Source organism: Peromyscus leucopus, chromosome 1 (genome assembly GCF_004664715.2).
Source record: "Peromyscus leucopus breed LL Stock chromosome 1, UCI_PerLeu_2.1, whole genome shotgun sequence".
Classification (NCBI taxonomy): domain Eukaryota; kingdom Metazoa; phylum Chordata; class Mammalia; order Rodentia; family Cricetidae; genus Peromyscus; species Peromyscus leucopus.
In genome coordinates, this window is record NC_051063.1 from 123,342,406 (window position 1) to 123,468,510 (window position 126,105).

The 126,105-nt window shown below is 51.4% G+C and overlaps 2 protein-coding genes across 3 annotated transcripts; both read right to left on the reverse strand.

The window, feature by feature from the left end:
- Positions 1 to 6,290: 6,290 nt before the first annotated feature.
- Positions 6,291 to 56,854, reverse strand: Slc28a1 (solute carrier family 28 member 1). Of its 2 annotated transcripts, XM_037197904.1 has the most exons (19): positions 56,769 to 56,854; positions 54,227 to 54,641; positions 52,464 to 52,575; positions 51,646 to 51,731; positions 50,470 to 50,561; positions 45,843 to 46,026; positions 43,082 to 43,223; positions 41,800 to 41,913; positions 40,317 to 40,394; positions 29,207 to 29,287; positions 26,235 to 26,315; positions 22,936 to 23,061; positions 15,970 to 16,100; positions 12,784 to 12,952; positions 12,484 to 12,681; positions 8,839 to 8,920; positions 7,773 to 7,871; positions 7,553 to 7,664; positions 6,291 to 7,240 (listed from the first exon to the last, which is right to left on the reverse strand). In XM_037197904.1, exons 3-19 carry the CDS (start codon positions 52,557 to 52,559, stop codon positions 7,168 to 7,170), a joined length of 1,944 nt encoding a protein of 647 aa, XP_037053799.1. In that variant the 5' UTR covers positions 52,560 to 52,575; positions 54,227 to 54,641; positions 56,769 to 56,854; the 3' UTR covers positions 6,291 to 7,167. The 2 variants fall into 2 exon arrangements, with proteins under 2 accessions (XP_037053799.1, XP_028729546.1); XM_028873713.2 differs by lacking the exons at positions 54,227 to 54,641; positions 56,769 to 56,854 and adding an exon at positions 52,881 to 53,023.
- Positions 56,855 to 69,262: 12,408 nt separating this feature from the next.
- Positions 69,263 to 116,734, reverse strand: Alpk3 (alpha kinase 3). Its single transcript, XM_028873781.2, has 14 exons — positions 116,592 to 116,734; positions 110,773 to 110,811; positions 106,957 to 107,078; positions 97,717 to 97,834; positions 95,858 to 97,142; positions 82,157 to 84,224; positions 80,720 to 80,867; positions 80,211 to 80,338; positions 80,047 to 80,082; positions 75,861 to 76,141; positions 74,538 to 74,626; positions 73,572 to 73,804; positions 71,461 to 71,509; positions 69,263 to 70,892 (listed from the first exon to the last, which is right to left on the reverse strand). The coding sequence occupies exons 1-14, from the start codon at positions 116,732 to 116,734 to the stop codon at positions 70,547 to 70,549; spliced, it is 5,085 nt and encodes a 1,694-aa protein (XP_028729614.1). The 3' UTR covers positions 69,263 to 70,546.
- Positions 116,735 to 126,105: the final 9,371 nt, after the last annotated feature.

Here is a 126,105-nt window from a genome sequence, read left to right on the forward strand (position 1 = left end):
CCCAGGCTGGCCTCAAACTTGCTGGGTACGGGGATTACAGGCATGATTCCCACATAGCCAGCGACATGTTATACAAGGGGCTTGAGCATCTGTAATTTGGACATCTGCATGGGATGCTGGACCCAATTCCTGACAAGCTCTGAGGGACAACTGTCCGAGTTATTATTTTCTAGTCATTTGTTCCGCCGTCTTCCCAGAAGCACCATCCAGGACCAAGGCATACTGCAGGCAGCTCTGTCACTAGGCCAGGTATGCCTCATGCAGACTTTGGTATTCCAGGTTACCACCTCACCAACATGCCCCTTGTTCTCTAGATGTGGTAGAGAGGCCGGGACCCAGCCACAGGCCACTGTCGCAGTCACTATGCCCAGCTCTCGCCCGTGGCTTTTCTCCCCAGAGTGGGCTTCTCCCACCACTGCCATCCGTTGCAGGTCCTGTCCCACCTTAAAAGCAAATCCGACCCTCTCTGGCCTGCTTCAGTCAGCTCGATGTATGGCCACTGACAGGTCTGCCTGGGAGGGTTCTTGCCCCCCTAAGCTTAAGGTGTCCTAAGTATTGCTAGTGCTCTGGTCCGTGCTGGGGATAGCAAAAGGGGACCGGAGCCTGGCATCCATGAAGGGCTGCCAATGCAGAGTTTTTGCTAAGCTCCAAAGCAAGCTATTCATTCACATGGTTGTGGGGACTAAACAGAGTTAATTACCAGTCCAATCACCAGGAATTAATTTAAAATGATGAATATATTGATTAGTACTATACCAGCTACAGAAGAACACAGAGTCTGCATGCTTATGGGAAATATGCAATCACAGTCACATATTTGATATAAATAATAATGGTTTTTGAATTGTTAAATTGGGCTTTGGGCAAAAATTTATTAAAAATATTGTTATTAGCCAGTAGACACACCAAATATTGCAGCACATTGTGTCTTTAAATAGATAGATAACCCTTGCCGGGCGGTGGCGGCGCATGCCTTTAATCATAGCACTCAGGAGGCAGAGGCAGAGGTGGATCTCTGTGAGCTCAAGGCCAGTCTGGTCTACAATGTGAGTTCCAGGACAGTCAGGGCTGTTACACAGAGAAACCCTATCTCAAAACAACAACAACAACAACAACAAAAATAAATAGCCCTTGATAAAATGAATTTCAACAATCCATTTGACATTATTTTCACTTTGTAATATACAAGCAGTCTCAAAAAAGCATGCCAGGGGCTGGAGAGATACCTTCGTGGTTAAGAGCACTGGCTGCTCTTCCAGAAGATCAGGGTTTGAGGCCCAGCATCCACATGGTGGCTCACAATCATCTGTTAACTCTGGTTCCAGGGGATTCAATGCCCTCTTCTAGGGTACCCGCTGCAGGTACCAGGCACTCAAGGAAAGCACAGACACACATTCAGACACCGTACACATAAATTAAGTAAAAACAAACATAAAGTATGAGCTGGGTGGTAGCAGTGGTGGCGCACGCCTTTAATCCCAGCACTTGGGAGGCAGAGGCAGGCTGATCTCCAGGATGGACAGAGGTACAAAGAGAAACCTTGTCTCAAATCAACAACAGCAAACAAAACATAGCATTGGCTCAAGGCACAGTGGCACACATCTGTAATCCCAGCACTTGGGAAGGAGGTGGAGGCAACTCCCTCCTCTCTAAGGAAGAATCCGATCCTTTGGCTTCCTATAGGGTCTGCTGTTCCCTTAAGCTCTGCTCAGGGTCTGGTACATAATAGGTGTGGACAGAGCTCTATCTCAGTAGTTCCTGTTATGAAGCCCTGGCTCCCCATGTGATGGGTCTGGAGGTTGGGCTTGTGGATGGTCATTAGGTTCAGATGAGGTCATGAGGGTGGGGCTCTGTCTTACATCAGTCTCCATTACAAAATACTATGAACAGGGTGGCTTATAAACAGGAATTCATTTCTCACAGGCTTTGAGGCCAGAAGGTGCCAGCATGGCTGGACTCCCTTGAGGACCGCATTCTGGCTCACTGAATGCTAACTTCTGACCCTAATCTCACAACACTGGGGAGTCTCTTGCATAAGGGCTCCACCCTGATGACCTTATCACCTCCTAAGGCCCCATCTCCTAATGTCACCTCAGAGGTTACGGTGTCAGCATATAATCTTATAGGACATGCAATTCATTGATGGATCCCATCTTTTGCAGGAAACCCTCTCTTTATACTGCCTGTAATTTCTGGATTCTTTGCCAAAATCCCACATCCTTGGTGGCAAGTTTTAGTTGGTGTTTTGTTTTGTTTTGCACTGAGGTAAAACAGTTCCTGAAAAGGAACCTTGATCTACTTGGTGGTGGTTTCTTGTAGCAGTGAGCCTTCTGGATATGGTTAGAGAAGGCTGAGATCGATTAGCAATGCCTGTCATGACTGTTGGAGGGACAGGTAGAGGTACCTGTGCCAACCTGACTTAAAAGATGTTATCTGTTTTTCTTTTGGCTTTGTTGTTGTTGTTCTGGGTTTTTGAGATAGGAACTTGTGTAGCTCAGGCTGACATTTAACTCATTATATACCTGAATTCCTGAATATTCTAGAATTCCTGATCCTCCTGCTGCCCCCTCCCAAATGCTGGTATTATAGGCACGAACCATCATGAATGCAGTGAAGCATGGACACTGGGTGCTGGCAAGCGTGACTCTAAGCAATACATACTTGTGGCCCCTCCTCAAGGGACACCCGGCTTCTGTGGGTGTCGATGAAGAGAAAGGTGGGAGTGAAGAGACGACAAAAGTCCACCGCTCTGTGACTACAGAGCCTGAATCCTGCCCAAGCCCAGATCAGAGCAGTAGGACTGTCACCACACGGGACTCTCAGCAGAGTTGTGATCCATTTCCACAAGCCTAAGTCCAGCACCGTGTTAGGTACTTGGGGAGAAAAACAGAGTGCTGTGAAGCCCATGTCCAAGGTGTTGCCATTTTCCCAGGAACATCACTGGCCATGCAGTGAGTAGGCAGGGAGTCCAGAACATCAGGACAAGGACAGCTGGACCCAACAGGCAGGTAAGGAAGGGGTAGAGCTTTGGCCTTGAAAGACAGCTGTGCATACAGCTTCAGCAGGGTCTGGCTAAAAGCTTGAGGGCAGTGGGGGAAGATTTAGGCTTCAAGTGGAGGGCTGCAGTGGAAAAGGCCAGGAGCATAGACACGGGGTACAGGAGTCAAACCAAGCCTCCACACTGCAGAGCTGAGGGCCCAGAGGACTGGCACTCAAGCCAGCGATGGGGTCTACAGGGCCAGGAAGGTGGCCCTGGAACAAAAGTCCATGGCAGAGACAGCAGGGACCCAGATCACTGTGCCAAAGCCAGTAACTGCCACACAGGGCCCCACATTCCCACTGCCCCCCGCAAATACAGTCCACACTGGGAAGGAAGGTGGAGGGGGCAGGTGGGGCAAAGAAACAGGTGCATGAAGGTCCCCAAAGACAAAGGTACTGGAGTGAGTGTTGAGATAGGGGCCTGGGCAGGAGGGCAGGGAGGGTGTGCCAGAGACAAACTCCAAAAGCCAAGGCCGGTGTCTTACTTTGCTTTTCCTGCTGTGATAAGACACCGGCCAAAACCAACTTGGGAAGAAAGGGTTTGTTTGGTTTCCATGTCCCAATCACAGTCCATCGTGGATGGGTCCAAGGCAGAAGCCAGGGCAGGAACCACAGCGAAGGCCATGGAGGAACACAGCTTATGGGCTTGTTCATGTCGTGTTTTTATACGACCCAAGACCACCTGCCTCGGCTGGCACCGCCCACGGTGGGCTTGACCCTTCCGTAGCAATTAGCAACCAAGAAAATGCCCGAAAGACGTCCCCACAGGCCAATCCGAGGATGACAATTGCTCAGTTAAGGTTCTCTCTTCCCAGGCGACTCTAATTTGTGTCAAGTTGTCAAAAAAACAATGACCCCTGTCAACCTGACACACAAACACATCACTATTAAAGCATAACCTTCAAGGTTTTTTGTTCCCAAGATCTTATGCTAATTCTAAGATCAAAATATAAAATATGGTCCAACTTTTAAAAGTCCCTCTGTCTTCAAAAATTCAGTCACTTAAAAGTTCAATATCTCTTTAAAATACTCAAAGTTGGGGCTGGAGAGATGGCTCAGAGGCTGAAAAATACTTGCTGCTCTTGCAGGGGACCCACAGCTGTCTCTAACTCCAGTTCCAGAGGATCCAACATCCTCTTCTAACCTCTGAGGACACCAGACACATCCATAGTACATATGAATACATACATACATAAGCACACACACACACTGCAGTATATATGTGCCCACAAACATACATCTTACACACATATGCAATAAAAATAAATAAATAAATTTAAATATTCAAAGTCATAACTGTGGACTCCTATAAAATCCAAAATAAATCACATATTTTCTTATTCCAAAAGGGAAGAACCAGGGCACAATTATAATCAGATCAAAGCAAACCCCAAATCCAACAGTGTACAAAGCTCAGTCTCTGACATTTGAGACATGCATGATCTTCTGGGCTCCAAAGGGCTTGGGTGGTTCCATTCCCCTGCTCTGCCATTTCTGACGTGCACAGCTAGTCTCAAAAGCTCAGGCCAGCTCCACTCCATCCCTGCTGCTGTCGTTGGTGGACATCCCACAGTCCTGACATCTCCCGTGTGCTGGGGTCTCCACTGTAACTGCGGCTGTCCCTGTACCAGTGTCCTCCCCAGGCCTCCTCAGGACTCTCACACCTGGTGCTGTGCCTCAGCTTATCTCCATGAGCCCTTCAGTCCTAGGGTCTCCACTGGAACTGAGGCTGCACCTCCGCCAGTGGTCCCTCCTAGTTCCACACAGTTCCAAGCCTCACGGGCTCCTCATTGCTCTCCATGACCCCTTCATGCCTTCAGAACCATGTGTGACTCTTTTGCATTGCCATATTCTGCTGCCTGCTTGGTGTACCGCCTTAGCTTAACTCCACAGGCCACAGTTTCTGTCTGCTGATCTTGAGGAGCTACTTCCCAGAAGAGTTTGCTAAGGCAAACTTAATCCCAGCCAATTTGTCATGCCAGCTCACCAGCACTGATTGTCCCAGTAAACTAAAGGTTTCACTTCCAGGGACCCTTAGTTCAAAATATCAAGTGGCCTTGATAGGCTTTGGGGGACTCTGAAGCTTCGTAAGCCAGGTCTTCATCATCTCTGCACTTCTCTCAACATTCTTGTCTTCCCAAGTTCCCACCAAGAAAAGTTCCTGGAGCTGAGAGAGAGGTGGTGCACACCCTTAATCCCAGCACTCGGGAGACAGAGGCAGGAGGAACTCCGTGAGTTTGAGGCCAGCCTGGGCTCCACAGTGAGTTCCAGGCCAGTCAGTGCTATGTAGCAAGACCCTGTCACAAACAAACAAGCAAAACAAAAAACAAAACAAAGAAACCTCTTGGGCTGGCAAATGACCCCTCAGGTAAAGAACTTGCCCTGCAAGCCGGCAGACTCAAGTTTGAGCCTCAGATCTGTATAAAGGTGGAAGAAAACAACCAACTCTCAAGTTATTCTCTGATCTCCACATGTGAGTAGTGGCACTCACACACCCTTACACTCACGTCACACACACACACACACACACACACACACACACTAATAAAGTTTTCAAATAGTATTTATTATTATTATTATTATTGTTGTTGTTGTTGTTGTTGTTGGTTTTTCCAGACAAAGTTTTTCTGTATACACTTGACTGCTGTGGGATGTTAATGTATGTCCTGTGGGAGCCCTTCTTGGGTTCCTTGTGGCGTTACCCAGCAGGTTTGCATAGAGGATGATTAGGACCATGGCCCTGAGTGCAGGTGTCTGAGATGGTCTGCACTTGGCTGTGCTGGGGGATGGTCTGTATGGCAAGTTGCTCTGATTGGTCAATAAATAAAACCTGATTGGTCGTGGCTAGGCAGGAAGTATAGGCGGGACTAACAGAGGAGAAATAAAAGAACAGGAAGGCAGAAGGAGATGCTGCAGCCGCCGCCATGACCAGCAGCATGTGAAGACGCCGATAAGCCACCAGCCACGTGGCGAGGTATAGATTTGTAGAAATGCGTTACTTTAAGATATAAGAACAGTTAACAAGAAGCCTGCCACGGCCATACAGTTTGTAAGCAATATAAGTCTCTGTGTTTACTTGGTTGGGTCTGAGCGGCTGTGGGACTGGCGGGTGACAGAGATTTGTCCTGACTGTGGGCAAGGCAGGAAAACTCTAGCTACACTTGACTATCCTGGAACTCACTCTGTAGACCTAGCTGTCCTGGAATTCTCTATGTAGACTAGGCTGGCCTCAAACTCAGAGCTCCACCTGCCTCTGCCTCCTGAGTGCTAGGATTAAAAGTGGTGTATGCCACCACTACCTGGCTGCATTGTATTATTTTTAATTGGGAGGCGGCAGGGCATGTGCCATAGCATACATGTAGAGGTCAGAGGATAACATGCAGAAGTCCTTCTCTCCTTTCACTATGTGGGGGGTCTCAGGGATCAGAGTCAGGTCATCTAACTTAGCAGCAGATGCCTTTACCCGCTGAGATCTCTTGACAGCCCAAAGAACAAGTTCTTCTGGGCCAGATGTGATGGGCACACCTGTACTCCAGGCACTCAGGAAGTGATGCAGGAAGATCAGGAGTCATCCTCAGCTACAGAATGAGCTCCATGAGGCCTCCCATCTCAAAACCTAACCAAACAAACCCCGTCTAACTTTATTTAGGTCAGTGTTCCAAACTTAGTGAGCTGTGGACCGCTGGGACCATCGAGCCTACTGAGATGTTGTCCTGCAGGACACCAGTCTGGAAAGCACTCTGGGGACTGAGTGAAGGTGGGTGTCTCTGGAGGCAGGTCCTGGGGGAGAACCCCAGCAAGTCTGAGGCTTGCCAGGGAGCAGGGAGGTAGTTTGGGGCAGGTACACATGAGGACCCCAAGGAAAGAGGAGTAGAGAGGACCAGAATGTTAGCCTACAGAGGGCTAGGGGGCAGAGGGATGCTGGGAACTCTCAGTTGAAGAGGTAGGACATGGGGGAGCAGTGATGTGACCGGGGTGGGAGGAGTTTTCATTTACTGAAGTTTCCATTCAATGTAGCACCCTTTCCCGATGGTAGAATGGAAGTAGTGATGCGTCCCGTGGCCTCCTTGAGGACAGACACCTTCTGGGGTGAATGACTCCTGAGGGCAGGAAGACGTTCAGTTCCAGCTATGTGCAGATTGTGTGATTGTAAAATCGACAGCAGTTGTCTAGTGCCTCGGGGCTGAACTCCAAGCTGGTGCTGAAAAGACCACAAAGGCCACAGTAGGGTATCCAGGCCACTTCTGCAGCAGCTGACAGACTGCAGCCCTGGGAAAGTCGCTCTACGTCTCTGGTCCACCTTTCCTCCCCAGCCTTGGTCTTTAAGCCTTCATACGCCCCCCACCCCCTCATTCCAGACCCCCTATCCCCCAACCTGTTACAGCTGCTGCAGACATAACATTCCTCCTGCTCTGCCCCCGAGTGCCGAAAGCAGGAGGGTACTTGGGTCTTCTGCTCTGTGACTCTTGCAGCTCCAGGTCAACCACCACCCACAGCCCGGGCGCTGGCTCACCTCTGGAAGACCTGGCCACAGCACTGGTACACCTCAAAGCTGCTGCTGCTGAGGGTCTGGTTCAGAAGGGACACACAGTCCACCTGGACGCCCCTGGGCACATAGAGGACCCCTGTGGAGGGAAACAGCTTAGAGGCTTGGCCTAGCCGACCAGCCCTGCCTAAGAAGGGCTTAGAAAACCAGGCAGGCCGAGTTCTGAGCCTGCTGGACCAGCACTCACCTGCCACACAGGCGTTCATCAGGGACACGAAGGCCCCGGTGATCAGCGCCCGGAGCACAATCTTGGAGAAGTCACTCCTTCGATGGGGGACCAGGGAGGCTGCAGAGGACAAGAGAGCTTAGAGCCAAGGAGGCCACCCACCCACCCCTCTGCCTACCTCTTGAAACTCTAGCACCCCCCCTCCTCTGCTGAGTGGCAGCAGAGCAGAGGTGGCCCTCATTGTCCTCTGGCCTACTGGGAAGCATTCAGTGACGTCTCCTCCACCCTACCCACTATAGCAGGAGGAGGAAAAGAAGTTAGCTTCTCTCTTTTCTTTTTTTAATGAGACAGGGTCTCTCATAGCCCAGGCTGGCTTTGAACTCCCTATGGAGTCAAGAATGATCTTGAACTGCTGATCTTCCTGCCTCTGCCTCCCGAACGTCGAGATGCCGGGCACGAGCCACTGTGCCCAGTTGACGTGGTACTGGAGATTAAACACAGCCTCCAGCATGCGAAGCAAGCACTCTGAGCGACTGAGCGACATCCCCAGCCTTGGGGTATGTATGCTGTCGTTTGTTCTGTAACAAGGTCTCATACAGCCCAGACTGGGCCTGAGTCACGATTCTCCTATTCCAGCCTCCTGGATGCTGCAAGGACAGGTGTTTGCCACTCTGCCCGGCTAGGGAGCTGAGTTTGGGGTGCGGCACATTGAGGACTAAATACAGGCCGAGCCGTTTCCTGACCGACACTTCACTTCTCCCACACACAGTTTCACTCTCTCTAAACCGGGCCAACTGTACCTTGAAGGCTGCTGTGCCCATCTGTGCAGAGCCACATTCATGAGGGGCCTTCTTCTCGCTGGCTCCGAGAGCACAGTGTGAGGCAGAGGTGAGCCAGAAAACTCACATTTCAGGGGAAGAATGTGGGGAAGCAGGAAGGGGACAGGGTGAGGGTGTCCTTCACTTACCTATGACCTCCCTCCCTTTACACTGCCCATCGTCTCCATCACCCCTTCCCAACCATCCCCTAGGAGTCCTCCTGGCTCCTGGCTCCTGGCTCCGGGGTGCTTCAGAGCCCAGGGACTCACTCAGGCCTCCCAGCATGATGCCAATGGAGCTGAAGTTGGAGAATCCGCAGAGGGCATATGTTGTCAGGATTTCTGCTCTGACCTGGAAATACAGATTACAAGGAGGCCTCCCTGGTTTGTTTGTTTGGTTGGTTGGTTTTTTTTTTTTTTTTTTTTTGGTTAATTGAGACAGGGTTCCTCTGTGTAACCGCACTAGCTGTCCTAGAACTCGCTCTGTAGACCAGGCTGGCCTTGAACTTACAGAGATCTCCTGCCTCTGCCTCCCAAGGACTGGGATTAAAGGTGTGCTTCCTGGTCAATTCCTTTACGGCCTTAGCCTTGGCGTCCTCCATGATACTCCTTTGCCAGCCTCGTACACGCTCTTTAAGACAGCTCACACTTCTAACTTCAAAGACCCCACCCCCGCTCAGCTGTCCTTCGGTCTGTAGCCTAAATGCCCACCTTTTGTTTTGGTGACAGGGCCTCAGATAGTCCTAAACTGTCCTCAAGCTCGTCGTGTAACTGAGGATGACTTTGAACTCCTGATCTTCCTGCTTCTACCTCTGAAGTTACGGACAGTAATATATACTACCATGCCCAGTGTGTGGGGTGCTGGGGATTGAACCCAGGGCTTCATGTATGCTAGGCAAGCACTCTATCAACTGAGCTACATCCCCAGCCTAGTTACCAGCTTTGGGGGATCTGATTCAGGCAGGTTCAGTGTGCCGAGGGCAGTCCGAGGATAGCCCTTCTCCCAGCTCTGCGGTCTCTTGCTTCTTTCTGGTCCCTGCAAATACCTAAAAGCCCAGACCTCAATCTAGGCACCGCCAGGCTGGAGTGGGTGGTCTGCTGCCGACAGCCATTGGGAGTCCAACCTGCCTGGCTTCCCGGCTTGTGATCAGCTCCTCCACTGTGATCAGCTTGAGCAAGTCTACAGCCTCTTTAGGTTTCAATTTCTATGTCTGGAATGTGGCAATAACAGTGCTTGCCTGGCGAGGCAGTCACAAGGCCCGTGTGGTATACAGGAAACGCCAGGTATACAATAGGTGATTAAGCAAAGTGGTTCTCCTCCCATTGTGCTGTGAACAGCTGTCTAATTTTCCAGAAAGAAATGTCAAGAGCCCAAATGAAACACTTAGGAAAAAAAAAAAAAACAAAAAACTGGGTGCCATCCACGCTTCACACCATAAAGCTAATTTTAGAGCACTGAGAGAAATAAGAATTTGAAGCATAAAATGTTAGGACATGTATGACAATAATGACTATATTTACACGGTAGTATTACTATACTCCTCTGGGGGTGAACTAAATAAATGGAAGCTCAGAGAGATAAGTAACTGGAAGTTCGTATATCCAAAAGACAGCGGTGGCAAATTTGAATCAGCCCTGTCTGATCAGCTCACGGTCTTAACTATTATGTCACATTGTTTCAGGAATTTAATCAGAGCTCTCCAGATCACCTCCTAAGAATTAAAAAGAGAGAGAGAGAGGAAAAAGGAACCAAGGAGAAAGATTTGGTATGAGAATTGATGTTTAAAAAATTAAATTCTTTCAAAAAAAAATGAAACTGAGAAAAAATAGAAAATCCCAACAGAACCCAGGCCTGGAGGCTTAGGCCTTATAATCCAATCAGGAGGAGGGAGGAGGAGGACTGTCGATTAAAGACTTCCCTGGGTAACTTAATCAGACTCTGTTTCAAAACAAAGGGCATTTGTAAAGGTAAGAAAGCTTTCCTGGAACTCTATGTAGAATAGAATTCTATGTAGCTTATCATGGCCTTGAACCTCTGATCCTCCTGCCTCCTTAACTGGGTATTGGGATTGCCAGCACGTACCACCACACCTGGAGTTTATGCAGTGCTGGGGACCGAACTCAGGGCTTTGCGCATGCTATTCAAACACTCTACCGAATGCGCCAGACCCTGAGCCCCCAAACATGGTTTTAAGTACAGACTTCCGGTGCTGCTTTGTTTCTGGCGGCGGCTGCAGGGAGTGCAGGGAGGCGGCACTAACCACCACAGGATGGTTAGGAGAGCTGCTGCAGGCGGACTCCTGCAGCAGCTTTGGGGTTCTGCTCCCCGACAGCTGAGGGAGCTCCTGAAGAATGACCCAGGAGGCAGGGAACGTTCTACGTGCCGTGATATTCCTTTCAACATCATCATACACACAGCCAAATAAGGAGTTCGGATGAATGACCTAACGGCGGCACAAGACTGGTAAATACATAAGGCACTCACAGCTGAGCCTGTGAGGTGCCTCAGCGGGGAAAATGTCCGCTGTAGAGGCTGACAAGCTGAGTTCAACCATATGTGCAGCGCGCGCGCGCGCGCGCGCACACACACACACACACACACACACGCAGGCTGAAATAACTACTATCAAATATTTTAAAGATACATTAATTTTGGAGCCGGGCATGGTGGTGAATACCTTCAATCCCAGCACTCAGGAGGCAAAGGCTAGCCTGGTCTACAGAGGGAATTCCAGGACAGTCAAGACTACACACAAAAGCCCTGTCTCAAAAAAGAATTGGGGGTGGGTGGGTGGGTGGGCGGGCGGGCGGGTAAGGGGGGAGCCGGGGTCCACACATAAATTTCAAATGGTGTGTAGCTCAGTTTTAGCATACACAACAAGGGCCTGGTTCAATCTCCAGCACTGAAAACAAAAAATTACATATACATCAGTCATAAAGACGAGGGGAGAAAGCTGGGTACCGTGTTCTGCCAACAGTAACTGAAATTCTGTCTGAAAAAACAAAACAAAACCAAAGAAGCTGCTCATGGAGGCTCACACCTGTAATCCCGGCACTCGAGAGGAATCAAGAGTTCAGGGCCATTCTTCCTTGTATCTTTGGCCAGCCTGGGCTACATGAATCCCTGTCCCCCCGACAACACGTGCAAAAGAAGAAAATGGCTAGAACAGCAATAGCTGTCATCTTAGCACAGTGAGATTATATACAGTTTTTGTTCCCAACAGTATGCTCTGACTTTGTATTCTTTTTTTTGTTTTTTTTTTTTTTTTTTGTTTTTCGAGACAGGGTTTCTCTGTGTAGCTTTGTGCCTTTCCTGGAACTCACTTGGTAGCCCAGGCTGGCCTCGAACTCACAGAGATCCGCCTGGCTCTGCCTCCCGAGTGCTGGGATTAAAGGCGTGCGCCACCACCGCCCGGCTGACTTTGTATTCTTTTAGAGAGACTAATGCCAGAGCCCTTGTATCATTTTGTTCATGGTGGTGTTTTTAGAATAAATGTCAACAAAAAAGCCAAGCCCTAGACTGTGCACGCAGAGTGTAAATCATCGGGGGCTGTGGTGGAGGGTCCCCTAGCTCACTCACTCTTGGAGCTCACTAGACCCTCCCACATGCTCCTTTGGGGAGCGGTAGCGGGTGTTACACCCCTGTTTTCCAAAAGAGAGGCAAGGCGCAGTAGCTTACCCAAGGCCAAAGCAAGCAGTGGCCCCTCGGGAACTCGGTCTCAGACAAATCTCTTCCAGGAGCCCACAGAGAGGCCCTGACATCTGTCTGGCCGGCCAGGATAGCAGGATATGGGTGGTTAAGCACCACCTGAGTGTGGCTCAGGCAGGCCCGGGGAAACACACAAACAGTTGCCGGGGGCCCGAGGGACGCTGCGCCATGCCCGTGCCGCCGCCGGGAAGAAACGCGGCCCTCACCGAGATCCACTGTTTCTTGCCACCGAGCCACTCCTCAGCCCCCGCCAGGCGTCTCTGCTTGTACTGGGAGAGCTCTTGATAGGCCACAAACTCATTCAGAAACAGCTTGATGCCCAGCAGCTCAGCCACCACCGGACAGTCCTCCCAGGCCACGCCCATCAAGAAGGCCACGGGCCGCAGGATGTAGGAGCAGATGAGCTGCAGATAAAGGGGCAAGAGAACTGGATCAGACAGAGGGCTCCTCTGGGTCTCCGTTTCTCATTGCCTAGCCTGAGACCATTCCCGCCACCACAGCCACACCTGGAAGCTGAGTCCCTGGATATCCACCATGTCCCCCAGCCAGGAGAGGGCGGCGTTGATGAAGGCCAGCACAGCCAGGAAGGCGATCAGGTTGGCGGCGATGTTGGCTACAACCTTCACGGAGATGGCGGCCCCAGCGCTGGCCGCCTCCACAAGGTTCTGAGCGTCTCTGCCATTGGGATCAAGAGGTGTCATTACGCACAGGAAAGGTCCCCACCGTGTAGTTCAAAGAGGAACCTTGGACAGAGGGCTTCAGAACCAAGGAGCCTTGTTCTCGTTCTGAGATAGGGAGAGAAAAGATCTTCAAGGAGGTGAGGGTGGGGGCACTGCTGATCAAGGAATGAGAAAATACCCAGGGTTCTGGGCTGCGCTGCAAGACAGGAGTTGAGAGTTCAGTGAGTCTCTGGCTGCTGGAAAGGGGTGGCCGCAACCAAGCTGTGTTGAAAATTCAGTAAATACCACTGTTGTCAACACCACTCACGTTTTGAGGAGTTGAGACGAGGGAGGGAGGGAAGGAGGGAAGAAAGAGAGGAAAATATCTTAGCTTTTGTTTTATTTATTTTTATTTTGTTTTTGTTTTTGGGACAGGGTCTCTCTATGTAGCCCTGGCTGTCCTAGAACTCATTATATAGACCAGGCTGGCCTAGAACTCACAGAGCTCCAGCTGCTTCCCAAGGGCTGAGATTAAAGACTTGCCCCGGGCTGGAGAGATGGCTCAGTGGTTAAGAGCACTGACTGCTCTTCCAGAGGACCGGAGTCCAATTCCCAGCAACCACATGGTGGCTCACAACCACCTGTAATGAGATCTGGTGCCCTCTTCTGGCCTGCAGGGACACATGCAGGCAGAATACTGTATACATAATGAGTTAATAAATCTTTAAAAAAAAGACTTGCCCCACCACATCTGGCTTCATTCATTACTATTTTTATTAATCACATGATGAAAATGTTTTTGATATACTGGTTTGAGCAAAAGATTTTATTAAGGGGCTGGAGAGATGGCTCAGAGGTTAAGAGCACTGGCTGCTCTTCCAGAGGTCCTGAGTTCAATTCCCAGCACCCACATGGTGGCTTACAACCATCTGTAATGAGATCTGACACCCTCTTCTGTATATATAATAAAAATCCTTTAAAAAAATATTTTATTAAGAGCATCTGTTTCTCTTTATTTTTAAAAAGCCACCATGAGTGCACACACCTTGAATCCCAGCTGATCTCTCTAAGTTTGAGGCCAGCCTGGTCTACATAGTGAGTTCTGCCAGCTATGTCTGAAAAAGAAGATGCTTGCTGCCAGGGCTGATGACCTGGGTCTGATGCTTGGGAGCCACATGGCAGAAGCAGAGAACCAACTTCCACGAGAGTTGGTTGGAACCAGCCTGCTTTCAAGAGGCCAGAGATACACTGAGCTATCAATTCCTATCTTGCAGCCTCTTCAGAAACCTGAGTCCTTTCTCAGTTCTGTGATCAGCAGACCCTTTCCCTCTTGGATATCTTTTCTTTCTCTGTCTCAGAAAGAAAATGAGGTTCCTCTGAATGTCCTGACACCTCCACACAAACAAGTGCTGTGGCACATGCACGCGCATGAACCCACTCATATACACACACAGTAAATACATGAAGTGCAGTAAGAAGATGTCTAGGGGTTGGGGAGATGGCTCCGTGGTTAAGAGATCTTGCTGCTTGCAGAGGACTCGGGTTCAGTTCCCAGACCCCACTTGGCAGCTTATAACTGTCCCAAACTCTAGTTCCGGGGATCCGTTTCCTTCCTTCTGATCTTCAAGGGCACCAGGCATGCATGCAGTACACTTACATACATGCAGGAAAAACCAGTCATAAGCCTTTAAATGTGTGTGTGTGTGTGTGTGTGTGTGTGTGTGTGTGTGTAAAGATGTTTACTAGAAAATATGCAGTAAAGGTTAGGTATGTAATTCAACTGTTAGAGTGCTTGCCTAGCACGTACAAAACTCTGGGTTTGATTACCCAGCACCCCAAAAGTTGGGTGTGATGGTACACCTATAATCCCTGCATCAGACAGTAGAAGCAAAAGGATCAGAGTTTCAAGGTCAGATACCTAGACAGTTTGAGACGAGATGGGATACTTGAGACTTTCTCAAAAAAAAAAAAGGAAGACAGAAAGAAAGAAGAGGGAGGGGAAGAGAGAGAGAGAGAGAGAGAGAGAGAGAGAGAGAGAGAGAGTAGTGGAGGTGGTTTTGCAGTCTGTTTCCACAGGGGCAGAGCAGCCTCAAAGCCTCAGGAGGTGTGAGGTTTGGATAAGTAACCCTTGTGCCTTTTCAGCATCGGTGTTGAGATGGCCTCATGGAGCCTAGGCTGGCCCGGAATTTACTGTGTAGTAATGGTAAGGATGCCCTCCGACTCCTAACCTCCTGCCTCCATCTCCCAGATGCTGGGGTTACCGACATATGACACCACACCCAGCTTCTTGTTGATATTTTTCAAGGACCGGTTAATGGTGATGATTAAGACCGTGACAAAGGCGGAATAGGCGCCTGGCATGCCACTTGTCAATGTGAGGCTGCCACCTGGTGGTCAGAGGCCAGGCACGCCGAGACGGTGGCACCGACCAAGAGGGGAGCCTCACTGGCGAACCTTGACAGCCCTTTTTTTCTTGCTAGTCAGGAACAGACAGATTATAACTTGAAAAGTGAAATCAACATTCGTTGTTGGTTCTTTTTCTTTGTTTTGTTCTGTTGATATGAGTCTCACTAGGCAGCCAAGTTGGCCTAGGCCTTGCTAGCTAGGCTGGCCTTGACCTCTCCATTTCCCTACATCAACCACTTCAGCAAGTCTATGCTCGAGTTGGAGAGATGGCTCACAGGTTAAGGGTCACTGGCTGCACTTCCAGAGGACCCAAGTACGATTCCCAGCCTCCAAATGGAGGCTCATAACCTAACCCATATGGAGGCTCTGTAACCCCAGTTACCCTGCTCCGGCCTCCTCGAGCTCCTGGTCAGATAATACACGCAGGCAAATACTCATACATACTAAAGAAATAAATTAGTTCTTTTTTTAAAAACGAGTGTGTGTTTGCCTGTGAAGCCACACCATGGTAGTGATGGGAGAGAAAGCTCCGTGGAGACGAAAGGAACCGAGTCAAGGGCAGCCCTGCTCCTCCCCACCTCAACCCCCCCCCCAGTGCTTTCTGCAAACGCCCCCTGCTGCACTCACCCATAACTCAGCCTCACTCCTTCCGCACTCCGGAACTTGGACTCCTCCACCTCCGGGTAGACCAGCTTGGAGAGGGCCAAAGCGCACGGGGCCGCCATGACCGAGGCAGCAATTAAGGAGGCAGCGTCAATCTGTAAGAACAACCGAGAGGGGGGGCGGGGTGGTGAGAGCAGAGTGCTTGTCCAGAGTGCACGAAGGCCTAGATTTCATCTCCAGAACCACAGAACCAGGCACGGAGGCGCCCTCAGGAAGTTGGAACAGGAGGATCAGGAAGTCAAGGTCATCCTCCGCTACATAGTGAGTTCAAGGTCAGCCTGAGACCCTGTCTCAAAAATATAAATAAATAAAATAAATGACAGGGAGGTAGAAGGGACAGGTAGAAGAGATGTGGTGGCAGAGGGACACGTTCTTCACCCCATTAGTATGACCTCGCTGTATCACTGCTGGCACGGTCATTAATAATCCCCTTTATGTTCAGAGGCTCTCCCAGGACTTCTGTAAGGGCCCATGAGATGGCTGAGCAGGTAAAGGCGCTTGCTGTTAAGCCTGAAGACCCGAGTTCAATCCCTGGAACTGACGTGGCGGGAGAGAACTGACTGCTGCAAGTTGTCCCTGCCTCCCACCCAGGTACACAGATACACACACAAACACATGCATGTAAAAAACAATAAATAAATGCCGGGCGGTGGTGGCGCACACCTTTAATCCCAGCACTCGGGAGGCAGAGCCAGGCGGATCTCTGTGAGTTCGAGGCCAGCCTGGGCTACCAAGTGAGTTTTAGGAAAGGCACAAAGCAAACAGAGAAACCCTGTCTCGAAAAACCAAAATAAATAAATAAATAAATAAATAAATAAATAACAAAAAAGAGTGATCGCCATTTCCCTAAAAAAAAAAAAATACTCCTGCAAGGTAGGCAGCGCAAGTATTATTACCCCATTTATACGAAGGGAAACCGAGGCCCTGGAGGAGTAACTAACTATAAGTTGCTCAAAATAAAGGAAGAGGAAGAATTAAAATCTGACATGGCCTTTGGCTCCAATTTCACGGGTCCTCCTCCTCATCTAGGTTGTCTCTCTTTGACCACTAATCCCCACTGGCTGAGGAGTTTGTGACAGATTCAGACAACGCTCCAGAACTGAGAGATGGGATGGGTGCGAGAGGTAGCCCATGCCCCCCCAATCTTCAACAGCCCCCCCCACACACACACACCTGGCATAGCTTATGTGCCGGTCTATGAGCGCAATGCCTAGCCTATATTCGATCTCTGAGTACTTGACAGGAAACCCACTGCTTCAAAGCAGCCGGTCATGCTCACTCCCATACTAGGAAGCCCTTTTCAGGAGCCAGCCTCCTTCCAGTGCCCTGGAAACACTGGGTCTGTCTCTGGGAATCACACTGGACAGGTGCTGCAGCAAGATGGCAAACAGCACCATCTCCAAGGGGGTGGGGTGCTTCCCAGACACATACCCTCACTGCTCCAGAGACAAAGGAGACAGCCCTCCCCTCCGCTGTGTTATCCACCGGCTGGTGAAATCAGAACCAACTCAACCATCTAACAAGGAGCAAATGGCCGTGTGAATGGGTGTTTTGCCTACACGGTGATGCATTGCGGTACATCATAGGCGCCTGGTGCCCGTGGAGGCCAGCAAAGGGTCTCGGATCTCGGGAAACTGAGTTACAGATGATTGTGGATTGTCCTGTGGGTGCTGGAACACGGGTTCTCTGTAAAGGCAGCCAGTGCTCTTACCCACAGAGCCATTGCTCTATTCTGAGAATGGTCTCTAGAAAATGATGCTTCTCGGGGTCCTGCGGTAACATGGGAAAATGCCCACAACATTGCATGAAGAGCGGGACCGTAAAGATGACGGAAAACAAACACCAAACCGCCTAGAGAGAACTCCAGAAACAAGTCCCCCAAATTGTCGGCACACTGGCTGCTCCTGGTGAGCTGGGTTTGAAGTAATTTTCTTCCTTGCTGCTTTTTGGTAGCTTCCAATAGGTCCACAACTCCATAACATTTTTTTATAAACAGGAAAGTGAACTAGATCTTTTCTCTTTCAATTTTGTGGTAAGCCAATAGCAGTTTTCTGGGATGCAGGTCAGTCGACAGAGAGTTTGTCTAACATCAAGAAGTGCTGAATTCCATCCCTGGCATCACACGAACTGGGGAGGGTGGTGCAGTCCTGTAATTCTAGCACTCGGGAGGTGGTGATGGAAGAATCAGGAGTTCAAAGTCATCCTTGGTTTCGCAGTGAGTTTGAAGCCAGCCTAGATGCATGAGGCCCTGTTTTTAAAAGGGGATGAGGCTGAAGAGATGCCTCCATAGTTAAGAATGCTTGCTGCCTTGCAGAGAACCTGAGTTCAGTTCCCAGCCCCCCATCAGACAACTCAAAACAGATTCCCTCTTCTGGGCATGGTGGCACATGCCGTTAGTTCCAGCAGAGGCAGGCAGATCTCTGTGAGTTCAAGACCAGCCTGGCCTATGTAGTCAATTCCAGGCTAGTCAGAGCTACACAGTGACCCTGTGTCTCAAAAGAAGAAGGGAGGAGAGGAGAGAAGGAAGAAGATGAGTTTACATGGGCTAATACAAGTGGAGGGCAGAAGTTCCCAGGGAACAGTCAGGAAGCGCAGAGGCGGAAGCAGGTCTGGAGATCTTCCGGCTCAGAATTCCTCCTTCTCTTTCTAAACTTGCTTGTTTCTCCTCACCCAGAAGCAGAAACCACTCGGGGTGTGATAATGAAGTGCTGCTCTGAAAGGCTCCGGTGTTAAGGCTTGGTCCTCAGCTGGTGTGATGGAGAGGCCCCTGGCTCACAGCGGGGAGGGCCTAGCCTCAGCAACAGGTTAATCCATCAACACGCTGAGTCGGGAGGAAGAGCCTGGCCGGAAGAAGTAGGTCACCGGGACATACCTTTAGGGACATCTGGTGCCCAGACTCTTCCTCTCGTTCTCTCTGCTTCCTCGGCTGCACGAGGTAGGCATTGTTCTACTACACCTTCTCTGCCATGTTGTCCGATCTCAACACAAGCCCACAGCGATGGGGCAAAGTGAGTATGGGCGGAAACCTCTGACGGCGTGATAATTAATAAGATAAATCTGCATTTTCAGCATTTCTCTGGGGTGCTTTGTCATAGTAACAGAAAGGTCACTCATATCCCATGAAAATGAGCCCGCAGTGGCCCCCAATTCCTCCGTCAGGAGCACTAGATGGCAGGCTCAGGACCCCGCTCCTTCCTGGATAAAGGGCAGTTTGCATGGGTGCCCTCTTTGAACTTTCGGGGCCTCACTTGTCTCCTCCCTGGCTGCCCAGCTCCAGCGTGGAGAGTGCCACACCTGCAATCTGGGGCTTTTCCTGACCTCTTCTTCAGCTTGAAGAGTACACCCGGTTTGTGAGCTTCGATCTTAGTAGGGAAGACGTATTTCAGAGCCAATGCAGCCACAGCCTCAGATCCCACAGTGGCCATTCCCGCTCTTCATGGAGAGGTGGAGACCTGCATGCAGGCCGTGAAGCTCCTTCATCCCACACCAGCCTACTGCGGCCCCTTCGCACTTTGCCCAGCCCTGTCGCCAGGAGCTCAGTCAAGGATGCCTTCCATCAGCTACCCAGGGCCCCTTCTCCCCAGCTGTCCCACGTGGAAACAGAGGACAAGGGTACACCACCTTTCAGGAAGGTATTTAATAAAGGAGCCAGTCGCTGGACGGATTTCTGATCTGACTATGACCACCTTTTCAGCACCATTCTATGTGTTTTCTGCCCATCTTCAGTCCATCTACTGAGGTCAGGCAGCCAGCACATCTGCCCATTTTACAGATGTGGAAATTGAACAACAGAGTCACTTTACCCACTCAGGATCTTGCAGACTCTGTTCCACTTGGGGGCAATTCAATAAGAAACACGAGTGGCTGACTCCTGAATGTTACTCTGAACCAGCTTGGATTCAGAGACCCCTGCACCAAGAGGCCAGTTTGTTTGGATTTGCCGTAAAAGCTGGTATCTGTTCTAGAGCCTTTGGAACAGCAGCATGGTTGGAAATGTACATGGTAGTCACTACAGAATGATTCAGTCAAGTGGCACTTGGGGCTGTGTGACAAAAGAGAAGACCCCGGCCGGCACTGTCCAATACAACCTTGACGGAGACCACACCTGTAATTTTATGCCTGTCACATTCTTTTACATGGGGTCTTGTGTAGCCCAGGCTAGCCTCAAAGTTGCTAGGCCGCTGATGGTGGCCTCAAACTTGTGATCTTTCTCCTCTGCCTCCCAGGTGCTGGCCCGGTAAGACATGTGACACCACACAGAAAAACACCAACACATTCACTGTGGCCAGTAACCACATTTTTTAAAGTGCAAGGAAAGCCAGGCCTGGGGGCAGCAAGTTGGTAACGCTATTTTGGAGGCTGAGGCAGGAGGTCACCAGTTCAGGCCAGTCTAAGTAACTTAGTGAGACACCATTTTTAAAAAAAAATTGGGACTTCAGCTCAGCGGTCCAGGACTTGCGTAGCATTTGGGATAGAGGCCCTGGGCTTGCTCTCTAACGCTGAGGGGAGGGTGAAAGAGGAGAGATCTGGTTCATTTTTAATGTGTTCTAATTAACCCAATGTACCATCAAAGCTTTTCTCCCCCCCCCACATAATAATATAAACTAATTTAATAAAACATCTTAATTTTTTTTCTGTGCAAAGCCTTCCGCACACCTCTTTTCAAACCAGCCATGTTTCCGGTGCTCAGTAACCCCTCACTACTGTGTTGGACAGGTCCTGGAACTATCCAGACACCTGCAATAGGAAGGTTGTGGGCCAAGGGTCGGAAGCTGAGCCACAAAGAGAAATCTGAGAACTGAGGGAAGATGGCTCAGAGGGTCAGAGCACGTGTCAGACCAAGCCTTAGTTCAAGCCCCGAGCCCACGGTGGGAGGAAGAGAATCGGCTCCCAAAGGTGTCCCCTACCCCCACACGCATGCCTTTGACAAGTGTGCCCTGTGCTCAGACACAAACAATAATAGTAAAATTTTTAAATAATGAATCTGTGAACTGAGAGTGTAGCTCAACGACTCGCCTAGCACACCCAGGGTCCTGAGTTTGAAACCCAGCCACATAAAAACAGAGCAAAAAAAGACTCTGGAAGTCTCCCTGGGACAGGGCAGGAGGCCGGGCAGTGACGGCCAAGGGCAGGTGGGGGCAGAAGAGAGCTTCTCCGCAGCCCGGGATGGGAGGAGTAGAGCAGGGGAGAGGGGAGGAAGGGAAGAGGAGGGGAAGGGAAGAGGAGAGGCTGGTTATGTCCTATCCCAGACCCTGCTATGATCGCAGCCTGGGGCTCCCCCCGCCCCCGCCCCCGCCCCGGGAGCCCTGTGGCAGCCTCCGCACATCTGTAAGGCTACAGAGGAGGGGTAGCCAGACTGTCAGCTGGGAGGAAAAATGTCCCAGGGCCAGACTCATGACTGAAAAAGAGAAGGAGGGAGCTGAGTTTTAAGCCAGATGGTGTAAAAGGGACAAAGTGTCTTCCGGTATGGTGTGGATGGTCTTTGACTTAATGGCTCAAACAAATAATTTTTACATCAAGGTAGTGTTAAAGTGATAAGCGTTTTGTAGAAACTGCACTTGGCATTTGGAATGGTGATCTTTCCTAGGCTAGCCAAACACTTTCTTGTAATGCTGGTGGCAGCAGCCAGCCAAGCCCCCCGATCCGGGTCTGCCCCCACGATCAGGCCAGGGGAAGACTTGGTGCTCACAGTGTACTGTCTGTGATGGAGCAGGTTAGACAAATTCCGTGCATTTTCAACTTACGATGCGTTTATAGATGTGTTACTGGGCATAGGCCCGTTACATCCAATACAGCAGACTGTTCTTAAGTTTTCTTTTACTTTTTGAAGTGGGGTTTCACTATGTGACCAAGACTGGTGTTGAACTTTCAATCCTCCTGCCTCAGCTTCTGGATTGTGCAATTATAGGTGGTGACAGATTTATCTTTTATTTTTATTTTAGTATGGTATAACGAACTCAGGGCTTTCCAGATGGTAGGCAAATACTGCCTGTGAGATACATCTCTTGCCTTTTAAGTCCTAGTTAGTGACTGAAGGTCTCTGCAAATCTCACATGGCTAGAAAGAACATGGAGTGATTCTTAATACTGACCACAAGGCCCAGAGCAAAGCTAAGACATTTAAAGACCTTCAGATGTGAAAATAGTATGTCCAATATATTGCTATGAGAAGCAATTTCACGCACAAAGTTTGGGGTTTCGATTTTTGTCTGTTTTGGTTTTTTCTTTGTTTGGTTTTTGAGGCAGGAGAGCCTCCAGCTCTGTATGTACCTGATGACCTGGAACTTCTGATCCTCCTGCCTGTACCTCCCAAATGCTAAGATTACAGCTCTTAAAAAATAAAAATTATGTGTGTGGGGGAAGGGTGGCACAAGCCTTTAATCCCAGCCCTTGGGAGGCAGAGGCAGGCAGATCTCTGTGAGTTCAAGGCCAGCCTGGTCTACAGAGCGAGTTCCAGGACAGCCAGAGCTACACAGAGAAACCCTGTCTCGAAAAAACAAAATAAAAGTGTGTGTGTGTGTGTGTGTGTGTGTGTGTGTGTGTGTGTAGGGTGATAAGGCAGATCTCCAGGGACTATGGAAAAGTGAGCACACATTTCAGAGTCAGATAGATCTGGGTTCAGATCCTGGCTTTAACCATTCATTTATTCTCTGAGCCTCAATTTGCTTATCTATAAAATAGGTATACTAGAGTGCCCAGCTCAGTGCCTGACACATAATAAGAGCTTAGTAAAGGGAATTCTAGGAACCTGCCCCAGCAGCCACGTGAGAAGCCTGAGCAAGTGGTTCAGTCCAGCAGTCCTGCCTTGCTCAGGCAAAGCTGGGCTTTGAGATAGAGAGGGGACACCCCATGGCTGCTGTGACTGTGTGGAGCTTCCAGAAAGTCAATCTCGGGGCTTTGGCATAGGCGAGCAGTGGAAGGTTCTACCTACCCCAAAGGAGATGTAGGCGCCCAGGAGGCTGCCGGCAATGGTGGCGTAGCCTCCAGTCATGACGACGTGAACTTCAGAGAGTGTCATGTCTGCTAGATAGGGCCGGATCAGCAGAGGAGCTTCGGTCTACAAACAAGACAGATGGCAGACAATGAGCTGGGGTGACTGGGCACTGTTCTCACGCACCTCGCCCTGGAAGTGGTGGTCATGGTGCATGACGAAGAATCTCAGAGGAGGAAACGGCTGGGTGGGTTTCTAGTCAGCGGGGTCTCTCCGGACCTCACTGTCCTCCCACCTCTGTGGAAGGACCACCACACCACACTGTGTTTCACACCTGCTCCCTATGTTGACACATACTGTGTGCCTCACACCTAGGCATCTCCTCACTGCTTACAACCTGAGACAGAAAGAGCCTCACTTTCCAGGGGATCAGAAAAGGGGAAGCAAGCCTGAGCTGTTGATGAGGCCAGGGGGTACCACCAAGAAAGGAGCTGGGTATGCAATGGCCATTTGCTTCGGGACCTGTGGGGAAGTCTGGGCCACTCTTTATTTGTCCAATACAGCTACAGACTCCCTGGCGTCTTGGTACTCTTCTGCAGGATGGGGAGATGGGAGGATGACGGCTCATCTTCATTGTCAAGGTGACTGGGTGTAGAATCACCATGGAAACACACCTTTGGTGCATCTGGAAGGGTGCTTTCAGAGAGGTCTAACTGAGGGGGGACGACCCACCTACCCTGAATGTGGATGGCATCATCCCATGAATACAAAGTGGAAAGTGAGCTGAGCACCGGCATGCATCTCCCCGGCTTCCGACTGCAGACACACTATGATGGCTGCCTCCCACTCCTACTCCCGGGCCATCTCTGCCAACATAGACTGCACCTCTAAAATGTGAGCCAAAGTAAGCATCTCCTTCCTTCCCTAGGGTGCTGCTGTCAGTATTTCATCACAGGACACGAAAAGTAAGCAACGCACCGAAGGGTAAGAACTCTCCCTGGGAGCAGGAAGAGGGAGGGAGGTCAAGAGGAAGGAGAGAGAGATAAGAATAAGGAGCCAGGTAGATACTCACTATGGTTTTAGAGGGTGATAGAATCTATGAAGATATGTAAGAAAGAAGGCCTCGTGGTTAGGGAATATTGGCAAAGGTCTCTTTGAGGATGTAGCATTGAGTTAACATTAGCCAAGATGGGAAGGGGCCGACCATGGACTTGTGGCTCAGCAGTCAGGCAGAGCAAAGGCCTGGGGACAGGAATAGCCTGGCCAAGTTTGAGGAGTGCTGAGGAGGAAGACAGGTCTGTCACGGAGTGCTGTGTGTGAGGACTAGTCTGATATGGAGGCAGAAGAGCGCAGATGGGCTCTGGGGGAAGGAGTCCACTTGTTTGGGTAGGGCATGGCATGAGGTGTGTGTGTGTGTGTGTGTGTGTGTGTGTGTGTGTGTGTGACTAGGATAGAACCTCTAGGGTTTTGCCCATGTTCAGCACACATTCTACCACTGAGTCACACCCCCAGCTCCTCGTACATGTTTTTGACAGGTCACTCAGCCGTGTCTAAGGATGGATGGTAGGAGTGAGGATGGAAGCAGGGAGGACAGCAGGGAGGACGGGTAGTGATGGCAGTGGTCCAGGAGACTGGCAGCATGGCTCCCAGCAAGGAAGAAGAGCAGGACCAGGGATGGATGGATGCAGGGGCGGAGCTGAGGGACTTGGTTCCAGGTGGGATGCATGGGTAGAGCAGAATGAGGGAAGCAGAGGAAGGCAGGGTGGCTTTCTGAGTTGTCTGAATAACCCACGGGAGATGTTGTCGCTTCCTGGGAGTCTTAAGAAGATGCAGCTGTGTCAAGGGAGGGACTCTAGGCCCTGAGTGGTGAATTTGAGACATCTCTGAGGTATTATTGACTCACAGGGGTAAGAAACTGTCAGACCACCAGTCCAGAGTTCAGGGAGGAAGGATGGGCTCGGGGCTCCAGATCAGGACACAGATAAAGCATTTACAGCCACGAGGCTACCGTAAAACCTTGGGGAGGGAGTGTGGACTGTGTAGGTGGGCCAGGCCTGCCATGGTTATAGACTGAAATGGCGTCAGCAAACCTTTGACGCTCTTACTCCGTCCTCCCTTTGACGGAAATGAGGCAAAGTGCCAGGGGTCTAAGGAGATTGGACCAACCACGTAGACACACTAAGGGACGTTGGGAGCTCTTTACGGCAGCCAGAGCGACACCCGCCGCCACTGCCGTTCTTTTCTCAGCAGGAACGGGCTGTGTCTTTAAGCTTTCACCATAGTCGGGGTTCTGTACTCTGGGGCCCTCCTCTTCTTGGGCCTCAGTTTTAACATCCTAAAGGGATTTGGTTGGTGGTTCATGCCTGTGATTCAAACACTCAAGAGGTAGAGGCAAAAGGAGCAGTTGAGGCCTGTACTCCCAGCCCTCAAGAGGCAGGGACAGGTGGATCTCGTGAGTTCTAGGCCAGCCTGGTCTATAGAGTGAGTTCCAGGATTGCCAAGGCTACACAGGGAAACCCTGTCTCGAAAAACAAAACAAAACAAACAAAAGCTGAGAGAGACGGGGCGGGGGAGGGAGGGAGATAGACAGAGATAGGCAGAGAGAGGATAGACAGAGACAGACAGAGATAGAGACAGAGGGGGGTTATTTTGAGAACATCTTATCTGCAACCACATCTGTCTAGAACACCAAACATACAAAGTATAAAACCCTTTAAAATTAGCATGCTTGCACCATAACAAAAAATAGACTGATATTTTCTAAAACTTCTAAACTACCCGATGAAATAAGAAATCACTTGACAAGGGCGTCTCTTAGGGATTCCCTGACTTGCACAGTTTCCTTCTCAGGAGGGTCAGGCCTGAAGAGACTCGGGAGGCCCAGTGCCTTCAGAGCCATAGTTATTCTGAAAGCTACATTTCGGACAGAAGAAAGCTGAGACGAATAATACAGTGGAAAGAAGTCTGCTTAGGAAACAAACAAACAAAATCTAAATGTTGTCTTCACTTATCCCTGGGGGGTCTTGGCCAAACCATTCATAGCTTCCTGGCCTCAGTTTCCCCATCTAATGCCTGTGAGTCTCTAAGCTGATGACAACAGCCTAGGCTGTGGTGGCAGAGATGCCGAATAGGCCACATCTGGGTTTGGCATGACACAGGCAGGGCATGCAGCCACCAACCGAGCATCCCTGGGCAGCAGCCTTCGGTGACCCTGGGGACAGGTTCAGATGGCTCTCCCTCGAATTAAATTGGATCCCTGCCCCCGACTCCAGTCTGGTTTGGGTAGATGCGGTACCCACCTGGCTCACAAAGATGTTTCCGGCCACACTCAGGGTCTCAGTGGCTGAGGTGCCCATGGTGACCTGCATCAGCCAGGCAATCTGGGGGGGGGATAAAAAAGAGTGCTCATGAGTGGACATTATTAGCAAGACCAGACTCAGAAAGAGTTGAGGGGTGATGTGATGTGGTGATATTTTGTTTGTGCTCTCGCAAATAAAGCTTGCCTGGAGATCAGATCCGGGAGCTCGTCACTAGAGGCCAGGCAGTGGTGACACACACCTTTCATCCCAGCACTTGGGAGGAGGAAACAGGAAGTGATACAACTGGACCAAAGTGATAAGGTGGGAGGAGACAGTGTGGCCCCTGGCAGTCTGAGGATTCCTTAGAGGTAAGCAGTCTTTCTAGTGGCTGGCTGCTCTGCTTCTCTGATCTTTCAGCTTTCACCCTGATATCTGACTGTGGGTGTTTATAACTAAGACCAATTAGAATTCACACTATGGGGTGAAGGTACCTTAGAAGTCTTCCTTCCAGCCCAGGGCCCTGCTATGGTTTGAATGGCCTCTCCAAAATTCATGTTGAACTTTAATTAGCACTGGGGTAGTATTACAGGTGGTGGGGGACTGGGGAGATCTCAGTCTGTCAGGTACCCGTGTAAAAAGCAAGCACCTGTAATCCCAGCGCTGGCGAAACGGAGACAGGGGATCCCCAGGAATTGCTGGCCAGTCAGTCTAGCCAAATCAGTGAGCTCCAGGTTCAGTGAGAGATCCTATCTCAGAAAACAAGGTGGAGGGTGAGCCAGCTGGCTCATCGGGTAAAGGCATTTGCCACCAAGCCTGATGGCCTAGTCTGATCCCCAGGACCCACACAGTGGAAAGAGAGAACCAACTCCTGCAAGTTGTCCTCTGACTGCTGCACACGTCTGTGGCATACAAACATACATACATAAAAATAAATTTATATATATAATATATTAGCCGGGTGGCGGTGGCGCACACCTTTAATGCCAGCACTCAGGAGGCAGAGCCAGGCGGATCTCTGTGAGTTCGAGACCAGCCTGGGCTACCAAGTGAGTTCCAGGAAAGGCGCAAAGCTACACAGAGAAACCCTGTCTCGAAAAAAACCAAATATATATATGGATTTGTTTATTTTATGTTATGGATTTGCTTGTTTTATGTGTATGTGTGTGCGGGTACCTGCGGCTTAGAGTAAAAGGCATCAGATCCCCTGGAGCTGGAGTTATGGGGAGCTGTGATCTGCCAAGGTGAACACTGGGAACCCGACTAGGGCCTCAGCAAGAACAGTACATATTCTTAGCTGCTGAGCCACCTCTCCAGATCCCAGGTAAGTAATTAGAAAACAAACTGTTAGTTGGGCTTGGTAGCACACATTTTTAATCGCAGCACTCAAGAGGCAGAGGCAGGTGGATCTCTCTGAGTTCAAGGCCAGCCTGGTCTGTCTACATAGTGAGTTCCAGGACAGCCAGAGTTACATAGTAAAACCCTGACTCCAAAAAAAAAAAAAAAAGATTAAATTGGTTCACCATAATGTCTGTCTGGCCTAGTCCCCTCAGCTACTTCACTAGAGACTTCCTTTTCCAAGTAACATCTGGTAGCATGCCAGGGTCTAGAGTTCAGTGGAAAGGGCTTGGGACACATTGTTCTAGAAAGTTCCTCCCTGGAATGTTTCTGCACTGCTCCCGCCTCTCAGCCTGCCCTTGTTCAGCCTCTCTTCGTAAGCGTTTGGAAATAGCCTTCTTCCTCTCGTCCAGGCCTATCACTCTCTGTCCCTCCAGCCCTGCCATGTAGGCTGTGGATTCCAGCCCTTGCACTCTGTGGCTTATAGCACAGTCTGTCCACAGCCATGGTTGAACACGTTCTCCAGATCCAGGGACAGTCCCCTCCCTTGGATTCTGCCGGGTGTGCTCTTGACATAATCATGGGTCACTTTTTATTCTTGCTCCCATCCAAAGGTGCTGATTTATTCTGAGCATCTTTTGTGAGGTCTGATGCTGTCCAGTGCTGTCCAATGCTGTTTCCGACATCCCGATGTTATGCAGCAGATCTCACAAACCTAAGCACCTTTGGGCTGCCAGGGTGGCTCAGTGGGTAAAGGTGCTTGCTGCCAAGCCTACCAACCTGAGTTTGAGCCCCAGGCCTCACACGGCAGGAGGAGAAGACCAACTCCTGCACTGTGTCTTCAGACCTCCACATGTGCATCCTGATATGTGTGCATTCACACATGTGCGTGTGCGCACACACAATAAACAAACAAATAAATAAATGTAATAGTCTTTTTTTAAGTGAGCACATTTATATTAGCTAAGTCTGGCCAACGTGGCCTGATGTTATAATCTCTTGGGATCATTTTGGTAATTTTTCTCCTAAAGCTTGTGTTGCCTCATAGGCCCCCAACCCTCCCTCCCGTAAAGACTGCATTGAATTTTGATGTCATTTTCCCCCCTAGTATTGGGGTGAGAGACCTTCTGAAGGGATGTTTGATTAGCAATAGATTCAGAGAGAATGTGAAGTGTGGGAGCAGAGGATTCTGGGAAGGCATGGCCTTGAGGAACAAGAGACTCTGGAAGGGTATGGACCCTGGAAGCAGAGGAGTCTGGGAAGGTATAGCCTTGAGGAACAAGAGACTCTGGGAGGGTATGGACCCTGGAAGCAGAGGATTCTGGGAAGGCATGGCCTTGAGGAACAAGAGACTCTGGGAGGGTATGGACCCTGGAAGCAGAGGATTCTGGGAAGGCATGGCCTTGAGGAACAAGAGACTCTGGAAGGGTATGGACCCTGGAAGCAGAGGATTCTGGGAAGGTATGGATCCAGAAAGTAAGGAATTCTAGGGTAGGGAGGTAGACCTTGAGTCATGGGATTCTGGGAGAGTATGGACGCTGAAGGCAGGGGCATCCTGGGATGACAGGATTCTAGAGGCGTGAACCTGAGAGCTGGAGACTCAGAAGACCCCAGAAGACTCAGGCCCGAGAACTCACCTTCAGGATCACCCACTGCATGAGGCCCAGGTAGTACAGAACCGACATAACACAGCTGAAGAAAACAATGATGGGCAAAACCTGCAGGGAAACAGAGGATCTCGGGTAAGAGGTGCGGGCCAGGGCTGGGCTGGGGGGCCAGGGCTGGGCTGGGGGGGTCTGCCTTTACCACCTGTTTCTTGGGATTGTCATGAAGGGTAAAGGAGCAGGCTCAGGTCTAGCACCCCGATGGACTCTTCTACTTCTTCATAAGCTCAGTTCTGGTCTATGGCTCTGGCCTGGTTGGGCCCCCTGCGCTCTGGGCCCGCGTGAGGAAACTCTCCTCATTGTGGCTTTCTGCTTCTGTTCAGGGCCATCAAGCTTGGAGCAGAGTTATCCTGGCCCTGCCATTAGCATCTCATCCTGTCACCCTGCTTCCTCTTCAACCATGCTGGGACCCTCACATCCATTCACCCTGCTTCCTCTTCAACCATGCCGGGACCCTCACATCCATTCCTTCCCTTCCAGACCCACAGCCCCACCCCGGGGCTTTCTCCCTACAGCTCTTTTATTTATTTATTTTTAAAGATTTATTATATTGTTTTAATTATACGTAGATGGAGGGGCGTGGTACGCGCACATGCGAGCAGGTGCCTGCAGAAGCCAAAGGAGGGCATCCGATGCCCCGGGGCTGGAGATGGTTGTGCAATGCCCGGCACAGGCGCTGGGAACCGAACTCAGGTCTTCTGCAGGAACAGAGCACGCCGTGCACTGCCGAGTCCATCTCCCCCCGCCCCAACTTCGGCTCATTTGTGGTAGCAGAACTTGTGTGTCTTCTGACAGAGGGCTGATTTAGTAGCCCACAGCATGGCCACATGCTGTGAACTAAATGTCAGGAAATGAGAACAAGAAAGCTCTTGGAGTCTCTGGAGAAGCTTACACACGCGTCTTGAGTGTGTGCCCTTCTCCTAAGCCCTTCTTGCTCCCTCAATGCTCCTGCTAAAAATAAAACGAGAGAATGGGAGAGTAAGGGAAAGCTCCCTGTGGGGACTTGTGAGAGGATTCTCCAGGCAGGCTATCAAGCTGGTTGTGGTGGCACACGCCTTTAATCCCAGTGCGGGGAGGTAGGGGCAGGAGGATCACTGTGAGTTCAAGGCCAGCTTGGTCTTCAAAGCAAGTCCCAGGACAGCCAGGGCTGCACAGAGAAATCCTGTCTCAAAAAACCAAAACCAGGCTATTAAATGAGAAAAGGAGAGACTTACAATCGGCACATAATGTGTACATGAGGGAAAGGCAAGAAGTTCGTGTGGACATGGGACATCATCCAAAGGGTTTGCAAGTGACCAGTGACAATGGAAGTCTGAAAGCAAGTGGCTGAGGTCCAGGGCTGGGGGGACATGTGCCTCTTAGGTCCTTCTTCTCATTGGAGTATTTCTCATCTGTGTATTTCTTTTTCAAATAGTTCAAAAGTCCTACAGAGTTGCTAATAATATGGTAATTCTCTCTCATTAAAAAGTGGGAAAATGGGGGGCTGGAGAGATGGCTCAGAGGTTAAGAGCACCGACTGTTCTTCCAGAGGTCCTGAGTTCAATTCCCAGCAACCACATGGTGGCTCACTACCATCTGTAATGAGATCTGGCGCCCTCTTCTGTATACATAATAAATAAATAAATCTAAAAAAAAAAAAAAAAGTGGGAAAATGTCGATGGTGGTGCATGCCTTTAATCCCAGCACTCAGGAGGCAGAGGTAGACAAATCTCTGAGTTCGAGGCCAGCCTGATCTACAGAGCTAGTTCCAGGACAGCCAGGGCTGCACAGAGAAACCCTGTCTCAAAAAACAAAACAAAACAAAAAGTGGGGAAGCTGGAATATTAAAACATGGAAAGGAGGCAGCAAGCCGGTTCAGCAGGTAAGGGTGCTTGTCACCAAGCCTGGCCACCTGAGCTGCATCCCTGGGACCCACACGGTAGAAGGGAGAATCAACACATTGTTTTCTGACTTCAACACTGGTACTGTGGCATGTGTGCACCTGTTCTCACACAGCCAGCCACCCACCCACACACACACACACACTGAATCAATCTTTTTAAAAAGGAAAAAAAATAATAAAAGGCACTACTCCCAAACGAACACTTACTGCCCTGGGTGCCAGAGCCATCAGGAATTTCGTACTCCTTTTTATTTCTGAATTTCCCATCTGTTCCTATAATTTCTTCTTCCTTTTCATTTTGTGGGTGCTGAGGACCCAGCCCAGGGCTTTATGCATGCTCTGCCATACGTTCAGTCCCTGGCCTGAGTTCCTATAACTTTCTCTAATGGCAGACATGTTTCAAGGAGGGCACAAAGGCAGAGGAGAGCCGTGGGATCATCAATTTAGTTTTGAACTTGGTGGGTTAGAGGTCCACAGAATCTCCGAGTGGAATATTCCACTGGATAAAAGCATCCCGGGCCTGAGTGGGAACACTGGATAGGGACTGTGTTGTGAAATAGTACTTTAACTGGGCAAAGATGTGTTACATTTCTTTATGCTGTGGAAAGGTGTGTTGCATTTGTCTATGCTGCATTTGTTTAACGGTGTAAGGATGTGTGTTTAATTATGCAAAGATGTGCTGCATTTGTTTCACCTTGCCTGCCTAAGGCACCTGATTGGTACAATAAAGAGCTCTTGGTCCAATAGCTAGGCAGGAGAGGAACAGGCCGGGCTGGTGGGCAGAGAGAATAAATAGGAGGAAGACTCCAGAAAGAAGAACAAGAGGAAGAAGAGAGGAGAGAATGAGGGAGATGCCTGGGGCTGGAAGCCAGGCAGCTGCCAGCCAGCCAGAGAGCCAGCAGGAAAGTAGGACATACAGAAAAAAAAGGTAAAAAGCCCTGAGGCATAACACAGAGAGGGAGAAAGAGGTGAAGTGAAAAGAGCTAGCTAGAAACAAGCCTAAGCTAGGTTGAGCACTCACAACTAATAAGAAGTCTCCATGTCATGATTTAGAAGCTGGTGGGTGGCCCCCCCCCCCAAAAAAAAAGCCTGCTACAGAACTGGATTTGGGACTTGATCCGAAAGAAATGCAGCTGAAGCCTTCAAGATGGCTGAGCAGGCAAAGGCTTGCCATCAAGCCTGATAACCTGAGATCTACCCTTGAGAGTCACATGGCAGGAGAGAACTGACTGTCCCAAGTTGTCCTCTGACTTCCACATACACATGTGGCACACACACATGCACCACCACTCCTCACCCACACACACACCCACACACTCAATTAATCAATTAAAAGTTATTTTAAAAGAAAGAAAAGATGATGAGGTCAGCCGAAGCAACAGAACAAATACCACTCACAGAACTGCTCAAATGTGCGGGGCTGGACCCTGGAGTCTGCGTCGCTAAGGTGAGAGGAAACGAGAGAGTCCAGAAGGAGCCTGAGGACAGCCCGAGTTAGAGGGGTCAAAAGCGGGCATGGCCAGTCAGCCATGAGGGGGCCCCAGCACTCTGGCAAGATGAGCTTGAGACAGACTGGGGAACTGTGAGCCGTGTCAGAGAGGCTGTGGACACAGACCAGAAGCCACGGAACACTGGGAAGGGACAAGAGGCCCGGGGATGGCCAGGACAGGCAGCATTTCCAGGAGGCCAGGCTGGCAGGGAAGGCTGGAGAGCAGGAGCGGGTGATTTGTGTTTTGAAAAGGGAGAGTCTTGCACACTCTCTCAAAACAAGCAGATGGTCGTAGGCGGCAGCAAAGATCTGCTCCCCCAACCCGGCTGGGGATGAGAGAGGGGTCTGGCTGAAGGTTCCCCTCCCCTCCCCAACCAACACCCCCGACCTCTGGACTTGTTCCATTCCACCCCACCACTGGGGCATGCCTGCTGCTGGGTTGTCATATAACAGGTACTTGAGGTACCGGCTTCAGAAACCCTATTCCTGCCCTGTAACTCCTCCTTTCCCATGCATGGAGCTGGAACTACTATCCACAGCCCAGGCTGGTGACATCATTCTGCTCTCCCAGGAGCCAGAGCTGCGGACTGTCTAGTCAGCTGGTGTGATTGATCATGTGAGGGGCTCCAGGGCAACCGGCTGGCTACAGCCCCAGGCTCAAGCCAGGAAAATACATCCAGGATTGCAGGTGGGGGCTGTTGGTAACAGGGAAGCTGCGTTTGGGGTGATGTGGTAAAGAGGGGGTGTCCGTTGGGTAGCTTAGTGATGAAGCGTTTCCTAGCATTCGAGGCCCTGCTTGGAGGCCAAGGAGCCCCCGCACCAGAAATAATAGAAGAAAAGCTTGAAGCGGAGGGGAGGGGAGGGAGGGGAGGGGAGGGGAGGGGAGGGGAGGGAAGGGAAGGGAAGGGAAGGGAAGGGAAGGGAAGGGAAGGGAAAGGAGAAGTTTTCTAAGGTAGGATATGTAATAATGTCCCTGTGGCCAGGATGATCTCACAAAACCACCTTTGGACCAACAGTGCCTAGGATGGCAGACGCAGGGTAGGTAACATCGGACAATAGCACCGAGGAAGGATGAAGGAAGTACTATTAGCTCCTACTATGTCCTGGTGGGAAGTTCTACTATGAGCCAGGTACCCATTGATATGTGGTGGCTCACTGAGCCTCAAAGCAACTGAGGTGTTGGTGATCATCTCCACCTGACCAATGTCTACACCGAGGCTCTGAGGTGTGGGCTGCCTGTCCAAGGTCACACAATGGAGGATGGGCAGAAACCTCCTAGCTGCCAGGAAGGTTGCCAAAGTCCTGCAGGGCTGAGACATTTGCCCTGGGGGAAGTTTGCTCCTCTGTGTCCCTGCAATGGGCTGAGTCTCCCAGATTCACACGATAAAACCAAAGCTGGGGGACAGGATTAGAAGGGCCAAGGAGGTGATTGGGTCACGAGTGTAGCCCTCATGAATGAAGTCAGCTCCCCTTACACAAGAGCTCTCCTCCCCACTCCCGTGGTCTTCCACCACGTGACAATTATGAGCAGGAAGAGAGATTCCTCATCAGAATGTGACCATGGGGGGGCTCTGGATCCTTCAGGAATGAATTCTTGTTTGTGAGCCAGCACGCTATGGTTTTTCATCAGAGCATCCCGTACTCTGAGGACCATTGCTCCAGAGTCTCCACTGTACCACACCCTTGGAACAAACTTCATCCTGCCTGGAAATCAAACCTGTTCAAACTGGCTCTCTTTCCTCGGCCATCCCATGTCCTTCCTCTCGACCCTTCCCACTCAGTCCGGGCTCCCTTCCACCCCTTCTCTGAAAATAATACTGTTTACCTGAGGGGATTAGAGTCGGCCTCAGGCAGACTCCCTCAGACTCTGGGGAGATCAAAAGTCTCTTTCACCTTAGGGGCTCCTCAGGGGGAGCAGTTGAAGAACAGTTCTTAGCTGAGTAGGTGGGGCCTGTGCCAGAGGCTGGAGCCATCCACTGTGAAAGGCAGAGGGAGTGTGATCTTGGGTCAGCCAGCCCCAGCGAGAAAGCAGAAACTGGGGATGTGAGGAGGGGGGCACAGGGGGATTGGGTGGAAAGTTACTAGAAGGGAGATGGAGCCAAGCAGGGGTGGGGGCAGGGGTGGGGGCAGGGGTGGGGGCAGGGGTGGGAGGGTGACTAATCTGGCAGACACAGCCAGGACGGGGACACCATGTGGACTGTGCAGAACTCTGGGCCCAGGAGAAGCTGCAGGCTGAAGAAGTCCCAGGGTGATTCTACTTCCTGGAGAAAAGATCTTTTGGACTAGGTCCCAGCAGGAGACAGCCTGGCTTCTAAAAATCTGCAGGCGCTCAGGGAAGGCTTCTCTGGAGTGGACACTGGCCAAAAACTTAGACTAGATTTGGGAGATTCTGCACAGGAAGAGCTCAATACCTAACCCTACCTTGAGGGCAAGTCTCAATGTTGAAAGGGAGGGGTGTGTGTGTGTGTGTGTGTGTGTGTGTGTGTGTGTGTCCATCCATCCGGGTCCTGTGTCCTGGCCTTGCCAAGGTTGCCATTGGCTAACACACTGATGAGGAATTTATGTGTAGGACTGATCTCCCAAGTCCAGGAAATTTCCCGGATTGGACTGCAAACTGCTGAGGCTGGTCAGTGATGAGCCATGTGTTTCTCCTTCCCCTAACCGAGTATCGAGTCCTCAAATATTTTGTTAGCATGAGTGCATCTCCAGTGTTACTAAAGGTGCTCCTGGGTTTACAAGAAAAACACACCATGGCTGGTATCACCTCAGAGTGTTAGGAAGGGGACTGACTCTTGTTACTGGACATACAGTGACAGGTCTGGCCCCGGACAACCCTGCCTCCCTGGGTGATTATGGCCCAGAGCTTGGCTAGACCCTCTGTAAGTCAAGGGAGGTCAAAGACCACGGGGCTCCTGCCTAGCTCTGACAGTTGAGATTCAGTAGTTGTAAAGGGTGATTGGAGGAGAGACACGTGGGAGATGTGTGCGTGTTCTTCCAGAGTGGACGGCACAGCCTCCACCAGAGAGGGGAGGACACAGAGCCATCCCAGGGACACTGACAGGCTGGCTAGGGGAGCCTTCGAGAACCGGCTGCCGCTTTGGCTGGCCTGGAGCCCCCTTCCTTCTTTAGTTGAGGAGGTTTTGCTGTCCATCAACAACGCCTTCTTCACTCTCGGCCTGTGGACTCCTGGTGTGACAGGGAGGTCAGGCGTGTGTCCTGCCTGTGCCCCACGTGTGTGCCGTGTGTGCCGTCAGCCACTCTGTAGGAACTAGTGAGACGTCAGCCTCTGTCTGTCTGTCTGTCTCTCCTCTCCCTCCCTTCTCCCACCTTCCCTCTTTCTCCTTTCTAATGCTGCTAAAGCTTGTTGGATACCAGCCAGGTAAATATTTACCACCACCTCAAGACAGCCTCCTCATAGCTAAAACTGGACATCGGAACCAGGACAGAGGCAAGATCGGACCAAGGCAGATAGATCCCCGAGCACCTGGGTCCAGCAGGACCTGAAGTCCCTGTACTTTCCAATCATAGAAATCAATCTTTCCTGTGCCCTAAAGCCTGTTGGAGTTTGCCTTTCTGCATATACAACTCATTAACAAAAGAGTTGAGCACTTACTGGTCAAGAAGCCCAGACTCCCAGATACAGTCCCAGCTTAGCTGTGAGACACTATGGAGGAAAACCGGCCAGAGGCTCCATGCCCACGCTGCTTTTCCCAGGCAGGGATGCCATCTGTCTTCATTGCTCTTATCCTGTACTAGACCCCTAACACAAGCTTGGAACACTAAGGGGCCCAGAAAATATAAACGGTCACAGGTCCTCCAGGGAGCTAGCTGGCTACCTTGGTTACCAGTGCCCTGCCTCTTCTGGGTGATACTCCAAAGGATACTTTTCTCTTTTGGCTTTGTGTTTTGAGACAAGGTTTCTCTATGTAGCCCTGGCTGTCCTGGAACTCACTCCCTAGACCAGGCTAGCCTTGAACTCAGAGATCCGCCTGCCTCTGCCTCTCGAGTGCTGGGATCAAAGGTGTGGGCCACCACCGGCAGCTAGAAGATGCATTTCTAAGGTTGCTTCCATTCAATCAATGCTTTAGCCTCACAGCCCCAGCTTCAGAACACAAGAGCTCAGCTGCTCCAGTTGCTGGATGTAGGGTCACTGGTCCAAGCATCGTCATATTATCTAATGCAGCCCAATCAGAACCCTGCCACAGGACCTGTCCAGCTGGCAGGGAAGAGCAGATCCATGCTAGCGGGAAGACCGAACATCTGGTGCTGATGGGGTAAACACGGTGTGAGGGATGAGGCTGACCCTGAAGGCTAAGAGAGACTGTGAGATCGCAGCTGTTCTGAGGCCTGATTCTGGCCTCTGCCTGCTCCACCTGCCCTTCTAGTTCATGAGCCAAGAAGCAGCCCTGCCCCCTCCTCCCCCGGAAGCTGGGTGCGAGTGGTTTTGTCCCGCTCAACCAATAACCCCAAAGAATGCTATCTCTCATAAGCCAGGAGGAGAACGGATGTTCTGAGACCCAAGATCCCCTTCCACCTAAGGAAAGGGCTCTACCCCCATGGGACTGGACTAGGCCTTCTGGATAGGCAAGACAGTTGTTTAGCTTGAACTGTTTAGGGGGTCCCCAGGCAGTGGGATTGGGATCTGTCCCTGGTGCATGAGCGGGCTTTTTGGAGCCCAGTGCCTAGGGTGGGACACCTTGTGCAGCCTTGGTGCAGGGGGAGGGGCTTGGACCTGCCTCTACTGAATGTACCAGGCTCTGCTGACTTCCCATGGGAGACTTTGCCTTGGAGGAGGTGGGAATGGGGGTGGGTGGGTTGGGGAGGAAGGCTGGGGGGGCGGGAGGAGGAAGGAGAGGGGAATCTGTGGTTGGTATGTAAAATGAATAGAAAATCTCTTAATAATAAAAATTTAAAAAACAAATAAAAGGGCTCTAATGTCAGGGCACAGAAACTGAAAAGCAAGAACATTGGGCTGAGGCTCCCTTTTTAACTCACGGGCCTGTGACTTGGCACAAGCCACAGCCACTCTGAGCCTCAGGCCCCTCGTCTATGAAGGGGACAATCGTATTTTCTCCGAAGGGTTAGTGTGAGACTGAAATTCAATAGTCTGGCCACATCTTCTCTCTGTGAGTTGTAGCAGTTATTAGGATTTTCTCCCTTTGCCCCAACCGCCAAGCTTTTCTTTTCTCTTCCACTAGAACATCCGGCACTGAGTGGGACAAAGTGGTCTGTAATAACCCTGAATTGCTTCAGAGTCTGCGGCCGGCCCTTGAGGGATAAGAAGCCTTGGGCCTTGCTGCAGGAGCTAGAGAGGAGGACCCTTGAATCTGGCATGGTGTCGCACGCCTGTGATCCCAGCACTTCACAGGCACAGGAGAAGGGTCATGAATTTAAGTTCATACTCAGCTCTGGGATGAGGTCAAGGCCAACCTGGGCTACATGAGACCCTATCCCAGCACTCGGAAGGCAGAGGCAGGCAGATCTCTGAGAGTTTGAGGCCAGTCTGGTCTACAGAGTGAGTTCTAGGACAGCCAGGCCTACACAGAGAAAAACTCTGTCTTGAAAAACAAACAAAGAAAGGTAGTTCAGCCCTTGTGTTAGACCACAGGGAAGTGACTCCAGGGCCACACAGTCACTGGGACATGGATTCCTAGCAAGCACAGAGGGACTTCCCAGGACCGTTCCAGATTCATCACTTGTTTACTTCATTCATTCAGCAAACAGCAGAGGCCCTGGACGTGGCTGTGTTGAGGCTTAAGGCTGAACGGAGGATGCAAAGTAAGACGAAGCCTTGTCCTCAAACGGCAAATACTCTTGGGACAGCAACGTGGAATTGAGGGATAAATGACGTCTGTTGTCCCTACCCTGGCAATCCTAGGCTACGATGCATTTTCTTTGCTGGGCCTCTTCCCAGCACACACACAATAGATCTCCAGGGCAAATCTGCCCAGGGTCAGGCAGTCTCTAGGAAACTGGGACACCTTTCCTGGTTGCTGTGGATATCACTGTATATAAATAAAACACTGATGGCCAGTGACCAGGCAGGAAGTATAGGCGGGACAAAGAGAGAGGAGAATTGGGGAAACAGGAAGAGAGAGGGAGACACTGCAGCCACTGCCAGGACAAGCAGCATGTAAAGACGCCGGTAAGCCACCAACCATGTGGCAACGTATAGATTTATAGAAATGGGTTAATTTAAGATAAAAGAACAGTTAACAAGAAGCCTGCCACGGCCATACAGTTTATAAGTGATACAAGCGTCTGAGTGATTATTTTATAAGTGGATTATGGGACTGTGAGGCTTGGTGGAGCCTGGAGAGAAGCCCTCCAGCAACACCTGGTGGCACTGGCATCATTCAAACTCTTTGGGCAAGCTGGATCTTCCTCAAAGGGTCACTGGCACAACAGACACTGAGCTCCAAGGAAAGCGGTAAGAGGTCAGGGTTCAGGCCCAGAAGAAAGGCCTTGACTTTATTTGGCTCTGCACGAACCCACAAGTCTATAGTGGAGGCTGGAAGCGCCCTGGGTCCAACATCCCCAGCAGAGTAGAGAGGCTCTGGGAACAGCGACCAAAGAATTAAAGGCAGAAGCTTCAGAACCTACCGACACGGTCTGTACAACCGCTCCATGGGTTTAGCGGTCTAGACAGGCCACAGTGATTCATCTCCTTGTTACTATGGCATCAGAGGCAGAAAACTGGGGCCAGCTGTCACTCACTCTGCCTGGCTTTTGGAAATGCGTCTGGAGTAAGCTTCAGGGTCTCTAGATAGTTCGGCTGTAAAGCAGACTATACTAAAGGGGGACTGTGCTCAAGTACTCACTAACCAAGGCATTTCAGAGGCTTGGCCAGGTTACTGGAGAGAAAAGAAATATAATCACAACTCCATCCAGAACAGCGGTGGGGAGGGGGGAGGGGGAACATCAGCAATGTCTCCAGCATGAGCTGCTCTGTTTTGAACTAGGTCTGGGCTCTGCCATGAGACAATGGAGTTTTTGTTTGTTTTCTGTTTTTTGGTTTTTTTCCGAGACAGGGTTTCTCTGTGTAGCTTTGCGCCTTTCCTGGATCTCGCTCTGTAGCACAGGCTGGCCTCGAACTCACAGAGATCCGCCTGGCTCTGCCTCCCGAGTGCTGGGATTAAAGGCGTGCGCCACCACCAACCAGCCGAGACAATGGAGTTTTTAAAACAGAAGGGTAACTTTAATCTTAATTTCTCCGGTAATATTTTGCATGACTGTAGATGTACAATAAAATGTTGAGAGAGCAGAAGAGAGAGAGAACAGAGGGAAGAGGGGGAGGGAGGAGGGGGGAGGGAGGAGGGAGGGAGGAAGCTGCAGCCTCTGACTGGAATAAGAGCCTGGAGGCCTCTGTGGAGGAGGCTGGCTGTGAAGGGTGGTGAAGGAGGGTCTCACCGGAAACTGCACTTACAGAACCAGTGTCCCTGCAGCAAGCCGGGAGCTGCCTCTCAGTCCCCACTTCTTGCCCTCGGCCTTCTAGCAGTTCTGTGGTTAGTGTTTAAGAAAAATAATGCAGAAAGAGCAGAATTGCCCACACTTAACAAAATGTAGCACAAATATCATCAAACAGGTTGCTGGGTTCTTCCTCACCCTGAGCTCTGGCTGCATTAGCATCCTGGGGACCAGCTGTGCCCACTGGAACCCCCTTCGACCTGAGCTCAGCTGCCCGACCCCGGCTGGAGCAAGACGCAACTAACCTGAAAGGCAAAGACATCATTGACCAGAGCCTCCCCGAAGACGAAGCTGGAGCCGGCCACCGTATAGCTCAGGAAGACCTAGAGGAGACACAAAGACAGAGAGAGGGACTCAGAAGAGAGGAGGGGCAACCTTGGCCTGAAAGCCGGCTGGAGCGAGTAGGTCCAGCCCCGATGAAGAAGGGCGCCATGGCCACAGGCCTTCCTGCCTCAAGATGTACCAGCTCTGGGACACGGTTCCTGTGTGCAGCCTCCAACAGCTGTGTTATTTAATAAGACCTACAAGAGTCAAAGCTGGCCGGGCGGTGGTGGCGCATGCCTTAATCCCAGCACTCGGGAGGCAGAGGCAGGCAGATCTCTGTGAGTTCGAGGCCAGCCTGGGCTATACAGTGAAACTGTCTCAAAAAGTAAAATAAGCAAACAACAAGCCCTGAAGTTTGAGGAGATAGTTCCGTTGGGACAGTGCTTGCCTCAGTGGAACAAGGACCTAAGTGTGGATCCCCAGAATCCATAGTTTTAAAAAAACAGGTGTGGAGGCAGGTGCTTAGAACCCCAGTGCTGGGGAAGTGGACGCAGGGACCCTCAGGATCTCTGGACAGCCACCCTAGTTGGCAGGCTCTAGACCAGTGGGAGACCCTGTCTCCAAAGAAAGATGTTGCCTGGGGAACAACACCTAAGACTGTCTTCCAACCTTTACATGCATGTACACTTATAGCTATACACCGTGAAGACACACACACATATGCACACACACACACACACACACACACACACACACACACACACACACACACAAAAGCTAAGCCAGGCCAGCTCCAAGAGTTTTTACATGCAACAACTCAGAATAGTAAAAACCAGATGATATCAGTCGGGCATGGCAGCACATGCTTTTAATCCCAGCACTTGGGAGGCAGAGGTAGGCAGATCTTTGTGAATCTGAAGCCAGCCTGGTTTATAGACTGAGATCCAAACCATCAAAGGCTACATAATGAGACCCTGTCTTAAAAGAAAAAAAAAAAAAAAAAAGGCAACTGAAAAAAAGAAAACAAAACCAAGTATGACTTCAATAAACATTCTTTCTAAATCCAAGTGCCAAGTGGGTAATTTTTGTTGTTAGCAGTTTGAACTCATATACATCCTAAGCCACTAAAAAGCAACACAGGTCACATGACCTGGCATCTGCACATCCTGAGAACCTCACCATCTGGGAATCCATTCACACCAGACCCAACCTCTGAAAGGATGTGAATGGCTGGGTTCCTTGCTGGTGGCTCCTGCGAGCTCCTGGCCAGCCCCCCCCACACACACACCTCTACCCCCAACCCTCCCACCCCACCACCACCCCCATCCCCCGCTCCATCCTCACCCCAGCTATGGGGCCCTAGTTTTGCTGGTCCCAAACCATCTCTGTGACCTCCACACTTATCTTCCCCTGAATCAAGTGGTCTCTCCCCAACTCTTCGGAAGCAGGGTCCAACATACACACCTGGATCTGATCACCAAGCCACTGGAACGCAACAAATCCTGGTTCCGTTCTGATGACAAAGAGACCCAGCACAAACTGCAGCCCAAGGCCCCAGGACACAGTCCGCCATGACACCTGCCAGCCAACAGAAAGGTCCTAGTGAGCTCAGATGCTTGGGGGATTCACAGGTTCACGGGGGTGGGATTGGGGTGGGGAGGGGGGAGGACACCATGAGCTCTGTCCTGCCTGCAGCTGCCTGGGGCCAGCCTAGCACTGAACCTGCTGCTGACACGGATTCAGACTAGGCCAGGCTCTTGGCAGCTGTGAGACAGGAGCAGTACCATTTTCTATGGACTGTTGTGTCGTCTGCCTGGTCTTGAGCATGACATAGCATTGGGTTCTCAGACCATGATGGCCTTAGGATATAGACATGCCCAGGCCCAGCTCCTCTCCGGCTCACTGTATGCCTCCTAACTGCCTCGACCCTCACCATCTATCCTCCGTGGGCTCTCACCCCCTGACCTCAGGTCTCTTGATGGCCCATGTGACAGAGGAGAGCCCAGGCCCTAGGGCTGCTTTTCCCACTCAGCACAGAATGACTCCTTGAAACCTCCCTCGGACACGTGTGCAGCCATACTCTGAAGAGCCCAGGGGTTCTGATTCTGGGGCATGGTTGCTTAGCTATGGAGACAATGAGAGAAGAGCCCATCCACCCAGTATAGCAGGGACTTCCTTTGTGAGCAGGACACTGTGCTGGAGGGCCAGCCTCGCTCCAGAGTTTCTAGCTCCATAGGTGAGTCAGGCCTAAGATTTAGCATTTCTAATATGTTCCAAGGAGATGCTGTGGCCCCTGGTCTGGGAAGCAGACCTCAGGAATCACTATTGTAAGCTAATGATTTGAGGATACTCTGGGATTCTCCCATAGAACCAGAAGCTCTCGGGTCCCCTATTTTCTGGGGGTGGTGGTGGTGGTTCCTGAGCCCACAGACCTAAGGAACATGTCACTAAGGAAATAAACAACCCCAGTGGTCTGTGAGTTTGGAGAGATATTAGCAGTCCTCCCCGAAAGTCCCCTGCTCCCTGGGGAACTCAAGGATTTCTTAGACATCTTTCCACTTAGGGTCTCCAGGCCCAATATGTCCCTCAACAGCTGCATAGGGAACTTGTCCCAGCGCATATTGCTCTTCCCCGGCTGAGCCTCAGGTATTCTCCCAACAGGAGCATCCATCTCCCCCCAGCCCCACCCCCAGCCCACAGAGAGCATCCACTGGCTTCCAGCCTGGGGAGCCAGCTGAACACTCACAGCTCGGTGATGCTTGGAGCCAGCGAAGAGAAGGGCGAGGAACACACAGATCCCCGCAAAGGACACCAGCTGTTCGGGCCGCTGGGAGGTGTCCAGAGATAGCCACAAGATCAGACCTAGGGCAGCAGCGAGGGCTAGACCTCTACAGGAGAGAGACAGAGAGATAAGAAACCATCAGCCTTAGCATCTCTCTCTCTCTCTCTCTCTCTCTCTCTCTCTCTCTCACACACACACACACACACACACACACACACCCTTAGGGACCCAGGGCAAGAGTGACTCCTTCCTAGTACTCTACACAATGCCCTGTGGGTTACAGGTTCTTTATTCTGATGGTTGGAAACGGACCCTCTCCTTGGCTCTCGGTAATTCCAGACCCAATAGCCTCCCATCCTTTTGGGTGGGTCTTTGAGATAGTTTCACCAGAGGCATTCACTAATCAGACCTCAGCTGGATGTGCCAGAGAAACACTGTAGCTCTCTGGAGCTTTCTCTCCGGGCAACCGCTTCATTTCCAGCTTAATATGTCATCACCGTAGAAGGCACACATCATAACCTTTGGCTGAATTCCAGCGGTCCACATGGTGCTGCGCCTGCAGATATGCAGGCTGCGAGAACGAGAGGGCCTGGCTTCTTCCAGTGGACTGCGAAGAATGCTGGGAGCAGTCTAGGGAATGTGGGTGTAGAGGCCTGTGGTCTTGAGCTGGCAGGTTGGTTCAGCGGATAAAACCGCTTGCCACACCATCCTGATGACCTGAATTCAACCCCCCACGGTGGAAAGAGAAAACTGACTCCCAAAAGTTGTCTTCTGACCTCCACATACATCCACACCCACCCACAACAATCATGCACATGCACACAATAGCAAATATAACAGATTTTTTTAATTAAGGTCTTGCCAGGCGGTGGTAGCGCACATCTTTAATCCCAGCACTTGGGAGGCAGAGCCAGGTGGGTCTCTGTGAGTTTGAGGCCAGTCTACAGAGTGAGATCCAGGACAGGCACCAAAACTGCACAGGTTTTGGTTTGTCTCGAAAATCCAAAAATAAATAAATTAAATTAAATTAAAAATTAGGGTCTTGCCTTCTTGGACTTCGAACTTGCTTGGGTCCTGTTGCCCGTCTTCCTGTCTCTCTCACCTTTTTGGACTCTGTGTCCTCTCATCTGCTGTATTTAGGAAGTAAACACCTGTTTTGATGTCCAGGCTCTCAGCTAAGAGTTTGCCCTGACCCTCCGATGAGACTTGGAACTCTGGCCTCTCCAGTCCATGTCTGACCAAGTAAAGACTCTGGATGGTTGAGACAGGAAGCCACGCTGTGTGTGTGAGAAGCACGGGGTTTGGGGTGGGCCAGGCAGGGATGGATGCTATGGTTTGGGTGTGGTTTTTCCCATCAAAACACATGTTGAATTTGTTTTGTTTTGAGACAGAGTCTCGTATAGACTAAGCTGGCCTCAAACTTGCCATCTCCCTGCTTCCAGCTCAAATGCTAGGATTATAGGTGCTCACCACCTTGTCTGGCTTTTCACGGTGCAATTAATTGTCACCGTGCTGGAAGGAGAGTCCTTTGAGAAATAATCAGGTCCTCTCCTGCAGAAACAGGCTAATCGTGGGGGACACGAGTGAATTGTCACTCCACGGGTCTGGATTAGTTACTGTGGGTAGCAGGCAGGTAGTATAAATTCAGGTGGCCTCTGCTGTTTCTGCTCTCCCAGGGGCTCTTGCTTACTCTTCTGCTGGAGTGAGCTGAAGCATAAGGCCAAACAAATGCCAATGCCAACCTCTTGAAATTCTCAGACTCCAGAACTGTGAGCCAAAGGTAAACCTTTCTTCTTTATAAATATCTCTGTCTGTAGTTTTTAGTCATAGTCACAGAAAAGAGTGGCAGGGGATCTGCTACTCTTTCCCCTAACTTCCCTCTCCTCTTGATGGTGTCTCTGTGGTTTCCAAAACATATTTTTTTTAAAAAATTCATTTTATTTTTAAATGTGTGTATATGTGGGGGAGGTGGGTATGTGCATATGAGTATATAGGTGTCTGCCGAGGCCGGAGTAGTGGATCCCCTGGAGCTGGAGTTACAGGCTGTTGTAAACCATCCAGTGTGGGTGCTGGGAACTGAACAAGGGTCCTCTGCAAGAATGGTAATGTTTTTAACCACCAAGCCATTTCTTAAACTCTAAGCTCTAGGACTATTAAAATAATGTTTTATTAAAAATTATTTATTACGTGTGTGCGCGCGCGCGTGCGCGCATGTGTGTGTGTGTGTGTGTGTGTGTGTGTGTGTGTACATGCATGTGGAAGTCAAAGGACAACTTTTGGGAGTTAGCTCTCTCTTTCCACCAGGGACTCCAGGGATTAAACACCAAACTATTATTTGGAGACATGGCTAATTGTATCAGAATCCCCTGGGGGCTAATTTAAAGTGTTGGCACATGGCCCAACCTAGCCTGTTGAACTGGGCTCCAGGGATGTCCCCAGGCATCTGTGATCTCTGCAGCTGGCTGATAAGCTAGCCCCAGGTGATCCACCTAATAAGACCTCATGGAAAGGCCTCTGTGCTTAGTGGCCAGGCTCTTGAATTCAGAAAACTCTGACCAGCCTGGCTTCAGCCCTCAGTTACCTTTGCATCACAAAAACTGGCAAAATGCCAGAGCTGGCCACTGCTGTTTAAAGCCGCCAAGCACCTCTCTCTGCCCAGGGCTCCAGGGGACAAGCAGAGTGGGACGCATTCCCCTAGGAGGCCAGAGGCTGAGGGCTCACTCACCTTTTCAGCCAGAGGCTCAGGCGGGAATGGCCTTGAAACTTCCCACACCTCCTCAGCCTGGGTCCCAGAAGCCTCTTCAGCAGACCGTAGGTCAGAAAGACGAGAACCACACAGGTGATGACCAGCAGCGCCAGGGCCCTCTGGAAGTCCAGCAGGCAGGCGGTGATCAGGAAGGCAATGTAAGCTGCAGGAGGAGGCATTGGCCGGCTCAGCAGGGGAAGACCGCCGCTCTAAACCCTGGCTCTGCCTCGCTTGCCCGGAGCATTCGGGGCGGGGAAGTCACTCAGTTCCTCCTCGCTTTCCTCCTCCAGAAGTGAAAACACTTGTCGCTACTGGGTCAGAAGGTTATTAGGGGCCTGGGGGCACAGCTCAGCGGTGGAGGCTTGCCCAGCATGGCCCTGGTAAAATGTGTGAAAAAGGCCTTTGCACCTTAGAAAGTGATGGCAGAGACAGAAACAACATAATGGGCCTCAACAGAGCACCTGGCCTGAGCCACGCTAGGTCTAGAGGACCAGGCTGGGTGAGTCAGTGACTCCATGACTCCAGATTGTGCCTCCACCCTATACTGTTAATCAATGATCTCTCTCTCTTCTCCTTCCCTCCCTCGTGTGTGTGTGTGTGTGTGTGTGTGTGTGTGTGTGTGTGTGTGTGTGTGTGCTGTAGTGTATGCATGCGTGTTTATGTATGTGTGGGTGCCTGCTTGTGCATAGGGTTGTTAGGTTTGGTTTAGGCCACACTCTCTGCTCTCACAGAAATGGCAGGCACCCCACTAGGTCTGTGGGTCTGCAATCCTCATTTCTAAGAGTTCAGCAAGCTCGGGTTACTTGACTCTGGGAACTTGATAAGGTCCCCTGCTGTGATCCTGCCGTGGCTAAGGAGGATCCGCTTCCGCCGCCCTTCCCCTGCTGCCCAGACAACCTGACTACAAGCGCATATTATTGATGACTCATTAACTTCTTGGCACATGACTGTCCTCCTCTCTTTGAAACCTTTAAGACAGTGGTTCTCAACCTGTGGGTCATAAATATCCTGGATATCAGGTATTTATGTTATGATTCACGACAGTAGCAAGATTACAGTTATGAAGTAGCAATGAAAATAATTTTATGGCTGGGGGTCACCGTGACATGAGGAACTGTATTAAAAGGTCGCAGCATTGGGAAGGTTAAGAACCACTGCTCTAAGAGAAGGAACCCCACTCTGTCTCCTGGGCCTGCACTCATCCAGTCCCGGCCACGCTGCCTGCCCATAGTATTAAGAACTCCACTGTAACAGGGCCCCAGGCCTTAGCACAACTGACTTCATGATGCAATGACACCATGACATCAGGCCATAACACTCAGCACACAGACAGCACCACTTGCCAAAATGAAAGCAGAGATCTAACCTATCAAGGGCCACACCTCTGGGAAAGTCTCTGAATGGACTAACCTTGCTTTTGGGCTTCTGTAGTTCCGCTTCTGACTCATTGTTCTTGTTAACTGAAGCGTGTCAACCCAGGACATGGTTTTTGCATTTAAAAGCTCACCCTGAGAATGACTGGGGACTACACTGGGATCCCGAACACCCAGGGTAGTCGCTGGCTGGCTAATAACCCGGGTCCCAGCCGTCTTCTCTGGCGGACACCCCACAACACCACTGATACGTCTCCTCCCTCAGAGGACACTCATGATGGAGTTTTCCACGTGGATGTTGGGGTCCTGTGTGTCAAGCACTGCCCTGGTGGAGCCGCCCCCCAGCCTCACCACCAACAGCTTACCCCTAGAGTTCCCTCGTGCCTGGCCTGGCTCTCCTGTGGGCCACTGAGCCAGTCTGAGCGGCTGCCTCAGAAAAGGAACATGACGTTAGCCCAGGGGGAACGCTTCTCCCCGGCTTTTGAGTTTCAGAATCCAAGGCTCTTGAAGAGGGGAGAGGACTTGGCCACCAATGGAAAATGTGAGACGAAGCAGTTCAAGGAAATGTGAGTCTCACCTTACCCTGCCACCTGCTCTCAGGTTACTTACAGCGGGGCTCAGCAAGGGTCCTGGGGCCAGACCGGAAGGTTGAGGCGTGGACCTCACAAACTGGCCTAAGCCCAGGGCATGGGCAAGCTGAGGGACCCTAGGCCTTGCTTCCTGAGAGGAGTCCCAACAGAGCACGGCCTTCAGAGAGGAATGCTGTGCATGGCCTGCAGGTAGGCAGACCTCTCGAGCACTGCACCCCACAGCAAGCACAGAGGCTCTGGAAAAGCCCTGCAGTGGTGCGGAGAGGTGGGGAGGTGGGAGCCCAGGGCGGGTGCACCCTGGAGAAAGGAGACACCAGGGTCACCCGCCCTGAGGGAAGCTAGGACAGTCGCAGAAGTGGACAGGGTCGGCAGCCACTGAGGAACGGTCGTGGCGAGGGCCGGCTGGAGAAAGGGTTCTGAAGGACAGTCCAGAGTCACAGAAACCAAGCTCCGGTCACTCCCGAGATGACAGACTTGAAGTTAATCAAGCTGAACAAATGAAGTCCCCTTCTCTCACCAGGGAGCTCGCGTGGAGCAGGACATTCCTTACCCCTTCCAGCTGCAAGACCTGCCTCCCTCCTTCCCTCCCTCCTGGAGCCAAGACAACCTTGAATTACAACCCTAGCCAACCAAACAAGTCCAGGATCTCATAGCCCACGAGGACAAACAATCCAGCACGCAGCCAACGATGACCTTGAGTTCTGACCTAGCCTCCTCCATCTCGTGAGTGCTGCAAGTCCAGGACGTGCCGATGCCCTGTTTTGTGTAGTGCTGGCATTGAGCGCAGGGCTCTGTGCGCGCACACACACACACACACACACACACACACACACACACACACACGGTGAGATCCCTACTGAGTGAGCCGCAACCCCAGGCCACTTAAAAAGAAAACTGGAATTTATCATGGGGTGGCACCTGGCAGGTGCCGCTGCACAGGTGTGGAGGTCACGGGACAACTTCTGGGAGCCAGCTCTCTCCTCCCACACCTACCTGGGTGTCAGGGACAGAACTCAGGTCCTCAGACTCGAGTGACAAGTGTGTTTGGCCACTGAGCCACCGTCTTCCCGACCGAGCTGCTTTTGGAGACAAGGACTAATGTAGCCCAGGCTGGCCTCCACTTCACTATATAGATGAGGCTAGCCTTTCCTCCCATCTGCCAGGCACCAGCATGTCATTATTTCATCTTCTTTCTAAAAAGTCTCCTGAGCTCAGAAATATGTTCAAACTGTCTCCCAACAAGAACACAGGGCTGAGCTGGGCGGTGGTGGCGCACACCTTTAATCCCAGCACTCGGGAGGTAGAGGCAGGCCGATCTCTGTGAGTTTGAGGCCAGCCTGGCCTACACAATGAGTTCTAAGTCAGTCAGAGCTACATAGTGAGACCCTGCAATAAAAAACAGGGATGGATGAGGGGTCCGGCAGGGAAGACCACCGGTGAGTGCACATGACTAACTCTTTGGAGAAATATTTTTGTTGGTTTTCGAAACAGAGTCTCACTTTGTAGCTTAGGCTGGCCTAAAGTTCACTGTGTAGTGCAGGCTAGCCTTGAAGTCATGGCAATCCTCCTGCCTTAGACTCCTGATTGCTGAAATTATAGGCATGAGACCCTAACGCCACCTTTACATCCCTGTCCCTAAATCAGTGGACACTGCTCAGCCCTTATCCCTGGCCCTCTGTGGACGTACTGTTGATCCTTCCCTTTTGAAGCCCTTGGCTTCTGCAAGCTCTATATATGTAGCTGGTCCCAGACTTCCCGCCCCTAACTCAAATCTGTGAAGACCCTTTGGAAAGGACTGCGTCTGCCCATGGCTTAGAAATTCTACTCCTAGAAAATGGCTTTGATTTCTCCCTCCCTGTGGAGACCACCTCCTCCACCTGTGCTCTGTGGAAGGAACTATCATGTCCCGTGTCTACCCGACCCCCCGTCCTCCAAGCAGGAAGCTGAGGAGCCTTAACCTGAGACCTCCTCCATCCTGCCCCGCACTGTCACTTCCAAGGTTCAGCAAGCACCAATCACTCCCTTGATTCTCAGATCCCCCGTCTCTCCTGCAACCATTTTTGGTCTCGCAGTATGATGTCAACATGTCTGGATAATTCTCAGTGTAAATCCTTCCATGCCTGTCTCTGGACATCAGGGTCAAATCCAAGTTCCTGACCACATCACCTGCCTCCCTCGCTCCCGATTACCAGGCCCTTCAGAGTCCTCCAGCCTCAGGAGACTCTGGCTGGGTGGGCACCCTGCAGAAACTTTACCCTCGGGCCGCACTAGACTATCACAGCCCACACCCTGCTGGTTTTCACCTTTGCTCCCTGACCTTTGTGCTTTGAGGGGTGGAGTAGGGGAGGGTCTCAACTGCCATTGCCCTCCCCTGTACCTAGCTGGTCCAAGACCGTAGCTCTGAAGGTTACCATCCTCCCAGGTGGCTAAATTGCACCGTGTGAGCATATTTGGGCATCTCTGTTGCTCGTTGGGAATGGGATCCAGTTAGGTTTGATGGAGACTGGAGCTCCTCTCTTGAGCTGGCCGAGTGGGTGCTTCAGCAAACCTTATTGGGGGTGAGTGAATGAGCCTGCTCTGTGATGCGGAGACCAGAGGGGCAGTGGCTGTCTCCGGAATGGGGCACGGTGGGTCCCCACTTACCCGTACAGAGCAGGCCTGTGAGGACCCATTCAAACAGCTGCTTGTGCTCTCTGTAGAAGCTTCTCATCCGCACGGTCAGCTGCAGGCTCCTCCTGAGGAGAGGACCGCCAGCGTTCATAAGTGGCCCCCAACTTCCACCCCACTGGAGAGCCCCCAAACCCGCAGGTAGATGCTCCTCAGGTACGTTCCCAGTGCAGTAATGGGATAAGCCCAGGCTGGCCTTGCTACCTGACAAGGCTGAGAAGCAGCCAGAGTCAAAAGACACAAGCCAGGGTTCTGCACGTGCTGAGGTTTGCAAGGCTAGCCCTGCTCTTGACAGAGGGAACTAACCCACAGCTAGAGGCTTATGGGCATTCCGAAAAGTTCAACCATGGCTGTCCGACCTCCTCCCTGCTTCCACCTGCCCAGTGAGCAAGATGGAGAGTCCCAGCTCTGTATTGGTTCCCCTGGGACAGAAACATTTATTGTCTGAGTCCTCCGTGCCTATTCAAGAGACAAGACACGTAAAAGTATGCAGTCCGCCACCCCACTGCCGCGGGTGTCCAGAATAGACACTAGTCCTCTGGCCAGCTGGTCACTTGCCTGTCCCTGGAGGAAGGGCTGCTACCCACATCCCCCCTAGGGCCCTGCTAGCCAAGCGCCTCGTTGCTCATAACATTCAACCCTCTGCTGCTGTTGCAAGAGTTCCCCACCTGGGGGAAACAGGGCAACTTCTCTAGTCCCCCCAAGAAGCTAGAGGATCCCCTGACTGCCACACCCTGTCCTTGGGGTGTCCTTCCTGCTCTGCTCAGAGCTGGATTTGGCCAGCCAAGACCCTCTAGGCTCACACCAGACCCTGTGGGTTGACCCCTTCCTCTCTGTATACAGTGGGGAGTCTGGCCCAGGCCAGGAGTGTCACAAACCTAGTCTTGGAGTCCCCAAGGTAGCTCAGCAACTAAATGGCAAAGGAGGGAGGTGGCAGGGAGGCCTGGTCAGTTCCAGGCCTGAGAAGCCCCATGTACACGTTGGGCTTCCTACTGGGATGACATCCTGGCTGCTTACAAGCAGACAGGTGGGTGCCTGGGCCTGGCTCGCCCCTGAGGCAGAGGCCTGCAGAACTCCCTTCCCTGGACTTCCTTTGGACAGACTTTCATCCTCTTTTCCTGTGACCCCGAGTCTCTCACAAAGATCACCTACCATCTGGGCTTCGTCTCTGCTTTGTTCCAGCTGCCTCTGCCCTCGGATGACTGGCTTGAGTTACCACACGGGAGCTGGCCTTCCTCCTAAAACCAGCAGGGAGCAGTCAGGGCCAGTCTTCCCACCAAGAGACAGCCATGGCTGAAGGGCATGGAGATGGGAAAGCCACCTGGCACACACAGGCACCTCATGAGTGGAGACAGAGACTGGGCTCCTGAATGGGAAATAGGGGGCTCCTTAACTAAATTCTGCAAAGCACGCATTGGGCACCTACTATGTTCAGACACACGGTGGCTTCCTGGAGACCAGACGGAAATACCTAAGGAGGTCCCAGCAGGTCCACCCCCTATATGACTCCAGGGCACCTCTTGCCTCACTGTCCATGTGTTATTAGTAAAGGAGAGGGACCCTTGTTAGGAAAGAGAGGGAACGGAGGATATCAGATAAGGCTTCACAGTTGGAGATGTGGTCCTCAGCTTGGCCTTTGGGGAGCCAAGACAAGATTGCAAGTTCTTTGAAAGCTGAGGCTTCTTCAGACCCGCCCCCATCATCTGCCTCTCTCCTCTTCTTGTGGATCAAATGTTCTTCCCTGCTGGGACCTTTGCTGACCTTTCAGGTGAGGACAGGCAAGGCAGCACACAGTGGGTACTCAGGACCCACTTTTTAAGGGGTGAAATAAAGGATATGCTTTGTGCTGGGGAGGGGTGCTCTGTGTGCAGAGGTGAGCAGGACAGAGTGAGGGAAGCAGGCAGACCAAGGCCCCTCCCACCCGTGAGCTGTGGTCAAGCCCAGGAAGTGCTATGGGGAAGCTAACAGACCATGCTTTCCAAGAACTCAGCCCCCATGTTCTCCAGGCCATGGGCCACAGGTGTGAGAGAGACGGACTCTCTTTGCCTCCGTGTGTCGTCTGCCATGTGCCAGGCTTTTCAGCTGAAAGACAAAGAAGTCAGGAAGGGCTGAGCGGTGGTGGCGCACGCCTTTAATCCCAGGAATTGGGAGGCAGAAGCAGGTGGCGGTTCTCTATGAGTTCGAGGCCAGCCTAGTCTACAAAGTGAGTTCCAGGTCAGCTAGGGCTACACAGAGAAACCCTGTCTTGAAAAAACAAATAAACAAACAAAAAGTCAGGAAGGGTCCAAAGCTGAAGGGAAGGTTGGTGAGAAGAAGAGGATCCAGAGAGAGAGAGGGAGAGAGAGAGAGAGGGAGAGAGAGAGAGAGAGACCCCTTCCTGCCCTCACTTCAGATCCTCTGAGAGGCAAGTCCTTGCAAGCTCCGGGTATTCCTGGAGAAGCAGTGAACTGTCCCTTTGACACCAGGAAGGAAAAGCAGGAGTGATGTCTGCACTTGGTATGGTCACTGTTCAGAAAAGGCCACTGTCCATCGCTTCCTACAACAGGTGAAAATCACTGCCAGTGAATGAAGTGCTCGCTCTGTCCATCTTGAGCACAGGGTTCCAGCCCCTGGATCCAGCTGAAGCCAGCCCTCCCCCTGGACTTTTCCATTCAAAGCCCAATGTACTTCCTTTCCGGTGAAGCTTCTGCTTTCAGGTTTTAGCTCATCTGAAAATGGAGCCCCCAAAGTGCCCTTTGCCTTACTGCGCTTCCCTCTCTTTTTCTAAGCCTTAAGCGTATCCTGCTCTGTTCACACAGCAGCTGGCTAAGTGGATCTCTTCACTCACTGCCTGGGCACACACAGACCCACAGCACACCTCGAGGGCCGGGGACTGCCCGCTGCCTGGGCACACACAGACCCACAGCACGCCTCGAGGACCAGGGACTGCCCGCTGCCTGGCACACGCAGGCCCTCAGCACGCCTCGAGAGTCAGGGAGTGCCCCCTGCCTGGCACACGCAGGCCCTCAGCACGCCTCGAGGGCCGGGGACTGCCCGCTGCCTGGCACACACGGGCCCTCAGCACGCCTCGAGAGTCAGGGACTGCCCCCTGCCTGGCACACGCAGGCCCTCAGCACGCCTCGAGGGCCGGGGACTGCCCCCTGCCTGGGCACACACAGACCCACAGCACGCCTCGAGGGCCGGGGACTGCCCGCTGCCTGGCACACACAGGCACTCAGCACGCCTCGAGAGCCAGGGAGTGCCCGCTGTCTGGGCACACACGGGCCCACAGCACGCCTCGAGAGCCGGGGAGTGCCCGCTGCCTGGGTACACACAGGCCCACAGCATGCCTCGAGGGCAAGGGCCGGGGACTGCCCACTGCCTGGGCACACACGGGCCCACAGCACGCCTCGAGGACCAGGGACTGCCCGCTGCCTGGCACACGCAGGCCCTCAGCACGCCTCGAGGGCCGGGGACTGCCCACTGCCTGGCACACACGGGCCCTCAGCACGCCTCGAGAGTCAGGGACTGCCCCCTGCCTGGCACACGCAGGCCCTCAGCACGCCTCGAGGGCCGGGGACTGCCCCCTGCCTGGGCACACACAGACCCACAGCACGCCTCGAGGGCCGGGGACTGCCCCCTGCCTGGGCACACGCAGGCCCACAGCATGCCTCGAGGGCCGGGGACTGCCCCCTGCCTGGGCACACACGGGCCCTCAGCTGCAGAGAGGGGGAGAGGACCCTGTGCTACTCACGGATTTGTAGTGAGCAGGCAGCGTCAGGAAGGACTGATGGAAGGACAGGTTGTTGTGGGGAGGGCTGGGTCCAACCTGCCTGGGCTTTGGCCTGTTCTGTGGAAATTCCTGGGCAGAGTCCAGAGCTGGAGTAGGTTGGGCTTCCTCAGCGCTCAGGGCCACAGCCGAGGTGGGATGACAGCTCAGTTTTGGGAAAAGGAAGTGGGGGATCCAGGCCCACTCAAGGCCAGGCCCTCTGGCGCCTGCCCTTTCCCACACCAGCCTCTTCTGTCCCTTGCTTCTGGCTGCCTCCTCTAGGAAGCCACCTTGGTTGTCTCCGCCCTCCCTGTTCCTCTTTCTGTCAGCCACTGGTGATTTGTTTTCACACTGTGTCTCAGCCTCCGCTCCTCAAGGGATCGGCACGCATCTTCTGAAACTGGAAGACACAGAAAGCAGCGTCACTGTCACAAACGGGGGGTGGGGTGGGGGATGTCAGGTCCAAGCATTGTAGTCACAAAAGCAAACCAAAATCACACCATTCCCTCCCTCCCTCCCTCCCTCCCTTCCTCACTCACTCCCTTCCTCTCTCCCTCTCTCCTTCCTTTTCTTCCTCCCTCCCTCCCTCTCTCCCTTTCCCCTTCCTTCCTAGGCAGCACGTGCAGAGTTGAGGGACAACATTTTCGTCTTCAGGCCTCAAACTAAACATTAAACCTACAGGACAGGATTAGCAACATCTCTTTAATAATTAATGATCCTTTATGACATACACGAAAGATACTCCTCCTCACACAGAGGCGCACACTGGCTATCTTGGAAATCTGGAAAAGAAAGAGATTGGAGACAGGGATTCCCCCTGCTCTTGGGAAATTTCTTTTTCTGTTTGGGGTTGGAAGAATAGGGTCTCATCTCACCCAGGCTGGCTTTGAACCTGCTGTGTAGCTGAGGATGGCCTTAAATGTCCAATCCTCCTGCCTCCACATCACAAGTCCTGGGATTACAGGTGTGCACCTCCACACCTGGCCTTCAGTCATCCTAGGCACTGACCACCGCATGTGCAGAAATATACAGAGAGCAGGATTTTTCCTTATTTCCTCCTAACTGTATACTATTTCATATTATTCATTTTTCAATAGGAAATCTTACTACCCCAGGGTCTTCGAAGCTTGCTTATCTGACAGAGATCCAATACCCACTGTTTGGGCTCTGGACCCCTTTGGTCACAAAATAAATGTTTACCTTGAGCAAGACTGGGATGGGGCCAGAGCTGATTGATACTGAAGGGGGGCTGCTGTGGATATCACTCTATATAAATAAAACACTGATGGCCAGTGACCAGGCAGGAAGTATAGGCGGGACAAAGAGAGAGGAGAATTGGGAAACAGGAAGAAGGAGGGAGAGACACTGCAGCCACCGCCAGGACAAGCAGCATGTAAAGATGCCGGTAAGCCACCAGCCACGTGGCAAGGTATAGATTTATAGAAATGGGTTAATTTAAGATATAAGAACAGTTAACAAGAAGCCTGCCATGGTCATACAGTTTATAAATAATATAAGCGTCTGAGTGATTATCTTATACGTGGATTGTGGGACTTCGGGGCTTGGTGGAGTCTGGAGAGAAGCCCTCCAGCAACAGGGGGCACCCTCAGCCTCAATGAAGGAAAATGATCTTATCCATTTCGATCCCTCTGTCCTTTTCAGTGGCTCCTTTCATGCCCCCACCCCTTCCCTCTGCCTTTTCTTCTTCTTGGCATCCAGAAGCAGGCCAGAGGTGCACTGATCCAGCAGTGAGTAGGCTCTTTCAGATCTGCCTTACCCCGCAGCCTCCGGGGCCCTAGCCTCTAAACAAGGATTTAACGTGGTGTTCGTCACAAGATGAACCTTGAGCTTGGAGCCCAGAGATCTAGAGTCACCCTGGGCTCTTAAATTAGCATACTCCCTCATCTGTGAACTCCTGAGGGTGGGAACTAACGCTGAGGATTAAACCAAGTGCTTGGCAGGGAGCCTGGCACGGGCAGGCTGGCAGCTGACCTTGCTCCCGGGCACACGGCTCCCTTCCTACATCCCAGGATGCCCCATATCCTCCCAGGCTGCTCCCTTCAGCATTAGAGTGGCCAGCAGGGATCACACCCAGGAAGTCAAACCTCTCTGAGGCACAGAGGCTGGGCAGTCAGGAGACTGAAGGACTAGGGTTCAGACACCAGGACGGGACAGAGAGCAGGGATTGGGTGGGTGTCTGCCTTCTGCCTCTCCACCTGGCTGCCTCACTGGTCCCCTATGCTGCGGCCTGTTTCCTGAGGGGATGGTTCTCTGAGGTCCCACTTACCCCACCAGGCCAGCTGAGGGAGGCATGGGTAAGCAGGGTCCTGGGACAGTTGGGAGAAGACCGTATGAATCCGTACATCAGTAATCCCAATGGCCAAGAAGAAACTGTTGGTGCCTCAACACCCCCAGCCCCTGCTGCTCCTTGAAGACAGCCCCCCAGCCGATTTAGCTCTCTTAGGAGCTACTTCCTATTTCAGGAAAGTTCTTAGTCAAAGAGCTAGCAAGGAGCCCTCCTTCTCACCTGGCAGTCAGATGTTCATGGTCACCGTCCAACACCGAGTGAAAGGATGGGCCTGCCCCTCACAGACCTCAGTCACAGGGCAGGACTGGTTAGAGGAAGGACACCTGGCCCCGCACCCAGCAGGGGTCAATGCCGGCAGCCAGGGAGAATTGACTCAGTCGAGCGATCACTGTTGGCAAATATCTAATTGGCTGGAGCTTTGGAACGGCCACTTCTTGATCGTGCTGTTCTTTCTGTCTGGCTTGGCTCGCCCTCACACGCTCCACACAGGGAGGGACTGAAGGGTTTCAGTCTGAGCAAGGTAAGATAGTCTGCAAACCAAGACCCACCTTCTCGCCAGCCATTCTGGCTTCTGTGGGATTTACAGCAAGGCTCCATCTTCCTTCTGAGTGACCCGTGTTCCTTCTGTCACCGACAAGGGTGAAGGGAGGTGGGGGGCCGTTAATTTTGGTTTCTATTGCCTTGTTGGCTTACTTACGTGGCTGCACTCACGGGTGAATTTATTAGTTATACCGGCAAAAATAGCTCCTTGTGTAGTTAGTCCATCACCTCGCTCCCTGTGAGAGAAGTTGACTAACGTGCTACAAACCTAGTTAGTGTACTTAAAAAAAATTATTAAAAAAAAATTGAGATATGGTTTCATGTATCCCATAATGGCCTTGAGCTTTTGATCCTTGTGACTTCAACGCCCCGATGCTGGGATTAGAAGCTTGGGCAGCCACCATGCCTGACTTAGGCAGTGCTGGGGGGTCAAACTCGGCCTCGCACGCGCTAGGCAAGCACTCTAGCATCTGCTCCATCCCTACATCCCGCGACTCATTTGGACCCGCCCCTTCCACTTTGTCACGCCCACAGAAGCAAGTTTCATGGCCCCGTCCCTTCAGCTCCATGACTAGGAGGAGTGTGTCGGTGAAGCTGGCCACTTCCAGGCCAAGCCCTGGCCAGCTGGTGGGTCAGCAGGCTCCTGTGTCGTTTCCTGTCGGTTCCCACCAGGCTTCCACTCCCCAGAGAGAGCCGACTGCTTCCTCCCAGACGGATGAGAGCTGAGAAGTCAGTGCTCAGGGTCAGGGACAGAGGTGTGTTGCCAGTCCCTTCCCTGAAGGGACTGGGAAGACAGGGGGCCCCTGGCATGGAGGAGGAGGGAGGCAATGCACGAGGGGTCCTGAGACACATCGTAGAGTCCCGGGAGACGGTGACAACCGTCGGCTTACTTGAGAGTTTCGTGGATCGCAAGCTGAGCGCTGACTCATTGTGTCCTCAGTCACAGTGACACAGTGAAGCAGGTGCCGCCTACCGTCTTTCCAGCTGTCCTCCACAGAGGCGGGACAGGGAGCCAGCACCATAAGGCAGTCCTGTTCAAGAGAGAAATAACCTGAGGTGAGCTGAGTGGGCAGCTGTATACTATGCTGGCATTTGGGGAATCTGAGCTTGCTCTTGAGGTAGTTTCAAAGAAAATGGCTTCCAAAGGGAATGGCACTATTAGGAGGTGTGGCTTTGTTGGAGTGGGTGTGGCCTTGTTGGAGGAAGTGTGTCACTGTGGGGGTGGGCTTTGAGGTCTCATACATGCTCAAGCCACGCCCAGTGAGGCAGTCTACTTCCTGTTGTCTGCAAGATGTAGGACTCTCAGTTACTCCTCCAGCACCATGTCTGCTGCATGCTGTCTTGTCCCACCATGGTGATAATGGACTGAACCTCTGAACTGTAAGCCACCCCCATTAAATGTTTTCCTTTATAAGAGTTGCCGTGATTACGATGTCTCTTCACAGCAACAGAAACCGTAACTAAGACAGTATCTAACTCATGTTTCCATTTGGCGGGCAGGATGGATTCTGGGCCCAAACTTGGACCCCTTCGTTGTGAATCACATACAGTCTCTGCTCATGATCTGTACTGTGAAGGACATTGTGTCCCTGAATGTCTTTCCAAGTGAGCCCCAGTGTGAATTCTGTAAGGGATGACTGTCCCGGGCAGCCAGCCCAACACCCTGAGCAAGAGCCCAACTACTCCAAGAACACGGTCTGCCTGGATGGCCTCTCCGACACTTGGGTTCCTGAGAGAACCAGTGCAGCACAATGTCTGCCAGCTCTGAGGTGTGCTCGGCCTGAGACAGGGAAGCTCATGAGTGATGCGCTGGGCAGTGCTCTCGGACGAGGTGGGCAGGGCCGCAGAATCTGGGGAGGGTAAGAAGCCAAAATGTGGCCTCTCAGCTGGAGCCTGGCTGTGCTCGGCTGCACAGGGGAAATGAAGAGCGCACCCTGCACCCTGCCCAACCCTCCCTGATGTCGCCTCCCAGGCGACCTTGCTTCCAGTTGGTTCCACGTGACGCTTCAGAGAAGAGCCATAGCCCCTGGGGGATGGGTTCCACGGCAAGGGAGTCTGGGGTTGGAGTCTGCAGCAGCAGCTCAGATAAGTGGGGACCAATTGCTTCTTTGGCACTTCTGGCTCCCCAGGAACAGGAAGCAGGGCTCTCCTAACATAGACTAAGACCTGGCAGTCTGCTCCCCACAGATATCCTGCCTGCCTCAGGCATCCCAGAGAGGACCTGTCGGTCTGTTCCAATCAGAATCTTTATCAGAAATGGTGGAACCGAAAAGGTTTGGTATGGAACCAGGGCATTTGCTATGGCCAGAAGTGTCAGCTGCTTGAATTAATAGGGTCCTATCCCATCTCGGTCCTGGATGTACTACATTATCATTGTTGTTGTTTATTGAGTTTTGGGTTTTTTGTTTGTTTGTTTGTTTGTTTGTTTGTTTGACACAGGGTTTCTCTGAAGCCCTGACTTGTCCTAGAATTCACTTTGTAGACCAGGCTGACTTGAATTCCGATATCTGCCTGCCTCTGCCTCCTGAGTGCTGGGATTAAAGGCGTGCACCACTACTGCCCAGCTCACTACTTAATCATTAAAAGGCAGAGAGGAGAAGTGGATGAGATCATTATCTCAGCTCAAAAAGCCATCTCAAAAATCATTTCCTATTATAACTCTACCATCCACCTAGGGCCTCAATTACAGGGTAAGGGGCCTTCCTCACGTGTGGTACATCCCCTGAGGCTGTGTGTACGGCAGCTACTACTCTGTCTGCCCTTTAGAAATGCTATCTCTAAATTCTGTTGGTTCCAGGATCTCTAGTACCAGTAAGGGGCACTTCCTGCCCAGAGACAGTGGCATCCACAGAGCCACAAAAGTCAGGTGACCCAGCAATCTCCACAAGAGAGCTAGCTCTCTTAATTTTATATGTATGGGGGAGGGGTGTTTGGGCTTCTCAGGGAGGGGGAGTGCACACATATGTGTGCACGTGGGCATGTGTGCGCAGAGGCCAGAGGATGATGTGGGTGTCCTGCTCTATCACTCCCCTCTGAGACAGGGTTTCTCACTGAACCTGAAATTAGGCTGGAAACCAATGAACTCCGGTGATTCCTGTCTCTGTCTCCCCGGTGCTTTTGACCACACCCGACTTTTTTTTTGAAATTATAATTTAATTACAGCATTCCTCCCTTCCCTTTACCTGATCCAAACCCTCCCACATATGCTCCCCTCCCCATTCTCCTTCAAATTCACGCCTTCTTTTCTCGTTGTTATTGCATGCATAGATGTATATGAATATACATGTATATTCCTGAACATAACCTGTGTGTCCATATAGTGTTACTTGTATGTATGTTTTTAGGGCTGACCATTGGGCACTAGACAACCAGTCGGTGTGCTCTTCCCTAGCGAGGACCACCTCTCTCCATCTCAGCCTTCCTCGGTTGCCTGTAGTTCTTTGTGTAGGGCTGAGGTCTCATGGGCTTTTCTCCATCTAGTTAGGCGTATCCATTGGTGTCACACTTGTTCAGCTCACCCTTGGGCAGTCATGTGGGTGAGAATTTATGAGTATAGCTTCTGATGTCCCTAGGAGACACAATCTCACAGCAAATTCCCTGATCCTCTGGCTCTTACACAGCCCCTCTGTGGTGGTATTGTGTTCCCCAAAATATTGTGTACCCTAATAAACTTATCTGGGATCAGAGAACAGAACAGCCACTAGATACAGAGGCCAGAAAATGGTAATGCACATGCCTTTAATCCTATCACTTGGGAGGCAGAGATCCATCCGGATCTCTGTGAGTTTAAAGCCACACTGGAAACAGCCAGGCATGGTGACTCATGCCTTTAATCCCAGGAAGTGATGGCAGAAAGCAGAAAGGTATATAAGGCATGAAGACCAGAAACTAGAAGCTTTTGCCTGGTTAAGCTTTCAGGCTTTGAGCAGCACAGTTCAGCTGAGATCCATCTGGAAGAGGACTCAGAAGCTTCCAGTCTGAGGAAACAGGATCAACTGAGGAATTGGCAAGGTGAGGTGGCTTTGGCTTGTTCTGCTTCTCCGATCCTCTGGCATTAACCCAATTAATAAGACCATTTAAGACTCATGCTACACCCCTCTTCCACAAAGTTCCCTGAGCCTTAGCTGCGGGAGTGTTTGTAGATATATCCACTGGGACTGGGCGCCACAGCCATGCAGTTTGATTGGCTGTGGTTTTCTGTAGTGGTCTCTGTCTGTTGCAAAGAGAAGTCTCCTTGATGATGGGTAAAGATACTTATCTGAGGGTCTAAAGACAAATATTTATAGGTTGTTTTAGGGAGTTTGGTAAAATACTTGTTGTAGATTCTCCTCCAATGACCATGACTTCACTAGCTAGGTTTCCAGTACCAGGCATGGTTTCCCTCTTGTTGAGTGCACCTTTTTTTTTTTTTTAACATTTGTTTATTTATTATGTATTAAGTGTTTCTGTTTGCATGTACGCCTACATGCCAGAAGAGGGTACCAGACCTGATTTTAGATAGGTGTAAGCCATCATGTGGTTGCTAGGAATTGAACTTGGGACCTCTGGAAGAGCAGCCAGTGCTCTTAACCTCTAAGCCATCTCTCCAGCCCTGTTGAGTACATCTTAAGTCCAATTAGGGAGTTGTTGGTTACGACCAAGATGTGCATGCCGCTTTTTACATGGATGCTGGGGATTCAAATTTAGGTCCTCACGCTTATGCAACAAATGCCCTTTCCAGCTGGACCGAGCTATCTGCCCAGCTCCGGCTTTTGTTATATGAGATAGGCTTTTGCTCTGCAGCCTCACTATGTGGTTTAAGCTGGCCTTGAACTCGCAATGCTCTCCTATCACCCTCCTGAGTGTTGGGGTTACAGGCTCGTGTCACCATGTCACCACTCTCCAGGGCTAGACAGCTTTGTTACCGTGTTTAGTTCCTCTGCTTGTGATATCACACAGGAAACCACTTCTTACTTACTCGGGACCAGCAGGGCAGGCAGAAAGCTGAAGAACACCCAGTCTCAAGGACATCTTAGGCTGCTTTGCCAGCTCTGGGTGGACCACATACAGACCTTCCTCCTACAGACTCTTCCCTGAGGAGAAATTACTTGAGCTGAAAACCACCACCACCCGGTGTTTGTCCCACCCGGTTGTTGCAGTGGGTCCTAAGTGATGCCTGCTGCTCTTAGGATTGATGCCAATGTGCGTCCGACCCTTGGTTTTGCCTCTTTCTGGGCCTCACACCGCAATGCCACAGTCTCCTGATGACCACGTCCTCACCGCATGAGCTTTCATTCTGTCTCATCCTTCTAAATAGTCAAGTGCCACACAGGCCCGCCAGTGGAACCACATCTGTGGCAGCGTGTGATATTACGATAGAGGTGAAAAATTCTTCTCATGCAGGGACATCATCGCTGTTGTACAACAACACAACTCTTTGTGTGTCTGGCAATGCCGCTGTCAGCAAAACGACCGCAGGGTCTGTTGTCGAAAACTACAGCACATGCAAGGACGTCCTGTACGCAGTGTGTGACGATGACCACTAAGAACCGTGTTAAAGTGTACGGCAAACGTGCGCTGTCACCCAGCAGCCACCTCCTGGGCCTCATTTGCCATGTCATTTGACCACATCAAGAGGCCACAGTGAGCCAGACACGGTGACACAAGCCTTTAATCCCAGCGCTCAGGAGGTAGAGGCAGGCAGATCACTGAGTTAGAGGTCAACCTGGGCTACACAGGGAGTCCCAGGCCAGGCAGGACTACATAATGAGACCTTGGTTGTTGACAATATCAAGAGGCCACCACAGATGGTTGACATGCACTCAGTTCTTTGGAGGGGTGGCTGGCAGTTAAGATCACTCGCTGTTCTTCCAGGAAGAAGAAAAACACCCAACAGTAAGGTCATCTAACACCACTCATGTCCAAACACGTCCCCCTGGCTGCGCCTGCGCTTTGAGCTGCTGCACTGGTGGTTTCTTGGATCTGATTTGTTCTTGCCTTTCCCCTTCCTTTTCCCAACCCCTTCCTGACCTAAGCTCAGTTGCCTCAGTCTGTCAATCAAAGTGAAGCTGCAACATGCCAGCTTCGACAACTCTTCTTGCCAACATATGTTCTTTGGTATTTTTCTCCTTTGAGACAGAGAATCATGTAGCCCAGGCTAGCCTCAAATTTCTATGCAGCCAAGGATGACTGAAGTTCTGACCTTCCATCCTCTACCTCCTGTGTTCTGAGGTTATAGGCAGCACCATGATATTGGATTATTATGGTGTGGCTTTGACTCTTGCCTCCCCTCCAGGACTATAAACTCCTTGAGGGAGAATTTTGTGTCTGTCATGTACACTATTATAATTGCAGCACATATAAGCACCACGTAGTGTAGAGTGTCCCTACAGCTCAATTCAGAGAGGCTAACAGAGCTGGAGTCAGGATGGCTGGGACAGCGGGATTTAAAGCAAGGCTTGTCTGCACACCGAGTCTCCCAATAACACGGCTTCCCGTCGCTGCTCTCTCCAGAAGGGGGAGTTAGCCTTCTGGTAACCGCAGCATGCAATCTACTGTGTGTTTCTCACTTAAAGCTATTAAGGTGAGTTTACAACGTGCAAGTTCCGATTCCTGGGAAAGTGAATGGAATAAGGCAGCCTTCTCGAGTCTGACCAACACAGGGGTGCTGAGTTACAAAGCTGGGACCCAGACTATGCCCTGGGGAGACTGACTGAGACAAAGAGCCTAGTTTGGAGTCTCTCTGAGGGGATGACCCTGGGCTAAGGCAACCCTGCAGAGGTCTAGTGCATGCCTCTGGGGTGCGGGATGGGCTGGGACCTTCACTGTGTGCTCCATACTAGCCGTTTGTCTAGACACCTACCCCACTTTGGGGGTGGGGGTAGGAGACAGAAACCAGCCCTCCTCCACCTCACAGTAGTCCTGATGTCCCAGCCTCAGAGAAACATGAGGCCCAAGGCAAGATTTTCTGTCTTGAGAGGAAACTCAGAGAAACAAAAGGCAGCTGTTGACTTTGAGTCATCCAAAGGGAGCATGTGATGACAGCGAGTTGCTGAGGTCATCAGATGTCCTGGTTACCATCTTCTCCTAGAATTGCCAGTCAGTGTCTCCTTAGCCCCATGGGCTACCCAGGCATCCTGTGAATAAGTCTGCTCCTACCTAAGTCGCAGCCAGGTAAGGGCGGGCAGAGCTTAACCCCACACACATTCTCACTAGACAGGAGGGTAACCTAACCGGGTGATTTTTGACTTCTCACTTCCCCAGGGAGCCGGGACTTGCTTCTGGAGTTTGTTGTGAAGGTGAGTCAGGGAGAAGCACATTGAGACCCTGTTCATACACTAGGATGGGAAAATCATTGCACACCTATTTTTTAAAGTATTTTTATTACCTTGGGGATTGGAAAGATGTCTTAGTAATTCAGAGTGTTTGCTGCTCTTACAGAGTAGACAAACTCTGTTCCCAGTACCCATGCCAGGCAGCTTACAAGAACCTGTAACTCCAGCTCCAAGGGAGGCCTTCTTCTGGCCTCAAGGGTAACACACACACACACACACACACACACACACACACACACGCGCGCGCGCGCGCGCGCGCGCGCGCATATACAAAGATACCCCCACAATAGACAACTGGCAATGGCCGAGAGACAGCCCAAGCTGACACTCTGGTGGTAGGATGGCCAAACACCCTAATTGTCATGCTAGAAACCCCATCCAATGGCTGAGAGAACCGGATGCAGAGATCCACGGCCAGGCCCCAGGTGGAACTCCAGGAGTCCAACTGGCAAGAAAGAGGAGGGTTTATATGAGTGAAAATTGTTGAGACCAAGGTTGGATAAAGCACAGGGACAAATAGCCAAAAGAATGGAAACACATGAACTATGAACCAAAGGCTGAGGGGCCCCCAAATGGATCAGGCCCTCTGAATAGGTGAGACAGTCGATTGGCTTGATCTGCTTGGGAGGCATCTAGGCAGTGGTACTGGGTCCTGTACTCATTTCATAAGTTGGCTGTTTGGAACCTGGGGCCTATGCAGGAACACTTGGCTCAGCCTGGGAGGAGGGGACTGGACCTGCCTGGACTGAATCTACCAGGTTGAACTCAATCCTCAGGGGAGTCTTTGCCCTGGAGGAGATGGGAATGGGGGGGAGGCGGCGGGAGGAGGGGGGAGAACAAGGGAATCCGTGGCTGATATGTAAAATTAAATTATAAAATAAAATAAAATAAAATAATAAAAAATAAAAACAAATAGTAATAGAAATAAATCTTTGATGATTTATTTATATTACACTTAGTATGTGTGGGAGGGAGTCAGAAGAGAGCTTGCAGGAATTGGATCAACCTTGGGTCATCAGGCTGGAGGCCACACCCCTACCCACTGAGCCACCCTACCATCCCTCATTGGTCACCTTTTAAAGCCATTTGTGATAGTTCAAATTCTCTTTCCCTCCACAGGAGTGAAGCGAGGGACCTTCTGTGATTATGTAGAAATCTCCTTGCAGCGTGTAGCCATTGATTTTGCTTAAAAATAAGCCCAGCGGTTAGTTCTGTAAAACTGGAAATCCACCTGCAGATGACACACAGCCTCACCCAGTCGCAGAAGTCACCACCTCGCCCAGCAGTGTTCAGAGTTCACTGAATACAAGCTGACAGGAGCATTTCCTTCGTGCTCTGGCAGGAGACAGCCTCCCTTTGCTGACACTACACGACTGCTCGGTCAACACACAGAGTCCACGCTCTGCAGCACCCCATGAGGAAAAGAAGAGACCGTGCCCTGAAGAAACTGCACAGAACAGAGAAAACACACTCTTCAGAGACTAGGCAGAAACTTGTGAAATGGTGCTCAGTAAGCTGAGCAGCGGAATTCGAGCTCAGGTCTTCTTTACTGATGCACACGGTCGGTCACCAGAGACTCTTCATTCCGCATAGAACCTCACAGACCCTGACAGATTTTCCCATTTTTGAGGACATTTATGAATAGCATAAATCTGGACCAAATGTTGGCTTATGCTAGGTCACATCAAAGACCACAAGAGTGGCTGCAGTTATGTGTGCCTGTAGTCCCATATGCTAGGTCACATCAAAGACCACAAGAGCGGCTGCAGTTATGTGTGCCTGTAGTCCCAGTGACTTGGGAGGCTGGGATGGAAGAACCTTTGCGCATAGGAGTTGGGGTCAAGCTGGGAAACACAGCAAGACCCCCACACATGCTCTTAACAGACACAAAGACCAACACAAGAAAAGCAGGAGTCCTAAGATTTCAGGAGACAAAAATGTTTTATTGGGTCCCTAGCATGCATCCATCCCCACCTGCCTCTGCCTTCGGGCAAGACAAAGAAGATGGATTCCTGCTGCCTCTGAGAGTGGGTGGGGCTCTGCTGGCTTCCCCCGGAGAACTGGCCAGCAGGGCTGCCCCCTCACCACAGCAGTGGAGAAGCAGAGCGGACTGGGTGACTAATGGACTTGGTTGTAGGAGCCAGTCTTGGAGCTGAGTCTGAGGAATGGGAAAGGTCAGGCAGCCCCTGAGTGTTACCTAGTGGTCACTGTGACTAAAGACTTCTGGTTGCACCAACAGGCGAGTCTCAGGCTGCCACGGTAAAAGTCAAGATATCCTACCTGATTTCTAGACTTCACCCGAAGAGGAAGTCAGGCAACCAAATACTTCTTTGAAGGAAGCCCTTATTCTTTTTTTGTTTGGTTGGTTTTTGGTTTTTTTCGAGACAGGGTTTCTCTGTGCAGGTTTTGGTGCCTGTCCTGGATCTCGCTCTGTAGACCAGGCTGGCTTTGAACTCACAGAGATCTGCCTGGCTCTGCCTCCCGAGTGCTGGCAAAGCCCTTATTCTTACAACCAGATAGATGCATACTGTGAGACTTCCTTCCAACTTCCTCCAAGAGATCTGTGTTACAGTTGTGGTCTGTAGGACTAGGGGGTCAGCAGTGTCTCTGGATGCCTTAATATGGCACATAGTGTGTGTGTGTGTGTGTGTGTGTGTGTGTGTGTGTGTGTGTGTGTGTGTGTGTTGTGTGTGCGAGCAAGAGAGAGACTAGTAATATAGGACTTGGAAATGCAAGGAGCACACACTTGCTCCTTGAGGAAGTTCTGGTGGTAAATGGGACTGTTGAGTCAGAACAGTCTTTGGTTTTTTAAAGTCCCTTTGTACTATGGGTCAAACTCCTTGCTATTAAAGTCCATTTTTTTTGACTGATCAGTCTAGAAGGCTGCCAGCTCTGGGCTGGGCCTAAAGCAAGTGAAAGCTCTCGAGCTGGGATAGCTGCTGAAATGACTGGTCCAGCCAGCAGGCTGCCAGGTCCAACCATACGTGAGGGGTCTACCTGTGGCTCATGGGGGATTACATCTCCATGTAATTGACAGGCCTGTGACAGGCATTGCTAGAGAGCTCATGGTTATGCCTAACAAGAAAAATATGGTGGGAGAGTCCAGAATTTGGGACCGAATGGTGTTCTAGTCAACAGGTAACTATTACCCTTCTGAGAAACAGCTCTCTGGCTCCCCACAAGGTCCCCAAGGAAGATACACATCCTCAAAGAGACAGTAACTCAACTGAAAGCCAAGGCAGCCATTCAGGGTCCTTATAGTGAGCAACCTGTGAAAAGAGATTATGGACACAGCTAGCAGGAATCCGGAGGAGAAAGAAAACGAGCTGCTATGTAACGCAGAGCAGGACTAGAGATTCCTGGAGTACTTCTGGCCTCGTCCTGTCCAGAAGAAGGTCCTGTCACACAGGCAAGACTCCCAAGGGGGCCAGACATGAGAACGGAGCCCAAGAGGTCAAAAGCCGGGAGCTTCTATCATTTTGGTTGGATTTGGTTAATCTTGCCAGTTCACAGAGTGTAGAATTTCAAAGTGGGATTATGATTAAACTGAAAAGCCGTAGCTACCAGCGCCCGACTTTGACAAATGGCAGCCTCCCCGGCTGTCCTTAGGGTTAGCAGTTGGGTACTGAGTGCATCCCTCTCTAAGCGGGGCATTGGGTTGTGACTGAATGTGGACGTGGTAACAGAATGCATGTTGGGGAAGTCTTTGTGTCTGGGTCACGGTGTGTCTCTCAGCATTGCCCACCAAATCCTTTCTGTCCTTCCAGTCTCCGTTCCTCCGAGAAGACTCGATTTCTTAGCCTGGGTAATTCCAGCACTTTGGAGGTCCAGGGCCAGCCTCTCAACTACTATGTATAGTGAGTTTGAAGCCAGCCTGGGCTACATGAGATGCTATGTCAGAAATAATCCCCAACTTTTGGAATACTACCTCTCCCCCACCCTGTGAGTCCCTGAGCCCCAGGTCAGATTGTCTTGGCCAGAATTTGAATTTTGGTGGAGAAACCTTCTGGGAGCAAAGGCAGCAGCTACTGAGAGCTGCCCAGGCTCCTTTTCCCCAAAGCGAACTGTTCAGCTATTCTTTGGTTCTGAGTGATCTGCTCCCGTATCCTTCCCATAGCCGTTTTCTCCATTCAGTTGGTCCAACTTATAATTTCTGCTGCTTAACATCCACATCCTAAAAAATACACCTCTCTCCCACACTGATGCACGTTGCCTTTCAGGAGCTGCCCGCCTGGGTCTGGCATCCAGCAGGTGCTGAGTATGTGTCTGCTGAATGAATTAATGCTTGAACAATGAATGGCCCAGCTCTCACTAGATGTGCAGGCTGGTGGAACTGGGGGCACACTGGGGCAAGAAGAAAGAGTGAGGGTCACCGGAGCAGGGAGGAGGGAGAGAAGTGACAGGCACCCCCAGGGAAGGGGAGGCCCTGGGTGGGGCGGGGTAGGAAGCCCTGGGCGGGGCGGGGTGGGCAGGGCAGCTCCTGAGCCCTTGCTGAGCAGGAGGAAAGGACCTGGCCAGTAGGTGAAAGTCGGCTGGCTGCTCTGCTGCTGGGCTCCCCTTGCTGTGGAAGCGGCCGGGAGATGAAGTTTCTGCTGCGCCCCCAGCTCCGCTCTTCTTCTTGGATCCCTTCCTGCCAGGCCCTCTGCCAAATGAAGGCTCAGTTCCAAGGGGATGAAGTAAGTTCCCAGCCTCCTGCTGCAGGGCAGGGGTCATCAGCTCCAGCCCAGCCGTGGCCCCAGGTGACTGAGACCAACCCAGGCGAGGAGCCAAAGCACAGCCATTTTGCCACAGGCCCGGGGACTTCTACAGAGAGTCTTCTTGACCTTTCTTAATCGATAATCACACCAGACGAGGGCAAGAAACAGGACACACAGTTGCTGCCTTTATTTCATAACAAGGGGAGCAGGCTAGCTCCGGGACCTACCCCATCCTGGGTCTCAAGGAGGGGTGTCTAGGAAGGACCCAGGGTGCTGGACCCAGCACAGAAATTCCCTGGGAACCCACACCTGAGGATCTGGAGTTGAGTCCCAGGATCAAGAGCAAATGGTTGGAGGTAGGTACAGAGACATCCTTCTCTAGCCGAGCACGTGAATGATGGCAACCCTCCTGGATCACCCTGTGTCCCCTCCCTCATGAGGAAGAGTCCCAGCCTTCCACTCCTTTAGGACAGAGATGTGACGTTGGCTGCAGCCTCACTGCTCTCAGAACGGAGCACAAGGTGCCTCAAAGTCAAAACCCCGCCTCTGCGTCCAGCTGTTCACGCACCCTCGTCCTCCCTCCCTCCTCACGAGCGGAGAAGCCCAGAGAACCAGGAAGAGTGCCCTGGGGTGGAGCGAAGCCAGAGAGGCCGCTCCTCACCCAGCCACTGGTGGGCAGGGTGCAAGGTCAGGATGGAAGAAGGCCTTGGACAAAGGGTCAAGCACAAGCCAGTGAAGGGTAGGCAGCAGACTGCATCGGGTGCAAAGCCTAGGAAGAGGGCGTGCGCAAGGGAGCATGAGAAACAAGTGCGTGCCAGAGTGACAAGACCATGTATCGTCACACAAAAACAAGAACAACACCGCTCGAAGACACGACGGGCTCCAGAAGGGCCCCGGGTCCCAGCTGGACTCGGGGCAGGTGAGTCGCAGGATAAGCCGTGGCGAATGTGGCAGAGAGGCTGAGAGATGAAACCCTGAGAGTCACAAGGCTAGACCCCACAGGAAGTCTGGCGCCCTGAGGACAGGGAGAGGGCGGGATAAGCAGGGGTGAGAAGGTAAATGCTGGCCAGCAGGCCCCAGACTGCAACCTTTGCTTGCATGGCGGCTGGGGCTGCATCAAGAGTGCAGAGCTCATGCAGAGGACTCGGGGAGCCTCCGGCAGTGGCGAGTGTAAACTTAAAGGAGGGCCGAGGCCACCAGGCGCTTGGAGGTGGGCCCCACTTGAGGCCTGGGAGCCCTGGGCAGTAACGGCACTAGAAGAGGCCACCAGGTCACGTGCTGTGCCCAGAGCCTTCCAGTGAGGTGAAACTACCGAGAGAGGTCCCCAAGAGGTACCTGCTTGGGGCACCTCCTCGGCTTAGTCCTGAATTGAAAAACGTCTCCATCTGGTTCAAGCTGCTTCCTGTTGGTCTGCTCTCGAGTAGAGGCCCCCAGCCTCCTGTTGGGGCTACCGCATGCCCTGAGCCTTCGAGCTCCCCTCTGGGGCAGGGGCCTGTCCTAATAACTGACCAGTGACTGCCTCAGAGGCCTGAGGTGTGGTCTTGAAGCTTGGCGCACTCTTCCGGGAGCCCTGGGGACTGGGAACGCCTTTCTTCGGAGGCTGGGGACTCAGCTGGGAGCCTTTCCTTCCAGCAGATGGACTCTTGGAGCCTTTGGCCTTGGCTGGGGGGTGGGCAGCCTCAGGGCCCTTGAGGGGTTTCAACCTCAGCATCTCACAGTAGGTGGTGCACTGATGGGAAGAGGCAAACTGGTCCAGCAGGGCAGGGAAACAGCTCTCCTTGAGGCCTTGGTATCTGCAGCCAAACACAAGCGCCGAGTGGGCCTACTATGTTACAGGCCTGCGGTAGCCGGCTTTAGGACGGCTGACGTCAGAGTGCTACCTCAGGTGGTTCCCTCCCAAACCCCAATTTAAAACGGCTTCCTCCTACCCTGACACCTAGGATTCATCAGATGGGCCATTTTTGATGTAAATTGCTGTAGTCTGGTGGCCCGGCTGTCTAGTTGGTCTACAGCTGTCTAGTTGGTCTACGGCTGTCTAGTTGGTCTACGGCTGTCTAGTTGGTCTACAGCTGTCTAGTTGGTCTATGGCTGTCTCTACGGCTCTACAGCTGGCTGTCTAGTTGGTCTAGCTGCAGGACCCTTGCTCATCTGTATCCTGTAGCTTCTCAAAGGAAGTAGAAGGGGACCCAGAATTGCAGGAAGCTTTTTGTGTGGGCATTTGGGTCAGAGGTATGGGGCAGGGAGGATCAGTGTCCCCAAGGTCATAGGTTCAGTGACTGGGATTACGCAGCACCTCGGGGTTAGGGTATCTGACACTCCGAGAAGACTCTATAAGACATTCAGTCTCCAAGAACCACTCACCCTCGAAGTTTGGTAGCAATCTGTACGTCGGTCATCTTCCAGTCAACCCCTGGGGGAAAAAAGTAGAGAGTTGATGGCAGCCTGGCCAGCTGCCAGGACCCTGTGTCTCCAGCCCAGTGTCACCTTAGGAAGGAACTTCTAAACTGACTGGAGCCAACTCTGCAAGCTGGCCTTTATAGGTCAGACCGGTCCACAGAGTGGACCATCCTTGGGCTCTGGACCAAAACCTTCTCCTTCCTCTTAACAGGGTAGTCGTCCAGCCAGGGAAGAGACGGTGGGAATGGGACCGCAGAAAGACAACACTGGCTGAGACAGGGTTCACACTCTCACAAAGGCAGCAAGAACTCCAAGAAACCAGAGACCTGACTGGGAAAGGCAGCCTCGGAGAACGGCCCGGCACAATGCGGGTGGGAAAAATCTCTCATGCAGGTTAGTCCGTAAGTGTCTCCGGCATTCAGGTTCGGGCCTATGATCCTCTGTCCCCGTGTCTAAGCAGCCCAGCCTCTCTCTAGGAAGGTGCCTTTCCCTCACGGGCTGGGAATCATCATGTGAAGGGTGGAACAATCGTGGGCTACAGAATCAGACCAATCTAGATTTCAATTTCAACACTTTCACTCCCGAGCTGTATGAACTATTAAGACACTTGGTTTGTCCCATTTCATTGTGTGTTTTACTAATGACCCCCACACATGCACAGAATTTTAGCTTGCAAAAGGCCTTCTCAAATGCAGGGTCTCCATGCTGATCACAAGTCTGAGGGGTACGAAGACACCATTCGAGAGAATGAAAGGCAACCACATCCCAGAGAGATTATTGGCTTGACCTGCCTGAGCTTTACTTCCCTTATGATTGCTTTGGTGTTTGTTTTTGTTGTTTACAAAAGGGTCCTGCTGATTTCCTGACTCAGTTTCCCTTGTGCCGAGATGATAGGTGTGCACTGAGAGTTAATATATTGAATAATGATGGCTTGGTATGTCATCTAGCTCCCATACACACACACACACACACACACACACACACACACACACACACACACACGCATCAATGATATCTCAGTAGGTAAAGATACTTTCTGAGAAAGCCGGTTAACCCAACTCATGCTGGAAGGAGAGAACCAACTCAACAAAGCTCTGCCTCAACACACACACACATACACACCACACACACACAAACACACACACACACACACACCCCACACACACATACATACATACATACACACACACCACACACACACACACACACACACACACCACACACACACACACACACACACACACACACACACACACACACACCTTTCAGGTAGCCCAGGCTCTCTTCAGATTCACTATGTAGCCAAGAATGACCACAAACTCCTGATCTTTCTGTGTCTATTTCCAGAGTGCTGGGATGACAGTTTGTCTGTGTTGAGACAGAGTCTCACTTGCTGCTCAGGCTGGCTGCAGACTTAGAATTCTTCCACTTTGGCTTCACAATCCCAGGATTGTAGGTACGCAGCACCATGAATGGCAATAATGTTTTTGCGCTGTGGTAGTAGAGCGTTTGGGAGGTTTGGAAGTGAGAAAGTCAAGAGCAAGGTGAAAAGCAAGGGGAAGGAGGTATCGGAAAGCTGATTGTGGGTTTTGAATCAGATCCCATGCAATGCTCTAGAAAATAAGCAGGTGGGCCTGAACTGCACCCCTTTAAATGCAACTGGGACAGGGTGCCATTGGGTACGCCTGTAACCCCGGTGCCTGGGGGACAGGAGGCCAGTCTAGTCTACATACCAAGTTCCAGGCCAGCCTGTCTCAAAAACAAGAACTAAAACAAACACAAACCCAGCTATTTTACATGCCTTTACATAAATAAAAAAACTGAAATCTAAAACAAATCATTTCAATTTTGGGTGGGTTTGGACTTCAGCCCTTCAAATGTAACTACATTGCAAACTGGTCTCTCGGTGTATCCAGGGGCTGCAGGCAGAACAGTCTCTGCCCAATCTCAGTTATAAAATCAGTGTTACCACAGAGGAGGATAAATGCGCTGTGAGCCAACACGCGTGCTCTGTGCTCTGCCTGGATCTCCGCATGCTCCCACATGGTGCGCCTGTACGCCCTCCACCCTCCTACCTGCCAAATCTGTGACGAGGAAGCTGCCGTTCGTCCACTGATAGAGCCAGTGCTGGAAAGTCTGGCACTTCTGCATGGCCTCGGAGCCGCTGGGTGCCGCCGCCGCCGGTGCCCCGGCACAGCCCGGGTGTCCTCGGGAGCAGTAGCACTGCAGGGGCTTGCCCAGGTCTTCCTCCAGGGTAGCGTAAGGTATGTTGTTTGCAGGCCGGTAGATCAAATACAGTGGGATGATCCTAAAGAGAGCTGCACTCAGCAGGAGGTCGGAAGACCCAGCCACAGAGAGCACCTTCCGCCTGCCCTGTTCATTCCCTATCTGAAAGAAAGGACCTTCCTGGAAAGAGTTCTCAGCCCTGGGCATGATGGACAGAAGGAAGGATGGAAAATGGCCCCTGACTTCAGAGCTGGACCCATTCTCTGTGGTCAATAGGACTAAAATTAAACCCTGCTGTGGCCCCCAGCAGCCGGTATTTGGGTGAGGACTGAGGAAAGTCTGTGCGAATGGGAAGGGCACCTGCAGGAAGGGATTTAAGGGATGTGGGCTTGATGGCTGATGCCAGCGAGAGACCATATGCAGGAGAGGCATTCACAGCTCAGGCCAGGAGTCCGCACTGACCCATCCCGTCCACCTGCCACATTAGAATCCTACCCAGTTGCCTAGCGTCCCTACCCCTTCCCCTCTCTCCAGAGCCCCAGAACCGGCTGTGGAAGTAAGTTCTGCCACTGAGAAATCTGGGCTAAAAGTGAGGGGAAGGAATCCTGGGGGGAGGGGGCGGGGGACTTTCCTGAAGTGGATAGTGAATCTTGATGTCCTCACTTCCAAATGTGGGATCACTGAGCTGAGTGTGTGGCGGCTGGGAGGCCATCTGTACCTGGTTGGAGCTCAGGAAGGCCCCGAGAGGTTGTGACATCACGGTCTTTGCACATGCCCAAGGCACGTGCTACACAGGCCCTCTTTAGTGTACTTACTCGGGCACCTCCCCGAAGCCAGGCACTGCCCGGGCTTCAGCTGCAAAGATTTTGCAGTACTCCCGACTCATGTTCTGGATTTTGCACCCCTACGGATTAGAAGAAAGCAAATCTCATCAGCAAGGAGGCTCCGCCGTCATCTGGTGTGCCTGTCAGAGTGAATGGGCCGCCTGCCAGGGGACCACAGGGAGAAAGCCTTGCCTGAGGAAAGCAGGGCTCACTGCTTCAGGCTTTCTTCTCCACGTCTAATTTTCTCTTCTGAATAACAATGGGCTGTGGGCTTTTGTCTAATTGAGGTTTTCAAAGTGGTTTCTGAACTGGGTTTACTGGAGCCCTAAGGCTAGAGAATGGTGCCCCAGGGACCCTTCTGCAGTCCATGGGCAGAATGTCCTCCCCACCCACACCACTCCCTTTTATTTCCCATAATAAGACTTCAGTGAGGTTGGATTTGAAGCAGGAGAAAGGCTTCTGCTACGAAAAGGATAATTTGGGGGCTGGAGAGGCAGAGCAGTGCTTGACTGGTCTTCCAGAGCACCTCGGTTTGATTCCCAGACACACGTGGCACCTTACAAGCAGCTGAGGGGTCCGACACTGTTTTCTCAGTGTCACATACACGTAGGCAAAACACCCATACACACATAAAAAAAAAAACAATTTTTTAATGGGGTGTGATAGCACATGAATTTAATCTCAGCATTCAAGAGGCAGGGACAGGTGGATCTCTGAGTTTAAAACCAGCCTGGTCTACAGAGCAAGTTCCAGACCAGCCAGAGCTATATAGAGAAACCCTGACTCAGAGACAATGTACATAATTCAGGGGCTGAGTAAAGGGCTCAGTGGTTAAGAACATTTGCTGCACATGCAGGAAGACCTGAGTTCAAATGCCAAGGACTCGTGTAAAAAGTCAGCCTCGGCTAGGTGTGCTGGGCTGCCCGGGCTCACTGGCTGCCGGCCTGGCTGCAGGTTCAGCAAGAGACCCTGTTTCAAGTGAATAGGGCAGACAGTGGTAGTGCAGGACACCCACCATCCTCCTTTGTCTTCTGCATGAGCACACACACACACACACACACACACACACACACACACACTTTAAAAAGTAGGTGCCAAATGGTTCTGAAACCTTGAAGTTCTCTGAGGCCAAGGGTCTGGATTCAGAGCTGCATCTCAGCCAGTCCTTGAACCCACCCTAGAAGCCTCATGAGCTTGAAATGGAGGTGGATTCTATCTCTGCATGAGGCTTCCAAAAGAACCCAGACTGGGGAAGGGAAAAGGTAATAGAGTAGAGGGAGGGGGCATGGGGTAGGGGAGAGGGCGGGACAGTACCTGGATAGTGACGTCATAGTTTCTGCCCAGAAGAGAAGTCTCACTGCTGGGTCCAAACACAAGCAGGCTGGAGACCTTGATGACACACGTCCGGCCGGATTCGAAGATGGGTTCTAGCCCGTAGATGACCTTGGCCTGGGAAGCCTTCTGAAGGCCACATCCATGTCCACCCCCTCGGAGTTCCTCGCTCACCAATCGCCCAAAGAGCTTGTCCCCCCAGCAGCCAGAGTCAGCCAGACCCTTAGCAAACACCATGGGGGTCATCTCAATCTCTTCTCCAACTGAAGGGGAACAGGAGAGACATGGGAACTCGCATCTCCTGCCTGCCTGAGGTAGGGTCCATAGGAAGGAAAGGGCTTGGGATGCAAGACTGTCACACAGTAGAGGGTTCGGGGCAGAAGCTACCCGACTCGTACCACTTAACATTGTTCCTGTGGTGCCCATCATACCGTGAATGCTCAGCAAGAGCCCGCGGAAGACCAGCGTCTTCTATGGCATTTGCAGTCAACACAGATTATCAGAATTACCTCAAAGGGTTAAGTGTTTTGAGCAAATAAATCAATGACTTTATTTTAACCAACATGTTTGATGAAAACATGCTTCCCAGATCAATTCAATAGCAATGAAAAGCACCAGTGCTCAACATGGTTACTAAGCACCATTTCCCGCTAAAGGGACCAGAACCCCCAGAAGAAACAGCTGGTTCCAAGGCTCAACAGGAAGTGTAGAGTATGGATCTAAAACATTAGGGTTACTAAGCACCATTTCCCGCTAAAGGGACCAGAACCCCCAGAAGAAACAACGGTTCCAAGGCTCAATCAGAAGTACAGTATGGATCTAAACCATTGTATACCACCAGAAAACAAGGATGTGACCATGAACTACTGGAGGCCAGACCTCCGGCTACATGCCTTTCATCCTAGGTACTTGGGAGGCTGAGGCCACGGCACCACAGGGCCAAGGCCTGCCTGGGCTACTGTGTGTGAACTTCAGGACAGTGTGGGCAACTTACTGAGACTCTGTCTCAAAATAAAAGGTAAGAAGAGGGTTGGAGGCCGGGCGGTGGTGGCGCATGCCTTTAATCCCAGCACTCGGGAGGCAGAGCCAGGTGGATCTCTGTGAGTTCGAGGCCAGCCTGGGCTACCAAGTGAGTCCCAGGAAAGGCGCAAAGCTACACAAAGAAACCCTGTCTCGAAAAACAAAAACAAAAAAAACAAAAAAAAAAGAAGAGGGTTGGAGACAAGTTCAACAGGAGAGCATTTGCTTAGTGTATGCAAGGCCCTGGGTTCAATCTCCACCACTGTAAACAAAGAATGAAAATACTGGAGATTTGTCGAAAGAGCAAAAGAGCCAACCAAAGGGACTCCATTTGGCCCCAAATGAAGCAATTTTAGCAACAAAGAGGATAATTAGTATAAGGCACTGTGCATGTCAAATACGTTGAAAGCCCACTAGTTCATAATGGTGATTGAAAAAAAACTCTCAGTCCCCCTGGAAAAAGAACCAAGCCTCCCTGGTCACTTCAGAGGCTTCCCAGAGATCAACTTATTATTCTGAAACTGGTAAGTACAGGGGAAGTCAGCACTCAGCCTTCACCTCCTCCCGGAAAGCTTGTATCAAGGTAACTGTGCTCATTTCTTCTCAACTAATGGATGATGATGAAATGGTGGGATCGTATACCGCCATGTTGCAACTCCCAAAGAGACGATGGACTCAGGCAATAATCAGTGACCACTAAGTCGGCCCACATGATGAAGTGGGGTGGGGAACAGTGCTTTTTAACTTCACAAAAGGGTTGCTGAACCCACCGAGCACCGAGCATCACCCACAGTGAAAGGATGCAACACTACCTGCTTCTAGGTAGGAAGAAAAGGAAATAAACAGTACTCCTGTGAGTTACTGCTTTTGGTTTTTGTTCATTTGTTTGTTTTGGAGACAATGGCTCACTATACAGCTCAGGCAAACCTTGAACGCATAATCCTCCTGCCTTAGCCTCCCAAGGGCTGGAGTTCTAGACATGTAACACTACATCCAGTCTGTGGGTTATTCTTGCCAAGAAAACAAGCAAGCACGTTACACCTGAATCTGAAGCTGACCCAACTTTTTTTTTGGGGGGGGGGGTTTCAAGACAGGGTTTCTCTGTGTAGCTTTGGAGCCTGTCCTGGAACTCACTTTGTAGCCCAGGCTGGCCTCCAATTCAGAGATCCGCCTGCTTCTGCCTCCCGAGTGCTGGGATTAAAGGCGTGCGCCACCACCGCCCAGCTGAGCCAACTTTCTAATCCATCAGTTTAGAAGAAGCATATAGATGGAAGGTACACGAAGATACAGTGAGCAAAATCTGGACCGGGAAACACCACAGGGGTGGGGAGATGGCTCCGTTCACTGAATGCTTGCCACTAACGCACGAGGGCCTGAGTTCAATCCCCAGTCATGGAACACTATCGTGAATCCCTAGGGTTCACTGGCCAGTGGAATCGAAAAGACCCAGGTCTCAGTGAGAAAGCTGTCTCAAAAAGAGCAATTTCTCCCGAGGAGCAACACTCAAAGTGGATCTCTGGACCTGCCTGGACTGAGTCTACCAGGTTGATCACAGTCCTCGGGGGAGGACTTGTCCTGGAGGAGGTGAGAATGGGGGGTAGGCTGAGGGTAAGGGGAGGGGGTGGGAGGGGGAGAATAGGGAAACCCATGTCTCATATGTAGAACTGAATGGTATTGTAAAATAAATAAATAAATAAATAAATAAATAAATAAATAAATAAATAAATATAAAAGAAACTATCAAAATAGGAATTCAAAGAAAATAATAAACACATTTTCTGCATAAAAAAAAAGTGGATCTCTAGCACCTACACACTCATGTACGTGTACCTACTCACATATAAACCCACAAAAAAGAAATTCTATGTATCCAGTGACTTCAGCAAATGAATGGCAAGAGAGAAACCAAAGGGGGCGGTGGGGGGGGGAGGGGGCAGGGGGCTAACGTTGGACAAGACAAGAGATGTATCTGCCAAATAAATTAGTGGCTCCTGACTCCAACCAATACACAGACACAACAGGGCAGAGTGGACATTCGATGATATTAAAGAATCCCTATGACATTTTTTGATATGCTTGAGCATTTAGTTTCTTTTATTTTGTTGTTTTGAGATAGGGTCTCATTCTGTAGTGCAGGGTGGGTTGGAACTCACTATGCAGATCAGACTTGCCTGAAATTTATGATAATTCTCCGGGCTCTGGCTCAAAGTGCTGGGATTACAGACATGCCTAGCCCAGATAGCGGTCTGTATGTGATAGAGATTAAATATTATTTGACAACTGAAGAAAGGGACTTTTTTAGAAAGTAACTTATTTTTATTTAATGTGAATTGTTTTTTGCCTGTATGCATGTCTAAAGCCCTGGAACTGGAGTAACAGACAGGCATGAGCTGCTATGTAGGTACTGGGAATTGAACCCAGGTCCTCTAGGAAAGTAGTCAGTGCTCTTAACCACTGAGCCATCTCTCCAGTCCCTGAACAAAGAGATTTTATGGCAGACTCTCCTCTGGTAGTCAAACCCTTGAAGTGTTTGTCAAATTTTGGGGGTAGCCAAGGCATGGTGGCACAGACATTTAATTTCAGCACTCAGGAGACAGAAGCAGGTGGATCTCTGAGTTTGACACCAAACTGGTCTACAGAGTGAGTTCCAGGACAGCTGGGGCTACACAGTGAGATGCTATCTCAAAACAAACAACTTGGGAGTATATCTCACTATCACCAAAGAGCTTCAGAAAATGCACATTTTCCAGGTCTTCCCTAGACATTCAGGACGCTTGAACAAGGGGGCAGAGGAACTGTGTTCACAGCAGACTTCGGGTGACTCTGATGCCAAAGTCCTCGGAGCACCGTGAGAAACTCTGCATGCCCTGGTGGCAGTCCTGCCCTCAAGGACTCTGAAGGGGGCGGAGGACTGCATTAACTCCTGCCAAGGGCTCCCCCACCCCCAGCCTGTCTTCTTCCACAATCTTTAGAAACATCAGTTCTCTATCATCCCCCCCCCCAAGCCATACCTTAAACTGGGGGGGAGGGAGGGCAAAGGGGAGCAGCATGCAGATTTAGGAAGGATTGTGGACCCCTAAGGAAGGAAACCCTGCAAAGGGCAGAGCTGGGGTGAAGGCCCACCCTCCTACCCAGAGGGGCAACATACCTTCACCTTCCTCTCTGGAGATGAAGCCGGACAGCACTATGTGGAGAAAAAGAGGATACCGCTGCCTTCTGGCTGTCTGCCCAGGCAGAGCATCATCCCTGTCCAGCACAGTGCTGCCACCCACAAGGCCTGGCCCCCCAAGATCCTAGCAGCAGGACACTCACCCTCAGGGCTGAGGCAGAAGTCAGTGGAGGCCGAGCCGTGCTCGTTTTGGATGGTACAACGATACGTGCCACAGTCCACAGGAGATGCCCGGACGATGGCCAAGGCCGCCGGGCCCTCGTCCCCTGCGCTGCAGAGAGCGGAGACCTTTCTCGTGAGGGTCATGACCATGACATGGGGCCTCTGCCCCAACTCTCACGGCTGCTGGGAACCCAGGCTCTGGGAGCCCTGGGGAGGTGGTGAGAGGTTCCAAGGACAGAAATGGGTCCTTAACCACACAGGGGGCACTCGCTGCAGGATTTAGGACCTGTGATTTAAGACCTCTAAGCTTCAATTTTCTGATCTCCAGTGAAATATCAGACTCCCTCACTGGGGCTACTGTGAGGGCAAAATGAGGGGCTGGGTTGAAAATATCAGGACAGTGTCCGACGTGACTGCAATTGGGGAGCCTGGTCAGGGGGCCTGCAATTGGGGAGCCTGGTCAGGGGGCGGTGGTACCCAGGCGGCTTACCTCCTGCTCACCTCACCCACTGGGTGCTGATCCTTCGCCCATGTCAAGACCGAGTCACTAACAATGTTGAAAAACTGGCACCAGAGCTTCAGACTGCCAGAAGCATCTGGAAACTGCTCTACGCGAATTTTCCGGATCACCTGTGGGGCTGCAAACAGGAGACACCAACATCCAACTGAGCTCAAGGGTTCTCTGTAACAGCCTACCACTGGACTTGTTAAATGGATTCTTTGTATGTTCAGAGTAAAACTACATGCTTTTCTCATTTTAATTTACTTGCCTGGCCTGGGAGAGCTCCTGGGTTCAAGTCCCAACACTGAAATGAATAAGATAGCTCAATCCTGAATAGAAGTCAGGTTCCAATTCCCACCATGATGACTGACAACTTGCTTGATCCCTCTTTTTTTTTTTTTTTTAAGATTCATTTATTTAAATTTTTCTGTTTGTTTGTTTGTTTGGTTTTTTTCTGTTTTGGGTTTTTTGTTGTTGTTGTTTGTTTGTTTGTTTTTGGTTTTTCGAGATAGGGTTTCTCTATGTAAAGCCCTGGCTATCCTGGAACCCACTTTGTAGACCAGGCTGGCCTCAAACTCACAGAGATCTGCCTGGAGTGCTGGGATTAAAGGCATGCACCATTGCCGCCTGGCTCCATTCCTTTAATGTTTAAAGGCTTCAAAAAGCTACATCCCCAGCACCCTGTGCCCTCTCCAGCCACACCCCTGCATCCCCGGGTTTCCTTGGGAAACAGACTGAGCCCAGACTTTCATAGCCCTGGCTGTCTTCCATCTATACCTCAGGCTTCTACCCTGACCCCACCCCAGCGCACATCTTAACCAGAAAATAAAAATCTCCCAACCCCAGGTCTGGGAGGGACTCAGCTAAGCACGCTAACAGTGACGAGCAGTCCAGAAAGGTTCCTGTCTCGACAGACCTGCCTTTGAGTCTTATCTTGACCACGAGGTCACCATGGAACAAGTCTAGTGATGGTGACGGTGATGGCGGATCTGGGATGCCACTGAAGCCAGGTCCTGCGCTGAGTGCCGCCTTTGGGTTTGCTTATTTTTTGCTGTTTGGTTTTCGGACAGGGTCTCCCTACATAGCCCAGGCTGACCTTGAACTTTCTCAGTTCTTCTGCCTTAGTCTCTGGAGTGCTGGGATCAAAGACGTCTACCACAGGACCTCACCTAGTACTTGACTTCCCCCATGCCTTTACCGCTCACTGCGCCACCGCCGAGGCTACCACCTCTGTCACCTCACTTCCTGAGGAAGGAGAGCATGACAAACGCCAGCCCTCTCTGACAGCTCACGGGGTGCTGTTCCCAAGGGAACCTGCTGACCCCTAGCAGGGAGGTGCCCCCACCATGGGGTGGTACTGGGCGCAGGAGTACTATGCTCAAACTGGCTGCAACTTCCTGGCAGCCCCCCCCTCCCAGCACTCACCTTTCAGCAGGTCTTTGGCTTTCCGCGGCTTGGCTGGAGCTTCCTGCTTGCCTTCATCCAGGGCAGGCTCTGAGTCCGGGCCACTGGCTTTGGGTCTGGAGCCCAGGTCTCCTGCTGCAGGCTCTTCTTCTGTTCCAGGCACCTCTAACATGTTGGTCTTTCGGGTCTGGGTAGGGGAACGTCTCTCCCGTCCTGGAGTTCCTAGGGACCCTGGTGTCAGGCCCTTCCTGGGTCCCCGAGGAGAAACTGTGGGGCTCTCCCTTTCTTCAGCCTTGTTCACATCTCCATCTGCTGCTGCTCTGACCTTAGGGACGAACCTCTTCCTCCGGGCCCCTAGAGCCAGTTCCTCGGGTGTAGCTGCGGGGAGACCCGTCACAGCCTCCCCTGGGGTCGACTCTTCTTGGCAGGGCTCCTGGGTTCTGCTCTCCGCTGCCTGCCCATCCACCTCCCCTAGTAGTCCATCCTTGTCCCTTGCCTGGGAGGTCTCCTCCCTGGAATCCCCTCCCTCGCCAGCACCAGATCCTCCTTCCTCACCCACCACAATGGCCGGGATGGTGAGGGGGCTGGGGCTCGGGCCCCGGGAGCCCTGGGCAGCAGCCAGGGCCTGCTGGCCAGCCTGTACCTCACGGTCCAGGAGGCCAGTAAGTCGGCGGGAGGTGCAGGGGCTCAGCAGCAGGGTCTGTGCACTCTGCACCAAGTGATTGTTCTCCACGCGTTCCAGGATGCGCCGCGATGTCCTGGGGCTCAGCCCAGCCACTTCCACGGTGGGGACCAGAGTAGAGGAGGAGGCTGGGCCTCCAGTGGCGGCCTCATCCTGGGACTGTGCCCCGCCTTCACCCGTCTCTGGGCTGGAGAGCTTCAGCAGCAGAAGCAAATAGTTCTTCAGGGAATCGATAAGCCCGGGGTCGCAGCTCCGGGTGCCCGACGACCTCCCCTCCACATTTGGCTCCTTGGCACAGGCTCCCTCACTGCTGGTGGCCATGGCTTCTGGTGGGTGACTCTGGGTGGGGGACCCTGGCCCCTGTTGCCGGGCGGGAGCAGAACTCAGCAGGTCCTGGTCCCTGGAGGGGAGGAAGTTGTCCGTGCTTATGTGCTGATGAGAAGCTGAGGGGCTGGGTAGCCCCTCCTGCAGTCTATTGGTCAGGCTGGTTCCAGAAAAAGAGGGCATGGTGGGCACCTCCTGACTCAAGCCAGTTGAATGGCCACCAGGGAGATCCACATACAGCGTTTCCCCGGGCTGCTCCTCCTTGGGGCACTGAGACAGGCTGTCCTCTTGCTTGGCCTGGACCAGACCTACCCACTCTGGCCTTTGACATGTTTCTCTCCCCAACTGCTCCGAGTTCCCCTCAGGGGGCAGCTGTGCTGGGCACATCTGGTTCCCTGACAGGGGACCTGGTACAGTGTCCTCATGGCTTCTGGAGGCTGTCACTGCTGGCTCTTCGGACCTAAGCAGGAAACCAGATGTTTCTTGGACCTGAGATGCTTCCGGGCTCGTCTCAAAACATTCCATAACCTGAGCAGCTCGAGGGCGTGCTGACGGAGAGAGTTTGAGGGCCCTGGGCGGTGAGCTGAGGCTGGCCACAGCAGGCTGTGCTGGCTGGGTTTTGAAAGCTGTGGGGATGCTGTCCACCAACTGTGTCTCCTTTTCTTCCTGTATCCTTGTGTCTCTTGGGTCTCGCTGCCGCTCCTCATCTGCCTGCGTCTGTCCTGCCTGCGGATCCACCCTCCTCTGTGTCACCAGATCCTTCTGCGAACTCCTGTCCGGCCGCGGTCTCTCACTTCCATGTGTCAGGACGTCCACCTGCGCCTTCTCATCGGCCTGTGTCCTCTGCGGGGCTCGCGCTCCCTCTCCCGCAGTCCTTCCGTCCACTTGCAGTGTTCCATCTGTCTGGGTTGCCTTCCTGCCTCCAGGTCTCTCCTCAGCATGTGGCCTCCCGCCCTCTTGAGCTTCCGTCTCCATGGGCTCCATGACACCTCGATTTCCAGGGGTGCTGCCGTCAACTGAGACCGTACCGGGGCTGCTGCTGGCGGACATGGCAGGGGCCATGGTTGCCTGGGACTCCAGAGCCTGAGAACACACGGCCCAGAGGAACGTCTTAACCACACTGGTGCTGGGCTCTGCAGTATGGCACCCCGGCTCTCTCTGACCTCATTCAGAACTGCTCTGAAGGGAACCTTGCCCCCGGGTTCCTCAGGCATGCTGAGGTCAGGCAGAGACATATGACAGAATCCCTAGCCTTATGTCCTGAGCCCAGAAATTAGATTAAGGACTATCAAGAATCCAGGCCTACCTGGCCTTCTGACCTCTCCCTGGATAAATCCTGCTTGTCGTCATGGCTGACTGACTTCACCTCTGCCATTTGGAGAATATTGTCCTTGCCTCAGGGCTCCCAGAACTTGCATCTAACCTCTCTCTCTCTCTCTCTCTCTCTCTCTCTCTCTCTCTCCACCCCTTTCTCCCCCACTCCCTCTCTGTCTGTCTGTCTTTTGGAAGGTAGAGAGCAGGGGTTTCAAACAGGGTCCTACGCAGCACAGTATAGCCTCAAACTCATTCTGTAGCTGAGGCTGGCCTTGAACTATTGATTCTCCTGCCTCAACCTCCTAAGTGCTGGGATACAGGCACGAACTACTATCCTGGCCAGTCCCTATGTAATAATCGGCCTGTAGAGAATTATAGGTAAACTGAGAGAATTTCAAAACGTGTGCTGACAGCGGCCTCAATGACAGCATCTACCAGCAATGGGCATGTGGGAACATCTGACGTCATCCAAACCGACTCAGAGAACCCGGAAGAGCACCCAGGCCACGAAGTCAGTGAATCCGCAGTGTTCTCTTTACGGCAGCTGCCGCCGTGGAGCACTGTGCTGCGTCCCCACCCACCAGGCAGCCTGCCTCTGCCGCTTCTCGCTACAGCATGAGCGAGCGGGGTGGCTCTGGGGGAAAAGCACGTGTGGTGCAGGCTGGACGACCTGAGTCTGGGCCCCTGGTGCTTCTGTAACCCCAGCGCTCCCCCTGCAAGATGAGAAGCAGAGACAGAAGAGCCTAAGCTCATGGGCCAGCAAGCTGGAGAGACACAGCAGGGCTGAAAACGAGAATGATCCTGCTTCAACAAGGTAGAAGACAAGAGCCAACTCCCAAAAGCTGTCCTCTGGCCTACACACACACACACACACACACACACACACCTACACACACAAACACACACACACACACACACCTACACACACAAACACACACACACACACACACACACACACCTAAAAATCATTTCTTTAAATATCTTAAAACAAACAGAACATTAAACCAGGTGTGGTGGCAAACGCCTTTATTCCTAGCACTCTGGAGGCAGAGACAGATGGATCTCTGCGGCCAAGGCTATCCTTGTCTATAGAGAGAGTCCCATGCCAACAAGGGCTACACAGTGAAACCCTGTCTCAAAATAATAATAAATAAATTTTAATTATATATAGCCAAAATACAGTAAAATTTAAAGTTTCTTCATTAAATGCAGAATTTTGAATGGGTGGTATGACTATGAGAAATATTCGTATTTGGTGAATATGGGGAGTCTGACTGAAGGATTTTAACTAAAATGTTCTTTAGCTTCTCTCTGACAACCAGGATGTATGTCTGTGTATGGTTATGTGCATGTGTGAGCGCAGGACCCAAGATGTCCAGGAGAGGGCATTGGAGTTACAGGTGGCTGTGAGGTGAGATGCCCAGTGTATGTGCTGGGATATGATCTCTGGCCCTCTGTAAGAGCAATCCTGAGCCATCTCTCCAGCCCTCTCAAGTACATTTCCATTTCATACCATGTGCATATGACACACATTCAACAAAAAATTTAATTAAAAATGAAAATAAAAAATAAACCCTTCAGATGAGCATGGTGGTGCATGCCTTTAATCCCAGCACTCGGGAGGCAGAGGCAGGAGGATCTCTGTGAGTTTGAGACCAGCCTGGGCTACATAGTAATTTCCAGGACAGTCAGAGCTACACAGTGAGACCCTGTCTTGAAGATAGATAGATCGATTGATCTATAGATAGATAGACAGACAGACAGACAGACAAACTCTTATGTGATAAGTGAAGTCTGTCCTTCAGCAAGAGTCCCAGTATCTCCAGGTTCATCTCTTTGGTCCCTCCACCTAACACTAACTTACTGTAACGACTGTAAACTACTTTGCTTTTTCTCTCTCCCAGACATACTGATCCTGCTCCTTGTCATCCTAGTCAACTTTGGGTAGGGTCTCTCAGGAGCTTTCACCTTGATTTTTGAGACGGGATCTTCTACTTAGACCTGGGGCTCACCAGTTCAGCTAGGCTGACTGACCAGTGTGCCCAGGGACCTGCCTGTCTCTGCTTCCCCGGGGGCTGAGGTTACAAGCATCTGTCACTATGTCCAGTTTTTTTGTTTTGTTTTGTTTGGTTTGGTTTGGTTTGGTTTGGTTTTTAGAGACAAGGTTTCTCTGTGTTTCCTGGAACCCGCTTTGGAGACCAGGCTGACCTCAAACTCACAGAGATCCGCCTGCCTCTGCCTCCCGAGTGCTGGGATTAAAGGCGTGCACCACCACCGCCCGGCAATGTCCAGCTTTTTAAGTGGGTGTTGGAGATGAAACTCGGGTACTCGGATTTGTGCAGCAAGCAATTTGGCAACTGCACTAGTTCCCCAGTCCCAACAACGTAGTTCTTCAGACAAATATGCAAGCTGCGGCTGGAGAGTCGGCCCAGCAGTAAAGAGCACTTATTGCTCTTGCAGAGGACACAGTAGTTCACAACTCCAGTGACAGAGGATCTGATGCCCTCTTCTGACTCTGTGATCAGCAGGCACACACATGGTATAATACATACATGTAAGCAAAATACTCACATACGTAAAATAAATTTAATTTTTTGATTATGCAGAGCGAACCTAGGTGGTGGTATCATATAATTTTTCTATTACAAATAACATTAGCAGGTTTTCCTCTCTCATCCACTTCCTAAATCCTCAGAACAAGGGCCGGGTGATCATCTCTCCAGGCCTCTCTGCTGCAGTCTTCTTTTCCTTGGGACTCTGTCTTTTTCATTATTTCCCATGCTTCCTTCAGATTCAGCAATGCATCTCCCTGGTATTTGTCATGGGTCCTTTGGACTGCTATCTGGGTGTTTGTTTGTTTTAAGATTTATTTATTATATATACAGAAGAGGGCACCAGATCTCATTACAGGTGGTTATGAGCCACCATGTGGGTGCTGGGAATTGAACTCAGGACCTCTGGAAGAGCAGTGGGTGCTCTTTAACCTCTGAGCCATCTCTCCAGCCCTGTTTTTTTTTTTTTTTTTTTTTGTTTTGTTTTGTTTTTTGTTTTTTGAGACAGGGTTTCTCTGTGTAGCTTTGCGCCTCTCCTGGAACTCACTTGGTAGCCCAGGCTGGCCTCGAACTCACAGAGATCCGCCCGGCTCTACCTCCCAAGTGCTGGGATTAAAGGCGTGCGCCACCACCGCCCGGCTTGTTTGTTTGTTTGTTTTTAATTAAAGTACCTTCTTCTGTGATGAACAAGGCCACAACTTTATCCTCTTTGGCCTGATTACACACGCCGTCTTTGTCATCACAAAAGAGGAATCCCTTGCCCTTGGGAGTCTATTCCAGATCCTACTCAATTTCCTTCAGTCTTTTTTGGGGGGCAGGTGTTGGAACTGTTCAGACTAGTATTTTTCACCCACAAAAAGCCCTCTTTCTCCAATTAAAAAAGAGAGAAAAAGAGAAGTCCCAGGCAGTCGCCTGGCTTCTTGCAAAGCTGTGTACCCTTGTAGGTCATGGTGAGCCTTAAGCTTTTATTCTTACTCCTCTTTTCTCCTCAGCAACCGGAAGACGATGATGCGGAAGAGGGTGATGGCAGAATAATCTTGTTCTCTTGCTTGCTTTTTCTTTTTAAATCATAGTCTCATATAGCCCAAGATGGCCTTGAACTCACTATGTAGACCAGGCTAGCCTCAAACTCAAGGATCTGCCTTTCTCTACCTCCTTAGTGCTTGGATTAAAGGTGGTGCACCACCATGCCCAGCCAAGATTTATTTTATTTTTACTCACATATATATGTCTGTATATGCATGTGGGTTTGTAAATGTATGAGTGCAGAGTCTGGAAGTGGGCGTTGGATCCCCTGGAGCTGGAGTTACAAGAGGCTGTGAGCCTTCCTGACATGGGTGGTGGGAACCAAACTCCTCTGCAAAATCAGTGTACACTCTAGCACATAGCATCTTTGCAGTCCCTGTGACTTCCATCTCAAAAAAAACAAAACAAAACAAAAAAACCTTCTTTGAGCTCCTCATCACTTTTGGGGAAGGTGGAAGTGTTTTTCCTGGAACTCATCTTTTCGAGATAGATTCGCTACATGGAAAGGAAGAAAGAGATGACCTTGGAAGAGATGACCTTGGAGATCTGGAGGATCTATACAGCTGGTCGGATCTGCCTCAGCATCTTTAAAAGAAATGGATCTTGGTTTTGGACTCCTAGAATGTGAATGTCTTGCCCGACCCCCAGAATGCCTCTGTTCCAGACAGGACTGTAACGCCCTCAATGGGGTCTGCCTCAGTTGCCCTCCATCCTTCCTCTGCATCTACACGTCATCATGTGCCTCTGTCACTTTCTGTAATCCTGACGATAATCTCTAGAATGGTTCGGTATCTACTAGATCTCCCCCACGTCCTGGATGAAGCCTGGGGACTGCCGCTCTTCTTTCCAGGGCTCGAGCTTGATGAAGCAGGACTGTGATCCTAAAGAACAGAATCTAGGATTGGGCACAGGTCTTCGGAGGCCTCAACTTTACTGTTCTCAGCAAATAATAGTAATCTTAGCCCATGTAGGTTCCTCTGCCTTCTCTCCTTTATTTTGTATCTCATATGTTAATGTACATTAGAAACTCCACCAGACAATAGCATTATTATTTTTTTTTGCTTTCTAGTTTCAAGTATATTTTTAAAGAATTCAAGATTGGGCATAGTGGCTCATGCTTATGATTCCAGGACTCTGAAGTCTAAGGCAGAAGGATTGTCAGGAGTTTGAAGCCAACCTGGATTACATGGTGAGTTCTAGGCCAGCCTGGGCTACAAAATGAGACCCAACCTCAAAATACAAAATCAGAAATAAAAAGAATTTTTTAAACTTTTTTTTTTTACTTTTTGAAATTATTCTTACATCAGTTAAAAAAATTAAAAAGAACAAAACCCAACAGAGTTGTTATATAATACATTAGTTCTTTCCTTTTCCGGTTTATTTTGTTTGTATTTTTGAAACAAGGTCTCATTCTGCAGCCCACAGTGGTCTGGAACTCAGTTACAGCCGAGAAACCCTGAACTCCTGATCCTACCAGCTCCTCCTCATTATAAAGTTATTTAGTCAGGTGTGGTGAAAACCTTTGATCACAGCCCACTGGAGGCAGAGCAGGCCAGCCTGGTCTACAAAATGAGTTCCAGGACATCCAGAGCTACATAATGAGACTTTGTCTCAGAAATCAAAATAAAATAAAAGGAGCTAGGTGTTGGGATCATCTGACTTAGAAGCAGCTAAACATGACAGGAAAGTGTGACCACACAATGGCTAGGAGCCAGCAAAGTTCCAGAAGTTGGAGATGTGATAGATATAACCCTGGATCCCCTGGAGCTGGAGTTACAGGCAGCTGTTGCTGGAAACCAACCTCTGGTCCTCTGGAGGAGCAGCGAGAACTCTTAGCTGCTGAGCCATCCCTCTGGCCCCAAAATGTTTACCTAGGAGTCAATCTTCTTGAGTGTGTTCAGGCGGCAAGTTCCATTCAAGCCTCTGAGGTTGTGGTTTTCGTGTCCGTCCATTTTCAAGTCCTCGCCTGTGGTATCTGGGTCTGTCCTTTGTATGTGCCACCTGTGGCCAGTTAATACTTGATGTTCCAGCTACATCCATTCTCAAACTTGGAACAAGTTTAGAAGTGTGTATTCATTTTATTTTATTTGATTTTTTGAGACAGGATTTCTCTGTGTGGCCCTGGCTGTCCTGGATCTCACTCTGTAGCCAAGGCTGGCCTTGAACTCACAGAGATCCGCCTGCCTCTGACTCCCGAGTGCTGGGATTAAAGGTGTGCGCCACCACTCGGCTATGTGTAGCGTTTATAAAGTCAGTTATTCATGAGTCTCAGTGGTCATTTCACCAAGTTGCTCCCTCTTCATGATCTCCCAAACATTCTAGATCCCTACATCTCTGAAATTTCCCAGTTCTACCACATAATTCCTCCTTTGAGCCTTGCCTTGGACAAAGAAGAGAATTCAGAGGAAAACAAACAAAAATCCTCATCAGGGCTCCGTACCATGGTCTTTGAACCACAGCCCTGTGAATACAGAGAACATCCTCCTCCCTCGAAGTTCTGGACAACTGGTTTCTGCCACCATGTCACCATAGTCACAAGGAGACCTAGCCTCAAGCCTACAGGGCTTCCGAAAACTCTCTGTCCATGTTAATGGCCATGTCCTCAGCTGCCATCCAGATCTAACCAGTGAGACAGCCAAAGGGCCAGACGACAGCAGATCAGAGGCTTGAACACTTGACACAGGTGCTCAGCCGTGAGCTCACTCCCCAGCAGCACGACCCAGAGGTCCCCGAGCTAGGCTGATGGTCAGCGTGAACAGCCAGGGTACATCCGGGAACCTGGACAGAGTTAACACAGGGAGACGCAGCCTCATCCCCACCTCTCCTCTCCACCTCACCTTTTCACCTCCTTGAACTCAGCAAGTAGAATTTTAACAAATCCTGTCTGGGGCTGTCAAGGCGGCTCAGTGGGGAAAACCCTTGCTGCCAGACCTAAAGACCCGAGTTCACTGTGTGGGACCCACACAGTGAAGGGGAGAATCAACTCCTGCAAGCTGTCCTCTGACACGAACAAGTACACACTCACACTAAATAAATAAATATAATTCAAAAACTTAAATCATGTATAGTAATCCCCAAAGCTGGAGCTCTATGGTCGGCAGGTTTTCATTTGTTTGGTTAGTTGTTGCTGTATTTTTGTTGTTTTGATTTTGGTTTTGGTTTTTTTTTTTTTTTTAAATATTTATTTACTACGTATACAGTATTCTGCCTGTATGTATGCCTGCATGACAGAAGAGGGGACCAGATATCATTATAGATGGTTGTGAACCATCATATGGTTTCTGGGAATTGAACTCAGAACCTCTGGAAGAGCAGCCAGTACTCTTAACCTCTGAGCCATCTCTCCAGCCACCTGGTTTTGGTTTTTTGAGACAGGGTTTCTCTGTGTAGTTTTGGTGCCTGTCCTGGATCTCGCTCTGTAGACCAGGCTGTCCTCGAACTCACTGACATCTGCCTGGCTCCACCTCCCGAGTGCTGGGATTAAAGGCGTGCACCACCGCTACCCAGCCTTGGTTGGTTTTTTTGAGACAGGGTCTCTCTATATAAGTCCTGGCTAGCCTGATACTCACTTTGCAGACCAAGCTGGCTTTAAATTCACTGAGATTCATCTGCTTCTGCCTCCCAAATACTGGGGTTAAAGGCGTGCACCACCACACCATACTTGGCTCAGCCAGCTTTGCTGATTTTTTTTTTTTTTGGCCTGTTCCCTACCCCCACCTCACCCCTGCTATTTATCTTAGGTTGGTGAATATTATATTTAGAAATGATTTGAAAAAACAAAACAGGCATGGTAAGCACCCACATGCAATTGCATCCAGCATTTGGGAGACTGAGGCAAGAGGGTTGCAGCACGTTTGAGTCACCAAGGCTCGGGAATCCCGTCTCCATCTCCCAAGTCCTGGGATGACAGGCAGGCCGGCATGCCTGTCCAGCACTGCACAGCTGCTGCCCATCCAAACTCTGGTCCACACACTTGCACAACAAGCTCTTTACCCGGTGAGCCGTCTCTCAAGCCCCTGGGCTCCCTAGTCTTTTATAAGACACGTAATTTATTTATTTTATTTTATTTTATGTGCATTGGTGTTTTGCCTGCATGTATATCTGGGTAAGGGTGTCAGAGACCCTGGAACTGGAGTTGCAGACAGTTGTGAGCTGCCATGTGGTTGCTGGGAATTGAACCCTGGTCCTCTGGACATGTAGACACTGCTCTTAACCACTGAGCCATCTCTCCAGCCCTCACTATTCTTGGTTTCAATCTCCTCCCCGAACCTGGCCCACTAACTTTCCATTCTGTTAGCTCTCCAATGCTTTCAAGAGGACACGCCTCGTGTCTTGCTCAGGGTTTCTAGCTTTCCCCAATAGTGGAGTTGGTCTGAACTTCTAGTTAGTTAGCACCTAACTAGTGCTAACGGAAGCTAGTGTTCAACAAACATTAGTTCTTTCCTCCTTCTCCCTCATCCAAACCTTAGTGCTGCAGAGGGTGGGTGGGGCGCAGCAGACACACATAGAAGGAAAGCAAGTGTGGAGAAGGTTCTAGAACTCTGAGGCGCTGTCCGTGCTGTGAGTGGGGCCAGGTGACTTTGCAGCCCTTGTCCAGCCCACCGCCTCGCCTCGACACCCTGGCTTCAGTTGTTCTTCCTAGAACGGCATCCTTTTTCTTGTATCTTTGTATCTGAAGAGATTGTGGGCATTCCTTTACGTTTTAAATAATTCAATATTTTCTGCTAATACTCTATCACGAGTTATCAATCCATGATGTCAAACAAGTCTGGCCTCTTCTGAGATGCCTCTCCCATTGAAACTTGAGGCCCCACCACTCCCCCTCTGTCTCCAAGCTACTGCAGCTGCCAGTTCCAGGGGATCCCCAGGCAAAACAGTCATATATATATGTGTGTGTGTGTGTGTGTGTGTGTGTGTGTGTTTGTGTGTGTGTGTATGTGTGTATGTATATATATAATTTTTTTTAATTTTTAAAGAGAGGGTGGAGAGGCATGCCCAGGTCTCAAAGCATCAGCTGAGAATTTTCATGCCTGTGCTGTCTCCTGGGAAAGTCTAGGCACACAGAAAAGGTGGCTAAAATGTTCTTGCTATGGCATTAAAGATCATGCGGAATTTTTTTAGACCATGGAGGAAGTAATGAGAAGGAAATAATGAGAAGCTTAAAACAAACAAACAAACAAAAGAAGGCAGTGTGGAAAACTAAATTAGGGGCAGAGCAGACAAACCGGCCTACTGTGCGAGCCTGGTGACCTGAGTTCAATCCCTGGCTCCCTCAGTGGAAGAAGAGAACCAGCTCCTGAGGGTGTCCTCTGACCGCCACACACACTGTGGGACGAACTGCTCTAAAGAGAAATATGCACACACACACACACACACACACACACACACACACACACACACACACCAATAATAATAATAATAATAATAATAATAATAATAATAATAATAATAATAAATAGAAATGAGGGTCTGGAAAGATGGTCAGTGATTTTTTAAAAAAAAAAGCACTACTGCTTTTGTCTTTTGAGATAGGGTAGCCTCCAACTCACAGAGATCCCCCTGCCTCTGCCTCCCAAGTACTGGGATCAAATGTGTATGCCACTACACTTAGCAAATTTGCTGCCTGCTCTTGGGTTTGAGTCCCAGAATCCACATGGTGCCTCACTACTGTCATAACTAGTTCCAGGGACGCCAGGGCTCCATCTCTGGGACCTACACAGCGGAAGGATAGACCCGGTTCCTGCAAGTTATCTTCTCACCTCCACTCACACTCGGTGACAAACCCGTGCACATGCACACACACACTCACATGCACATACAAGTATATGCACACAAAATAAATAAAATGCGTGTATATCTACATGTTAAATGAATATTTGAATTGTTGTAAGTTTACCAAAACTATATACATAAAATAAAGCCAGACAAGGTTCTGGCCGCAGGACAGCTAGTACAGACAGCTTCTGAGGTGTCTGCTCTGCCCTCAGCAGCCCCACCCGAGGGAGGGCCAAGCTGGCACTTCCACCCTCCTGTCGGGAGACACAGCCACCTGGGGGTGAGGATCCCACCCTGTAGGCAGAAGCCGAGTTCACACACACACACACACCTGGCAGCTAGCCTGATCACTTCCTAAATGAGCTCCCTCAGGGCCTCCAATTTCTCTGGAAGGCTGCTGTGCAGCCTGTGGCTGTGGGTGACACAGAGCAGCCCTACGGAGCTTTCCTAGAGCCACTGAGGTCCTGATGTCACCAGGAACCTCGAACAAGGCAGGCAAAAGCGATAAACAGACGCAGAACATGGTGTGGGGTCTTTGAGATTTGTCCCACGCCAAAGCCCTCTGATCTCCTCTTCCCACAGCCTAACCTTAGCACCCACTGAGATAAAACCACATCCAGGCACCACTGAGACCTTCTTCCCTCCTGAATGCTCTTTCTCCATGGGATAGCCCGCCTCTGCTATCCACCAACACCCTCCTCCCCAACTTGCCCTAAGCTCCTGAATCAATTGTCCCTCGAGTGTTTCCCTTCACTGTTCCAGAAAACCATCTGTCCTGTCCGAACACCCGAGAAACACGCCTTCCCACGGAAAGCCTCCGCTCAGAAGAGCCGGGACTCTGGCTTCCTCTCCCCTGAGAAACAGCCTTGGTGTAGTTCCTGCCCGAATCCGGAGCCATCTTCACTTACATTTAACACAGAGAGAGATGCAGCACAATAAAACTGGAATTTCTGATAAACAGAAATAGAGTCTTAGTATAAACGTACCCCATTTATTGTAGTCCACCCACACTCGTGAGAACACTGTCTTCCTCCTGTCTGCCCAGAGATGGAACACTCTAGTCCTAGGTAAGTCTTCCGTCCCTCTGCCTCCGGAGCGTGAGACCCTGGCCACCTCTCATCCTCTTGATCCCGCTCCTCAAGCTCCATACTGCTGAATCCCATCTGTCTCTACCCGTGGCAGGTGGGTATCCCTGCCCCTCCTCCACACAAAACACGTCTTCCTCTTGGCTACCCATTCCCTAGAAATGACTGACTCCTGTTCCCAGCTTTCCCCCTCTCCCACCACAGGACAGTTTATACCATCACACTTAGTTCATGTGCACCATGCCTCCTAAGCACCCAGTTCTTGAATGACTATGAGTTATTGTTATTTTGACTATTACTCGCCCAAGATCACACCTCGCTAAGGGTTGCCAGCCAGGTATATAGGTATGCCACACCCCAAAACTTAAATGAAACCAGAATGAACCAGTACTTCTTAGACATTCAGTTTTCGGGGTGCTGGGAGTGACTTTGTTTTGTTTTGAGACAAGGTCTTACTATGCATCCCAGGCTAGCCTTGGCTCACAATCTTCCTGCCGAAGTCTCCCAAGTGCTTGGGTCATAACATACAGTATTTTTTAAGTCTTCTGGTGAGCAGCGTGTGTATGGCTACACACTACGGAACACCCTCATCTCCCCCTTGAAGCACTGTAGCATCAGCATGGCTATAAAAAACTCTGATCCCTCTTCCTCTCCCCCCCCCCCCCCGCCCTGCCGGCCGCCCCCTAAAGAACGGCATCTTCCTCCTCTCCCCTCGGCTAGGAGCTTCAGTATTCTCTTGGACAAAAAGAGACATAGTCAGCCTATGCTGCCTGCACGCTCCTGTCTGGAGCATGGTCAAGCAAGGGCCGTGCCTGTGCCCCCTTGCTCCTGGCTGGAGCTCCAGCCCTTCCCCACCCCCTTCTATTAATAGCCCACCACCCACGGGTTGCCAAGCCCTTACAGCAAGAGTTTCCATGAGGTCAGTTTCCCAGAGCAGCCTCCACACACTCCCGTCCACACTTACCTCTCCTGGAGTCTTGGAGCTTGTTCGTCCTTGCGAGGGGCTATCTTGAGTGTTGTGTCTCCGTCGGGCAGGGGGTGTTGGGACCTGGGCAGAGGCTGGAGGCAGGGCTTTCCCTAAGCTCTGGGCTACCGATTCTGGAGCCTGACTTGAGGAAGAAGCGGTAGCGGGCTCCACTTTGGGCTTAGGAGGAGCAAATCTCTTCCTATTCAAAGGCTTAATGGGCGGGGGGACCATGGAAGGTGTGGGCTGGCCAGAGACCATAGGTACCTTCTCCCCTCTAGCCTTGACAGGCTCTTTCCCTGAGGGACTTTCTCCAGATACCCTGGTACATGGGGGTGGAGGCAGCTCCTCTCCTTTGGGCCTGCCTGCCTGGGTGCTCTCCATGTACATGTCCTTCAGGGAGAAATAAACTTGCTCTGAGCTGAGGTTTGGGATAGGGGCTGGGACCGGGACCGGGGCTGGGGCCGGGGCTGGGATGGAGGCTGGGGCTGGGGCCGAGGCAGGAGCATCCTGGACCTTGTCTTGAATGCCCACAACAGAGGCTGACTTCCTGGTGCTTTCTATTCCGGAAGGCCCAGGCCCCCGTGCTATCCTGCCTCTGGGCTGGGTCTGCGCTGGCTGCGCATCCGTGGGTTTCTCTCTTCTGGAATTGGGTGTGTCTGTACCGGGGATGCCGTTTTCTGAAGAGCACTGGCTTCCATCCGCCTTTTCTAACTCTGGCCTCTGTACTCCTGGTTTACATTCCTCGTCTTTCCTTTTCTTCTTAGCCCCAGACTCCTTTGGAGGGGTGTTCTGAGGCCCCAGCTCCATGACCTCGCAGATGTACGTCAGCAAGCCATGCTCTCCATCTTCTCCGTTTTCTGGGGCCGGCTCCCCATTGGTGGGTACCTCTCCGGGAGCAAAACTGTTGATCAAACCCAAACCTGGGTGCTGAACAGACTCAGTCTCTCCTTCCTGCCAAGCTGCGGAGGACCCTTCCTCAGTTTCCCTCACGGGGGCTGAGGGGACGGCAGCTTCGGCTCCACTCAGCCGGCGCTTCCGTTGGAAGCGGTCGGGGCTGATCTTGCGAAGAGTGTCGCTCTCCGCTGATGCCTCCTTCCCGTGCTTCCAGCTCTGCTCAATCTCCCGCATCTTGGCTGCAGCCTTGCGCTTCAGCTTGGCGAACCAGCGCTGGTGAATCTTGTACTCGGTCATCGTGCCCACCTCTAGGACCCCTGAGCAGGACACGATGCCCTTGGTGTTCCGAGCAGAGGCCTGGTAGATGGCAGCATCTTCTTCCCGGCACCTAGAGGCAGGAGCATGAGGCGCCATCTCTCCCTCCTGGGAGACGAGAGCCCTCCTCCCCACAGCCAGAGCCTCTGGCATTGACCACGTGCTCCCTCCCAATCCAAGTCCTGCCCTACCTTAGGCGTCATGAATTTCCTCAGTTACAATAGAGGAAACTGAGGCCACGGGTGGGTGGCAGCTGACCAAGGCCATGCTGTCCCAGGAGGGATTAGACTTGGGGCCCAGAAGAGCTCCCTTCAGAAGCAGGTGACCAACACAGCCCCCGAGAGCAGTAATGATGACACTGTTGCTTTTTCTGGCTGCTGACCTCATGGAAAAGGTTTCTGTGGGTCAGGACCTCCTCTGGTTGCACTCACTCGTGGCTGTGAGAAGCACGCCTACCCTGGCCTTGGGAGATCCCAGACACTGGCAGACAGCGCAGTTCACCAGGTAGATCAGCTCAGCCGCAGAACCCTGCCTGCTAACTGCCGAGAGAGCCTGGGCGTTCCACCCGGCTGACTCCATGTCTGCTGGCAGAATCCCACGTAGGGCCCTCAGGAGGGCAGAGAGCCAGGCAGGCCCCTCTCCCTCACCTGTACAGCTGCAGGGTGTGACGGTTGCCTTGGTGAGTGATCTCATATTTTGGCAAGCCACAGTAACGGTCCAGTTCTATGTCATCCTTGTACCAGGTCACCTCTGGCTCTGGGTATCCTGAACAAGGAAGCAAGAGATTGAATGAGGTTAAGGTGGGATCCACACAGTGTCGAGGGCTTCCTCACTGCTGGAAGAGGCTGGACAGTACCCATGCCCCAGGTCCTCTGGAAACACCATCCCTGTTGCTTAGCTCACTTTTAGAACATAGGATGTGTCAAATCGGAAAGCATTTCCCCTCTGGCTGGAAGGAAGAAAGTTATTTATTTATTTATTTTGTTGTTTTGTTTTTCGAGACAGAGTTTCTCTGTGTAGCTTTGGAGCCTGTCCTGGAACTCGCTCTGGAGCCCAGGTTGGCCTCGAACTCACAGAGATCTGCTTGCCTCTGCCTCCCGCCTGCTGGGATTAAAGGTGTGTGCCACTGCCACCCAGCTGACTTCTCAGCTTTCTAGTAGGAAGAGGTGAGGGATTTCCAGCAACTGATAACTGGGAATAACATGCTTCCTTTCTATAACAGGCCATTCAATATCCTCTTGTACATAAACGACTCTACCTGATAGGTCTCCTCTCCAAACCCCATCTCGGCTGCATCCACTCCTTTCATTCCAGGTTCCTATGCTGCGTCCTTTGACAACAGAACTAAAACACCCACCCAAACATCCACTCACTTTTGATCTGCCTAGCCACCCATTCGCTCGCGCGCGCACACACACACACACACACACACACACACACACACACACACACACACAAGGTAATGAGGTTAATTAAAGAACCAACCAGTCGCCAGGTGGCACATGCCTTTATTTCTAGCACTCAGGAGGCAGACAGGATCTCAGTGAGTTCAAGGCCAGCCTGGTCTACAAAGTGAGTTCCAGGACAGCCAGAGCTATCACACAGAGAAACTCTATCTCAAAAAACAAAACAAAACAAAACAAAAGGGACCTACCAGTCCCTTCCTTGGGGACTCCACGCTTGGAGGACAAGCCCTTTCTGACTGAGCACCTGGACATAGAATTCTGAAGCGTGTGTGAGGCAGTCTGTTCTGAAGCACAACCTAAGAAGTGGACAACGCTTGTTTATAGTGAGAGACAGGGAACCACACTAGGGAACCACACTAACCGGAGTTGGAGAGAAGCTAACACACTTTTGGAAGTGTGCCACTTCTAAACATGGCATGGTGGTTCACGCCTACAGTTTCAGGCTAGCCTTGGCTATAGAATGAGAGGCTACCCTGTCTCAAAAGAAAAAGAACAAAGAAGAGAGATCTTTTATTTATTGGCTTATTTATTTATTTATTTATTTATTTTTATTTTGTTGTCGGCTTTGGGGGTTTTGTTTGTTTTGTTTTGTTTTTGAGACTTTCTCTGTGGGGTCCTTCTCTGTAGCCCTGGCTGTCCTGGAACTCTGTCGACCAGACTGGCCTTGAGCTCATAGAGAGCTGCCTGCCTCTGCTTCTGAGTGCTGGGATAAAGGCGTGCGCCGCCACCACACACAAGGCCGTAGAAATCCATTACAGAGCTTTCTCCACACCTTCCACCCCTGCTCCTGTTCCCTTTGATACCCCAGAACCATCCACCACCGTCACCTGTGACTTGCACGTTCCTAAATCACTGCTCCCTTCCCAGACTGACTGGCTCTAGCTGGTCCAGGAGCAGCAAGGACCCTGACGTGGCCATCTCCAGCCCAGCCCTCTCCCCTCAACTCCTGACCTGTCTCATTGACTTGATATTTGTATCTGCACTTGAAGGTCTGGCAGGTGACAGGTGTGGACCACAGACCCCTTATTCTTGTCTCAAGACATTCCCACACAACTGAGTAAGTGGACACAACCCATCCCCCCAGTGTGGTTCGGGCCAAAGCATGGGGTCATTCTTGTCCCTTTCTTTTCCTCACGTCCACTCTGTCAGTCCTAAGGCTCTCTCCCTTTGGAACGGATCCAGAATCTGACCACTTCCTGTCACAGCCTGGTCCCCTCCAGGGAGACCTTCCTTGATGACATGACTGCCTCCATCCTGGCCTCTCTTCAGCCCGTGGAAACACAACAAGCGGACTCAGGCCCACCTTCTCAAAGCACCCCACGGGCTCCCGTCTCACACAGGCCCGCACAGTCTACACCCTATTACTGCGCTGCCCTTATCTCTTCTTCTCTCACCTTTGCACGCTGCACCCCAACCTCACAGTCCTGCTGGCCCACGCTGACAGCACAGGGGGATGGACCTCAGCGCCTGCGGAGCTCTGCCTCCCAGTTAACTCCTCACAGAGGCCTTCCCAACACCCCTCAGCATTTCCTTTTTTTTTTTATTTATTTATTTATTTTTGGTTTTTCGAGACAGGGTTTCTCTGTGTAGTTTTGCGCCTTTCCTGGGACTCACTTGGTAGCCCAGGCTGGCCTCGAACTCACAGAGATCCGCCTGGCTCTGCCTCCCAAGTGCTGGGATTAAAGGCGTGCGCCACCACTGCCCAGCAGCATTTCCTTTTTATGATCGTTTCTTCCTAGCGCACACGGCCACATGGCACACTGAGCTTGTTACTTGGTGTGCGCCCTGTCCATCACGGAATGTCAGCTTCACGGCAGCGGGGACTTATCAGTGTTCTTCGCTGCCGTGTCCCCAGCTCCTAGAATAGTGCCTGGCATGCCACCCACAGTAAGTAAATATTTACAGATGATTACATCAACAGTGTAGGAAGAGCCTAGGATCCAGAGAAGGAAGCGAGCTCCTTGGCTGAGGATTTGGTAGAGCCTTGGAGTGAGGGACACTTGATCTAGACCCAAAGGCTAAGCAGAATTTCGGAAGACCTTCCCTTCCTCCCACGGGTGCGATCGCCCCCTTCCTCCTACTAATCATGGTGCTGGAAAAGCCGAGCTCCTTGGCCACCTCCCCTGCTAGAGCCCAGACCCCAGAGGGCGGGAAGGACCCCTTGTTTACTGCCGTGGGCGGGAAGGACCCCTTCCTTGTTCACTGCCGTGGGCAGGAAGGACCCCTTCCTTGTTCACTGCCATGGGCAGGAAGGACCCTTTGTTTACTGCCGTGTCTCCTCCACCCGAGACGGTGCCTGCCCAGCAGTTACTTGCTCCGTCTGTTAGCTGAGCCAGTACAGGAGTGAACAGTGAACAAAAGGCGGTGGGAAGGGCATGCCTGACATGGCAGCGGCGGCGGTGTGTGAGGAAAAGCAAAGGGCACTCCAGGGAACAGCACACAGCAGCAGGGAGCAACAGACTGGGGCTGTGCGGGCTGTAAGGCGAGCCCTGTGTTTCCACTGCGCCTAAAGCCCCTGGTTACATCACCGCACCCGGGGTCAGGGCCAGCGCAGGTGCTCTCACCATCCTGTCGGATGATCTCATCCACCAGGGCCTTAGACCTTCTGCCACATGACAGCCTGCCCGGGACAGCCTCGGCCTCCAGTGCAGAGAGGAGGAATGGCCTCACAGCGGCGGCCTCACCCCCACAGGAGCTGCTTGTGATTCTGCGCACAACTTGGATCAAGCTGACCATTTGGGGCTTCCTAGCAGGAGGAGCTTTGAAAGCGAATTTACTTGGGGAGCATGCTGGCTAGCCCCTGGCCAATGCGAACTATATTATATAAACGCACACAAGCCGGCCAGGGCTAGGTCCTTCCCTCCGCTGTACATACTCCTGGGCAGGTATGCATGCGTACACACAGAGGGACAGCGCTCTGGCCAGAAGAGTTCAAAATGGAACCTGAGCCAGTCTCCTTCCCCTGGCCCCTCGCTACCTGTGGTCGGTTTCACAGCTAGCTAGCTTGCCTAGGAACCCCCCTTGGACACCTACAGCCTCATCCCAACCACTCCCAGTTTGGGGAAACGCAGATTTAGAGAAACAGGAGTTTAGAGTTTTCTGAGAACTCAGATATAGAATTTCTCTTGGTTCCCCTGAGCAAAAGTTGCTCACATTTATTGAAGAAGACTTACTGTGTGCCAGAAGCTGAGCTGAATGAAATACTTTTCACGTATATCTCATCTAACCCTTCTAATGGTCCTAAGGAGAAGGCAATTGCTAATCCTCAATATAAGCAAAAGAAAATGAGCCGGGCGGTGGTGGCGCACACCTTTAATCCCAGCACTCAGGAGGCAGAGGGAGGTAGATCTCTGTGAGTTCGAGGCCAGTCTGGGCTACAGAGATCTAGGATGACAGCCAGAGCTACACAGAGAAGCACTGTCTCAAAAGACATTAAAAAGAAGAAAAAAAAAAAAGGAAAAGGAAAAGGAAAGCAAGGCTCATGAAATAAAGACTTCTGCCACAGTCCCCTAGAGAGTGAGCAGCAGGGTCTGAATTCAGATCTGGCTCTGCTATAAAGTGACAGGTGTAACCCCTACTTCATATAAGCTCCACAGGACCCAGGGGAGCGACTACCCAGAGCCACTCAGCTGGCACATGACACAGCCAACTTTCCTTTTCGAGCATTCTTTCCAATGAGGATTCTGGGGTCAATGTATAAAATTTTGCTCCTAAAAGTTATCATATTAGACTTATTTCCCAAAAAATAAGATTTTTTTTTTTCTTGAGACAGAGTTTCTCTATGCCCTATCTGTCCTGGAACTTGCTCTGTAGACCAGGCTGGGCTCAAACTCAGAGATCCACCTGCCTCTGCCTCCCCAGTGCTGGGATTAAAGGTATATGGCATCACTGCCTGGCTTTTTTTTTCCTTTTTTTTTAGAAATGTGGTTCTTGGAGGCTGGAGAGATGGCTCAGCAGTTGGAAGCATTGGCTGTTCTTCCAGAGGACCTCAGTTCAATTCCCAGCACCCACATGGCATCTCACACCCGTCTGTAACTCCAGTTCCAGGGTTTCTAAAATCCTCACACAGACATACATGCAGGCAAAACACCAATGCAAATAAAATAAAAATAAATTATTTACTGAAAGAAAGGTGGTTCTTACTACGGATTAGGTCCCTTGGTTCAATCTGCCTACCTCTGAAGCTCCCTTCCTCCATTTCAACATGTGACTATGCACATATGCGTACATACACACCCCAACACAGAGTGTACTCCAGAGTTGAAGAGAGTCAAGGAGGGAATAGGTATGAAATGAGCAGTCTCTAGACAGCTGCATTCCAGCCTAAAAGGACCTGCAGGATCCAGGAGGCAGGGCCCAGCATAGGTCCACCGTCTCCCATTCTCCCACTGTGAGTGAGAAGAACCCTGGAGGTCCTGGGGTCCCTCTCCACGTCTGCAGGGGTTCCTCCCGAAAAGGCCAGTGAGTTCCCTGTTCCTTGGAAGATGGGAGTCTTCCTCGACAGGACAAAGGTCCAAACAGAGGAAAGCATTGTCTGTGCCCAGTGAGGCCCTAGAGTCAGGCCCTGAGCCATCTACCCTTGCTCAGGGATGCTTCCAGCAGGGAGGAAGAGAAACTGATGCGGTCGTGTCCCGCCCCCGTCCCCCGTCCCCATCCCGTCGTCATCCCCCCCCCCAGCATCCACCAAGAGAAGCCAGGGACACAGAGAGCAGTCTCCATTACTGAATAGCCAGGAACACCTCCAAACTGAGGAGACCTAATGTCTAACCCTGTCTCCCGAGTTCTTGGTGCCCTCTCCATTTCCCCCTCCCCATTTCCTACAACCTACATCTTCTCCTTGTTTGCTTCTGGTATACAACGGTACCATGGCGACCACGGTCTAATCTGCTACAGAAAGCTGAAGGAGCTGAGATTGGGGACGTGGAGGGGAATACAGCAGTGGATGAAAATGTGGATGTTAGAGTTGCCCAGACCCCTGAAAACTGTACCAGTTCAGTGGGTAGAAGACCATGGCCTGGGCTGCTCATCATGAGATGCAGGGATTAAAAAAAAAAAAAATTCCCCTGAGGTCCATGAGATGGATTCATTGATAAGGGTGCTTCCTATCCTGCTGACAACCAGAGTCCCATCCCCAGGACCCATGTGGTGGAAAAACAGAATTGACCCCCACAAGTTGTCCTCTGACCTCCACACAAGCACTATGGCACATGCACACATTAAAATAATATGTATTTTTTTTTTAATTATTCCTTTGGGCTCAGTGTTTTTAAAACACTTGCTATGTGAGCCTAATGACCTGAGCTCAATCCCTGGGATCCAGGATGGAAGGAGAGAACTGACTCCTGAAAGTTCTCTGACCTCCACACATGTGCTTTGATATGTATGCTCAAACACATATCACACACACGTATGTGTACACACACATACAATAACAATACTTCTTTAATTGCTCCTTTGGATTGGGCTTGAGGAAAAGGCTTACTCCTGTGAGGAAATTGGGAGCACTCAATAAACTATCCCACGATTCTGTACACCAAACTGGTGTCTGGCAAGTCCACATTGATTCTGAGAAGCCATGACACCCTTGATGCCTGCTTTTGCTGAGGCTCCCCATACAGGTCTCCACAACAGATACTGCTTCCCCACCCCCACCCCCCCACCCCCCCACCCCCCGCAAACTGCAACTGAGTTGAGCCAAGTGGAAATGACACTAATTTGGTCATCACCATAGCCAGGTCATGTGGCAAATGAGTACTGTGGCAACTCCACAGAGGCATCAACAAGTCCCCTGTGCGCCCTGGCCTTGCCGATCTCACGCTCTTGGAGAAAGGCATTGGTAGACAAGGTAACCGTGCCATGGAGGAGGGAGCAGGAGCCCTCCTGAAAGTGCTGGAGACGGCCTTGGGAAGGGCTTGGAGCAAAAGGGACTGGCCAGGCAAAGCAGTGGTGGCTTCTAGGTAGCAGAATGAACATTCGAAGGGGCAGGGAGACTCACACACACACACACACACACACACACACACACACACACACACACACACACCCTAATGGGGAGAACAAGCAAGAAGAGAAATGGGAACTACAAACTTTGTAAACAGGAAGCAGACAGGCAAGTACAGGGCAACAGGACCCTCAAGAGAGCCAAGCCCTGAGTTCAGAAGTGGTAGAAATGGAGAACTAGCCAGAAAACCCCCAGAGGGCACTGGAACTGGTGACTAGGGGTACAGGGGTCAGAAGGAAGGTGAAAATGTCTTTAAAAACAGAATGTTGGGCCTTGTGCACGCACACCTGTAATCCCAGCACTCAGGAAGCTGGGCCAAGAAGATCTCCAGTTTGAGGCCAGCCTAGGCTACACATTAAGACCCCTGTCCTGAGACAAAGCCAAACAAACAAAAAACTGCTGAACGCAGTGGTGCACGCCTTTAATCCCAGCACTCGGGAGGCAGACAGGTGGAGCTCTGTGAGTTCAAGACCCACCTGGTCTGAAGAAAGAGTTTGGGGCCAGCTGTCGATACGTAGTGAGATTCTATCTTAAAAAGCAGCAAGAACAACAAACAGAAATGGTAGCTCATACCTCCAATCCCAGGTTCTGGGAAGACAGATTGGTGGAAGGGATAAATGGCTGTATTTTGATAAATATCTTTTAGTATAATTTAAAGCCTTAAACTACGTACCTGTATTAGGTTAATAAAATAAAATTTAATTTTCGTTGAGATAGGTTTCACGCATGCCAAGATGGCTTCAAACTGGCTGTGTAACGAGGATGACCTTGAACTCATGATCCCCCTGCCTCCACCCACAGTGCTGGGATCACAGGAAAGCCCCACCACAGGTTTATTCGGTGCTGGAAGACAACTCCACCGCCTCAGCATGCTCTGCAAGCACTCCACATTCTGTATAAAGCGGCATATGAGAAAGTGAGGAGTGAGCTTATTTTCTAGGGAACCATTGGTGCCGCAGAGACTCAGCTGTAGGCAGCGCACAAGGCAAAGGCAACTAGCTCCTCGTGACCTGGGCGGCTCACCTAGCCTCTTGTAGCTTCGTCCTCTGCAAAGCTGGGCTAACAATAGCACTTACTTCACGGGGGCTTGGAAGAATTGAGTTGCAACACACCACGTCATACAAAGATAAAGGACAGAGGGAGTCGGTGTCCTCTAGCACACATGGCCGACAGTCCTGGTAAATGGGACAAATACTCACGAGAAAACCAACCCCAAAGAAGCTGTCTAGCTGGCTGGGCTAAACAAGTCCACCCAGGATGGGGGACTGTGACAGCTGGAAGCCACCCACGCCCTGGACTAACTTAAGAAGAAAAGGGGGGGCGGTGGTCTTGGAGGCATGTGAGTCTGGGCCCTTTGAAATGGTGAGTGCAGCGGACAGCAAATGTTCTGTAGGCCTTGAGGCAGGTCAGGGTGGTGCAGAGGGAGGCTGTAGTGGGCGGGTGGGGAAGGATCAGTGCCTGGAGCCAGTGTCCCAGCACTCATAATGCCTGCTGCTAAGGGGCACCACTGGGTGTCCTACTTAAACCCCAGCAGGGAACCAGTGGAAAGAGAACCGTCTTGATCCCTAACACTGTGCCAGGTGCTACCCCAACGGCTAAGCAGGTATTCACCCTCTCACGCTCATAATGCTATGCTGCTCATAGCAACCTGCAGGGCACCATATACTGAGTCTAAGGATTCCAAGCCAGGCAGTTTGTGTCCTGGGACTATGGTCAGAATAATTATGATTTACTGTCTGTCAGGCTAAATACTCCCAAGTCACAAATGGCTCAACTATGAAGTGGTATGTTCAGGAGCTAACTTCAAAGATCCATCAAGTGATCATCAAAGATGATCTTCAAAGATCATCAATAAGTGAGTCTACTTGAAGGGGGAGGAACTTTGCTGAGCACAGTTGGAGGCCTATTGTCTTCATTTTCTGTCTTTTGAGACAGGGTCTCATGCAGCCCATCCTGGCCTCAAACTCATTATGTAGTTGAGAATGACCTTAAACTTTTTGTCCTCCCAAGTGCCAGGTGCTATTCCAATGGCTACACAGGTATTCACTCACTCATGCTCACTCCTGCTCACTCATGCTCATTCACTCTGGCACAAACTACTATGCCAGATTCATGAGGATAAAACCTGGGGCTTCATGTATGCTAGCAAGCACTCTACTGAGCCACATTCTCAACCACATCCTCAACCCTGAACACAGGTTTTAAAGAAGAAAAGATACACACACACACACACACACACACACACTCACACAGTTCCAGAGAAAGAGACACACAGAGTTGGGGGTTGGGGGTTGGGGAGCTAAAGCCAACTCACTCAGTTTGGTACCCATAATCTACCACCCCTGCATACCCATTCTATCCTCCTGGTCCCCCGCTTTGTGCAGAAACCCTGGCAGGGGCTGTATCAACAGCTTCATTACCTGTGACAATGCAGGTGAACCTGACGTCACTGTCTTCAGACACAGCCCGGGACTTGAGTGTGGTCTCAAATAGTGGCTGGGTCTCTTCTGTGAGCTGAGCAATGATGGAGCAGAAGGTGCTCCTAGAAAAAGCAAAAAAACATTTAGAGGAGCCCTCCCTACAAAATACACCCTGGCCTGGCCTCGCCCGAGTGTAAGCCTTACCGTGTTTACCAGTCAGCCCGTGGCCAAAGTTCCTGGTTACACCTGAGCAAGTCTTCACTCAAGAGTGCCGGGGCTTCCTGGCCTGGTTAGGGATGGGCACTAAGGGGCTGAAGGCCATCTTGACCCAGGGCCATTGCAATAGGCAAGAGGCTGACAATAGACCAGGCCCCTGAGCCCACCAGACCACCATTCTACACATCCCCATCAATCCTTAGTCAGGGATGGGAGGGAGCTGGCTTCACCCTCCATTATCATCTCCAGGGAAGCTGGTGTGTGGGAGACACACATGTCTCAGAGATGGAGCCCTAGCATAGCACAGCCATACCTTAGAGGGAGAAGCCAGCCAACCCTCAAGGTCCTGAAGGCATGGAACTGTATCCTAGAGCTCGGATTCCGAAGAAAAGCACCAGCATTTGTGAGCATAGGCCACGGTAGATGAAGAACGAGCTGGCAATGCCAGGGGCCTTGGCCCTTAAGGGGACTCGACTCTACGGACTATCAAATGAAGGTTGATGCTGCAAAGAACTATGGGATGGCACTAGCAAGCCAGCTGTGGCTCCTCTGCTCCTTCTACGGACACCATGTAGGGAAGTTGAAGACAAAAGCCGGCAGCTGTATGGGATGGCAGAGCCACAAACAGATGGACTCCTGGAAAAGCCAGAACCCTTGGTTCCCTTGACGTAGCGTCAGCCCCTCTTGCAGGACTCCATCATATCTATGGGCTCCTTGGGTCTACCCCAAACTCACCAACAATCCTCGGGGCTTACAGTCCACTCCCTCCTGGGCACAGGAAACAAACCTAGGTGCCAACCCCTTTCACGGGCCAGCAAAGACAGTGCATTCCCAGGCATGAAGCTCAACCACAGAGCCAGGCTGTGTGGTGCACAAGCTGTGCCCAGCCCTCCTCCCCTCCCTGGGCACACACCCCTTGTGAGCAGCCGTGGGGACCGTGAAGGGAAAGTCAACAGAAGCACAAGGAACCATGGAGAAAGGTAGATCATTCCAAGTTGCCTTTCTCTGGGCCTCAGAGGAAGGAATCGACCCCAAGAGCCATATTTACCTGCTCATGACTCTCTAGCAGGTACAGAGTGAGAGGAGTGTGTGGGGATGCAAACAGAGGGTATAAGCCTACATGCTTTGCAGGGAGAAGACTCTATGGTTAACGTATCTTTTCTGTAAGCATTATTCTGCACTTGAGTTCTAAGAGAAGGTTTGAATCCCAGAAAATGTTTTGAATCAAGTAAGATGTCTAGGGATGCAGACACCCAGGCATTTGAGTCCTCCCTCTAAGGTCCAGCCAGGATGGGGTTATCCCTGTCAGACACCTGAGCTGAACCAGCCTGAAAGGAGCACTCAGTAGCATTCTGCAGCATCCTCTCCCTGAGACATCAGCTGTCGGGCAGGATAAGCTCCCTTCTTTCCCCTTTAAGTTGTTCAGAAATAGAGAACCTGTTGGGACGGGGGCTCTCAACTCCCTGAACACTTAGAATATAACAGCCAGAAATGTTTCTTTTCCTTTTTTTAGACAGCATGTTGTATGTAGTCTAGACCTTGTGATCTACCTGTTTCAGCCTTCCAAGTAGCTGTGATTTACAACCCTGAATATGTTTCAAATGTTTATTTTTCTTTGTTCTTCCTCCTCTTCTTCCTCTTCTTCTTCTTCTTCTTCTTCTTCTTCTTCTTCTTCTTCTTCTTCTTCTTCTTCTTCCTCTTCTTCTTCTTCTTCTTCTTCTTCTTCCTCTTCTTCTTCTCCTCTTCCTCTTCTTCCTTTTTAAGATGGATCTCTCCATGTGGTCCTGGCTGTCCTGGAACTCAATATGTAGACCAGGCTGGCCTCAAACTCACAGAGATCCACCTGCCTCTGCCTCCCAAGTGTTGGAATTAAAGACATGCACCACTGCACCCTATTTGAAAATGTTTCTTGTTCCTATCATATCATAGCAATTTCTGACTTGAACTGTCTATAAAGTTCTAAGCCAAATATAGCCCAACTGCTGTTAATCCTCATTACATTACATAACTTGAGCTTGTTTTTTTTTTTTTTTTTTTTTTTGCTTGTTGTTTGAAGCAGACTTGGGGCTTTATTTTATTAAATTTGTGTATTTACTTTGTGTGTCTGAGAGAGAGACAGAGTGTGTGAAAGAGAAAGTGGGGGTGGGGAAAATGTGTGTGTGTGTGTGTGTGTGTGTATTTGTGAGAGCTTGGGTCCCAAACACGCCACAGCAGACATGTGGCGTTCAGAGGACACCTTTGACTTTTGCGTGGGTTCTAGAGATTGGACACAGGTCACAGACTTGAAGGACAAGGCAGTGCCCTGGCCTGCTGAGGCGTCTTCCTACCTGTTCTCTGGGGACTTTGGGTTTGTTTGGTGGCCTGCGACTGTGTGTGTAGACGAGGCTGGACAGGGAGAGTCACTCTATTCTGTTGTGTTCTGTTGACTGTTACCCGGCTTCTGGCTGCCACAGCTTTCTGCCTGGCCTCCACTCTGCTGTGAGCTAGACTCCAGGTGCATCCTATCCAGGCACCTAAGGAGCCAGGAGATCCGCACACATCTGGTAACGGTCTTTCCAACCATGACAGTTCCAAGTCCATCCAATTCCATGACTTTTGAATGATCTCATGGGCTACTATGTATCTTGAAAGAAACCCAGAATCATTGGTTTCCATGATGTTCAAAGGAGCCTAACCCTGACCTTGGGTGTGCTAGATCCTCCCTTTGAGTCCCTGATAACTCTTGGTACTTCCACACATCACTGAATCTGTTGGGCTATCCGCTCTTCCTCCCAGACGTTTCCTTGGTGTTCATTCCCATCAAGGAGCAAGCACACCCTAAGACCTGACTAATCGTGCCTAAAGACATGATGAACTACTAAGAAACCAGTTGGCTAGTCAGAAATCTTCCTCTGTGTAAAAAAAAAAGGGGGGGGGCGCAACTCTCCCCAAACCTCCCAGTCTGGGATGGGACCCAGGAGGTGAGAATTAGCCAGGAAACAGTCCCACCCTGATGGTAACAGGCAGTTCAGCCAGAGCTAGGGAGCTGGCTCCAGCCTGGCAGGTGAAAGGGTAGCTCTTCAGCTGGCAAGCCTTCACCACAGACTTGCTCAGGCTCTGAGCTGGCTCCAGAGTCAGAGGATCTACAGGACAGTGAGGTGGTCTTCTTTGATCTGACAGAGTTCTGAGTCTCTGAGGGTAGGGAGGGGTCGATGGAAAGGAAAATTCAAAGGAAGGAAAGGTAGCAGGTGAAGTTACAGGATGGCTGAGGGAAAAAATGTAAAAGGCAGGGCCACTAGTACAGGAAGATGGACAAGGCACCAGAGCTAGACATGTGGCTCCTGTGGCTGGCGGCTGCCTGCTGTGCCCCCGTGGTATCTGTTCCAAAGGCAGAGGGCTGACACTGCAGCATCTCAGCGGCTCTTCCCCACATCTTCGTTCCTGAGACCCAGGCCCATGCAAGCATCAACTCCGGTCCCTGGGAGCCCCATGCCCGTGTGAGTACCCTCTGACACCCTCCCCATCACCCCATGCAGCCTGGTTAGTGTGCAAGCAGTCACCCAGTGGCCTCTCGAGGCCTCTCAGAAGCAGTCGGAAGAACGTAATGCAATGTGCGTTTACCTTCCAGAGCTGGGGTGAGACAACCGGTTGCTTGATAAGCTAAGCGAAAACAGTAAATGGAATCATTAGGCCCAAAAGCAAGGAGAGGAGGAGGCAAAACCAACAACAGTCACCAAGTATTAATCGGCCACCATCTGAGGCCCAGAAGCCCTTCTATTAAAAGGAACCAGCTGTCTTAGTTGGCCGCTCCTGTTATCAGCGAGAGGCCTCGCCACTGGACACCAATATATCTGAAACCGAGAGCTCGTTAAATGCAGCCGAGTCCAGGAAATTGGTTAGGCAGGATGGAGGTCCCTGGCCGCTGTGCTTTGAGAGAAAGGTGTACGTCAGACATAAGCCTCTTTCCCCAGAGGGAGACCTATGCCTGTTCCCCGCCCACAGCATTACCAGCCTGGGGGTAACTGCTGCTTTAATTCTTGCCTTTGAGGGAGAGCAGCCTCCTTCCTGGAAATCCCCGCACAGGCTTGGAGAAGAAGACCCACCATTAATGTGTTAAAGTGTGGTTAAAGAGCAAGGCGAACGAGCTGGGAGAGCCAAGAGAAGGAAAACAGAGCAGTTAATTCAGCAGGAGCTAGAGACCCCCAGCTCCTCAGTCCAGCATCGCATCCCTGCTCAGGGACCTGGGGCACAGGACGGCCTGATCCTCCCTCAGGGAGCCAGACCCATACTTAAGTGGAGCACCAGCCCGTCGGTGTTGAGCCGACTTGGACCGCTTCCTCCAGTAGACCCCAAGTCTTTGGGAGATGGCAAGGGCCATCCCACCCACACACACCCCTTCACTTTACCCTTCTTTACGGCACCCTAAGCTGCTCAGTGGCACTCAGGGAAGCTTACATCCCCATCTCTTGATAACTGGTCCCTCCTCTTTCATTGTGCCTGGGTTATGTGGATGCCACCGACATTCTTCCAAACTCCTAAGATCGAAACCTGTCATCTTGGCCTGGAGAGACAGCCCAGTGGTTAAGAGCACTGGCTACTCTTCCAGAGGACCCGGGTTCAAGTCCCAGCAGCCACATGGCAGCTCACAACTGTCTGTTACTTCAGTTCCAGGAGATCTGACACCTTCACACCAATGCACATAAAATAAAGTTAAATAAAATTATTTAAAAAAAAAGCCTGCCATCTTGAGCTCTTTCTTCTCCTGTTCCCACAAATCCAACCAACACTTCTTTCTCCTTTTCTAACACTCTGTCCTTGTGCTCCGATTTATCCTGACAGTTCCACACTTAACAGCGCCCACCCCCCCATCCCATAATCCCCTCACAGGCTGTTGTTTGGGTTTGGTTTTGGTTTTATTACCCTGTTTGCTTATTTGGTTGATTTTGGGGGCACAAAGTCCGATGTAACCCAGGCTGGCTCAAACTTACTGTGTAGCCAGAAGTGGTTTTGAATTCACAGTGATCCTCCTGCCTCAGCCTCCCAAGTGCTGTGATTACAGGCATACACCACCAACTTGGGAAACGCTGCAGTGCACCTATGGCCCATTTGTCCAGACTCAACTCACACCAACAGATAAGGCCCAAAGTCTTCTTACAGTCCCTTCCAACGCTCAGGTTCTAGGGCAGCCAAGCCCATCCAAGCATGGCCACATCCAGGGCCACCACTTCTCTCCATTCCTCTGCCCAGCTAAACCCTGCCCGCACAGCCTTAAAATCTAGGTCTTTTTGTCACTTCTATGGCTCTTCACCTAGTGCTGGGCGTACAGTGGGAAATGGTGACTGTATTTGTGGAGGAGAAGGAGGTGGAGGAGAAGAGGGAGAGCATTTCAAGGAGGAAGGGTCCTGCCCCCTCCCCACGGGCTGCCGCTCCAGAAGAGTCAGGAAGAGGGCACACACCGCAGGTGGGAGTTTTAAAAATCCTCTGGAGGCTGTGTGGGCAGAAGCTCCCTTAGTCCTGGCAACCCTAGTCTTCCCTGACCACGAACTGCCTTTGTCCGTCTCCTTGGAATTGAGAGATTTCCCCTTGAGTCTGGACCTCCTCCCTAGGAGGAGAGGCATTGGGCCAGCTTTCTAATTTACGACGGAAAATGACAGGTTCCACCTCCACGTGGGCAAGAGACTGAGTGGAAACAGGGTGTCCTCTCCATGCCTCTCCGGCTGTTTGTGAGGTTCTGTTTCTTGGCCCCATTGTCTTTCAGCCACACCTTACATGTTTGTTTGTTAGCGTTTTGTGTTTTTTTAAGGTTTTACTTTTATTATTTTAAAATGATTCGCACATGTGTATGTATGCGAGTGTACAAGCGCCCTTCGAGGACAGAGGCATCGGATCCCCGGGAGCTGGAGTTCCAGGTGGTTTTGAGCCACCCAGTGTGGGTGCTGGGAACCCAAACCAGATCCTCTGAAAGCAGCACACACTCTGAACTATGGTGCCATCTCTCCAGCCTGATCTCTATTATTTTTAATGATGTGTATGCAGTGAAGAGGATGTGTAGATGTGTGCAGATGCCATCAGAGGCCAGAAGATGGCATCAGATCCCTTGAGCTACAGTGACAGACAGTTGAGAGTCCCCGCTTAGATCTTGGGAACCAAATCTGTGTCCTCTGGAAAAGGAGAAAGCTCTCTCAACCGATGAGCCATCTCTCCAGCCCCTTACCTTGCATGTTAATCGGGTGAGAAGAATGTGAGGCCTCCAAAGGTCCTCAAAAGGCAGAAGATCTGTTGAGGCCTAGCTGACAGACTGTGCTAGCGGAGGTGTGTGCTTCTGGGTGTGTAGAGGTGGGGCAGGGAAGGTCAGAAACATCTAATGTTGGAGTGGAAGGACTTTAGAGTTCTGGTCATGGTCCCATTGCAGAAGAGGAATTCAGAAAGCAAAGTGCTCCTTCTAAAGGAGCAAACAGACCTGGAAGAGCCAGGGCAGGCATGGAAGCTGGGGGCCTCCCATCGCTCTGCTTTCCATCTATTCTGGGACATAAAAAGGCCTCTAGAAAGTTCCGGCCCAATGCCTTAGTTTCCCTAACACCCTAGACAACCTGCCTTACCCAAGAGGAGCAGCAGAGGTTGTTTTGAAGTGGTCTGCAATAATGCCACCGCCCTTCCGCTCCTAAGAGCCCACCAGGATCAGGGTCTTCTGGAAACAAGAGGCCAAGGGCTTGAGAACTCCTGAGTGCCGCACCAAAGCTAGTCAGTCATTGCTGTTTACTCTCAGCTTCGATTATTTAAAGTACTGTAGCCTATCCACATACTGCTTCCCTAGAGAGGCGAGGTCCTCACCTCACCGCTGGATGAGCAAAGAGGTCGTCCACCAGATAGGACAGCCAAGCGGGACCTCAGTGAGCGGCAAAATATCCTTGAACTGACATGAGACTAGAAATCTCCCCAAGGATCGTGGGCAGGCAGGAAGTATGGAACACGTATAGATTCTGGAGGCCAGCCATATGGCAGTTGTCCATAGCTCCCAGGGAAAGCCCTGTCTCAGAGCCCTTGGGAAGGGTGTCTTAAGAGCCCCACAGCAAGCCAGGTGGTGGCATCGGCACACGCCTTTGATCCCAGCACTCAGGAGGCAGAGGCAGGGAGATCTCTGTGAGTTCGAGGCCAGCCTGGTCTACAGAGCGAGATCCAGGACAGCCAGGGCTACACAGAGAAACCCTGTCTCAAAAAACAAAAACAAAAGATCCACCACAGATCTACAGAAAGGCAGACCCAGAATAGTTTGGACCCAAACTGAGTGAGGGCAGAACTTGCCTCTCAGCCAGGACCTAGGGTTAGTCAGGGTTCTCAGCTGGGCTGGAGCAGAACACAGCTAGAAAAGTCCTCAAGCGACCCCTCTCATTGTTTCTTGGGCTCCCTCCACCCCCACAGGCAGTCACTGGAGGGGCACAGTTCCCTCCTCCAACACAAGTCAGACCTTCCCTTAGTCCTGGGAACTATCCCTCCGCCCACCCCACCCCAGTTCAGCCCGCTTCACAATCTTTTCCTTTTTTCTTGTCTGTCTTTCTCTCTTTCTCTCTTTCTTTCTTTCTCTCTCTCTTTCTTTCTTTCTTTTTTTGCCATGGTCTCATCCAGAGCCAAACAAACCTGGCTGCTCTTGTCAGGACCTGTGGGGGTTGGGGGGAAGGGGGAGTCTGTAGCCAGTTGGCAGGAGGTGAGAAAGTACCGGGGCAAAACTGTCCCAAGTCCAAGACTCGAGAAACCCTCTCCCACCGCTCCTGTCCGAGGCCTTCAAATGGCCAACGAGAACAAAGAACAGCCTTCTAACAGCATCCCCATTGAGGTAGGTCCAAGGACTCAAGCCAGACCAGTTTTCTAACTTCCAGCCCTCCGCCTGGCACACTGAAAAAGTCTACCACAAGCTCAGCCAGGAAGCAGCCCCATGCCCAAGCCTCCAACCTTGCTCCCCAGAGCCCAGATCCTGAACCCGCTCCACTCTGCCTGGCTTCCAAACCATCCTCTCTTCCCTTCCTCCACTGCTACATCTCCAGGAGAAATCCTGCTCCCTCTTCTCCTCGGTTCACTAGTATTGACAAAAGCCAGATACAGAAAGAAGCAATGCCCAGATAAGTCACAGCGACAAGTGAGAGAAACGTGAGGCTCTCACTGGGAAGTCAGCTTCGCTGAGGACTACAGTAAATGTCTACATTTCATTGCCATGTCCCACCGAGCCAGTAACTGGGGAAAGGGAGCCCCACCCCAACCCCCCGCAGCCCAGGAGCCTGGTTAAGTCTGACTCAGTCACTAACACCAGCCCTCAGCCCTGCCCCAAACATGTGACACCATTTGCCGAGTTTTATGCAGAAACAGGTTCCGGTTACATATGAACTTTTCCACCTCCAAGGTCAATAGGACTCAGCCTATCCAGGAGGAAGTGCCCAGGGCTTTTCCTGAATGTCATTGGTGCGTGGGTGCGTGTGTGTGTGTGTGTGTGTGTGTGTGTGTGTGTGTGTGTGTGTGTGCTCTTGACAGCAGACGTCTGCAGACAGTGTCTCAGAGAAGCAACTTCTGCACAATACACAAGTCAAATTCTGTGCTAAGAAATAATACCTATTCCAAGAGTCACACTGTCATATACCGGGGCTGCCCACAGAGGGCAGGAAGTTTGTCTGAGGGGCAAATGCACGTTGAGTGTCTGCGTCTTTGGGTGTCTTTCCAGAAGCTTGCCTATTGTCTGTGTATCCTTGTATCTAGGAATAACAGCTCCTAAACAGTCTTCAAACTTCCTTCTCTCCAAGGCGGCCAATGAAGGGTTCTTGTGTCCCACCCCTACCGTGACATCTCAACCCCCACCGGTCTTGAAACTGGGCAGGGCCATTGACTCCCTCCCTGGTTTCCCAGACAGGGCCACCCGTCACCACCTGGCACCCCTTCCTCTCAACCAGACACAACACGGTGCTGGAAGGCCGAAGCCCTGGGCCCAGAGGAGGAACCTGAGTTACCCCACTCAATCTCTGTCTCTCACTCTAAGCTAAAGAGCCCCACACCCACCCAACGGCAGCTCCCCCTCCTTTGAAGCAGAGGAATTTCAGCCACTCTGGATCCCCTTATCACTAACAGTGGAATTCAGCCCTGGGAGTAGCCGGGTGTGGGGTGAGAGAGATAGGAAAAGCCTCAGACCCCTGTAAAACAGCCTCAAACGCGCCTTTCTCCTCTCTTGGGCCGCACATTTGAGGCACACGGGGTCTCAGGGGGTCAAAAGAGTACCATGAGGGTCTCTTCTGGCCCTGTTCTGTCCCCCAGACCTTAGGGGTTGAGAAAGCTCGAGGGCACGGGCCTCACCCCAGGCCTCCATAGCTTCGGGGCGCTTCTGAGAGCCTGGCCACACCCGGCCACCACCCAAGGGACAGCAGATCGGAGCCCCGGGCGACCCAGGACCGGGGGCGACTCACCTAGTCTCCGGCCGCACGCTGAGCAGATAGCTGCGACTAGCCGGGCCGGGCGTCCACACCGGCCCGTCGTCCTCGCCATCGCCACCCGCCCCTGCCCGTCCACCCAGGCCCCAGCCCCGGCCCGCGGCCCTCCGCGACCCCATGCCACCGCCGCCCCTGCCTCCAGCCCCGGCTCCTGCCCGACGACGCTGACACGCGCCCCTATTTATAGCCCAAGGCTGCTGTCACCTGCTGCTGTCCCTCCCCCGACCAGTGCGACTCCTCCAGCCTGACCGGAGGGCCAGGGCGGCCTGCAGAGAAACGCTGTAAATGCCGGCCCAAGGCAGAAAGAGAGGGTGCCTAGAACCCAGGCCTCCCCACAACCGTCCTCGGGCTCCCTTCCAGTTTTCAGAGAAGCTTTTAGAGAGAAAGAGCGAGGCAAAGAGGCCCGAGCAAAGGAGAGCTTGAGTTCCTGAAAGGGGACCCACTGACGGCCACCAGGCCAGCAGTCTTTAGGCCAACTTAGAGAAACTCTGTTAGCGACCCCCCCCTCTGTCCAAAGGAGCCCAAGATTCCTGGGCACACATTCCGAGTCTCCCCAGAACCCTTGCCAGTATCTACCATATATTAGTGGCTCAACAAAGGCTTCTAGAACCTCTTCGACCCACCCCTTCAGGCTTCCTTTCCTAAGGTCAGAAGGGGGAAAAATGATGATTATATCCTTCAACATTTCCAGGGTAAGCTGCTAAGCACTGCCTAAACCTGGCGCTTACTTTTGGGGGCGTCCACAGTGGATTTATCTGTCTCTTCCACGTCCCTGCATCTAGAGAACGCCATGGAATGCAATCCCTCTGTTGTATTCGGGTCCCCACTGTTTGGAAACGGCTTTCCCCCACTGTGTGGCTACACTCCCCTCCTCCTCTGACCTTAGCCCACTGCAGTCTGACTCAGGCTAGCTCATTCACGGTCATGTCCTGACCACAGACCCAGCCCGTGCCAATTAGAAGTCTTCACCAAAATAGTCTCTTCTCTCTCAGCCCTGCCTTCAAGGCAAGCGCTGGGACTATCGGTGTGTGTCGTCATTCCTGACTTACCAAAACATTCTGTTAAAAAAGCATTGCAGTTTATTTAGTGTGTGAGTGTGCATGTGCACATGGATGTTCACTAAGGTGTACAGAGGACATGTAGACAAAATTACATAAAGGTCAGAAGTGGAGAGATGGCTCAGTGCTTAAGAGTATGTTTTTGTTTGTTTGTTTGTTTTTGTTTGTTTGTTTGTTATGGTTTTTTGAGACAGGGTTTCTCGGTGTAGCTTTGCACCTTTCCTGGAACTCACCTGTAGCCCAGGCTGGCCTCAAACTCACAGAGATCCATCTGCCTCTGCCTCCTGAGTGCTGGGATTAAAGGCGTGCGCCACCACCGCCCAGTCAAGAGTATGTATTACTCTTGCTGGGGACCCAAGTTCAGTGTTCAGTTCCCAACACCTTCACCAGACCGCTCAGAGCTGCCTGGATGTCTCTGGTCTCCTCAGGGACCCACACTCACATACATACGTAGAGAGAGGGAGAGGGGGGAGGAGGAGGAGGAGGAGGAGGAGGAGGAGGAGGAGGAGGAGGAGGAAAGACCTATCCCCCCCCCCCCCCCCCCCCCCCCCCCCCCGGTCCCAATGGCAAACCAAGGTACAATTCCACCAAAGTTCACTCTGGGGAGCCTTGGTCAGGCGTGTGGGTGGCCTTGAAGCAGCCACAGCCGGGACTGCACCCAGCATGGTGGTGAAGCCCTGTGGCTGTGTAGAGGGAGTCCCCTCCTTCGTCCTTCCCTGCCCACTACTCTAGCCCTTCCTTGAAGACACATGCAATTACAGCAGAACTGTATTCAACCGGTTGGGAGGGGTGACCGAGTACTTGAGTGAGGGTCCCATGACCCTCTCCATCCCTTCTTCTCTGAAGGAACATCAACCGTCGACAGGCCCGCCTCAGACGCTCAGGTGGTCTTCTGCAAGCAGACGTGGCTGGTCGATGAAGACAGTGGCAGTGTGCTCTGGAAGACAGTCCTATACAGCAGGACAGCTTACGGGACTTTCTCCTGTCTTTCCACCAAAGAGGGCTTGGGGATCAGCTTGGGTCATCTGATCTGCTTGGCAGCAGGAATACCTTTTTTTTCTTTTCTTTTTTCTTTTTTTTTTTTTTTGGTTTTTCGAGACAGGGTTTCTCTGTGTAGCTTTGCGCCTTTCCTGGAACTCACTTGGTAGCCCAGGCTGGCCTCGAACTCACAGAGATCTGCCTGGCTCTGCCTCCCGAGTGCTGGGATTAAAGGCGTGCGCCACCACCGCCCGGCGGTTTTTTTCTTTTTTAATTAACATAACTTCCTTACATTTTCTTTTCTTTCCTCACTCCAAACTCTCCCTTGTCCTCTCTCTCTCTCTCTCTCTCTCTCTTGCTCTGTTTCAAATTCACAGCCTCGGCCAGGCAGTGGTGGTGCACACCTTTAATCCCAGCCCTCAGGAGGCAGAGGCAGGCAGATGTCTGTGAGTTTGAGGCCGGCTTACTCTACAGAGGGAGTTCCAGGACAGCCAAAGCTACACAGAAAAAAACTTTTTTGAAAAAAAAAAAAAAAACAAAATAAAAGTTCCCTTAATCAATTCATGGCCTCTCTCTATTTTAATTGTTACTATATATATATATATATATATATATATATATTCCTAAATATATAAATACAATATACATTCAAGTCTGTGTAATGTTATTTATATGTATGTGTTTTCAGGGCTGACCATTTAGTACTGGATAATCAGCTGGTGTGCTCTTCCCCGAGGAGACTGTTTCTCCTGCTCTCGGGGTTCCTTAGTAGCCTGTAGCAGTTTGTCTAGGGTTGAGGCCCTGTGAGCGTTCCCCTGCCATGTTAGCATCCTTGTATCATCCTGTTCAGGCCATGTTTAGGCAGCCATGTTGGTGAGACTTCGTGATTATAGCTTCTGACATTTCCACGAGACACAATCTCACAGCCAACTTCTTGATCCTCTGGGCCGTACGTACTCTCTTCAACAACTACCCCAGCCTGAGGCACAGGGGTTGTGTCATGATCGCATGCCCCCGCACATCTTTGTTCTTGGGTCTCTAGAGATGCACATGTTAAATTTCCTTCTCCAGCCACAGCGCCAGCCTTCAGATATTTGCAGTTTTGGTTCATTGGTTTGGGTCTTGTGAGCACTCACATGTCAGGCTAGGACTGGGGTCACATGATCTAATAAGAGAGTCAAACACACAAAACAGTGCAAGGGGCCACATACAATTACAGTCCTAGAGAGACTGTAAATAAAATTGTAAAGAAATAGAGTGATTGGTTCTGCCTGAGGTTTTGGTTAGGAAGGAAATAAAGCTTGAGCATGATTTTTAAAATAGGTGCTCACCAAGTAGACTGTGGGGAAGACAGACTATTCCAGATAGAAGAAGCAGTAAGCATAAACATGGGAGATATGCTTGCCACACAAGTGTACAAGAGATGGGAACTCAGAGAGGCAGTCACTGCTAGACGGGAGCCCGAGCCTGGAGGCCTAGTCTAGCACACTGTGGAACTAGACATGCCTAGACCACTTCTCTCGTGACGATAGATAGTATATCACTACATCTGTACCACCCTGGTGACCCTCCAGCCTCACCCCCACCTTCCTAAAATGATATTAGCATCTCTCAGGGTCTATACACATGAACAACTTTTTCCACAGATTATTCCCTTGACTTCTAAACCTTTTCAACATGAGCTACTGCTCTCCTACATTTTCTGAACTTCTTATAAAGTCCTTTCCATGAAAAAGGCAAAATCCTTCAAAGAATTTTTTTGAAATTTAGTTGTTTTTCATTGTATGTGTATGGTGTATACACCTAATACCTCTAAGTGTCTGTGCACCACGTAAATACCGTGCCCACAGAGGCTGGAGGAGGGTTGGAGACCCTGGAGATAGAGATGTGTGTCAGCCACCATGTGGGTGCTGGAATGGACCCAGGTCCTCCAGAAAAAGTCAGTGCTTTTAACGACTGAGCCATATCTCCAGCCCAGGAAGGCAAAACCCTTACCCTTTTTGCTGTGGTTTATTTAGAACTCATCCTCCTCGGGCTCCCTTTCCTTCCTGTCTAGAACTTTGCCAGCTTCTTGTGATCTGAAGATTTTGTTTTGTTTTGTTTCTGCTTTTTCCTTTTTCGAGATGAGGTTTCTCTGTGTAGCCTTGGCTGTCCTGGAACTCACTCTGTAGACCAGGCTGGCCTCAAACTCACAGAAATCTGCCTGCCTCTGCCTCCCTAGTGCACCATGTAAAAGCACGTGCACCATCACCATCTTGCATGCTTAACTTTTTTATGTGTATGGGGGTTTTGTCTGCATGAATTTCACTCCTGAGTATCATGTCCATGCAGTGCCCAATGGAGGTCGGAAGGGGCCATCAGATTTCCTGGAATTGGAGTTACAGATGGTTGTGAGCTGCCATGTGGGTGCTGGGATTCAGACCCAGGACCTCTGGAAGAGCAGCCCGTGCTCTTAACTGCTCAGTCATCTCTCCAGCCCCTGTTGATTTGTTTTTTGAGGCAGGGTCTCACTGTGTACCTCAGACTGGCCTGGAACTCATGGATCACCCATCTCAGCCTTCCAAGTGCTGGGATTACAGCCGCGTACCAGCACACTTTTTTTTTTTCCTGAGACAGGGCTTCTCTGTGTAGCTTTGGAGCCTGTCCTGGAACTCACTCTGTAGCCCAGGCTGGCCTCGAACTCACAGAGATCTGCCTGCCTCTGCCTCCCGAGACCAGCACACATTTTTATTAAAAATAAATTACTAGATGGCGGGCTGTATGCCAAATGCTGAGGGTGCAGAAAAGAATGTGTTGGCCTTTGCCCTCATGAATCTCTCAGGCTTGAAGAAAAAACAGACAGATTACAAAAGAATCTCCATACATCCACTACTAGCGCTTTGTAGGTGCTGCTGAGAGCCGAGAGGAGCAGGGCCTCCAGCTTCGCTGCGGGAGACGACACTGTGGGAGGCAGTCAGTGTCTGCTATTAGCTATGAATGGTGATAGGATGCCGAGGGAATACGTGCCACGGGCCCTTCCCCTACTGTCTCGGTATGTGAGTGCATATGCGTTTACATACGTGTGGAAACGAAAAGTCAATGTCCGGTGTCATCGTGGGCACAGCTGTCCCATGATGTGTGTGGAGGTGACAGAACAATTTGAGGGAGTCAGCCCTCTCCTTCCACCATGCAGGGGCCAGGGACCAAACTTAGAATGTCAGGCTTGGCTACAAGGGCTTTTACCTGCTGAGCCATTTAGCCAGTTCTCATTTTATTATTTGTTTGTTTGTTTGTTTGTTTATTTGAGACAGTCAGACTATGTAATCCTGGCTGGACTGGTGCTCACTACGTAGAGCTGGCCTCGAACTCACAAAGATCCACCTGCCTCTGCCTCCTGAGTGCCAGGATTAAAGGAGCAGACCACCATCCTTGGCCTCCTTGCTTTATGTTTTGAGATCAGGTCTCCCACTGAATCCAGAGCTTTCTGATTCAGCTGAAGACAGTGCATCTCAGAGATCCTTCCCTCTCCACCTCTGCAGCACTGGGATCACGGAACACACACACCTGGAAGCCCAGCATTTGGGAGGTGAGGACGAGAAGATCAGGAGTTCGTGGTCATCCTCAGCTACATACCAAGTGTGGGGCCAGCCTGGGCTACAGGAGACCCTGTCTTCAAAAACAAAGGGAAGCAGGCTAGAGAGGGTGCTCATAGTAACAAACACTTACTGCTCTTAGAGAGGGCCAGCATTTGGTTCCCAGCACCCACCTGGTGGCTCACAGCCAACCATGTAACTCCAGGTCCAGGGGATCCAGGGTTTCCTTCTGTTTCCTACCAGCACCACGCACACACACGGTGGACATACATACATGCAGGTGAACATTCACACCACCAAATAAAAGTAAACACATATTCTTAAAAAGAAGAAAAAATACCCAGACCCCCAAACGAAGCGAGAGCCGCTGTACACTGAGCGCTGCACACACCGGCCTCCTGTCCACACCAGGCTGTTGTCTACACCACGCTCCTGTCTACACCAGGCTGCTGTCTACACCAGGCTGCTGTCTACACCAGGCTCCTGTCTACACCAGGCTGCTGTCCACACCAGGCTGCTGTCTACACCAGGCTGCCGTCCACACCAGGCTGCCGTCCACACCAGGCTGCCGTCCACACCAGGCTGCTGTCCACACCACGCTCCTGTCTACACCAGGCTCCTGTCCACACCAGGCTGCTGTCCACACCAGGCTCCTGTCCACACCAGGCTCCTGTCCACACCAGGCTCCTGTCCACACCAGGCTCCCGTCTACACCAGGCTGCTGTGTACACCAGGCTGCTGTGTACACCAGGCTGCTGTCTACACCAGGCTCCTGTCTACACCAGGCTCCTGTCCACACCAGGCTCCTGTCCACACCAGGCTGCTGTGTACACCAGGCTGCTGTCCACACCAGGCTGCTGTCCACACCAGGCTCCTGTCCACACCAGGCTGCTGTCCACACCAGGCTCCTGTCTACACCAGGCTCCTGTCCACACCAGGCTGCTGTCCACACCACGCTCCTGTCTACACCAGGCTGCTGTCTACACCAGGCTGCTGTCCACACCAGGCTCCTGTCTACACCAGGCTCCTGTCTACACCAGGCTGCTGTCTACACCACGCTCCTGTCTACACCAGGCTCCTGTCTACACCAGGCTCCTGTCTACACCAGGCTCCTGTCTACACCACGCTCCTGTCTACACCAGGCTCCTGTCTACACCAGGCTCCTGTCCACACCAGGCTGCTGTCTACACCAGGCTGCTGTCCACACCAGGCTCCTGTCTACACCAGGCTCCTGTCCACACCAGGCTGCTGTCTACACCAGGCTGCTGTCTACACCAGGCTGCTGTCCACACCAGGCTGCTGTCTACACCAGGCTGCTGTCACACCAGGCTGCTGTCCACACCAGGCTGCTGTCTACACCAGGCTGCTGTCTACACCAGGCTGCTGTCCACACCAGGCTGCTGTCTACACCAGGCTGCTGTCTACACCAGGCTCCTGTCCACACCAGGCTGCTGTCTACACCAGGCTCCTGTCTACACCAGGCTGCTGTCTACACCAGGCTCCTGTCTACACCAGGCTGCTGTCCACACCAGGCTGCTGTCCACACCAGGCTGCTGTCTACACCAGGCTGCTGTCTACACCAGGCTGCTGTCTACACCAGGCTGCTGTGTACACCAGGCTGCTGTCTACACCAGGCTGCTGTGTACACCAGGCTCCTGTCTACACCAGGCTCCTGTCTACACCAGGCTGCTGTCTACACCAGGCTGCTGTGTACACCAGGCTCCTGTCTACACCAGGCTGCTGTCCACACCAGGCTCCTGTCCACACCAGGCTGCTGTCCACACCAGGCTCCTGTCTACACCAGGCTGCTGTCTACACCAGGCTGCTGTCCACACCAGACTCCTGTCTACACCAGGCTCCTGTCTACACCAGGCTGCTGTGTACACCAGGCTGCTGTCTACACCAGGCTCCTGTCCACACCAGGCTGCTGTCTACACCAGGCTCCTGTCCACACCAGGCTGCTGTCTACACCAGGCTGCTGTCTACACCAGGCTGCTGTCCACACCAGGCTGCCGTCCACACCAGGCTGCTGTCCACACCAGGCTGCTGTCTACACCAGGCTCCTGTCTACACCAGGCTCCTGTCCACACCAGGCTGCTGTGTACACCAGGCTGCTGTCCACACCAGGCTGCTGTCCACACCAGGCTCCTGTCCACACCAGGCTGCTGTCTACACCAGGCTGCTGTCTACACCAGGCTGCTGTCTACACCAGGCTCCTGTCCACACCAGGCTCCTGTCTACACCAGCCTCCTGTGTACACCAGGCTGCTGTCCACACCAGGCTGCCGTCCTGCATCAGCCTGTCTGGTGACTCGGCCAGCACCCAGGCAGCAGGTACACTGACCTCGCTCTCCCAGACCCTCACCTTCCCTTCGCTTCAGCAACCCAATCAAATGCTTGCCACTCTGACCTGGTCACCAGGAATCCCTCCACCCGTCTGCCTCCCGGGCCCACACTTGTCTTTGTGGCAGCTCTGGACCTCCCTCCCTCCCCCGGTCCTTATGCGGTCTCACTTCTTCCTCAGCCACCATGCCCCAGCTCCACACACATGGGAACGTAATGTTCAGTGGACAGTAAGTACTTCACCTGTGCGCTGGATAGTCTTATGTCAGCTTGACAGAGGCTAAAGTCATCTGAGAGGAGGGACCCAAGTAAGAAAATGACCCCAGCAGGGCGGTGGTAGCGTGTTCACACCTTTAATCCCAGAACTCGGGAGGCAGAGGCAGCGGCAGTGTGTGAGTTTGCGGCCAGCCTGGTCTACAGAGTAAGTTCCAGAACAGCCAGGGCAACACAGAGAGGCCTTGTCTCAAAAAAGAAGAGAAATGCCTCCATAAGATCAGGTTGTAGCCGGGCAGTGGTGGCGCACGCCTTTAATCCCAGCACTTGGGAGGCAGAGCCAGGCGGATCTCTGTGAGTTCGAGGCCAGCCTGGTCTCCAAAGCGAGTTCCAGGAAAGGCACAAAGCTACACAGAGAAACCCTGTCTCGAAAAACCAAAAAAAAAAAAAAAAAAAAAAAAAAAAAAAAAAAAAAAAAAAAAAGAAAAGATCAGGTTGTAGGTAAGCCAGCACGGCATTATTTAAATTAGTGATTGATGGTGGAGGGCCCGGCCCATTGTGGGTGGTGTCATCCCCGAGCTAGTGGTCCTGGGTGTTGTAAGAAAGCAGGCTGAGCCGGGCAGCGGTGGCACAGGCCTTTAATCCCAGCACTCGGGAGACAGAGCCAGGTGGATCTCTGTGAGTTCCAGGCTAGCCTCATCTACAGAGTGAGATCCAGGACACCAAAGCTACACAGAGAAACCCTGTCTCAAAAAAAAAAAAAAAAGAAAGAAAGAAAAAGAAAAAGAAAAAGGAAAAAAAGAAAAGAAAGAAAGAAAAGCAGGCTGAGCAAGCCATGAGGAAGGAGCAAGCCAGTAAGCAGCACCCACCTCCAAGGCCTCTGTACTAGGTCCTGCCTCCAGGTTCCTGCCCTGTTTGGGTTCCTGCCCCGACTTCCTTCAGTGATGAACAGTGTTGTGGAAGTGTAAGCCAAATAAACCTGTTCCTCCACAGCTTGCTTTTTGCTCATGGTGTTTCATCGCAGCAATGGGAAGCCTGACTAAGACATCCTGTGCTTGACTCAGGAGTCTTGTGGTGCTTGCTCCTTGCCCTTCTACTAAGTTGATCTTGTAGACGCCTAGCCTAGGATCTGGCTAAGGGCTCCATCTTGCTCAAGGGAGGAGCGCTGTTTATGGTGTCCAACCTGAATCCAGTTTTTGGAGCCTGGCCATCCATTCACACTCTCCCAAACTGACATTTTCCTTTTCCTCCTCTAACTCTTCCAAACAAGACCCCAGGAAGTTGGGTGTGGCGGCCCATGGCTGTAATCCCAGCACTTGGAGGCCTG

What these genes read in the sequence shown, in the direction of transcription:
- Slc28a1 (XM_037197904.1), bottom strand. Translation starts at nt 52,559, where the DNA reads ATGGCAGACGACACACGGAGGCAAAGAGAGTCCGTCTCTCTCACACCT. An exon ending in CACAGGCCTGCTCTGTACGG is followed by an intron (nt 46,027 to 50,469) that starts GTAAGTGGGGAC and finishes CTCCTCCTGCAG; the next exon opens with CTTACATTGCCTTCCTGATC. An exon ending in TGCAGTGGGTGATCCTGAAG is followed by an intron (nt 26,316 to 29,206) that starts GTGAGTTCTCGG and finishes TCCCCCCCCCAG; the next exon opens with ATTGCCTGGCTGATGCAGGT.
- Alpk3 (XM_028873781.2), bottom strand. Translation starts at nt 116,734, where the DNA reads ATGGGGTCGCGGAGGGCCGCGGGCCGGGGCTGGGGCCTGGGTGGACGG. An exon ending in GCTCCAAGACTCCAGGAGAG is followed by an intron (nt 84,225 to 95,857) that starts GTAAGTGTGGAC and finishes GTGTGTTCTCAG; the next exon opens with GCTCTGGAGTCCCAGGCAAC. An exon ending in AGCCAAAGACCTGCTGAAAG is followed by an intron (nt 80,868 to 82,156) that starts GTGAGTGCTGGG and finishes TCCTGTTTGCAG; the next exon opens with CCCCACAGGTGATCCGGAAA.